The 143,003-nt window shown below is 43.7% G+C and overlaps 2 protein-coding genes across 4 annotated transcripts; one reads left to right on the top strand and one right to left on the bottom strand.

The window, feature by feature from the left end:
• Positions 1-1,196: 1,196 nt before the first annotated feature.
• On the bottom strand, positions 1,197-1,913 carry LOC147021916 (olfactory receptor 52N2-like). The gene has a single exon (XM_085890474.1). It carries the CDS (start codon positions 1,911-1,913, stop codon positions 1,197-1,199), a length of 717 nt encoding a protein of 238 aa, XP_085746600.1.
• Positions 1,914-39,245: 37,332 nt separating this feature from the next.
• Positions 39,246-115,099, top strand: LOC147021915 (polypeptide N-acetylgalactosaminyltransferase 4-like). Of its 3 annotated transcripts, none has more exons than XM_085892333.1 (13): positions 39,246-39,319; positions 43,906-44,011; positions 45,506-45,638; positions 46,033-46,299; positions 46,427-46,596; positions 55,396-55,585; positions 69,225-69,410; positions 69,506-69,623; positions 78,169-78,345; positions 83,952-84,083; positions 96,809-96,919; positions 98,538-98,690; positions 112,275-115,099. In XM_085892333.1, the coding sequence occupies exons 3-13, from the start codon at positions 45,568-45,570 to the stop codon at positions 112,401-112,403; spliced, it is 1,704 nt and encodes a 567-aa protein (XP_085748459.1). In that variant the 5' UTR covers positions 39,246-39,319; positions 43,906-44,011; positions 45,506-45,567; the 3' UTR covers positions 112,404-115,099. The 3 variants fall into 3 exon arrangements, with proteins under 3 accessions (XP_085748459.1, XP_085748456.1, XP_085748457.1); XM_085892330.1 differs by having other exon boundaries at positions 39,270-39,361; XM_085892331.1 differs by having other exon boundaries at positions 39,306-39,507.
• Positions 115,100-143,003: the final 27,904 nt, after the last annotated feature.

The raw sequence follows: 143,003 nt of genomic DNA, 5'->3' as shown, positions 1-143,003 counted from the left end.
TGGTTTGCACTGGAGGTCGAAAGTTTTTGACCCCAAGGTCAAATTTTGAAATCTTAGATACCATAATCGAGTAATACCTCATATGAAAGCGCTTGATAAGTGCTTTCCAGATCTGTCAAAAGTTTGACGCTATGACGAAAAATGACGATGAAATGAAAAAGATGACGAAAAAACGGATTTTTCATGAAAATTTTATTTCCTCAGTTCTCATCAAAATCTCTTGATATTTCATGTACAACGGTCCTGGAGAGATACCATTAACCATACGAAAATATAAAGGTCAAGGTCAAAGGTCAAGGTCACAAAAAGGTCAAGCATCAAGGTCGACGAAACCCTTATTTTTTGAGTAACTTTAATCGAATAAATAAGTCACTGATGTTCACATTTTGGCAAGATACTGGTCACCCTGGGGGTGACATTGGTTTTTTTTTTTTTTATGTGCACTGCCCTTGAGGCCTGGTTGCACGACACCATCTACATTTCCAATAGAAGATGTAATTACTCTTTGATGAAAAATGCTTTTCGAGTTTTTTTGCTGAAAAAGAGAGCGTCGTGAACACAGTCGTGTTAAACGATTGGCCTTTAAAATCCCACTTAGATCGTCCAAATAAATGGGGACAGACAAATACACATTGTGTTTTATATATTAAATGATTATCGAGCCCAAGAAAATATATTTTTGAAGAAGTATTTCCTTGGTGTATACACAACTTGTATCCACGTTGATGGTTCCACAAAGACCTAACCAGATGGTCATAAACATGAGTGTAGAATAAGTATCTACTTGGGATGATAAAGTAATTTATGTGGCTATTCACAGGATCATTTGGTTACTTTGTACAAACTCACACCTCGTAAGAAAATTTTTTTGAACATGATGAGCAGGAAGAGAAGCAATTAATATTTTTTCAGTTATGAAAGTGGTTGTATGTATTATAAAATATTGCGTTTCTATCATCTGAGAGAAGTTTTTTCTGATTTTGGTCATAAAGTAATATAATTCGTAAAGAATCAACCACAAACTGAATAACATAAAATTTTAAAAGTCTTTGTTTTTTAGTTTGAACATAAATTATTTTGTTATCTCAAAGTTTTAGACTAAATTTTGATATAAGGTTTTAATAAGAAACATGTAAAGAAAGAAATCGTGTACTATTCAGCATGGTGTGTGTTTTGTCAGCAATGAACATTAATTTTTATGTGCATGATTCTTCAATAGATACAGAATTAGGTTGCTTTGAAACAGATGATGATGAATGAGGAAAATTATGCCATGAGATGTTTTTTTTTTTTTTAAACATTTGAACATTTGTAAATCGCATGAGGCTGCGACGGATCTCTGCGGTCCGCACTCCATAGATAATTGGATTGGTGAGAGGCTGAACCAAATAGAACATGGAATCACTCACATGTTGTAGATATTGCGGGAAGAAGTTTGTGGATGACATACGCAAGGAAATCACAGCAAAAACCATGGAGAAAAGAAAGAGTGAAAGTACCAAGCAGTGAGTGACACATGTGTGCAGGGCTTTCCAGCTCCTCTCTGATCGTGATCCAGAATGCAAGCATTCATACAAGATGAGGGTGTACGTGACAATGGCCACAGCGATGACAGTGACATTTATCAGACAAGTTTGTACTATCCCATATAAACTGTTAATGGTGATATCTTCACATGACAGTTTAGCCACAGCCATGTTAATACAACATACCTTGTGAATCTCTGGATATTTGCAAATCGTTCGGCCAATCAACAACACAAGGTAAATGCTAGCGAGTAGAGAGGACCAGCAAATGGTGAGAAAGATTACCTTGTGAGCTCTGCTGTTGGTGAGTAGGACATTGCACCGAAGAGGGTGACAGACTGCCAGGTAGCGGTCTATTGCCATTATACTCAGAATATAAGATTGCATCGTCGCGGTGAATGAAAGAAAGAAGATTTGAATAAAACATGCATGTTTTGTAATCACGTTATTTTCACTTATGCTGTACATCAGTCGAGGCAATATTGTTGTACACACAACAATATCCATTATCAATAAATGACTGAGGAAGATATAGACAGGTTTGTGCAGCTTTTTTTCACAGAGGATAATCACAATGAGAATCAGGTTTAGTGCGATCATGACGAGGTAGATGAGGAATAAACCACCAAAAGCCCATGGCCTTATGCTTGCCGGCTCTTGGAAGATAGAGGCGAGGAGGAACATGTTGGATGGAAATGATTTATTTCCTTCAAACATCATGACCTCCATCAATCCTGTACGAGTGATAAAAGGACCGATGACACCAATTAACATATATAATGAAAAATGTTCCAGTTTACATTTTACTAATTCTACAAAATATTTGTATTTCCTGGACTTTGCATCTCTATTAATGGTTTTATTTTTTTCAATGCACCTTTTCTGACATCAAAACAATTTATTTTCATCACTATAAAATGATGATTACAAAAGCAAATATTTATTTTTGCTTACCTTACCTAATATAGGACATTTTGCTTACCTTGAATGGTGTTCTATAATATCACACTGCTTACAATTTAAAACGTTTATATAGATAGTGGAAGAGGGTTTATAATATAATACCTCCAATAAATGTCACTAGAGAGCATTATTGTAAAGATATGTATTCCCTTCAGTGGCTTTCAAATTGTCAACCATCAGGGACATGAACAATATCCTCAGGTGCATTGAATGAAGTAAACTTTCCATCTTTCTAAAACTTTTGACAATTCTGAAAGATATTTCGATTTATCTTTGTTAAAGGTTCAATTGGATTACACATTTGTTTCTGCATCAATCTTTTTGGGTCTTTATCATACCAGTTCCTTTAGGTGTTACAGCAATCTCATAGAAAAACGTTTTGTACAGGTTGATAAAACATACAGAATATACTTTTGTTTTTGTAGACCTTGTCGAGGGTCGTATGAGAGCGAATACACAACGCACAGCAAGGGGAGCATGAGACAAGAAGGGTGGGAGTGGGAAGGACAAAACAGTGGAGAACAGAGACATTAGGAGATCTGTGGAAGGGAGAGGGATGGGGCGGGGAACATGGGGAATACAAGATGGATATTTCAGGGACTTTCAGGAAGGAAGCAGGGAATTTGAAAGAGGTGGGTTTGGCGTGGATTAACGGGGGTAGAAAAGATCAAGCATTTGGATGGGGGATGATAAGAGGTGGTGGTGAAAGCTGTTTTGAAGGCCTGGAGGGAAGAATAGGATTGAATAGAATGAGGAAGTTTATTCCAAAGGTGGGAAAAAGAGGAATGAAAGAGTGAAGGTGAGCAGTGATTCGTGATTTTGGTAGTTTTAACAGAAGGGGGTTGTTGGCGGACCTTGAGCACCCTGCACAAATGTGGTGCAGACAAATCGCAGAGAGAACGGGGGGGGGGAGGGGGGGCAATACTGGAGAGGAGATGGTAGAAGACAGAAAGACCACTGATCTGCCCGCAGTGAGAGAGTGAGAGGCCGAAGGACTCAGCCTCATCGCGGGAGATGCCAATGATCCGAAATGCCTTGGTTTTCCTCAGCGTGAAGCCCTGTAAGGTGGGAGGCAGGAGCACCAGCCCAGACCGGAGAGCGGTACTCCATCAGGCTGTGGACGAAAGCTTTGTAAGTGGTCAGGAGCTCAGGTGGGCCGAGGAAGGACTTTGCACAACGGAGGATTCCCAGTCGGCGACTGGCTTTGGAGGCGAGGTTTGAAATGTGGCTTTCCCAGGAAAGATCATCGCAGATCATGAGACCCAGAAGCTTGAAAGAAAGGACTTCTTCCAGAGGATTGTTGAGAAAGTGGATGGGGGTTTTCTAAATGGTCCTTTCGGAGAGACAAAGTGAGAGTGTGAGATTTGTCTGGATTGAAAGACATGTTCCACATGTTGGACCAGTTTATGATTTTATCCAGATCTACAGTGAGCGAAGAAGCTGCTGCTTGCCAGTCTGAGGGATGACAGATGGTATGGCAGGGGGTGGAGTCATCTGCAACGACATAAAGAGTATTTTCCAGAGAGTCCGAGAGACCATTGATGAAAACCAGAAAAAGAACAGGGCCCAGAACGCTACCTTGAGGAACTCCAGCCTGGACAGGAAGAGGGGATGAAAGAACTCCATTTAGGGCCACACGTTGACTGCTACAGGGGAGGAAGTCTGTGAGCCATGAGTGGAGATGGCGTTGGGTACCGTAGGAAGAGAGTTTGTTGAGCAGGGCATGATGCCAGACCGTGTCAAAAGCACGCAATATGTCTAGGGATATGGCTCTGATTTCATGTCCGGCATTAAGGACCTCCATCCATTGTTGGGAGAGCAGAAGCAGCATATCCAGGGTAGAGTGACCTGGTCTGAAACCAAATTGATGATCGGAAATCAGGCCATTGGAGGAGAGGAAGGATTTGATGTCTGAAGCGATGATGGATTCAATAACCTTGCTGATGATTGGGAGAAGGCTGATTGGTCTGTAGTTGCCGCGATCTGTTTTTGCACCTTTTTTATGCAGGGCTTGCTAAATGCACCAAACTTGCTAAATTCAGCACAAAAATAACGGTCTGTGTGGGTGGCAAAGGCAGGCAAAACAAATAAAACAAATACCACTAACCTTTTAAGATACCTTAGATTGTAGTTGATCTTTTCCCTGTGTCGTAAGAGGCGACCAGGGTTGCGTCAGGAAGGGCATCCGGCGTAAAACATGTGCCAAATCACTATGCGGATCATAACGGATGATCCGCTGTGGCGACCCCTAACGGGAGCAGCCGAAAGAAGAAGAAGAAGAAGAAGATTGTAGTTGATCTGCCATAAATAAAAGTGTTGATGTTTTCGTCTTTACCCTCTGTCAGAACAAGGAAAGAGAGGTATCTACTTCATCAAGCCCCTCTCTTTCCTCCTTCTGATGAAGGGTAAAGCCCAAAACGTCAACTCCTCTTTTATTTCCGGCAGATCAACTACCATTTGAGGTATAGTGGTATTTGTTTTAATAAAAATACAAATGTGAAATGGAAAAATATGTATTTATTGTAAAATATATGTTTTATGCATGTTCTTGTGGGCAAATTCCTATTTTTACCCTCACTGAAGGAGAGGGTATTGCATTTGGGTCCGTTTGTCTGTCTTTGTTACTTGATAAAAATTTTTTTTTGCCAAGTACTGTATGTTGGTCTGTGGTGTTTGTCTCTTTGTCTCTCTGTCTGTTTGTCTGTTTATTTATCACATTATTTTGGCTACAATTTTCAAGCAATCATTCTGAATTTTTTTGTGTGGAGGTGATCAGCCAAGGACAGCAACGCTTAATTTTGGTGAAGATCCGGATCCGGATCTGAGAATTATTTCAGTGGTTATTCACCATTGATAGATAGGGCCAAAAACAATATGTAGCACAATGCCTCAAAAAGTTATGGATGGATTCACACGAAACTTGGTGAACAGGTTGGGATGTCACTTGGAAGAATTGATTCAATTTTTGTAAAGATCAGAATCCAGATCTGGATATGAGAATTATTAATTTTTTTTTAACTGATTCTTCACCATTGAGAGATGTGGCTAAATACGACATTGCATGATATCTCAAAAAGTTGTGGACGGATTCGGATAAAACTTTGTGGATAGGTTGGGTGTGTGACAAGGATCAATTGATTCGATTTTTGTGAAGATCCAAATCCGGATCCGAGAATTTTTAAAGTGATTCTTCACCATTGAGAAATCTGCCAAAACGATATATAGCACAATAGCACAAAAGATTATGTATGGATTCTGCAGAAACCTTGTGGACCAGTTGGGTGTGTGAAAAGGACTAATTGATTCAATTTTGGTGAAGATTCGAATCCGGATCCATATACGAGAATTTTAAAAGTCATTCTTCACCATTGAGAGATGGGACCAAACACTATGTACAGCATGAGACATCAAAAAGTTGTGAATGAGTGATGACAAAACTACTGTAGGTGGATGAGTTGGTTAGGTGACAAGAACAAGCCGGTTTAATTTTGGTTAAGGTCCAGATTCAGATCCGACCTATCAGTGGGATACAATATTTAAACTATTGAGCCTGGTGTAGGTATGCACTCTATCGAGTGCCGTTCCGTTTCGCCAATTGTCGCTCCACAAGTGATTTTTGGTTTGTTTGTTTGTCCGCACAGAACTTTAGTGTTTTTCTCCGCAACCCCTTGTCGGATTGAGAATAAATTTTCACCATAGGTGCAATTACTTATAGAGAATGTTTTAATGACAATTATGATGTCATAGCTCATGTGGTGTGGCAGCCATGTTTGAAAAATGGAAAAACTTACTTTTAAATAAAAAAACAGTCTCATAAAATGTTACCACTTCCTCTATCACATGTGTGGTTCTCGTTATTGTATCATAATTCACCATTCCTTTAATTCTTCAAAAGGCTGTTTTCAATTAGACCTTTCCTTCATCCAGTGTTGAAAAAGCCCCACTGTTAGACGCTTCTTTTCTCCATTCTCTTAATTCTCCGTCATTGCATCCCTTACGTAATGTCTTAAATCACATCTCTGACTTAAAAAAAAATTGAAATCCCAGTTTGCAATGCATGTTCGTGTTTCATCAATCGTCCTTTTTTTTCCAACTTCAGTTCCAATTCACCCCACCTCCTTAAATCGACCTCCTCCTATCCCCCTAAACTAGGGGTTCTTAACCTGTGGTCCATGGACCCCTTTGGGGTCCGTGGATGGGCTTTAGCTGGTCCGTGAACCAGGCGCATAAAAATTATTTCAAATTTATTTTTGCTAGCTTTTTATAAAAAGTTTTATTTTTTGTCTATGTACAGGATGTTATGTACTTATTCTTGCTTACTGAAGACTAGTATATCTGTAATGTAGGTTGAAATGGGATGCTACTGAATGTACACAGTCAGGTAACATACAGTCGTCATCGTCGTCAAGTTATGACTTCTAGAATAGTTCCCTTCGATAAAAATTGAAGAAAATGTACCCTACCCCAGATTTGAGCACCGGCCGCGAGACCTCGTGTTTACAGTTTGGTATCGTCGTCTGCACGACCGCCACCCAGTGCCACTCCATAATTAAGTGCTTATTTCTCACTTTCCACGGCTTGTCACGACTCAGGAATCTTCTCATATACTGGTGAGATTTAAAACTTTATAGTATCTTCAGATCCATGTGTTTTTTCCTTACCAATTACCCATCAATACAATTTTCCCATCTACCTGCGTCATTTATTTTTTGCAGACCTAGCTTAAGGCCCTGTCACACCTTGACGTTTTAGCCAGCATATGCCGACGTATGAAAAATTTGGCGATTATTTGGCGACTTTTAGCTGATGCTTATAAAAATTATATGATTTACCTTAAATGTTATATGTATCATTATATTACTTTTTATTGTACAGTGCATTAGAATATATGTTTTTATTATAGGTGCGCTTTAAAAGTAAATAAACTCAAATTCAAATTCCAGGTACCCAGGACTACAGAATCAGCAGCTTGACCAAGCAGAGAATGAGAAACGTGATCTTGTTCCAGGAGCATGGCGAGAGGGACATCACTTGGAGGATACACAGACAGCTACTGGCCACAACACTGCCTCCAAGGACGGAAAGAAACAGAGGAATCTCCTCAAGTACTGGGTTAACTCCCCAGCTGGTGCAGTTCCGTGGCAAGATAGGACGATTTAGATATTTGTATTACTGCATTGTTCAGGCAATAAAGGATCTCAGAGAAAGTAACATTCCTCTTGAAATGAACATCGTTTCATTGATTTACAAAGGATAAAGACATAAGGAATAAGGCCATAATTTATTATTGTTAATTATTGTTTATGAATTAAATATTTAAAAAATAACATCAACAAACATCAAGAGTTTGCTCAACTTTTATTCAGCGCTCTGAAAAATAATGGAACATGATAACAATGGTCAAACGTATATACAAAATGGCACAAACATGGCCAAAACAATGTCTCTGCTAATCTTGAGAAGTACACAACTGTCACTGTCACTGTTACTAGTTGTTCTTCTCTGGTGGTGGAGGTGTCTTCAGCTCCCCAGACGGGGTGCTTGCAGCAATAGGACTGCTGGACAGGTTGAGCATTCCTGAGAGTCCAGAGATGTTATACATACTCTGACCGCTAGTGCCAAAGGCGCTTGGGCTCTGGTTCAGTACCTGGTCAGCCGAGCCTATAGCAGCAGATGCAGAGGCGGAGGTGGCTGCTGCCTAATCAGAGGAGGAGGAAGCTGGAACCCATGCTGAGGGGGAGGAGGCATCATCCGCTGGTACTGAGGCTGCTGCTGTTGGTACTGTGGCTGCAGTGGCTGCTGCATGTACGGGTCCACATACTCAGTTGTCTGTGAGCCCCAGACTGACTCAGCCGGTGCCTTGTGTCTCCACATGTGGCGAGGTGGCTGGTACATCTCCGGCGCCGTGGGGGTGTAGGTAGCTGGTGCTAAACTTGTTCGCACGGAAGCAGGAGCAGGGAAGGTGTGGACTATGGGAGGTTCTTCCTCATCACTCTCCTCATCTAACAGCTCACTGAGGATGGTGGTGAAGCGTGACCTTGCCTTCCAGAATTTGCACTTAGACATGCTGACCAGGCTGTCACGCATGTAGTTGGCGAAGGCTGCGGTGGCAGTGATGGGCTGAGGCTGTGCAAGAACTTTGAGGAGCTCATCAGACTCATGCACCCTCTTCTGGAGTGACTGCAGCAACTCGTCATCGTCCTGGCCACGCTTCCCCTTGCCCTGTGAGGATGAAGAGGGGACAGGGGAGGGCGTGCTGTCGTCATCAACCACGAGCTCTGCACAGGCAGCCTCGGCAGCCTCGAGGTCCCCGCTGTGTACTGCAATGGTTTCCTTTACCTGCAATTATGACAATTGATTATTAAATTACAAGGCAAAAATAAGAGGCAAATTCAATGATTTGTAGTAATCAATGATTAATTTGCTTAGAGATCTGTAGTACAGTAAAACTAATATACATAAATATTAGTATTGATATTAATGTGTTTATACTTACACTATTGATGGGCTCAGCACAATGGCGGACCACAGTCTTGAGGAAGCCGAAGTTTGCCTTCACCCACTGCTCCCTCTCTGTCATTTCCGGGGCACCGTCACCGCTCTAGTTCTTGTCGAGACGGGTGTGGGTGTCTTGCAGGGACTTGAACCACCCTTGAAGGTGATCGACAAACTTCCCCATGGCCTTGCCTTGATCCTCCCAGAGCTTTGCCTTCTTTGTTCTTGCCTTCTCCAGTAGTCCGTCTTCTTGATGTCCCAGAGGATGGCGTTCTCCCGAAGGAAATCGCACATGAGCTGCTCCTCTTGGGGATCAAGACAAAACTGTGTCTTCTTGGCCCTCTTATTCGCAAGGGTTGGCTGAGAGGAGGTGGAGGCCACGGACGCAGGTATCGATGCCACTGACGATGCCCGAGAGGTGTTGGAACCAGCATCCTCTCCATCAGAGGGTGAGCGTGATGGGGAGGGTGTTGGTGATGATGGATCCTCCTTGCGTCCGCGTCCACGGCCATGGCCAGGAGACTTCTTGGCAGCATTCTTCGAAGTTTTCTTCGGCATGACGGTGATGTTGACACTTCGACGTCTAGCTTGGTTCTGATTAAAATCGTCGAGCGGCAGCGTCCATTTAAATAGTCGAGCGGCAGCGATTTAAATTGTTGTGCGGCAGCCTATTAATAGGCTACGCCACGTGATCATCGGCGATACGCTGCCGCGCTATGCATAAGTTAGACTATAGTTGGGCATAGGTTGTGAATGCCAACAACACGCTCAGCATTCATTGGTATAAGTTATCTATATGTGATTGAAACGTTCTGTGTACGTTACTAATATGTTATGCATACTTCCACTCATTATTATATGCCCAAAACTGAAAAAAACATCAATAGTTCAGCGTACGCCAGCGTTTTAGATACATTTTGATACGTTGCCATACGCTGGCTAAAACGTCAAGGTGTGACAGCCCCTTTAAGTTGGAAATGTCGAAGAAAAGAAAGTATGATGAAGCCTACGTATCCTTTGGTTTTATTTACATCACTGAACGTGATGGGACACAAAAGCCACAGTGTTTCTTGTGTGGCAAGGTTCTTGCCAATGGAAGCATGAAGCCAACAAAGCTGATGGAGCATCTCACGTCTGTCCATCCTGAAAATACACCGGACAATGTGGTTCTTTTTCGTGCAAAGAAGGCTCAATTTGAAGAGGTTGGAACTTTGCCAGATCTTGGAATTGCCCCAACACAAAAGCCTTGTCTTGAAGCATCCTACAAGGTTGCTTATCACATTGGCAAACAAAAGAAGCCACACACAATTGGAGAGACTTTAGTAAAGCCATGTGCCCTGGAAATGGTCAAGCTAGTTTGTGGATTGGAGCCGAGGAAGAAAATTGAAGCAGTGTCTTTGTCAAATCATGTCATACATTCCAGAATAGTTGATATTTCTTGTAATATTTTGAAGCAGGTCATGGAAGAAATGGCAGTGACACCATTTCCCTTCAGTATGCAACTGGATGAAAGTACTGGCATCTCTCAGTGTAGCCAGCTCCTTGTTTTCGTCTGTTATGTGCATGCTGATGCCATCAAAGAAGAATTCCTATTTTGTGAGCCCCTTTTGGAAACTACAAAGGCCATTGACATCTTAGAAATGTTGAAAAAAAATTCTTTGCCAAGCAAAACTTTGACTGGAAGAAAAATTTGGGTACTCTGTGCACAGATGGAGCACCTGCGATGCTTGGCAACACACCTGGTTTTACTGCACTGGTGAAGAAAGAAGCTCCTCATGTCATCGTGAATCACTGTTTTCTACTTTGGCATGCGCTGGCATCAAAGACTCTGCCAACAATCCTAAAAGAAGTCTTGTCTACTGCTGTGAAAGTCGTCAACTTCATCAGAGCCAGGGCTCTGAATCATCGCGTTTTCAAGAGGTTTTGTCACGAAATGGGAGCAGAATATATAGTTCTTCTCTACCACACAGAAGTTCGCTGGTTTCCAGAGGACAAATCTTGAAGCGCATGATGGATCTGAGGGCAGAAGTTTCACTTTTTTGAGAGAAAAGGAAAGTCCACTCTCAGAACAGTTTGAGAGGGAGGAATTCATTCACAGCTTGGCTTATTTGACGGAAATTTTTGGCCATATGAATGTGGTAAGTCGTTCTATTCAAGGCCCTGCAGTCACCATTATGGATGCTGCTGAAAACCTACAAGCTCTTTTGGCCAAGCTGCCACTGTGGAAGAGGAGATTGGAGGCAGACAACTATGCAAACTTTCCAATGCTATAGGAAGTGCTTCTGCAGGATGGAGTCGAGAGGGACAAAGCCCTGTCAAATTCTCTGCAGGCAGAACTTCTGCTCAGATGACCTTAAAGTTAAAACGTGGATTCGTAATCCTTTCCTTGCTGATATAAACTGTATTACTGATGCGGACCTTGCCAAAGATGACCTCATTGACCTGAGGACAAAGGAAATGATATGACATGAGTTAAACTCGAAGACTCTTGGAGAATTTTGTTGTTCATCGACACAAGCCTACCCTCATGTGGCAAAGTGAGCTATGGGAGCTCTAATTCCGTTTGCAACCACATATCTTTGCAAGTCAGGATTTTCAGCACTTGTTACCATCAAAACGAAAAGTAGAAATCGATTGGATGTCAAACATAGCATGCGTATTGCCAAACATAGCATGCGTGTTGCCTTTAACTTTCAAAACTATTGTTTGAACACAAACTCTCGGTATCATCACTGTCTTCTGTTCCAACAGAGATGCTATCATCATTCTCATAATCTTCAACATCTTCAGTTGAAAAATGACTCATATTTAATTCGTAGAAAAAAAACATTACCATCGATATCTATATACTTTTTTCCATTAAAAGATTCACCTACTACATTTTTTTATATTAAAGGTAATTTTAAAATGGTCCTTAACTATGATTGAATGAAATGTCATTTCACCTAAGAAATTAACATCCTTTATTTCATCAAGATTTACATCTTTCGGGTTGTTGAAAAAAATACAAATTTATCCTTGCACATTGTAGATGGTCTTATCTTTTCTTTCTAAAGCTTCATCCATAAGGTTTTTCTTTTTTGATACTTTTTCTTGTTTCATTGCTTTTTCTAGTTTGGGATATGTTGTCAGAAGGTGGAGAAACTTTTGTTAGAGCTACTTTAATTGAGGTTCTTCCAGATATACTAAAAGCCCTTCCACTGAAGGAAATTGAAGAACTCATATTATTTGCCATAATTGTTTTTATCCAAAAGTTGTTATATTTATGTTTATTCAATTTTACATCCTCGACATATTTCTCAGTATATTTTACAAATGTAGAGATTGATTGAAACTTGTCTTTTGTGTCTTGATACATTGTATTTATTAATTTAAAAAAGTTGGTGAATAAAATGGTTTTAAGCACAGATTCATATAAATTAAATGAAATTTTCATCAAGAAAATTGTAGTTTAAGTAAATTTTACTATATAAATATGATGAATACAACGTACTGCGACATTTGTAATCATGAACATAAATGTGATAAAAAAAAAAACACCTTCAAACCAACAAACACACATTCAATCTTTTCAGACAAATATCTCCATTTGAACAAGAAACAAAACATTGTGATAGATATATTATTGATATTCTTTAAAAAAATTATAGTAAACACATTCAATCACGCAAACACAAGAAGAATGAAGAAAGGGAAGGGGCGACTAAATTCTTTATTAAAAACACTGATGGGGCATTTAAAGGACACATAAAAATAAGATTGTTTCGATTTGAAGACCCTGGACGATCTTCAATCATTGAAGCTGTTGATATGGTTAAACAAAGTATTGAAACTGTAATTAAAAGCACATTAAGTGAAATGAAAACTTTTAAGTTTTATATCAGAGTAAAATTGAATATGGTAAGAGAAGGTAATGAAACTACTCCCTATATGAGGACAAACCCTCACTTTTTCACATCATTTCAAGATTTTGAAAGATGTGATGTTTACGATGAACTCCAGAGACGAGAACAAGATGTTGATAACACTGTAGTAGATCATGGATTTGCTCTTACGAAAAATCTTTTTAGATATACACATCTTAAAATCAGATCCTCTTAAAGCTTCTTCTTATATTGATTAACCAAAAGAGCTAAAACTTAAGAAAGTGGTTGTTAATATTCAAAGCAAAGATAATAAATGTTTTCTATGGTCTGTTCTTGCTCACTTACATCCTCCACAATGGAAACCTGAAAGGGTTGAACATTAGAAGAAATGCGAGAATACGCTAAATGTTAAAGATTTAAAGTTTCCAATATCGTTGAGAGATATTCCTAAATTTGTGACAATGATTAATCTATCTGTTAATGTATATGGATTAACGGATTCAAAGAAAGTTCAAATATTAAAAATTTCAAATAAGTATAACAATGATGAAACACACATTGACCTTCTTTGTTGTAGTTCGGGGAAAAATTCACATTATGCTTATATCAAAAAATTATCAAGACGAATCACCTCAAAAGTATTCATTAGAACAAATAAAACATATCCCTGTAAGAGATGTCTCAACTTCTTTCATATGAAAAAACGATTAAATAAACATTCAAAATAATGCAGTAATCTTAAATCAACCGTAATTAATATACCAAAAGTAGGAAAGAAAATATCATTCAAAGATTACAACAAATCTAACAAACATCAATTTGTGATATATGCCGATTGTGAAAGTATCCTTGAAAAGATAGATACTGTTTCTCCAAATCCAAATAAATCATACACAAATAAATATCAAAAACATACTCCTTGTGGTTTCTGTTGTTATATCAAATCATCTGTTTGTGATAAATACAAGTTAGAACTTTATAGAGGAGAAGATGCCTCAGAGGAGTTTGTAAGACGATTGGAAAAAGACTGTATGAGACGAAGAGAAATAATGGTAAGAACCGAAAACCAATGTCATTAGCAAAGGGAGAGAAAAAGGAATTTAGAAAGAACAGTATCTGTCATATTTGTGAGGAGAAAATTGAGGGAGAGGTCAAGGTTCAGGATCATTGTCATCTTAGTGGTAAATATAGAGGTCCAGCTCATTCCCGTTGTAATCTTAATTACAAGCCCCCAAACTTTATTCCTGTCTTTCTTCACAACAACGCTCACTGTGACACACATCTATTTATAAATAAACTTTAAAAGACATCTGGAGATATTTCTGCCATTCCTAACAGATCAAAAGTACGTCTCATTCACAAAAACAATTCATACATCCCCCATAACCCAAATCAGATTTCTTGACACATACAAGTTTATGGCAAGTCCATTATCTAACTTAACATCAAATATTAAAAACTTACCGAATCTTAAATCACATTTCTCAAATCAAGAAGAGATTGATCTCTTATCACAAAAGGTAATATATCCATATGACTATATGGATTCATTTGAGAAGTTCAAAAAAACACAACTTCCTTCAAGGGAAAGTTTCTTTCACAAGTTGAATAAAACTCATATTTCCGATAGAGATTATACACAAGCTAAAAAGGTTTGGGAGAAGTTTAATATAAAGAATCTTGGAGAATATCATGATTCGCATCTTAAAACGGATGTATTGTTCTTGACTGATGTATTTGAGACTTTCAGAAAAGTCTGTCATAAAAAAATTCTTATGGATTAGACCCCACTCACTATCACACAGCCCCGGGTTTGGCTTGGCGTGCCATGTTAAAAATGACAAATCAGAATTTGGAATTCATCAGTGATATTGATATGCTTTTAATGATAGAGAAGGCTAAAAGAGGAGGAATATCTCAAGTATGTTCCAAGAGATATGCAAAAGCAAATAACAAATATCTTCCTGATTATAATAAGAATGAGGACAATTCTTACCTGATGTATTATGATGCTAACAATTTGTATGGGTGGGCTATGTCTCAATCTTTAACTTATGGAAAACTTAAATGGGTTAAAGAAAAACATTATGAAAAAGTTTTAAAAGACATTGTTATCTCCTCTCAAAAAGAATTGGATGAAGCTGAAGTTGGATATTATTTTGAGGTTAATTTAAAATATCCAAAAGAACTTCATAACAAACATAAAGACCTACCTTACGCCCCTGATAAAGAAAGTCCAAGAAAAGAATGGTTAAGTGATTACCAACAGTCATTTAATATAAAAGGTAAATCTACAGAAAAACTACTTACTACATTAAATGGTAAAGAAAGTTATGTTTTGCATCAAAGGAACCTGAGGCAATATTTGTCTGCTGGGATGAGAGTTTGGAAAATTCATAGGATTTTGAAATTTAAACAGTCATTGGTTAAAGAAGTATATTGATTTTAATACAAAAAAGGAGAACAGAAGCAAAAACAGATTTTGAGAAGGACTTTTATAAACTAATGAATAATGCTGTATTTGGAAAGATGATGGAAATTGTTAGGAATAGGCAAAACATAAGACTTGCTACATCTTGGAAACAGGCTTCAAAATTAATTAATAGACCAAGTTTTAAGCAAGCAGAGGTGTTTTCAGAAAACTTTTGTACTATTCATTTGAAAAAAGAGAGTATTGAAATGGACAAACCAATTTATATAGGAACATCAATTCTGGACTTGTCAAAGTCATTAATGTATGACTATAACTATACTAATTTAAAACCAAAGTATAAGGATAATGTATCATTGTTATATATGGATACAGATAGTTTTATATTAGAAATTAAAACAAGTGATATATATGAGGATATGATTGATAATATTGATATATTTGATACAAGTAATTATAAGTCAGGTGATGTGTTGTTTTCAAAGAATGAAAAGGTTATTGGTAAGTTTAAAGATGAATTGTGTGAGAAGGTCATGAGTGAATTTATAGGATTGAGATCAAGGTCTGATGCTTATAAGTATATTGATAATAATAATGTTGAAGGGTGTGATCAGAAGCTCAAGGGAATAAAGAAAAATATAATCAAGGAAACAATAAACTTTAAACATATATTGTATAGAGTATCAAAAATGAATACAATAAGAAGTTATAAACATCAATTATATACAGAAGAGGTAAATAAGAAAGCATTAGGAGCTTTTGATGATAAAATATATATTTTAGAGAATGGAATCAATAGTCTCCCTTGTGGTTATAAGTATGAGTGTTAAGATATTTAAGTGTGAAGATATTGGGTTGGGGATTTTAATGGGCTACCACAGTCTTTTTTGCTGACTTATAAATGATAGAACCAAGCAATAACCAAACCAAAGAGTGGAGATGTAATCAGCCTTGATATTTAAATGGGAAACATGAATTTGAGAAATATCAAATAAGTCATATTGAAGAAATAACTGGGGTAAAAGTACATAAAACAAATAAGCGGATAAGTTTAATTACTAATAAGTTGGAGGATTTAAAAAAAAAATCCTGCAATGGACTGAAAACTTTGATGGTTATCAATTGAACAATGGAAAAACAATTTACTACAATCTCAAAATGATATGTGGCTCAGGAGGTGGTCAGACAAGAGCATTAAGAGAAGTTTATCATTTCATCTTTGCTCAACAAAGATACTTAAACCAAGAACCAAGTTACAAGTTATTCTTTGTGAATATACTCGATGGAAATGAATGTTATAGGAAAATTAAGTTATTCCCTGAAGTAGAACATGGACAAATATTCATTGGTTCGCTATTTGAGTATAATGAAAATATAAAAGGACTGTGATTATGTTGGGAGGAAATATTTTAATCAGTAAGTCTAAATTTTTCATTTGCTTATGTGAGAGGGAAGGGCATAGGTGGGGAGGAAGTGAGTCCCATTTTGAGCTTTTGGGGCTTGGGTCACAAAGTTTTTACCTTTTTCCCCATTCATTTGAATGGTTGTCCCAGAAGCAACAATTCGCATCTACTTGCATACAACAACCAAATACAAACAAAACTCTTACCATTTACAGAACTTAATTTGAATGTGAAACAACTTTTTTTTCCATCACAACATAAGAATGTAAACGTTTTTCTTTTAAATATATAAATAGGGGTAATTCTTTTGAAAATATTTTTCCCCTTTTCTACAGAGGAAAATGCAGAAAAAATGTTTTGTTAATATGTATATTATTTTGTTAATCCATAGCATATTATCGCGAATCACTCCTTTCTGTTGGTGCAGTGTTTGTGGAGAATTCAAAAGACTTTTACCACCACTCCGAAAAGCATCTTCAAAACCCCTATTTTACAGCATTCAAATAATTGCCCCTCGAGAAACCTTAAAACACTTTATGATATAAAAATATATCCAAATGGATTTTGGTGGAAAATGTCATTGTATCAGGGATGAAGTAATCAAATAACCTTCAACCCAGACCTGCAGCTTCGTTCTGCTATCCACAGGATATAAAATGATTTACAGTATTGTAATTTGGCTGAAAGACTCTTGGATTAATAAACTCGATTGTGATTTTATTCGTAATTTGTTTAAAACATTGCTTCATACAGCAGCATATGGTTCGAAGCATTGGTTCAACCCTGTCAGATAAATCTTGATTTTATATTTTATCAAGATGTTTGGAAGGCAAGCAAAGTTATTTTATCAGAAAAAATTTCCTATATATCTGTTAATTGGGAAAATAATTGTTTCAAGTTGATTGTTTCATTGTAAAACTTCATACAAAGTGTTAAAAAGAAAGACTTCCAAAACAACATATCAGTTTGGAAACGATAAGATGCTCTTGCATGTAAAATAAGCCTTTGCAGTTGGTGTAATATTCGATAATTTCCCCAAGGGTTCACAATCCATGCCCAGTAAGTCCACTTCCTCATTAGTGAAAATAACTTTTCCTTAATTGAGGCAAAGTTGGCTTTAATGGTTTGCCTCTCCTGCTTCCAACAAGATCAGACCTGTTCTGCTCCACTTGGGCTTGTGTTCTCCCAAAGGAATAAGCTGGATAGAGTTACAATGTGCACATTAAATCTTCATTTGTAACAGTACAAGACATCTGTAACAGTACAAGACATTCAGACATTAAATCACATCACAGTTTTGTACTCCAGCAAAGATTTTTTATTTTTCAAAATAATTTGTTACCCTCTTTGTTTTGTTAAATTTATTTGCTCATCTATGCACGTGTTTTCCTTTCATCATTTCGAATTTGTGAGTCTGACAGAATGATTTAGGGGTAGCACACTTTGAACTGTCGAGTCTAAGGATTTCTGGCATTATGAATTTTAAGATGGGTACTTCACAAGCAGAACATTGCAGTGCAAAATACACTATCCCTTGGATGGACGTGAAGTTGGAGTCCTATCTGCGAGCATTAGATGGTGGATGTTATATGCTCCACAGTGTCTTCACAAAGAGTAGGCGAGCTATCATCGGCACCCTGTACAAATTCCTGCCAGCTTCGGTTGAATGTCAAGCATGGCGAGCCAGTTCTTAAAAGACTTGAGTATAATGCATACACTGTCTGTGAGTTGGTGGGGAAATGGTAGAAGGATTAAGGAGTCAGGTCATGAGATGTAGTGCGTGTTCCCTACCTTACATTATTCTGGGCCACAGCAACACAGCAAAATTATGGATTGTCCTTATATGGAAGAATTCTGAGACAAGTAACTCAAATAAACCAAGAAAAGCTGATATAATCATCAAGTAAATTGCAGAAAACATCACTAGTATGTGCTTGCCATCATGAGTCTGTGCTTTAGTGCTTTTCTTCACAGTCCTTCATGACGGTGATCCATCCCAAACTCATTCTTGTTCCCTGTACCCACCCTTTGGATCCACAAGATCCCTGCCCCTTTGGACCATATCATTACAGGATGTCCCAAGTCACAATAATATTGTAAAAACATCAGACTGTAAATACATTATGCCAAACATTATTTTGTAGGGTTTTATAAACATTAAAACATTTTTGTTACATTTTAAACATTATTATGATATTACAAATTAACATCATAAATTTTAAAATGCTTTAAAAATATTTTAGGTTTTCTGATGTTTTCAAAACTTTGAAAAATAATGTTGTCATAACATTTGGCAACACCATTTTTCAAATGTTGTGAAAATATGTTGCGTTTACTTGGGCTAGACTGTTGGAAAATAATATTCACACAAATGCTAAATTCATCATTCAGGGGTCACATCTCTGAATGATATTGCTTGTGAACTGAGGTGCCTCACATCTGAGTTGGTTCCAATGACCATCTTGCTCTGATCCTCTTACTATAATGACTGAGTGGTTAGTTCATTCGTTGGTGTCATCTTCTTCCCAGAAGGTTGACTGCCATGGATCTCCACCTCTGTCTATCCTGTGCTGCCCTTTCATATAGAATTTTCTCCTCTGCCCCCTCTCGTATGTTTTTCATCAATTTTCCCCTCCAATAACTGGCTCTGTCTGCGATCTGTTCATGTGATGTTACCAAAGTATTGTAACTTTCTCTTTTCTCTAGCCATTTCCAACACTTCCTCACTCGTCTTCCCATCTGTGTAGGATATGCAGAACATCCTCCGATGTGTCCACATCTCAACTGCATTCAGCATATCATTAAGGTGAAGGAGGTTGTTTTCACCTCTCTCTGTTGGGTAGCCGAAATAGGTGATCCTTGTTGTCAGTAATTCTGTCTGTTTGTTAGGACGTTTGTTCGTTCGTCATCAGCATAATTGGTAGAAAACGTGGGCCGATTTTGACCAAACTCGGGTGGTAAGTACATCTTATGACCTCGTGCTTTGGAAATTGTGATGGTTGCTAGGGACGCTTTGGTTCCCTAGCAACAGCTGATAAACCTTCAAAATCGGAACCGTTCACGCAAAATCAATTCCGAAAGCCATTATCCCATGTAGGCTTATGAAATTTGGCATGCATCATCTACAGGTGATGCTCTACCAAATATATTCCGGTTTTTGTGATATATGGAATAGTTTACCTGCAGCGCCCCCTACAAATGGGGTATGCCTAAAAATTGAAGGCCCCCTAGCGACCAGGTGAGTGCATCTATCCGAATGAAACTTTGTAGGTTCATAGCAAGCAATGAGTAGTACAACTTTGCCTCAGGACATATTGACCGATATTGCTTAGGTCAGGGGTCAAAGGGCAAAAATCGATAATATGCGAGAGCTGGAGGTGCCTTCGCGCCAAATGCTACTTCCTCCTAGGGTTTTGGTCAGATGGTCATGAAAATTCACACTAATCGTCTGGAATACATTGTGCACAAACGATGGAGCCGGATTTTCGATTTATATCTTTGTTCACCCACAGCACCCCCTCGAACTTTGGGGATTTCCGATATCAAACCGCATTTTCGGTACTCTTCATACCGAGTAGTTATCAGGAGATGGAACTCGATGAGATTTGGTATGCATAATCTTAAGGTGATTCTCTATCCACTATATGACATCCATTTTTTTCCATATCTTATATTTTCCAAATGGTAACCCTCTCAACTTGGGTGTCCGAGGGCCATTGAGCACTCCCGCTGAAAATTCAAAGTACACTAGCTCCAAGACGGTTGAACCGAATCAAATGAATCTTTACATGCTTATAGACCGTAATGAGTACTACAACTTTGCTCATTTGCATAATGACCTATCTCGAGTAGGTCAGGGGTCAAAGGGCAATAAGTGCATTTTTCGGGCGAAATTACCATTCAAGGCACCCTTGCTCCTAAAAGGATTAACCGATACGAATGAAAGTTCATAGGTATAATGACGGTATACAAGATGGACATTACAGGGACTTTCAGGAAGGAAAGCAGGGAATTTGAAGGAGGTGGGTTTGGCGTGGATTAACGGGGGTAGAAAATATCGAGGATTTGGATGGGGGACGATAAGAGGTGGTGGTGAACAGCTGTTTTGAAGATGTGAAGGGAAGAATGTGATTGCAGCGAAGGTGAGCAGTGATTCGTGATTTTGGTAGTTTTACCAGAAGGGGGTTGTTGGCGGACCTTGAGCACCATGTGGAAATATATGGGGGGGGGGGACAAATCGCAGACACAGCAGGGGGGGCTGACCGGAGAGGAGATGGTAGAGGACAAAGACCACCGACCTGCCTGCGGTGAGAGAGTGAGCCCCAAACACTCAACCTCATTGTGGGAGATATCAATGATCGAAAATGCTTTGGTTTCCACTGCGTGAAGCCGAGAAAGGTGAGAGGCAGAAGCACCAGCCCAGAGGGAAGAGCAGTACTCCATCAGGCTGTGGATGAAAGCCTTGCAAGTGGTCAGGAGCTCAGGTGGGCCGAGGAAGGACTCTGCATGACGGAGGAATCCCAGTCGACGACTGGCTTTAGAGGCCAGGTTGGAAATGTGGCTTTCCCAGTAAAGATCGTGGCAGATAGTGAGACCCAGAAGCTTGAAAGAAAGGACTTCTTCCAGAGGATTGTTGAGAAAGTCGATTGGGAGGGGGTTGGGGTCCAAATGCTCCTTTCGGAGAGATTTGTCAGGATTAAAAGACATGTTCCACGTGTTGGGCCAGTTTGTGATTTTACCCACATCTGCAGAGAGTGAAGAAGCTGCTGTTTGCTGATCTGAGGGATGACAAATGGTACTGCAGAGGGTGGAGTCATCAGCAAAGAGATAAATAGGATTTTCCAGAGAGTCGGAGAGATCATTGATGAAAACCATAAAAAGAACAGGACCCAGAACGTTACCTTGAGGAACTCCAGCTTGGACGGGAATAGGGGATGAAAGAACTTCATTTAGGGCCACACGTTGGCTGCGACAGGAGAGGAAGTCAGCGAGCCATAAGAGGAGATGTCCTTGGATACCAAAGGAAGAGAGTTTGGTGAGCAGGGCAGGGTGCCACACAGTGTCAAAAGCTCGCGATATGTCTCGGGATATGGCTCTGATTTCATGTCTGGCATTGAGTACCCCATCCATTGTTGAGAGAGCAGAAGCAGCATATCCAGGGTAGAGTGGCCTGGTCTGAAACCAAATTGATGATGGAAAATCAAGCCATTAGAGAAGAGGAAGGATTTAATGTCTGAAGCAATGATGGATTCCATAACCTTGCTGATGATTGGGAGAAGGCTGATTTGTCTGAAGTTGCAGGGATTTGTTTTTTCACCTCTTTTGTGCAGGGCAGTAATGTTTGCCGATTTCCAAAAATCAAAACATTTCCAACCATCTCGTCTATGCGTGGCAATGGATAGGCATCAAGTTGTGTAAATCAATTGATCTTTGTGAGTAATCAACAACCATTCGTCTTTTATGGTTCTGATTTGATATCACCAGTACTTGTGCGTGCCATGGCGAGTCGCTGAGTTCTATGATTTCCTCAGAGTAGTCTCTTGACTTCAGATGTGATGAACTTTGCATATCGCTACGACTTGATGGCTATTGGTTTGCATTCAGGAGATAAATTTGCAAACAGCAAGGGAGGCAATACTGCAGCAGTAGTTAATCCGCTTACTATCAAAGGAGGTATTTCTCCACCAAAGGGTATCTCGACTTTCGAGTGCTGCTTTAATAGGTCGTGTCCCAAGATGAGATCTGCACATAAATTTCAGAGTACCAGCAACTTTAAAGCACCATAAGTGAATCCCGCTCTGGCTAGTTCGATTTTACAGTATCCCTGTACTCTAGACTGTCATGAGGTTGAAGTCATGGTTACTTTCTTTTCAGCTGGGTAGACCTTCCATTATGGTCTTTCACCATTGCACTGCTGATAAAACTCTGAGCTGCCGGTATCGAGCAATGCTTCCACCGCATGTCCATGTACCTGCACTTTTACAATCGCTTTTGATAAACAACACTGTGAAGCGGCTCCTACCTTCCCTTGAGTACGAACAGCCGCCGACATAGATTTATTTACCTTCGCGGCAGACCAACATACATTAACGTAACGTCCCTTCTTTCCACAGTTGTTGCAGGTGGCATCCCTGTCTGAACATTTGTTTCGTGGATGCCTCCTATACCCACAAAAGAAACACTTAGCAATCGTGGCAGCTGCAGAGGTGGTTGGCGAGATCGAGGTATCTCGTTCCTCGGGCGAATTTTCTCTTTTCCTCGTTTTGAAAGGTTGTCGTGTTCCCTTGTTCCGTGGAGCTTGTCGTATTCCCACAGCAGCAGCATTTATCGGGAAAACCGGTGGCCCGTACGACTCGGATTGTTTGTGGGCCACGTCTATAGCACGGGCTTGGTCGAAAGCTGTTTGAAGGTCCAGTGTCACATTTTTCCAGTCGGTGCCATCGTATGCGTGCAGACTGCAGCCAATGTATAAATGCATCTTGGGGTAGCGTCACCTTCATTCAACCTGGTAGTTACAAACTTTGTGTAACCGTCTCAGAGCTTGCATGCATTGATCGAGCGTTTCACCAGCCTCCTGCTTGCGCGTGGCGAGATTGTGTTCGGGTCCACCTCCAACTTCTCCGGTTTGACGACCTTGTCTGTGCTCGATTGAGGTAATGGAAGAAAGAAGCCGTCTTCAGTTTATTGGCTTTAATACTACAAATCGATTGAAGCAGCCACTACAAATATAAACAAGATACATTAATAAGTAATCAGGTATGACAAAGTAGTACATTACTCCAATGAGTCTCTAGAATCCTACCGTATTGCATTGCAGCTGTGCTAGGCGCCAAACAACATGCGCTCCGATCAGGGCCCAACGTCAAACCTGTTGATACTACTTCCTCCGGACACCAATTTTACATCACAAAAGTCTTCTTCTTCCTTTAGGCCAAAGCTCTTTCATATATAGGATCCGGATCTCCTTAAATACTAAACACCTGTACACATCCTCGCATAGACGGTGCCTTTTGAGAGCATCTATCATGAACTTTTAAATATATTAGGACATTTGCTTTAAAGTTTCGAAAAGCTCACGTTACTATTTAAAGATCATTCCATTTAATGTGTTGTAATTTCGTAAATACACGATTTTCTCGTCATGAACGAGGAGCCTCCATGACGGGTCTCGCTATTGGCTCCATCAAGGCACGTGACGAAATATCGGAAGTTGTTGTTATTGTTTTTTTAGCCGTGCCTTGTTGTGAACGCTGGCTCTAAGAGAGCTTCGCGTTGTTCTTGTTCTTCTGGTGAAGACAAAACCTTTATGACGTGGCTCTTGGACACATTTGTCCTTGTTTTTTAATGGTGCTTTCAGAGCCGGTAAGCTCTATACACGCCACGCACCTGGACGCGATCGAAATAGTTTATTATCCCATCGAGTGTAAGGAGATTTAAATGGATTTCCCACACTCCTTCAGGAATTTTAGTACCAGCTTAGAGTCGAGGGTGCTTCTGGTTCATCAGCCTCAACACTCCAGGTAGATCCGACGCCTTGATCCCCATTACTCCTACTTTCTGCACAAGATGCCGCCAGGGTCCCTCATAAAGAGGGAAAATGAGGAATAAATGACTTAGATCTTTGGGTTTCCTGCACGTCTCACAAAACCCCATAGGGTGGCACCCAATTTTATACAGGTATGAATTTAGGCGGCAGTGCCCGAGTCCAGTGCCGTATATAACGAGAGTCTGGCCAACTAGCTAGGCAGGCGCCATATTGCATCCCAGCCAGCGTGATGCAGGCAGGCTATGTGGGAGCATACGCGCGGCGCGATATGAACGGGCATTTTCCTTCTTTCACAAAAAGTAATGGGAGTTTCGACTTCAAATTTTGAGCTTTGCTTGAAAATAAGTCGCTCTACAAGATGGTGGATTCTGGATGCTGATAAACCCACCCAAAAATAACTGAGGTGGCATAATACTGCAAGTCGCATACTGAGGATGAACTAATCTATTTCGTGACTGGAATTGGTATATAAAAATGAGCTTCACAGGAGGAACCAGTCAGTGTTCCAGACTCCATGTTTTTTTTGTTTTTTTTCTTCGGCATGACGGTGATGTTTCCACTTCAATTTCTAGTGTGGTTATGATTTAAATCGTTGAGCGGCAGCCTATTAATAGGCTACGCCACGTGATCGTCGGCGATACGCTGCCGCGCTATGCATAAGTTAGACTATTGTTGGGCATAGGTTGTGAACGCCGACAACACGCGAAGCATTCGTTGGTACAAGTTATCTATAAGTTATCGAAACGTTCTGTGTACGTTACGAATACGTTATGCATACGTCCAACTCGTTATGAATACACCCAAAACTGAAAAAACCATCAATAGTTCAGCGTACGCCAGCGTTTTACATACATTTTGATACGTTGCCATACGCTGGCTAAAACGTCAAGGTGTGACAGGGCCCTCAGCAAAGCCAACCATGGTTCGGAGAGCTCCTCAGGATGAATTAAAAGAAACATGACCCAGAATTACAGAGTACAAGATTCATAAAACGCCAAAACGAAAAAGTACGGTGGACGGCTATAGATGGCCAGGACGGTAGACAGCTATCACCGCTATAGCAATAGAGGTTATAGCCGTCACCCATACAGAAGGGATTAAAAGTCAAAGCCATCTTCGGTTCTGCTCCATATGACTTAACCCCTTCAGGACGGGAGGCGGCCATAACCGCCAGGCGGTTATGGCCGCCTCCCGTCCTGAAGGGGATAATACGAACAACTGACACCAAGCTCAGTTCTACTTAATTTTTTTTTCACACACGCTCTCATTGCCGCGCTCTTGCTGCCGAGTTGACTGGCAGTACCAACTTTTGCCTGGCTGACACGGATCGAATTTTGCGCTTTGGAATAGATGTACAGACGCACAGTGAAAAACTTCGTCAGTAGCTTCGTTTTCAGATTGTGGCAGTCGGGAATATTAACTGAGAAAGCTGACAGACGACGGACAAGTTTTTCAACCAGGTTATGCCCATTCAACTGGTCCTGCACCATCCTGAACTGCTTTGCTCCTCCTCTGAATAGCGTGAAAGCCTCGTCACTGCAATGAGTCAAAGCGCCTTCTTTGTACTCCTTCAGTCTTGTTATCGCCTCACGACAGCCCTGCGAAAGAGACTTTCGGCGGTCCTCCGTGACTTCCAGGCAAGTGGTGCAATGTGTCCAGGATTGGAGATGGAAGAGATACAGTAACCAGCCAGGTAATACAAGCTGCTCTCTTGGGCTTTGCTGAGAGGATCAGGAGGCAGCTCTCCAATCAAATAGCTGAATGTGTCCTCGTCACATTCGTCTGGTGTCGCCGGTTTCTCTTTCGGAGTGTCGAGGAAATCCACTAAAAATGACCGGTCATCCTCGAGATAATTACAGGACGCGGGACACTTCAGAAATTACGCCACCGTTATGAGCTTTAGAGCCTGTCGGAATTCCAGCACGTTTGGGACAGGATTCTTGAATCGGACGCACCCAAACAGGTTCTCGAGGCAATCCTGCACGAGTTTGGATATGAGCACAAAGTGGTGTCCCCTGGCCAGCAGTTCTCTCTGAAAGTCGAGGACAGACGAGGTCCATAATATAATGCCGGATTGCCACGGCTTCCACAATGTGCCACATTGTATCCCTCCGAATACCACCAGCATCTCTTCAAGGTGCCGGATCGCCTTCTCGTAAGCACACGTATTCGCTTTACTGAGCGCGGTGGTGGGGTGACGGCTGGACATCAGGTAGAACCAGGTGTTCATAAAGTCCAAAAACTAACGCGTTGTCAAAACCTTCGTTTTCCACCAGGTAGTACAGCCCAGCACTGACCGACTTACTGAAAAAATTCAATGCCTTTCCCTCTTTCATTTTGTCGAAATGGGCGGTGTTCGACACCATTTCCATGCTGAGATTGGGCATCAGTTTCAGATTGTCATTGACCTGAAATGTCACCAGTTCCTTGATTGCCCCCAGGTTGACGACATTTGAAGGCAGATCATGCCTGGAGATGATATCAGCACCGAGTTTGAATTCGTTCCCATTCACCAGACCCGCCTTGACATTCTTGATCAGGTGCGGTACGTCGTACATGAAGTGTAGGAACCTGCCGTCAGTGCATGGGTGGGCAATTCGATTGACTGTCACTGTGTGCTTCGAACTAACCAGTCCGAAGTTCTTGAACATTGCTCGATTGGCACTACCCATGTCACATGTGACTGCGTTGACGTGGAGCCCAATGACATGAGCCCGCTGTACGATTTCCGTCACAAGTGGATGAAATTAGCTCCGTTCACCAAATCGCCCGTAAAATGATAGGCAATTGTTTGCTTCCATCTGGAGGTGATGCCAGCCAGCATGAATATGAGGGCATGAGTTGCAGTGCCACCATGTCCTGGCAAAGTTACATTTCCACACAAACTGCTGGATGATCTGTCGAACTGCAATCCCACTTCAATTGTCATTTCATCCAGCGTTAGGCAGCACGCACACTCCGATTCCTTCATGGTAGCAACCTTCAGCTGGATGAAGTTGAACACTTTATAAAGAATACCAGGTTCCATCGCAATAACCTCCATCTTCCGTCGTAACGAACGAAGCTATGGCAGTGGCTGGTGTTGCGACAACAGGACTTCGTAGCCGGTATTGCCACATGCAAAGTGGAGTTGCAGAGCCTTCTTGTCGGTTTCTGCTGACCACTGAGTACCCCTTGTGCTGAGACGAGACAGCTTGTTGATCTGATCGAGGTTGAAAACTTTCTGGACTTTCGCCTTTAGAGTGACGAGCTCCCTGGCTTGTTTGCATTTGTCCCACTGTGTCTCATGTAACCGCCACTTGAGAGAGACCACTTTTGCCTCCATTGCTGCGATCTTGGCGTCGTAGTCAGGACCCTGGTCGGCTTCAGCGGGCGTTACAGGGGCATCGGAGGCAAGGGCAACGAGTTGGACATCTTGGTTGTCGTCGTCATTCACAGGCATATCTTGTTCTGCGTATGTGTGATCTGGGACGGGCTCCTTCTGTGGTGTCGTCTCGTCATGGGGTCGTTTCCTCGGCGTCCTTTTCGTGACAGGCACAAGATGTGGGAAGACAGTTGGGACGGCATTGTGCTTGAGTGGTCTTGAACCATCAACCCTCCTGTTTTCATACTGACCGTCGTCGAAATGCTTCTGAAAAAACAAAAAAACGGAAAATTGAAGTACGTGTTGACACTCAGTTTGAAGTCAATGAAAGTTTCCAAATACGATTTGCAGTCGAGAACCCTGGACAGGAAATTCCTGAGATTCCCGGACAAAACGTGGGAACGATTTCCAGAGAAACGTACGCCGGGAATCCCGGAGAAATATACATCAGATAAAGATTAGAAATGAAAAACAGTGAGCAGCTGCAGTCATCCAGCTACGTTGTCAGTGCATTTTGTTCCACTTGACGACCATCGTCAGTTGAAGGGATTGAATTTTACGGGAAAACTGCAAACACTATTTCCTCAGATAATATGGATAAAACCAATGTAACAAAGTTACTTACGGCTCGTGGTGTGTATCGGATCGGATATATTGCAAATCTGGTGTTGACTACTTACGCATTAGTGAAATTTCTGCATCGGATTACATCTCATTATTTCGGATTCCGAGCTGTTTCAGCGCTCTGATCTGATCCGATCCTACAGGCATTCATTCAATCTGACTTTAACCTCGATACTCCGATCCAACGTCGGATGGGAACTGCAAACTGTCGCTACTTACCGCACAAAGGTAGGCATTGTCGTGTGGAGTCCAGTTCTCCCTTTTCACATTTACGGCCCAACGGCGACGTCTTTCCGGGTCCCTGGGGAAGCGGTGCATTTTCACGCCTTGCCCGGGATACAGAGAACACCCCACTACCACACAGCACACCATTGTGTCATCAAAAAAGTCAAAATCTGACGAGAAAACCTGAAAAGATGGCGAAAACAATTCTAATTTCGCTCCAAAATTCACTCGCGTTGAGTTGGGCTGCAACATGGCGCCAGCAACGCACGTGACCGGGTATTGACCAATCAGAGCACAGCATGATCGAGACAATAGTTGCCCAGACTCTCTTTATATAGGGCAGTGCCCGAGTCTTAGCCTGAGCATCTTCTTCTTCAGTTGCATCACATTTACCCATGAATAATAATCGAGGTTGAGCGATGGAGTAGCGATTTAACTTCCCCCCCCCTCCTCCCCAAGGGGTTTTTGTACCGTGGGATACTTCCTCCCCCCACCCGCGACACCCTCACTGAAGTAAGTTATATTTTGGGTATTTATAATGTTGAGTCACAGTTTCCAAATCTCCATCATCGGGAGAATGATTGAGTAAGATATTATGTCATGCATTGTGAAGTACAAACAGTCAGAGCGAGCACGATGCACTCAACTTCACGTGAGCCACATTCACAACACTCAGCTCCATGACTCTTCCCATGTGTCACGCGTGCGCACACAGCACTCACCTTACACACGGTCTGATGGATCCTTCCAATGACCTGATCTCACATGTTATGATGTCATGTACGGTCTGATGGATCCTTCCAATGACCTGATCTCACATGTTATGATGTCATGTACGGTCTGATGGATCCTTCCAATGACCTGATCTCACATGTTATGATGTCATGTACGGTCTGATGGATCCTTCCAATGACCTGATCTCACATGTTATGATGTCATGCATGGTCTGATCGATCCTTCCAATGACCTGATCTAACATGCTATGATGTCATGCATGGTCTGATCCTTTCAATGACCTGATCTAATATGTTATTAAATATTCAAGCGACCCACTTGGCAAGTGCTCTCTAAGCTGATTGGTAATGGAACACACCCCTTTTCAACACGGTGATCTTCTCGGTTGACAAGATTTTAATATTTTTGAGGTTTACATATAGACCAGCTTTTTCACTTTCCTTCTTCACTGCTTGCAGCAGTTTCTTTAAGTCCTCTTTACTTTCTGCCAACAGAGTGGTATCATCAGCATACCTGAGGTTGTTGATGCATCTTCCTCCAATCCCGAATCCAGCATCAACAGAGACATGACAGAAGTAACTAGACACCATGATTTTAAAATAATTTATTTATTGAACATTTGAAGTATATTTGATCCATTTTAATCCATACAGTAGTATATTGTAGACTTGTTGCAATTTGCAGATTTCAACACATTTACTCTTTCAGGCATAGAACTAACGAGTTCCAAAATTTTCTCTTGTGGGATTTCTGCCCAGGCTTAACGCAAACGGTTGAGGAATTCTGCCCGTGATGTTGGTTTCCTGGACTTTTTCCGCACAGCTCGATCCAACATGGCCCAGAGGTATTCAATGGGATTCATCTTAAGAGACTGACTTGGCCATGGAAGTGGCTTGATCCCATTTCTGTCCTGCCATTCCTTGGTCTTTTTTTTGCAGTGTGGCATGGAATTCCATCTTCCATGAACAGAGTGTTGTTTTTGACCATCTGACCAGTGGAGAAGACAGGGAGACGTCCATCCTCAATGATAGAAATGTGTATCGTGGAGTTGATGTTGCCAACACACTCCACAAGCTCTGACTGACCAGCGCTCCAGATTGCTCCCCACACCATCACTGAAAAACCACCCAGTTTGACAGTTGGCTGCAATCGGTTCAAAGAAAACTCTTGACTGGGAAGTCTCCGGACCCAAACACGCCCACTGTCAGGAAATTGAGCAAATTGGGACTCATCTGAAAAAATTACAGTTTGCCAAAACTCCAAGTGTCTGTTGGCCATCTCGTCAGCCCACTTGTTTCTCCTTTGAATGTCAGCTGGTCTGAGAAGAGGTTTTCTCCGAGCTGCTCTCCCATAGTAGCCCAGTTGATGAAGGTCCCACACCCCAGTTCTTGAGTTAACCTGGACCTCCTCTGCAACATCTGCTGCCTTGCAATGGGGAGTTTTCTCAATGGACCGCTTGACAGCTCGAAGACACCTTTCTGAGGGCCCAGGTCGATCAGAATGGGAAGCTGTGGATTCCCTGCCTTCGCTGGTGAATTGCACAATCATTGATTGACTGCAGAAAGTGGAATGCCAAGGTTCTGAGCTCTCTGACACTGGCTGACTCCAAATGGCCAACAATTCGTCCTCTTTGAAAATCTGAAAGTTTGTGTGCTCCCTGGGTTTAAGGCATGGTTCATTGTCATACAAGACCCAGGTACTCGTTTCTGCAAAGAAACAGTCGAATATTTGTACACATCACTGAGTAAAACTGCGTTATACAGATGAAATGAAGGAATTTATGGTGTCTACAGTGTTTACTTCTGTCATGTCTCTGTATGTCATCCATGATATATTTTTCGTCAAAATTATTCGAACCACAAATTAATCGGTCAATTCCATTCAATAATAATGGCATCATCATATTAACACAGGGGCTGGCAGGATGGCCTCAAGCTATGCATACTCTTCTCAAAGTTGTACAGCAAGGGTTCGAATCCCGACCCAGCTGTCCGAGCTGTCATCCCAGTGTTTCACAGGCTGGGTAATCCATCAATGTGTTGCATTTCTCGGATGGATGTTAAGCTGGCGTCCCATCTGCCAGCATTAGTTGGTGGACTTTAAAGATCCTACGGTGTCCTTCACGCACAAAGAGTAGGTGATCCATTCCGAATTCCATTGAAGTTATCACTTTGCCCTTTACCTGCAGTTGAAAGTTTTTTTCTCAGATCAGTTTATCACCATTGCAGGTTGCTTTGTTCATTTTACATCCCATATATATATATATATATATATATATATATATATATATATATATATATATATATATATATATATATATATATATATATATATATATATATATATATATATATATATATACTTAGCACAGAGTTCCCTGCAAGCCCCTTGATGAGGCAAGGGTCAATGGTAGATTTGTGGGTTTACTGAGTAAGGAGAGAGTTAAAGCATTGAGGATTGATTCACTATGTACCTGCTTCATTCGCATGCACCACAAGGCTGCCGGGTAGCATCATTGGCTGAACACATTGCTGTGCCGCTGATGCAATGCCCTCTGCTGGTAAGGGCAGCAATTTGTTCAGGGGGGCTGGCGATAGCTCACCGACCCTTTGCACAGGACACCGTGGGACATTTGATGTCCACAAACTTATGCTGCAGAGGGACACCCAGTTTAACGTCCATCCCAGGGACAGCACACACATTTATGAATCACCCAACCCACGAAACACCAGGATGGCAGATCGTATCTGGGGCTGGGTCAGGATTCGAACCCAGGCTAGACGGTTTAGAGGGGAGTGTGCATACCCCTAGCTCGGCCATCTTGTCAACCCAATGTACCTGCGTGGAATTTGAAGTGTTGATTTAAGTGATTGATGCTGAGATTTCTTGCAGCAACTTTCAAACAAGATTCCTGATGAGGTGCAATTCACTTGTGATATTAAATATTTTGTGTCGAAGAAAATTTATCTGCAATCTAGTACAGCTCATAATGGAAGCACAACTCCTCTCTCCATTCCTTACACCATCATTCCCTTGAAAACAAAGCTCAACTTCATGGAGAAAGTTTAGCTCGAGTGAGTCACAACGGCTCATGCAATAAACAACTTTTGTTTCACATTATTCACGAGTGACTATTTCATTGCAGTTTACCAAATGCGCACACAGTGACACCAGGTGTGCCAATAACCTTCTTGTTAAACTTCCAAAATCCAGGCTCACCGCTCACCCCCACTCGTTTGTTCCTCTTTTCTCTCACCCGTGGAACAAACTTCTCCTGTCTGTTCATTCCCATTCTTACCTCTAGGGCTTCAAGACAGCTGTTCACTACCACCACCCCAGGTCATCCCCATCCACACTCATGGAGCTGCTACCCAAAATGACCCCATTCCAAAACACTCCCTTTTTCCAGGTTATTGTGACCCCATCCTCTCCCTCACCTCTTGTCATTTGTTACTTGTTGTACGGTTTGTTCCTTTTCTGTTTCATCCAATCCTCATTTTGACTCTACTGTTGGTGTTTCCTTCCATTCTGCTCTAGCTCTTCCAGGAACCTCCATCATGTTATCATGCATACAGAAATGGATGAAATAAAACTTTCAGGAAAGTTCCATAAATCATTTTCTTGGATGTAATCATGATGTATGAAAGATGACACAGATGAAGATTGAAAAAATCTGAAATGATGATGTTTCTAGGACTGATGTCAAACGCACGTCACATATTTATTCACTCTGAAAACTTTTTGAACATCCCTCGTCTGTGCAGAATCGACCGCTGCTTCTGTAACAGGAGAGTTTCCAGAATGATTCACGGACCGACTGGTTCGGACTGACGTTCGACTGAACTTGTCAAGAATTCAGGACTTTTAATTTGCTTCGGGTATCTAATGAATAAATCTAATTTTGTGTGTGTGTGTCTGTGTGTCTGTGTGTCTGTGTGTAACACCAATCATGCCAAAACTACTTGGCCAATTGCCACCAAACTTGGCACATGGATCACGTTCGACCTCGTGGTAAACATTGGCTACTTGGTCTCATCAGTAATCGCGGGGGTTCGGGAGGGAAGGTCGGCCTCCACAACATCTGCTGTTGTCGAAGAGAAGGTCGAAGGGAGGGAAGCCCTAAAGCCAACCTCCACTAATCAGGGGAGGAAGGGGAAGGGGGGTGGGGGTAGGAGTCCAGAGTGAGGGGAAGGGGTGGGGTGAGAGTCAGGAGGGAGGGGGTGGGTGGGGTGGGATGAGGGAAGTAAAGTGATGGGGGGAGGGAGGGGAAGGGGTGGAAGGAGGCACCCCTGCTAGAACGGAATATTCACCTACTCTTTGCGAAAGACACCGTATAAGATCTTCAAATCTACCAACAACCTGCATTGCTGGCTTCCAGGTCCTCCAGGTTGGTGTCCTTCTGATGGATGGTGCACACATTGCTGTAATAATCGCCCTGCAGGTGAAACACCAGGGTGGCAGTTTTATTGCCAGGTCGAGATTCTAACCCATGCTCGATTATTATCAGCTGAGTCGGGATTTGAACCTTGGGTCGATTAAGGCAAGTGTGTATGTATACGCCTTAACTCCACCAATTGCCAGCCCATTGTACATGCAGAAAAGACCACAACAAATATCAACCAACCAGACTTTTTCTCAAACACTGTTTATGAAATAAAAAAAAACAGCACGTCACATCTTTTTATGGCAAAGAATGTTGGTTCGGATGTTTCCTAATAACAGCTGTCATGACAACAGCAGATGTAGCGAGGGACAAACTTTTGTTGTTTTTCTGTTCCCGATCCAGCGTTTTGTGGGGTCTGGAAGCAGTGAAGTCAAAGTCACGAGTCGAAATGGCTAAACTGGAGGGAAATGGGATTGCAGGAGGGGTGGAGGGAAATGGGATTGCAGGAGTGGAGGGTGATGGGATTGCAGGAGGGGTGGAGGGTGATGGGATTGCAGGAGGAGTGGAGGGTGATGGGATTGCAGGAGGAGTGGAGGGTGATGGGATTGCAGGAGGAGTGGAGGGTGATGGGATTGCAGGAGGGGTGGAGGGTGATGGGATTGCAGGAGGAGTGGAGGGTGATGGGATTGCAGGAGGAGTGGAGGGTGATGGGATTGCAGGAGGGGTGGAGGGTGATGGGATTGCAGGAGGGGTGGAGGGTGATTGTAAACAAAACCCTATTAGTGCCTCCATCACCGTGGCAGCTATTTTCCTGCATGATACTAGATCTGGAAATGGAACCTTTTGATGAAAGTTTGCCATGAGAGCCTTTCCGATCTTGACACTGTGTTGCACATTTGTGTTTGTGACGCAACTGTAAAGTTGAGTAATGGATCCACATTCTTTGGGGACGTGCTCATTCATGTATCTGCTCAGTTGGCCGAGTGCTCCCTGTTCTGCAGGACCGGATTTACTTGCTTGTGGGCCCTCGGCCAAACCTTATCAGTGCCCCCCCCTCTAAAAAGAAAATTATATATATCGTAATATTGTAATTTAAAACAACAATTACAACATAATGTAACACATCAATAATTTTTAATCAAATCAGTTCCATATCAAGTACATCAAAGTACATCAAAGTAAATCAAGTTCCATATCATGTACATCAAAGTACATCAAACTACATTAAAGTACATCAAAGTAAATCAAGTTCCATATCATGTACATCAAAGTACATCAAAGTAAATCAAGTTCCATATCATGTACATCAAAGTACATCAAACTACATTAAAGTACATCAAAGTAAATCAAGTTCCATATCATGTACATCAAAGTACATCAAAGTACATTAAAGTAAATCAAGTTCCATATCATGTACATCAAAGTACATCAAAATACATTAAAGTACATCAAAGTACATCAAAGTACATCAAGTTCCATGTCATGTACATCAAAGTACATCAAAATACATTAAAATACATCAAAGTACATCAAAGTAAATCAAGTTCCATATCATGTACATCAAAGTACATCAAAGTAAATCAAGTTCCATATCATGTACATCAAAGTACATCAAAGTACATCAAAGTAAATCAAGTTCCATATCATGTACGTCAAAGTACATCAAAATACATTAAAGTACATCAAAGTACATCAAAGTACATCAAGTTCCATGTCATGTACATCAAAGTACATCAAAATACATTAAAATACATCAAAGTACATCAAAGTAAATCAAGTTCCATATCATGTACATCAAAGTACATCAAAGTAAATCAAGTTCCATATCATGTACATCAAAGTACATCAAAGTACATCAAAGTAAATCAAGTTCCATATCATGTACGTCAAAGTACATCAAAATACATTAAAGTACATCAAAGTACATCAAAGTACATCAAGTTCCATGTCATGTACATCAAAGTACATCAAAATACATTAAAATACATCAAAGTACATCAAAGTAAATCAAGTTCCATATCATGTACATCAAAGTACATCAAAGTAAATCAAGTTCCATATCATGTACATCAAAGTACATCAAAGTACATCAAAGTAAATCAAGTTCCATATCATGTACGTCAAAGTTCATCAAAGTACATCAAAGTAAATCAAGTTCCATATCAAATACATCAAAGTACATCAAAGTTCATCAAAGTACATCAAAGTAAATCAAGTTCCATATCATGTACATCAAAGTACATCAAAGTAAATCAAGTTCCATATCATGTACATCAAAGTACATCAAAGTAAATCAAGTTCCATATCATGTACATCAAAGTACATCAATGTACATTAAAGTACATCAAAGTTCATCAAAGTGCATCAAAGTAAATCAAGTTCCATATCAAGTACATCAAAGTACATCAAAGTTCATCAAAGTACATCAAAGTAAATCAAGTTCCATATCATGTAAATCAAAGTACATCAAAGTACATCAAAGTACATCAAAGTAAATCGAGTTCCATATCATGTACATCTGACACATAGGAATAATGGAAAAATACAATGAAACTGAAGCATAATAAATTACAATGAAATACAATGCATACAATGAAATACAATGCATAATAAAAAGCATACAATGAAACCGATCAGAGAACCCACAAGTACCCGGTGGGCCCCCAGTTACTGGTGGGCCCGAGGCCAATGGCCTATGTTGCCTATTGGAAAATCCGGCCATGCTGTTCTCCCATCTGTGATGCACTCTGCTTGTAATTGTGATCCCAGGTTCAAATCCCAAACATTGTGTTGAATCACATCTTGTCTTCTCAGGTCTTTGTTAAAGTATATACTGATGTCAATTCGAAAGCTATGTATATTATCATTTTTCGCGCTTTTCATTATATTTTCAAGAAATATATACATTTTTCAAATTGCAAAAGGATGTGGTGGCACACACACACACACACACACACACACACACACACACACACACACACACACACACACACACACACACACACACACACACACACACACACACACACACACACACACACACACACACACACACACACACACACACACACACACACACACACACACACACACACACACACGTCGTGTCTTTTATAGGGACAACCATTATTCAAAGAAAGATGTCGGGGGATGTTTCGCATGATCATTTATTGAGACCATCCTTACCTTGTTTACATACATTTTGGAATAACACATCCCTCCATCATTTTACATTTTTACTCTCACGAGAGGACAGGGTGTTGCATTTGTGTCTGTTTGTCTGTCCGGTTGTCTGTTTCTTTGTTTGTTTGTCCGCAGAGAACGTGAGTATGTGTACGAATTGCATTGCACCCTTTAGATCCCTAAGACTCCTAAAGCCCTTTAGACCCTTTAAACCCGAAGAACCATAAAGACCACAAAGACCCTAACATCCCAAAAACTCTTAAGACCCCGTAATTCCCCTAATACCCTTTGGCACTTCAAAGACCCTTTCAAACCTAAATACCCTTAAAGACCCCCTAAAACCCTTCAGAACCCTAACATCTTTAACACCCTTAAGATCCCCAAGATCCTTTAGACCTCTAAGACCCTTTAAGATCCCTTAGACCTTATCGACCCTTAAGACCCTTTAGATGCCCCATACCCTAATTTAAGACCCCTAAAATCCTCCAGAACCCGAATATCCTGTAGACCCCATTACATCCTTTAGAACCTTTTGACCCTTTTGATCCTCTTAAACCCTTTAGAACCCCGAAGACCCTAAGACACCTTTCTACCCTTTAGACCTTTAAAACTTCACACCTTTCAGACCTTTTAATACCCAGTGGACCCCTTTGACCTTGAGAGTATTTTTACGTTTTTGGACCCTGGAGACCCCGTCAGACTATTCCGACCCTTGAGACCTTAAATTACACTCTTTAGACCATTTCGACCCTTTTATACCTTTTCAGACCTTTCATCCTTTCCACTTTTAAACCTAATTGGACCTTGACTACTTTTCAGACCCACCACCACACCAACGTTTTGTGGGGTGGGGGGAAGAGAGAGAGAGAGAGAGAGAGAGAGAGAGAGAGAGAGAGAGAGAGAGAGAGAGAGAGAGAGAGAGAGAGAGAGAGAGAGAGAGAGAGAGAGAGAGAGAGAGAGAGAGAGAGAGAGAGAGAGAGAGAGAGAGAGAGAGAGAGAGAGAGAGAGAGAGAGAGAGAGAGAGAGAGAGAGAGAGAGAGAGAGAGAGAGAGAGAGAGAGAGAGAGAGAGAGAGAGAGAGAGAGAGAGAGAGAGAGAGAGAGAGAGAGAGAGAGAGAGAGAGAGAGAGAGAGAGAGAGAGAGAGAGAGAGAGAGAGAGAGAGAGAGAGAGAGAGAGAGAGAGAGAGAGAGAGAGAGAGAGAGAGAGAGAGAGAGAGAGAGAGAGAGAGAGAGAGAGAGAGAGAGAGAGAGAGAGAGAGAGAGAGAGAGAGAGAGAGAGAGAGAGAGAGAGAGAGAGAGAGAGAGAGAGAGAGAGAGAGAGAGAGAGAGAGAGAGAGAGAGAGAGAGAGAGAGAGAGAGAGAGAGAGAGAGAGAGAGAGAGAGAGAGAGAGAGAGAGAGAGAGAGAGAGAGAGAGAGAGAGAGAGAGAGAGAGAGAGAGAGAGAGAGAGAGAGAGAGAGAGAGAGAGAGAGAGAGAGAGAGAGAGAGAGAGAGAGAGAGAGAGAGAGAGAGAGAGAGAGAGAGAGAGAGAGAGAGAGAGAGAGACAACGTTTGGCGTGGTGTCACGCTGCCCACCTCCCCCTCCTCCTTTTTCGTTCTCCCCTCCCCCTTCCCATTCCTAATCCTCTCTGTCTCCCCTCCCCCTCTGTCCCTCCACCTGTCTCCTCTCCCCCCTCCCCCCTCCCCCCCGCCTCTTGTATTTGCTCGGAGACAATAAATAACACCTCCAAAGAGACAATAAATAACACCTTCACCACGACAACTCTTCTACATCATTATCGTTTCCCAATGGAATCCATTTCTCGATCACGGGACACCCTTTGATGAATCACCGGGATGAAAGTTTATAACTTTTACAACTGGGTCGGGATTCGAACCCAGGCTAGATGAGTGTGCGTTCCTCTCGGCCATCCTGCGAGCATCCAGTTACTAATACCCCATGATCGGTTTATCTTTTGTTTGGAGCCTGAACACGTGAGCAGTGAGTACTTTGTGGGAATTCAGCAGCATTTACACTTCTACACCAAGCTTACAGAAGTTACTTTAAAAATGTGGTGTTTATTCGTGTCCTAATTTGTCTTTATGAGTTCGATCCTTGGTATTTGTGTAAATGTACAGGGATCCTCTCCCAATCCTCGTGTTATTGGTGATATTGTAATATCTTTCACGGTTTTTCTGGTCTCCAAAAATGTTCTTGTGTTTTATGTAATAAACGTGCAAACAAACCTTTTCACCAAACGTAACTACTGAGTCATATAACACGAAATATTGTTCGCGTCCTGTAATGCTGAACATTCAGTGCCGCACTGCACGTGCGGATTTTCACACGCTCCAACTTTCAAAAGTGAATGTCGAAATAACCCAATGCATGACGTCACACCGTGTGGGCGTGGCTTTGCCTTGCTGTGGGCGTGGCTTTGCCTTGCTGTGGGCGTGGCTTTGCCTTGCTGTGGGTGTGGCTTTGCCTTGCTGTGGGCGTGGCTTTGCCTTGCTGTGGGCGTGGCTTTGCCTTGCTGTGGGCGTGGTGTTCGGCCTCGTCTTCACGAGAGCGTCAGTTTGACGGAAGGGACTGTCTGGTGAGTGGACCTTTGGTGTCGGGGAGTACTTCATCACCCATGGTAACCACTTTCCTCTCACCCGAGTTTTCTTTGTTACTTATCGATTCTGCCATCTCGTGTTTCCGGTCTCCCCTCCCACCGCCCCGTGTCCAAACGGGCAAACCCATCCTCTTGATTGAGAGTAATTTCACACTGACTTCAGGGAGGTGAGTGCCGATTGCATTTTACTTCCGCCTTCGTTGTGTGAACCACAGACCGCTCGTACCTTCCTCTCTTGAACAATTATTCGCGGTCTTGAAAGTTGATATAAAATGTCAAATGATTGGATCACGAAAGCGCGCTTTGTAAAACACGTGCTTCATACACATTTACTCAATTGCTCAATTGCTGTGCTTCATTTACTCAATTTACTCAATTGGTACTTCGATAGAAGAAGAGGAAGATCTGGGGGTGCGGGAGGTGAGGAGGAAGGTGAGGAGGGAGGTGAGGTGGGGATAGAGGAGGGAGGTGAGGTGGGGATAGAGGAGGAAGGTGAGGTGGAGATAGAGGAGGGAGGTGAGGCGATGGGGGGATAGAGGAGGGAGGTGAGGCGATGGGGGGATAGAGGAGGGAGGTGAGGCGATGGGGGGATAGAGGAGGGAGGTGAGGCGATGGGGGGATAGAGGAGGGAGGTGAGGCGATGGGGGGATAGAGGAGGGAGGTGAGGCGATGGGGGGATAGAGGAGGGAGGTGAGGCGATGGGGGGATAGAGGAGGGAGGTGAGGTGATGGGGGGATAGAGGAGGGAGGTGAGGCGATGGGGGGATAGAGGAGGGAGGTGAGGCGATGGGGGGATAGAGGAGGGAGGTGAGGCGATGGGGGGATAGAGGAGGGAGGTGAGGCGATGGGGGATAGAGGAGGGAGGTGAGGCGATGGGGGGATAGAGGAGGGAGGTGAGGCGATGGGGGGATAGAGGAGGGAGGTGAGGCGATGGGGGGATAGAGGAGGGAGGTGAGGCGATGGGGGGATAGAGGAGGGAGGTGAGGCGATGGGGGATAGAGGAGGGAGGTGAGGCGATGGGGGGATAGAGGAGGGAGGTGAGGCGATGGGGGGGTAGAGGAGGGAGGTGAGGCGATGGGGGGATAGAGGAGGGAGGTGAAGCGATGGGGGATAGAGGAGGGAGGTGAGGCGAGGGGATAGAGGAGGGAGGTGAGGTGAGGGGGGGAATAGAGGTGGGAGGTGAGCAGTGCTGGATTAACCATTAGACAGACAAGGCATGTGCCTTAGGGCCAGCCAAAAATTCGGGCCAAAAATTATTTTCACATTAAATATTTGTCATTTTTTGTATTAAATATTTTATTCTTGAATCGGTTCATCTTTTGCCTGGGGTCCATTTCCATGAGCCCGAGATCTAATTTAAAATTTTCAGGCCATTCTCTAAAATGGGTCAGCCGAGACTTAATCCGGCACTGGAGGTGAGGCGTGGGGGTAGAGGAGGGAGGTGAGGCAGGGGTGGAAGAGGGAGGGAGGGAGGGAGGTGAAGTGGGGATGGGGATGGAAAAATGTTCTTTGGTGAGGATCTGATATGCAAAACACAGGAGGTCGGAATGCTGTGATCGCTAAATTTGGTGAACAAATTGTTGCAATGTTGACAGTCATAGCTGGAGACTTGGATAAAGTACAGAATGAGGTGGGTGATGATTCTGCGTCAGCAACTGATCGTCTGAAACAAGCTGATGATAATTGTCTGATTCCATTGACCAGCACAGGTGATTCTTACTTAAGGTAATTGTATTTTTTTTCTTTACGATCAATATAAATCGCCTTATGAAAATACAATAAATAATTTGTTAATCATGCACATTCTGTCCAATCTATTAAAACATTGATATATGTATTAATCGAGAAGGGCACACTTCGACGTCATAACATCACCAGATATGCCTCCACCCACATTATTACATTGAAAATATTAAATAATTCTTACTGCCAGACCATGCATCCATTCAGGTCGCATTTTATAACACAATTGTGAAGTTTCATGTTGATTGATGAAGCAGTTCAAGAGAAATAATTTTTTTCAAGATCTTCGTTCAATCCAATGTGGCTGCCTGATCATGTGACCTATTAATTATAATTCATGAACAACCTGGTATTCCCAAGACTTGGGGAAAGTGTGTGAAGTTTCACCTCTCTGTCTCGCCATTCTGGAGAGGGTTTTTAAAGATTTTAGGCTGTCAAACCATGTGATCTATGCCATCTCAGGTGGAGAACTTTTTGTTCCTCATGGATAGACAATCATACCTGTAAAGTTTTGCCTTGATCTGCTCAGCCATTTTGGAGAAGAGTTTTGAAGGTTTTTATGTTAAAAACAATATGGCTGCTGAACCAGGTGACCGAAGACATCAACAAGATTTTTCTCCATTCAATTTAGCCAGAGATGACCCTCAAAAATTTTCACACTGATCTGACAAAGCCTTTGACATATGCAGTTATGACCTCATAACGAAACCACGTATGACATCATCAAAAAAAATCATACTTTCCCATGGGGAGTACTTCACATGTGCGAAGTTTCAATTTTTTCCATTGAGCAGTTTCGAAGATAGAGGTCCAATTTTTTTTCTTTTTTTTCCAACATGGCTGCCACATCGCATTACCTATGACATCATAATCATTAAAATATTCTCCATGAGTAGTCGCATCAATGGTGAAAAATTTGTATCGCGCAGATAAGCGATTGCAGAGAAAACAGAGAAAATTGGCACGGACGTACGTACGTTAGTACGTCTGGATGGATGGACAACCCAAAAACATCATGCCACTGGCGACTTCATCAGCAGAGCCATAAAATACATGAACTTTTCTTTCTATTATAGTGGAGAGTGGAGAGAGTTGGCTGAGGACAGGTGGGGGGTGGAGGACTATCGTGGTCAAGGCAGGGCAGAAGTGTGGTACCATCAGACCTGACCCCTTGTAAAGGGAAGAGGAGGAGGAGGAGGAGGAGGATGAGAGGAAGAAGTGCCGTTGAGGACGATGATTGCATTCCATAAGGGGGAGGAGTTAGATTGCAGATTGTATTAATGAGGAAGAATTTACATGACAAAAAATTGACATCGTCATACTTCATCTTCCTCCATCTATCGTCGAAGATTCTCAATGCTCGTCGCCGAAGTTCCCTATCTTCTTTTGCTTCCTCTTGAGCTAATTCAAGCACTCCTCACACATCCATATGCACTGTTCCATGTAAACTACCAACAATAAGAGCTGTGCAATGCTGGCTTTAAGACCTTGAACACACTCTTAAACATGTTCTCACCGTCATGTAAAACTTCCTTTGTTATTTTCAATATTTGTCACTCGGTTTTGATAGCGCATTAAATCATCACTCTTCAGTGATAGGCGATTAACTTTGAACAATGATCATCACATGATTAGTGATTCAACACGTGTTTAACTGTTCAACTTTTAAACGCCTTTTGTAAATTCCACCACCCCATGCCCGCTGACTTGTAAAGGTTTCTTTGTTATTTAAACACGTTATGATTTTTTTTTATTGTGCATTAGATAATCAATCTTCCTGCATGATAGGCGATTAACTTTGAACGGTGATCATCACATGATTACCTATTCTACACGTTTAACTCTTAAACGCCTTTTGTAAATTCAGCCCTGAATGTACATTTTCCAAAATTTTACTATTTTCTTGATCCCTCCCTTACGAATGCAGTTTTTTTTTTGACCTCCTGTTGGTCTTTTTCAACTTTACTTCAGTTTTTTCTTCTCCCTCCCACCCTCCTTATCTCCCACACCTTGCCTTTTTTTTAAATTATTTTTTCTCCTATCTTTTTCCCAATTTACAACCACCACCATCTCCCCTCCCCTGCAGTGTACTTAATATGAATATGCAGATGTCCTTTTGAACTTTTGATATTCTATCTATCGATATTTTATTTATTTATTTGATATGCTAGTACATCTCATAACAGGTGTTTTGTATAGACAATCAAATATAATTGTTTATCTATCCTTGCAAATTGTGATACATTTCCACAATAATGTGATATACAGTGAGACACTTGATTCCTCTGAGGAGGACTTTAAACTGAATTATATCTTAGCCACTTGTGGATGCAATATATCACATGGTATCATTCAAAAAATTGGGTTGGCATGTTTGGCATTCCCATCTCAGCACATTATTAATTCCTGGAATTCCAGATCATCATCCCATCCCATGTGTTTTGTCCACGTTGTTGACTAATATGGTTTTAGTTAATGTTGTACACCAGTGTTATTTGTATGTGTGCATGCTGCTATCATTAGTCTCAGTTACTATTGAATAAAAAGGTAATTTGGGTAGATTATAATCCCTTAGTGCATGACAGGGTTTCTCGATTGGCTGAGCTTCTGTATTGTAATCCAGTGATGGCAGGTTCAAATTTGAACTCCACTGGGAAGCAAATGGCAATCTTTTTTTATTTTGCATAAATCTGCTTTGGTAACATTATCGTTATCATGTGATAGTATTTGTACCTGCTTTAAAACAGACACCCTAATGATACTGCTGTCATGTGCTCCTCTTTTGGATTCCTGGGTAACCTTCCTGTTTGTGATGCATTGCAGACTGAAATGTTGCAGTAACTTCCAGATTATGCAGGAAGTTTATTGTTGCCTTGTAAAGACGCCAGAAGAACAACGATTAAATCATCGATGAAATTGCCACACAAAGGTTGAAAACGTTTTCGGTGCAAATTAAATTTTTAGTGGAGCCATAAATGTCATTGTGTTTTTGCAAACTGTTGAGAATAATAGGATCACTACACCCTCATATTTTTATTTTGGTTTGTATTTATTTATTTGCTTGCTTCTTATTACCTCTGCCACCGAAGATGGACTCGGGTTATGTTTTCATCCCTGTCTGCCTGTTTGTCTGTCTGTTTGTTTGTCTGTGAGCAGGATATCTCAAAAAGTTGTGGACTGATTCGGACAAAATTTGGTGGACAGGTTGGGTGTGTGATTATGTCAAATTGATTCGATGTTGGTGAGCATCCAGATATGAGACTTTTTTTCAATTCTCCAAGTGATTATTCACCATCGAAAAGTAAAAGAAAGCCTTTTATTGTTGCGCTGGTTGAAAGAGCTAAATTGAGGCAATATTATAATTTTATCATATGTGTGGATTAATTTGAAACAACTTTTACTAAAATTCATTGTCTCCAAAGAGCATTTCTGTGTTTCGGGGACGTGGGGGGGGGAGTGGGGGAGTGACGGACAGACAGCATTAGTGTATTTAATCTAATATATATATATATATATATATATATATATATATATATATATATATATATATATATATATATATATATATATATACATAACTGTCTGTCATGAATAAATGACTGACTGAATCACTGACTGATATTAAAGATCGGTACCTTCCGGGCGATGTAGAGAGCTGAAATTGCTTGCTGATGGACATCGAAGCCAGTACACTGGGAAAAAATTGCAGCATTGTCGGACAACATCCATGAATAAAAATATAAATAAATGAAAAAAATGCAGGTGAGTGACTCGAGACAATGGGGAAGCACGGTAATTTTGTGTGTGATTTAAAGTGCAAACAAATAGTACGGCTTCATACCTTGAACCTCTTAATGTTTTACTCAAGCCATTACTTGGTGCAAATTTGCCACATTGTTGATCCCTTTATTGTGGAAGTTTGGTGAAGTTCAAATTGGAATCGAAATATTTTGCCTGTGGCCTGGGTGTCCAACCTGATAGGCATGCATGAGCTTTGTTTCATCATGGCAAAGATATTTCGATTGAAACGCGTTCCTGGGAATTAATTTCTGCAAAAATACATGGTTGAACTATTTTATTCCTCACTTCTCCCATCGATGGAACCACTTTCCAAAGGCTGTTCTGTCTCAGTCTTCCCTATTGGACTTCATGCAATTTCAGTTTCCCACCTCCGCTTCCCCTCATTTTTTTCCCCCCCTGTTTGTTCATTCCCTTGATGTTTGGCCCACTGTGAGTTCTACTTTGATCTTCCATCACGCTCACTCTTGTAAAGAAAAAAAATAACATAAAGACAGCATTGCTGATTGTTGTTTGTCAATAAGAAAAGGCAAAGCAAATGTATATAAGAAATGTAATACATTGACGCATGTTTTTGCGTGCCTTATTTGAAATATAATGGTCATGGTATTATGCATATTTACAGGCAACCTCGTTTTGCACCTCTAATTCTTTGTCCATAAATCTTCTTGCTGGGCTGTCCTGGCCATGCGTCGGGGCCAGCGGCGCTGGGCAACGCTTGGCAAGGCTGCACTGTTGTTTGGCATCACCTGGGTTGGGTATGTTAACATTTTCTGCACAGTAAAATTACACTTGAAAATGGGGAATTAAAGGAGTGAAAGACATCAGCAACAGCCCTTCATTTCATCTTTTTCACAATTTCACTACTTGTAGCTCTCAAAAATGGATCAAAATAAAATGTCTTGGATTTGTTGATTTCTTTGCTGTACAACGTTTTTTGTTTTTTTTCCTACTTTAAAAACGATGGCATTTGACAGCGTGTTTGAGCCCCATCAGACTTAATAATATGCTGTTTATTCTCTGGTTTCTGACCTCAAGTCAAATGTCAATCAGTGTGACAGTCTGGATGGTGCTGAAATCGAACTTTGTTGGAATAATGATGCTAACTTGAATGAAATCTATCTTTCAACCACCTCTACAATTCCTTCCTAGGTACATAGTTCTGAGTCGCACAGGGACACACAACTACATCCCACCGACGATACCCGTCTCTGTTGATCTCTCACGACCACTCTACAAGAAACAATCACCTGACGAGGTGGCACCTGGCGAGTGGGGCCATGCTGTGAAATTGGGTTTAGCTGACGGCTCATCGGAAAAACATCTTGAGGATGAAAGTATAGAGCAGTATGCTTTGAACATCTACGTTAGTGACCGCATCTCCTTACATCGGCACATCGCTGATCGTCGCATGCATGAGTGAGCTCTACTTCCTCACTTTAATTCAGTGGAAAGTTCATGGTGTTATCTAAAGAAACACATTTTCATTTGGTGATGCTTAATGTAGGAAACTGATAAAAACATTAAACTTTGTTTTTATTTGCAGGTGCAGATCGAAGCATTTTGACTACCGAGGCTTGCCCACTACATCTGTAGTTATTGCTTTCTATAATGAGGCCTGGTCCACACTCCTTCGTACTGTGCACAGTGTTCTTGAGAGCTCACCGGCGATCCTGCTAAAAGAGCTCATTCTGGTGGATGATTACAGTGACCGACGTAAGATGTGATTCTCTATTTAATTTACCCATTTATCTTTGCTGGCTTCTCTTTGTTTTTTGTCCCCCCCTTCCCCCACACCCTCCCTCCCCATCTGCAGTATTTGATTGTTTTCTAACTTCTTCTTTCTCTTCGAAATTTTATTTCTACATTGCGGTTCTACCTATCATTCCCAGCAATGTTTTACTGTGGTGTTTTTCAGCTTTCAGTCATAATTTTCACAACTTGTATTTTTATGTTGTTGATGAATCCTTGATGCAGAAACTTTGTCGTCATTGATGAGTGTTGATGTCGACGTTAGCAAATCTGTTGTAATGCGACATTAACCTTGGGTGGTCTCTGCTAATACCCTGCCTGTGTGATATATCCCTCTTCATCTTCCTTGTCTATGTCTCTGTCTCTGTCTCACTATATATATATATACAGCTCTGGAAAAAATTAAGAGACCACTGCAAAATTATCAGTTTTTCTGGTTTTACTATTTATAGGTATGTATTTGAGTAAAATGAACATTTTTTTTATCTTTTCTTTCATCTCTTTCACTCTTTATTACCCTCGCTGAAAGAGAGAGTCTTGCATTTGGATCCGTTTGTCTGTTTGTCTGTCTGTCTGTTTGTCCGCACAGAACTTTTGTGTTTTTCTCCGCAACTGTTTGTCGGATTGAGACAAAATTTTCACCATTGGTGTGACTACTCATGGAGAATGTTTTAATGATAATTATGATGTCATAGGACATGTGGTTTGGCAGCCATGTTGGTAAAATAGAAGAAGTTTTGCCCTCGAGATCTGAAACCGCACCAAAGAAAACATTGAAACTTGGTACTCTGTGGGGAAAGTGTGATTTTTTTTGACATCATAGGTGCCTTCGTTATGACGTCATAATTACATATGTGGAACGCTACATCCGATCACTATGAAAAATTTTGAGGGTCATTTAAGGATAAAATGGTCCACAAATTATTATTTTGATGATGTCATCGGTCACATGATTCGGCAGCCATATTGTTAAAAAAAAAAAATATATATATATACGATCAAAAATCTTCTCTGAAATGGCTAAACAGATTATGGTGAAACTTTACACATATTACCGCTTATCCATGAGGAACAAAAGGTTCACACATATGATGTCATAGGTCACATGGTTTGGCAGCATATATATTGGATTTAGCCTAAAGCATATAAAAATCTTCTCCAGAACAGCTGGACAGATCGAGGGGAAACTTCACATAAATGTTCCCCAAGACATGCGTGTACAAGTTTGTTCAGGAATAATTGATAGGTCACACGGTTTGGCAGCCATATTAAATTTAAGGAAAATATTTAATAATGTTTTCTCTCTAACTGCTTAATCAATTGAAATGAAACTTCAAAATTGTGATTGAATAGTGATGGGGAATACATGTTTTAAATTTCAACTTGATCGGACACATGGTCTGGCAGCTAGAATTATGTAATTTTATGATTTGTATTTTTATGTTATTGTTGTTTGTTTTGAATAAGGCTCAATAAGGTTTTGAATAAGGTTTGTTTGTTTTGTCGCAGTCAACATGTGGCCCCAAATGGAGTTCTTTCATCCCCTCTTCCTGTCCAGGCTGGAGTTCCTCAAGGTAGCGTTCTGGGCCCTGTTCTTTTTCTGGTTTTCATCAATGATCTCTCCGACTCTCTGGAAAATCCTCTTTATCTCTTTGCTGATGACTCCACCGTCTGCCGTACAATCTGTCATCCTTCAGACCGGCATGCAGCAGTTTCTTCGCTCACTACAGATCTGGGTAAAATCACAAACTGGTCCAACGCGTGGAACATGTCTTTCAATCCGGACAAATCTCACACTCTCACTATGTCTTTCCGAAAGGACCGTTTAGAACCCCCCCATCCACTTTCTCAACAATCCTCTGGAAGAAGTCCTTTCTTTCAAGCTTCTGGGTCTCACTATCTGCCATGACCTTTCCTGGGAAAGCCATATTTCAAACCTCGCCTCCAAAGCCATTCGCTGACTGGGAATCCTCTGTCGTGCAAAGTCCTTCCATGGCCCACCTGAGCTCTTGACCAGCTACAAAGTTTTCATCCACAGCCTGATGGAGTACTGCTCTCCCCTCTGGGCTGGTGCTCCTGCCTCCCACCTTTCTCGGCTTCACGCTGTGGAAACCAAGGCATTTCGGATCATTGGCGTCTCCCGCGATGAGGCTGTCTTTGGGCCTCTCACTCTCTCACCCCAGGCTGGTCGGTGGTCTTTCTGGCTTCTACCGTCTCCTCTCCAGCGTCGCCCCCCCCGCGCTCTCCCTGCGATTTGTCCCCACCACATTTCCGCAGGCCGCTCAAGGCCCACCAACAACCCCCTTCTGGTAAAACTACCAAAATCATGAATCACTGCTCACCTTCACTCTTTCATTCCTCTTTTTTTTCCTGCGTTTGGAATAAACTCCCTCACTCTATTCAATCCCATTCTTCCCTCCAGGCCTTCAAAACAGCTTTTCACCACCACCTCTTATCATCCTCCATCGAAATCCTCGATCTTTTTTTTTACACCCGATAATCCACCCAAGCCCACCTCCTTCAAATTCCCTGCTTTCCTTCCTGAAAGTCCCTGTAATGTCCATCTTGTATTCCCCATGTTCCCCGCCCCATCCCTCTCCCTTCCACAGATCTCCGAATGTCTCTGTTACCCACTGTTTTGTCCTTCCCACTCCCACCCCTCTTGTCTCATGCTCCCCTTGCTGTGCGTTGTGTGTTCGCTCTCAAACAAGCATCGACAAGTTATACAAAAAATAATAAAAAAAGGCTCAATTGGCTGTGCCTGGATGGGTTTGAGAGTAGAGTAGTAGTCGCAGCTGAAATGTGAATCCTATCCAGGTTCCTCCTGATGACTTTATCTTTTCTTTTTGCTTGTTTGGGTTCCTTCTGATTACTCCAATGCAGGACTGTACCTACTTGGTCTTCCATTTAATCTGAATTGAATTTATTTTAATCCCATTCTAAATTGAATTGAATAATAAAAATGTCATGAGTCAGGGTCAGGTGTCCGATCAAAGTGGGGTTGCATCAAAGCAGACGTCTTGGTACCTGGTCATCACTGCCAGTAGTTATGAAGTGGCACTTCTCATTTTGTCTCATCAATTAACACACCAGTACACTGCCACACAAAACTACACAAACACCACACAACACTCCACACAAAACAAGTCTTGGCGAGGGTCTCCAATCTCTGATTTCTCTTTCTCTTGTTTCTCTTTCTTTATCTATCTTAGGAGAAGTGAATCACTGCAGAAAGTTTTCTGTGAGGCTCATTTGGCTGTGACTGGATGGGTTTGAGAGTAGTGGAGTAGTGGAGTAGCAGCTGAAACCCAAATCCTATCCAGATTCCTCCTGATGACTTCATCTTTCCTCTTTACTTCTTCGGGTTACTTCCGATGACTTCAATGCAGTATTTTGTGTTCTGTTTTGAATGGTTTCCATGGCATCAAGCTGAGCAATGAGTAAGACAGGGTTGCCAGCCCAGAGTGGAGAGCAGTACTCTATCAACATGCATATGAAGGCCTTGTAGGTTGATAAAAGGTCAGATTTGCCAAGGAAAGACTTTGCATATGATAGATGACTGGCTTTGTCGACCAACCGAGATATGTAGTTTGCCCATAAAAAGATCCTGCTGATGATGAGGCTCAAAAGTTTGAGTGATTGAACTTCTTCAAGAGGTTTGTTAAGGAAGTAGGTGGTTGCATTCTTCAGGCAGTCTTTTCAGAGTGAGAGTGTGAGATTTGTCAGGATTGAAAGACACACCCCAAGTGTTTGACCAGCTTGTGATTCCATCAAGTTCTGAAGAATGGGAAGAGGTTGCTGCCTGCTTATCTGAAAGGTGAGGGATATTGTGGCAGAGGTTGGAGTCCTCAGCAAATAAATAAGGGGATTTTTCAGTCAGAAAGGTCGTTGATGAAGATTAGGAATCGGACTGGGCCCAAGACACTGCCTTGGGCCACTCCAGCCTTTACAGGGAGAGGAGATGAGAGGATCCCGTTGAGAGCCATGCATTGGCTACAAGAGTGGAGGATGTTGTAAGCCAATTGTGGAGGTGGCCTTTGACACCAAAAGCAGAAAGTTTGGAGAGCAAGTCAGGGTACCAGACTGCATCGAATCCTTTAGTGCCAAGAGGTTGCGCTGATCTCATGTCTGAGATTGAGGGTCTCCATCCATTGTGTTGAGAGAAGAAGCAGCATGTCCAGGGTAGAGAATTGACGATGTATCAAACCAAACTGATAGTCTGAGATCAAGCCGTTGGAGAAAAGGAAGTATTTGATATTAAATATGATGATTGACCTGACTGATGATTGGAAATCAGCTATTAAGCTTCATAAGGGGATCAGTTTTTGTACCATGTTTGTATAATGCAGTGATGTTGCTGACTTCCGAGCACATGGAAGATGACCTAGGGCAAACAAAACTTCTCGCCCTCTTCCTCTCCTCTTTTTGTTTGTTAGTTTGTTTGTTGGTTTGTTCCTTTTCTGCTTCATCCCTACTTTTCCCAACCACCTCTTGCTGTGTTTCGACTTGTCTAGATTGTTTACCCCGTGTGGCCTTTTCCCCCTCCCTTGATCTCACTCTCACCACTACCCTGCTGTTGGTGTTTCCCCCCTTTCAATTTTGTTCCATTATATTCTGCTCTACCTCTTCCATGAGCCTTAACCATCTATCCATAAAAAAACATAGCAGAAAGAGGATGTGTATGAGCAGCAGAGAAGGTTTTTAGAACACATGAGCTGATGCCGTCCAGTTCAGTTGCAGAATCGGTTGATGTTTCTGAGAAACCTCTCCACCTTCTCAGGTGAAAAAGACAGTCCAGGAGCAGTTAGGTGCAACTAGGTGAGGTAGGTAGAAGGAGCAAGGGATTGGGGACACAATATTTGGAAGCAAATACTGAATTTAGGCATTTGGCCTTCTCACAAGCAACATCTGCTGTGGTGCTAATTGAAGGGAAAGATAGGATGGAGGTGGGGGAGGGGCATACTCCAGAGATAGACTTGACAAGGTGTAACCAGGTTTGAAAGTGGTCTTGAGGTTGGCCAGGTGTTTGTTTTCCAGGAAGAGAAGGCAACTTGTTTCAAGAGAACTGCGTCAGCACAGTATTTGTTGTACCACGGACAGGAAGAAGGCTTTTATAACTGAAGACAAGATGGGATGAGAGAGAGAGAGAGAGAGAGAGAGAGAGAGAGAGAGAGAGAGAGAGAGAGAGAGAGAGAGAGAGAGAGAGAGAGAGAGAGAGAGAGAGAGAGAGAGAGAGAGAGAGGGGGAGAGAGAGAGAGGGAGAGAGAGGGAGAGAGAGAGAGAGACCGAGAGAGAGAGAGAGAGAGAGAGAGAGAGAGAGAGCGAGAGAGAGAGAGAGAGAGCGAGAGAGAGAGAGAGAGAGAGACCGAGAGAGAGAGAGAGAGAGAGGGAGAGAGAGAGAGAGAGAGAGAGAGAGACCGAGAGAGAGAGAGAGAGACCGAGAGAGAGAGAGAGAGAGAGACCGAGAGAGAGAGAGAGAGAGACCGAGACCGAGAGAGAGAGAGAGAGACCGAGACCGAGAGAGAGAGAGAGACCGAGAGAGAGAGAGAGAGACCGAGAGAGACCGTGAGAGAGCGTGAGAGATTGAGATTGATTCTGTTGAAGAATGGAAGAGTTGTTTTCCGTGACAGCAGATGTGAGAGACCAGTCCTGAAGTGAGATGACAGCTTGCAGTTCCTGCCAGTCTGCCTGATTGGACTACCAGACTCACTGGTTCTAAGTTGGTTCTCCAACATTAGCCAGAGATATGTTGACTCGCAAGTTTGTGATCAGATGAACCAATTGGAGCAGAGAACGAACAAGTGACATTAGTAGGAACGTTGGTCATTACCCCAAGTCCAGAAGGTAGGATTTCACATAAGCATAAAAGTTTGCAGATTGAGTCAGTTCCCTGGAGTCAGACATCCTTTGCGGAAGTACCATTGTTGGTGAGAGAAGTAACAACACCCAGCCAATTGGCATAGCTCCAGTTACATTCATCACATATGAGTAAGAGAGTTGGGATGAGCAGTTAAAAGTTGGTCTATGTTCATCGGTGGAGGTAGTGGGGTGAGGGAGATAATGTGAGGGGTTCTAATTTTGCCATCATTTTCTTGGCAATCAGAGGCTTTGATTCACTTTTAAGCAGCAAAATAGTTGTGATGACATTTCATATTCAAAGTTGATAGAAAAAGGAATGCTCTGAACTGCTTCCTTTTGGAGTACATGCATATGGCAGTGAAAAGGTATTCTGCGCACATTTATAATGAGAGGTCAGATAATCAAGAATAGTCCTACAAAATCATTGCAAAAAGTTTACGTTGACTTGTGAGATGGCCATTGTGTTTTTGTTTTCTGTTCCCTTTAACTACATTGTGTTTAAAATTAAATTGCTATGTCAAGTCCAACTTTCTCAACAATACTCTGGAAGAAGTACTTTCATTCATTCTTTTGGGTCTCACCATCTGCCATTAGCTTTCCCAGGAAAGCCACCTTTCCAACCTAGCCTCCAAAGCCAGTCGCCGACTGGAAATCCTCCGTCGTGCAAAGTCCTTCCTCGGCCCACCTGAGCTCCTGACCACATACAAAGCTTTTGTCCACAGCCTGAAGGAGTACTGTTCTTCCCACTAGGCTGGTGCTCCTGCCTCTCACTTTTCTTGGCTTCACGCTGTGGAAACCAAGGCATTTAAGATTAATCGTATCTCCCGCGATGAGCTTGAGTCTTTGGGCCTCTCACTTTCTCACTGCAGGCAGGTCGATGGTCTTTCTGTCTTCTACCCTCTCCTCTCCAATCTCGCCTCCCCTGCTCTGTCTGAGATATGTCCCCGCCCCCCCCCCCCAAGATTTCAGCAGGGCGCTCAAGGTCTGCCAGCAACCTGCTTCTGGTAAAACTCCCAACATCACGATCACTGCTCACTTTCACTCTTTCATTACTCTTTCCCCCCCCTGCTTTTGGAACAATCTCCCACACTCTCTTCTTTCCCACTCTTCCCTTCAGATCTTCTAAACAGCTGTTCACCACCACCTCTTATCTTCCCCCATCCAAAACCTCAATCTTTTCGACCCCTGTTAATCCAGCCCAAACCCACCTCCTTCAAATTCCCTGCTTTCCTCCTGAAAGTCCCTGTAATGTCCATCTTGTATTCCCCATGTTCCCCACCCCATCCCTCTCCCTTCCGCAGATCTAATGTCTCTGTTCCCCACTGTTTTGTCTTTACCTCTCCAGCCCCTCTTGTCTCATGCCCCCCTTGCTGTGCATTGTGTGTTTGCTCTCATACGAGCCTCGACAATGTATACAAAAAAATGCCATTGATTCTTCCGGTGAGCCATTCGGCTGAAAGAATGGGAATAGAAGTGGGGCTTTATCTTTTTGGAAAAAGCCAAGATCCCCAATCCCTGTTTTCCTGTACCAACTTACCTTACCCCCACCCCTTCATAGAATACACACTCAAATATTTAAGTTTACCTCCCACCAAGTTGGTGAAATTTCTAGTCCAACCTTGACTTGTCTACTGCTGCTGGACTCAATGGCTTGAATTCTAAAGGTTTGTTTATCTGCTCTGTATTCTACTCTTTATCTTGAGCGTTCCCAACCTGCATCACATAGAATTGACCCCCTCGACTACAGACCAGTCATCCTTCTCTCAGGCACAAGCAAAACAATGAAATTGTTCATTGTAGCAGACCTCAAAACTCGTTTCATCTCATATCTTGCCTTCACATCTACCCCTGTCATTTCAACTTAGATATGCTGCTACTTTCTATTTCAACAATGGATTGATGCCTTGAATCACAAACAGGAAGTTGGAGCCATCTTAGTGGACATCTCCCAAGCATCTGTTGCTCTTTGGCACCCTGCCCTGCTTCCTGTTAGCTAATGGTATCTAGGGTTCCTGACTGGATTGGGTATTACATTTTCTCAATGCTCACAGGTAATTGATTACTTTGGATGGCATTTTCTTTCATATTTAACTTCAGAGCTTTGTATCTGTTGAGGTTTTGTTGAGGGACAAATCCTTTTCTTGGTCTACATCAATGACCTCCGTAACTGGAAATGCATTATGACTTTCCAGGTAGCTGTACTTGTATATGGGACATTTACTTGCTTTTCTATCAGATTGACAGAGAGGGTTGCAATCTGAAGAACATGCAGACAATCTGAAGAAAATGAGCAATTGGTTATTTGCTTGTAATGCTGTATTTTGTCTTTTAATGCCAGGATGTCCCACACACTCACTTGGTCACTCCTTAAGGACCTGCTGGCAAGTCCTTCAATCTGTTTCTATTGCATTGTCCCTGGTGTTCCTGGGTGACACAATCGACAATAATAAATCGACTTCATCAGATCATATCTGTACAAGGGCCCTAACTGCTGCTGGAAAGGCAATGGCAAACCACCCAGTATAACCATTGCCAAGAAACTGCCTTGGCAGCACTGACACTGTAACACAGAGTATGGTACATCAGAATCAGAATGGGGTAGAAGTAGGGCTTGGGTTGGTAGACATAAGTGGCTTGTTCCCACATCTATATTTCTGATTTGAATGGTTAATGTCTATGTGGCTACATCATGAAAAAACACAGAATCAGCAATCCTTTTCTGTTGTGTTTTGTTCCTAGACTTCTGTTTGTTAATGAAGCTATTTCCTGATTGTTTTTTCTCATTGCAGGAAATTTTGAGAGACTGTCTTGATGTACAATTTCTTCACCCTAACTTCCTCTTTCAGAAATATTGCATAAGCTATCACTTGCATGATTATGTTGCACTTCCTTTTATGTCTTTAGCATATTTAAAGAGCCAACTGGAGGATTACTTGAGCAAGCTTGACCGAGTGCGCCTGATTCGAGCAAAGCGCCGAGAGGGTCTTGTGCGTGCACGGCTCCTGGGTGCAATCCATGCTACGGGTCGTGTACTCACGTTTCTCGACTGCCACTGTGAATGTGCACCTGGTTGGCTCGAACCACTTCTGGAACGGTGTGTTTGTCATTCGCTCACTTGCTCATCTGATTCACTACCTATTTGTTTTCTGAACTATGGGTGAGGTTCAACAGAAGTGCGTGTGTGTGCATGCTTCTTTAGTTATATTCCTTCCACAATGTGGTGGAAGGGCTGACAGGATATCTCAGAGGAAGTACGATTGCCTTTGAGCTGCCTAGACTTGGTTCTATTCCTGACCCAATAATAAAGTTGTCATTCTGGTGCTATCGGGGGCAGGGCAGGGAAGGGCGGAGGAGTTCCTTGTGAGCCAACGGCCATCCATATCTGATGCCCAACTGTGTCTGCGGATGTCCTCCTGCATTTGGGTTACCTTTTTCTCGGAGGTTGGTGGCAGGATTTGCACTCCAGCAATCGTAAAACGTTTCATTCCACAAAACACATTAAAAAATGCCAAGAAAACTGAAAACTCACTCTGTGGGAGTACTTCCTGTGCAGCTGCCACTCGCAGGGCAGCTCACCGGATGATGGGATTGGGGCAAAACCTTCGGGACCTCCATTCGTTAATGATAGAAGGAAAAGGAAGGGGTAACCTTCCTGGGTCTCATTGTGATGGTGTGTCGGGGTGGTGCTGAGGTGTCGTCCACAAGACAGCGGTCTCCTCGGGTTAACCTGAGGCCATCCCTTGAGGTGGGTGCCTGGAATATCCCATCCCTAAGAGAGGATGATCCCCTGTGTCCGCTGTCATCTGTGCTCCAGCTTTTGAAAATCGGGAATGGGGCATTCCATGTCAAGTGTACACACCCTCCCGACACTAATACCTCATTTTCTCCCCATATATTGGTCATTTATTCACTTGGGTGAAAAAACTCAAAATACCAACTTTTAGACCTGTGGGCCCATTTTAGGGGCCCCCCAAATTTGGGCGTCCCCGGCTGCCCCACAATCTTCCAGAGGCCATATCACAGGTTGTAGTGGTCTGATTTGACTGATCTTAGTATCAAAATGCTCGTAAAAGCGAGATCTTTCGAATCGTGGTAAGTAAAATCACTCCGAAACAGTAATTCAAAAAGGTATAGTTTGGGTGCCCTTTGACCTTGGGCCCCCGCTCCCCAGCCAAACTGACGATCCCGATTTTTTTCGTGTGAGAATACCCCTTCATATATTCCAACACCTCAGCATAAATGAAAATGGGATCTCATTGGGTTCAAGTGTGATGATGGTTTTATTGTTCGGGGACTTGGGTGCTGGACACACAATACGCCACAATACATAGCACAATATTTGAACACAGATTTCCAATACACTATATCAGTATATTGTACATAAATTTTCCACATGCACATGCAGGAACTGGAAGTGATACAAGTATGAGTAAGAGTTTTTCCTAGCATATTATAGTCAAGGTTTTTTGCCAACCAATGTTTTATTTGACAGTTGTGTTTCTTTTTTACTGATTGTGTAGGTTCTACCTGCAGCAGTTTTTGGTTCGACGGAAAGAAGTATTTCAGAAATGTCTAAAATGCAGTGATCTTCAATGTCAGGAAAAAAGAAACTATTTGCGGACCCGTTTGGATGAAGAAAATTCACTTACACTTCATGAGTGTCCTGAAAGGCTTCCATGATGCAGGCAAGCCACCATTTTCCATCATAGCGCATTGTGACATAACCTGAGTTTCCCGTTAGAAGTTGGTGAAGATTTTGAAATAGCTGACTCGATAGGATGTTCCTCGCTAAGGCTGAATTCGCGTACTTGAGCAGTTTCAGAAATAGGGATGAAAGCATGAAGTTTTTGAGTTCCAGCTACGGTTTTGGCCGTTTTTAACCATTCTTCCAGATTTCGTTCTTCCTCGTCATACGCCTCTTGGATCCCGTAACTGAACTTCTTTTCATTCAAACCATTTTCAGCAAAGGCGAAAATATCTTTTAGAGAAATAATTTGACTGTCGTAAGGTCTACGCAGGCTCTCACGTGTTGCTTCTCGTTTGACTGTACCTCCGACGCCATCTGAAGGGCCTTTGCCATGACTTCTGGCAAAAAATTCCATTCTGCATCAATACCATACTCTGATTTGTGACGACATAAGTTTATGAAGGCTTTGCAATTCTTATATTGGCCAGCACAACCGTCTCAGAAATAGTGAAGTTTCTTTACATTTCCAAAGGTAGATTTCAAATGTTCAATGAGCATTCTTTGGAAGAGGTGGACTGAGACAACGTCATGAGTATTGCATTCTCATATAATCGTGAACGAATCGTGGTTTAATTTGCCATCATCCGATTTGAAATATAATAGTAAACCCAGGGGTGAATTGTCGCTTGAGAGCAGTTCCAATGGAATCTTTGGGCCGCATCCTGTACGACAAACGAATAGTTCTCTGAGAAGTCTCCAATAATGACAAATTCTCCTTCACCAATTTTGTCTTTCTTAATTTTCAGAAACTGAGATTGGGCCTTGGCAATGAAGTCGTGTCTCACTAATTTCACCGCGCGTTCACAGAATTGATTAATGAATTCTTCCAAAGGCAGGACCATGGAGCTCAGTTCAGATCTGTCGGTGGATGTCCACCGTTTAAACTGAATTTCATCAATATCCTCGAGTTCATAAGCACTCAGTAGCTCGGTCTTGAAGTCTTCAATTGATGGGCAACTTTCACAAGTTCTGAAATACCATGCCGGTTGTGCTGGGTTACAAACTATGCGTGCTATCACATGATGATAGCTAATAAGTTCGGCTATCTGTGGCATTTTGGAACCAAACATCATGAGTTTCACATTTTGATGTATTGTACATACACATACACTGTGTGTACCGCCCGAACCGGCCAGGACACACTCCGAGGGACGGAGCATGGCGAACTTCGCGAATCCAACTTTCAAGCCAGTGTTCTTCTCTTTGAATTTCTGCAACAGTTCCTTGAGATTGTTTAGTACCAGGCGCTTTTGAATTTTGTCTTTTCCATGTTCATTCCTGACCACCACACAGTCCTTTTTACCCGGCATTATTCGGCTGACTTCATCACTTCGGTAAAATTCGGTAACAGCTTACTTACTTACTGCAAAATATGCAAAAACTGAGATTAGCCCATTTATAACTTAATTCGATAATAGTTATACAAAAATGTACACTTAAAAATCAATACCCACAATAGGCAGAATAATTTTTTGCAAATGATGCTTTATATATATATATATATATATATATATATATATATATATATATATATATATATATATATATATATATATATATATATATATATATATATATATATATATATATATATATATATATATATGAAGACCACAAGGGGAAAACCAGAGATGTCACTTTTTATAAATTTCAGGGTCATTGCACCTGCCAATAGTAGGCAACATAAGGTTTCCTCTCACAATATTAGTAAATTACTTTAACAAATAACCAGGGGTGTCACATAATTTATATGGTATAAAGTTTAGCCGTGCAATGAAAAAACAAGTGTTGTCAAAGCTGAACAAGTAGAAACCCAGAGTTGTCAGTACTTTACTCCTGGTTATCTCCCTTTCATTCATGTTAACTGTTCCACCATAATATTCAGAGTTGAGAAACTAAAAAATGAAAGGTTGTAAAACTTTCACAGCATAAACTCTGAGCACTACAATAGCCTATTTGGTTATATCATAGATCTATTATTTTTGATCACAGGTTTTGTGTTCTGCAAAGTATTAAAATTAAAGTTTTCACTCAGATAAGATTGGCTTTCTGCGTCATTCATGTTAATTGTTCCATCATAATATTCAGAGTTGAGAAACTAAGTTATAAAAGGTTGTAAATCTATCACAGCATAAACTCTGAGCACTACAATGGCCTATTTGGTTATATCATGGGCTCCGTAGTTGGTGCATATCGTGGTTCAAGTCTGGTCAAACCTTTATTTTGACTTTTATGGGACCCACGCCGTGGCTTAATGGTTAGCGCGTCTGAGTACCCGTCCTCATTCGATGTACCCACCGCCCAATCAACCTGCTTAGGTATATGAGGAAGTCACGTGAGGTGACTTCGGCTATCGCGGGGGTGGTTTATCCTTGGTTTTCTCCCGGTTTTCCATCATATTAAGTAGTACGGAGTAAGAAATGGAGAATCCGTCGTCATATAAGCGAAATACCCTTGAGTATGGCATTGAACACCAATCAAACAAAAAAACAATGACCGTTTAATGTTGAAAAAAAATAATCTGTGATCACCAAAGTCATGTAATGTATGCTAATAACCAACAAGCATGAATTTGCTACACACCCTGGGTTAAAATTGCATGGCAATTATTAAACAAGGGAATAACCAGTGATGTCAGTTTGCAACATTGATTCGTTCTTTGCTCTTAAATTAAACAACACAAAAGCTTGGCAAATGCTACATGCTTAATTTGATCAGCCAATGATCACTCTTCCTTTTACTGGAAAAGAAATCTATATGACAGTTATTAAACAGTCCACCAAAGTCTTGAAAATTTGTTTTTCAGTTTCTTCAAAATTTACTTATCCTGACATCTCTGGTTTTCCCCCTGTGGTCTTCATATATATATATATATATATATATATATATATATATATATATATATATATATATATATATATATATATATATATATATATATATATATATATATATATATATACATATATATAATAATCCAGAGATGATGATTGTCAATTTCAGACATAAAGTCGCCTGCCAGCAGGTGACGTCATTGGAACGATGACGGCAAACGTCGCCCAATGTCAAATCAAGAGTTAGTTATATGTGGACCCCGAACAATAAAACCATCATCACACTTGAACCCATTGAGATCCCATTTTCATTTATGCTGAGGTGTTGGAGTATCTGAAGGGGTATTATCACACAAAAAAAGTTGGGATCATCGGTTTGGTTGGGGTGCGGGGGCCCAAGGTCAAAGGGCGCCCCAAACTATAACTTTTTGAATTACTGTTTCGGAGTGATTTTACTTTATGCGATTCGAAAGATATCGCTTTTACGAGCATTTTGATACCAAGATCATGCAAATCGGACCACTACAACCTGTGATATGGCGACTGGAAGATTGTGGATCAACCAGGGGCGCCCACATTTGGGGGGGGGGCTAAAATGGGTCCTGATGCACCCCCAGGTCTGAAAATTAACACATAATGTTTTACCGTGAATACAAACACTTGCACAAAAAAGAGTAAAATCTGAGACGATGTTTCAAAATTTCGCTGAAAAATGTGTACACTTGACATGGAATGCCCCTAATGTAGCATTCTCTGAGATTCGGAGACCGGATGGTGGTGAGATTATGGTGGGTGGTTTTACCTATTACTGGTCTGGTCACTGATAGTTACCGTACCCAAGGAGTTGCTGTAGCTGTGTCCAATAAGCTGACTCCCATAATAATTGAGGTAACACCGGTCAACGAGTGTATTATGAGACCAAGGATTCATCACTCCTTGTGTGTCATTTCTCTGGTCTCTTTAAATGTTCTGACTAAGGCAAGTTATCTCACTGTAATGGACGCATTCGATGCTGCGCTCCAGGCTGGTTGATCAGTTCCCAAGGCGAGATGCTCTTCTAGTCTTGAGGGATTTCACTGCATCGACTGGCACTGATAGGGATGTTTCTGAGACATGTTGGTGCCCATGGGTCTGAAACTATGAACCAGAACAGCACTAAGTTCCTTGACTTTGCAAAAAGTCGTGGACTTAGGGTGGCTGGTTCATGGTTTCAGCACCCATAGGCTCATCGCTGGACTTTGTATTCCAACGCTGTTGGTGTGGCAAAGGAGATTGGCAATGTGCTTGTTGTTGGGTGCTGGGGGATGATTCAGAACTGCAGGGTCTACTGGAGTGCTCAGTTCCTTAATACCAACAACAGGCTTGTTGCAGCTTAAATCCAGGAGAATGGTAGCATCCAAGCCAAGGATGGATGTTGGCAAACTCAAGGATGCGAGGGTAGCTGAGGAGTTTGCAAACAGGCTGAGTTGGGATTTGTGGGGTCAAGGTGTTTTAGGGAATCCCGTAGAGTTCTGGAATGCCTTCAAGACTACCATTCTTGATATTGCCGTTGAATGTCTTGGAACCCATAATCGGGTGAAGAAGAACATTGACCCCCAAGGGAGACTGGATACCATTGATGCGAGTCACAGGGCCAAGCTTGACAGCAGAGCTGAGCTGTTCAGGGACTTGAGGCTTAAACTGTGTGCATGGGTGTTTATTTGCAAGGAATCTGTGGCGGGGTAGAGCATCACCTGTGTCAAGTGATTTTTGTCCTGCTTACAGAGGAATTTGTGCATTGCGTTCCTCCAAGTCCGTTCCTTGGTGTATATCAGTTAGAGCAGAGTGTAATGGGCTCTTGACGGCGAAGTCCGAAGTGAAGGCCCACTTTACCGATTACTTTGAGCAGCTGTACCAGGCTGACCTACCAGCTGTTGAGTTGGACATCAGGGGTGTAACTATATCCCTATTGCTGATTCTCTAATCAACTGTGAACAAGCTTCGTTTGTGGAAGTACAGGCTGTGGTGAATCAGTTAAACGGGGTAAAGCTCTTGGGATCTGTGGCATCCATGCTGAACTTCTCGAGGCTGGTGGAAATGCTGTACTCGTGTCGTTGCATGCAGTTTTGTGCTCTGTCTTGAACACAGGCATCATCTCAACTGACTGGAAGAGGGGCCTTGTTGTCCTTCTCTGGAAAGGGAAGCGTGGTCGCCAGGACTGCAACAACCACTGAAGGGTGATGCTGCTCTCAGTGCCGGGCAAGGTCTTTGCTTGGATAATTCTTGACAGGGTTTGCCACCATCTGCTTGAGCATCAACGCCCAGGGCAGTCAGGTTTTACACCAAAAATGTCAATGATTGACTGAATCCTTGCTCTTTGTGTCCTCACCAAACGAAGATGAGAGTTTTGGAAGGGGCTGCTCTTAGCCTATGTTTATCTCCGCAAAGCATTTGATTCAGTGAATCGGGATGCCTTCTGTAGGATTCTCCGTCTTCATAGGGTGCCACTAAAACTGATCAATCCGATTTCTGAACTATACTCTTGTACTGAGAGTGCTGTGAGGTGTGGTGTTTTCATCTCAAACTTATTTCCAGTTGTTACTGGAGTTTGTCAGGGGTATGTACTGGCCCCCACACTTTTCAGTGCTTGTATGGTCTGGATTCTGTGGAGGACGTTGGAGAGGTCAAGTTGCAGTGTATAATTTGGGAATGCCAAGATCTCTGACCCTGATTTGGCAGGTGATTCAGTAATCTTTGCGGAAATGTTGGATGTCCTTAAGGGGGCCCTGGAAGCGCTGAATGAGGAATTAGAGGCGCTTTGATTAGGGGTTTCTCAAAAACCTATGATCCAGGCTTTTAATGACATCTTTCATGCTGTTATCTTGCCTGTACCCGTTGCTGGTGAGGATGTTGAGGTCACAGAGAGATTCACTTACCTTGGCAGTGATATTCATGTCTCTACGTGTTGTGAGCAAGAGATCAATAGACATCTCGATCGGGCCTGGGTAGTCATGGATTCACTGGATCATGGGGTGTGGCGCTAACATCATATCTTGCATGACCTAACAGATCACATCATATCTTGCATGAAATCGCTTCAAGCTCCTGATTTGAAAACTATAGCATTCACAAAAGCGATGTATACAGCGATTCATAGGTATGAAGATCAGGCATTCAATGGTATGAGTGAGGAAAGTGGAAAAATACATTTGAGCGCTTTGTCATTAAGCTGGCCTTTTCCAAGTCAAGCCATTGTTGAGCAGCCCAAAAAAAAGGCACATTAAGACCCCAGTGAGGGAGAGCGAGGTGACCAAGGATAACGCCTTGATAAAGGACAATTTAATAAGGCTGTTAATTATATTCAAAAGAGGTGTTTAAATTCACCCAAACAACCAATTTTCATTAATGCACTCCCTTGGAATCCCCTTAGTATGCATGCAAAGTTTCAGGCTGCCAGGTTTCATGGTTTTGGAGTTATGGAGATAAACACACTGATATTTATTAGTATAGATACCCCTCTCCCCCTCCCACCCCACATCATGTCTGACCAGATATATTCAAAACGGCTATGAGAATGCGTTTTTGTCTAAAATCACCAATATTCATCCGATTTTTCACACCTTTTTCTGAAACCGAAACTTAAACCATCTTTGCGACGACCAAAAATGAAATTGGATGGTGAATTAGTGCAAAGAAAAATCCATGAGGGAGTCTGAATGGACTTTATATTGCAGGCCTTAATTTCACTTATCATGCATTTTTGTCTAAAAATGCCAATTTTCTTCCCGTTATTTTTTCAACCAAACTTGTGCCATCTTAACGACAACCAAAAATGAAATTGGGAAATAAAATTAGAGTTGAGTCAAAGCTGTAAGTGTAAGAAAGTGCAAGCCTTACAAAAGAAGCTCCAAGGAGAAAACAGAATGGCAGTGGTTTGATTTTGAAGTCCCTCTCTGAAGGGGGGACGCTCCTCCCGGAACTGGGAAGCCAAACAGACAGACTGACTGGTGGAGAATATATATATGTATGTATGTATATATGTATATGTATATTTAAAAAAAAAAATAAAAATAAAAATAAAAAAATATATATATATATCGACGACTCCCATGCTCTTCTCGCCAAAGAAGCTGCATAAAGCATTCATGAAAGGCTACCCAAGGTCAGCTCTTTGCTGTTTCAAACCCTTCCCAGAGTGGAGTTCTTCTACAGCTATAACAACATTCACAAATAGTACATACATGAGAATCCCAAAGCTACACACCTCCTCAGCTGCCAGATGAGTTTCATTGCTTGTTTGGCGAATTCTCAGCAACGGCGCAGACAGAAACATGTACCACGTGTGAACGCTTTTGACATAGATTTTTTTAAATTAAAATAGGCATTTTTATGATTCATTCTTCTTCTCCTCGTTTTCTCTTTATAAGGGGTGAGGTCCAATGGCACCAAGCTTCTGCCCTGCCTTAACCATGATACTCCTCCACTTCCTTCTGTCCTCAGCCAACTCTCTCCCCTCTCTAACCACCCCCCCCCCCACTCAACCTTTGCTGATATCCATTCCCACATGTTCCTCCCATCTCAATCACAGTCTCTCTCTGTTCCTCCAACCTTGCTCCCTCAACCTATCTGCTTTCTTTGCCATTCTCTATTCTCTCTTCCCCCATCCGCACCAAGCATCCAGCCAATCTCACCCGGAATTTCGCCAATCTCCCCGTCAAGCTCACCTGCACACCAATCTCCTCCCTCAGTTCATCCATCCTACTTCTTTCCATCCTCTTCATTCCCACAAGTCTCCTGACCCAGTTGTTCTCCCAAACCTGCAGCTTCTGTTGTTGTCTCTCTGTCAGTGCCACCATCTCTAGATTGTAAGGGTAGGCCGGCATTACACATCACATCAAAATCTTCGCTTTCAATTTCCTTGATATATTTCTGTCTGCCATTAATCCCTCCACCCTCCTCTATGCATTCACATCTACCTGATTCCTCCTTTGCAACTATGTCTCCGACTTAACATCCCTGGTCGCTATTCCCCGCAAGATACTCAAACCTTTTTCACTGTCTTATCTTCTTCCCCTCCAAGCTGATATTCATTTCTTTTCTCTGCTGCCAGACCCACATCGCCTCAGTCTTCTCCATACTGGTCTTCAGCCCCTGCTTCCAAGATGCCTCCTTCCACAGCCCCAGTACCTCCTGCATCTCCTTCCTACTCTCCACTGCAACCGCCAGATTGTCCACATACAACATCCTCCCCAGAATACCCCTCATGTTTACCTTCCTGCTTGCCAGCTCCATCACCATGATACACATGACTGGGCTGAGAGAGCTTCCCTGATTTAAACCAATGTTCACAATGAACTCTTCAGACATCCTTGGACCAATCAAACTCTTCCCTTCATTCCCTTGTACATCCTTTCAACCAATCTAACTTCTGCTTCTGGTACTTCCATCCATTTCGTTGAATGCCTTCACGATCTCTCTCAGGACAGTGTCTTATGCCTTCTCCAGGTCCACAAATCCCAATGTCATCTCACCTTGCACCTCCAACTTCTCAACCAGCTGTTTCAGTATGAATATCCCATCTGTCATCCCCCTAGCCTTTCTAAACCCATGCTGCTCTTCTCCAATCTCCATATCCACACTCTTCCTTATCCTCCCATCCAGAATCATCTCCAGCACCTTCATGACATGACTTTGGAGGAGTGTAATGCCCCTGCACTTTCCAGGATCTTGAACATCGCCCTTCCCCTTCCATATTGGCACAATTAACCCTGTCCTTCAATCCTCCGGAATTGAACCCTCTCTCATACATATTTTCAACAGCTTCTTCGTCCAACTGACTCCAACTTTTCCCACTGCAATTATCATCTCTGTACTCACTTCATCAACGACTGGTGCTCTTCACTTCTTCATCCTCTTCAATGTTGTCTGCACCTCCTCCTCCGTGACCTCCACCAGCTCCACTTTCCCATGTACATGACACGGTAGCTCCAGATCACTGTTGCTTCCTTCCTGGTTCAACAGCTCCTTGACGTTTCCTACTCACACCTTCAATACTGCCCTCCTCTCTGTCACTAGCCTTCTGTCACCATTCTTAATCACTGACTCCCTCCCTCCCCCCACCTTCATGTCCTTACCATCTTCATCACTGTCACAAGCCAATTTATAGATAATCATCTTCCCACTATCATCCTCCAGCTTGTTGTACTTCCTCCGTTCACCAGACCTGGTTTCTATCCATCGACAATGCACCCTTTCCTGATGTCCTTCCACACACAACTTCTCCAAATTCCTCAAACTTCCCTCCGCACTTCTTCCGCTTCTTCACTAAGTTGCTCATACCTGCCACTCATCCTCTCCTTATACTCCACAACGACGTTGCTCCTACACTTTCCCCACCAAATAATATTCCGATCCTAACCCTAACCCCTTCCCTTAACCTCCCTCCTTTTCATTAAATGGACACGAATTTTTGTTCTAAGTAACTAGATTATTCGCTTTCAAACCAAGTAAATCTATTATCAGCTGTTTAACAGCATAATGATTATTATTCCACGATGGCAGGAGGAACCCTTGAGAGAAAGTGTCAGAGATACACACGCACCCACACACACCCACACACACTCATGCTTCTTCTTTTAGCAATAGTTGTGATTATGAAAATCTGATCTCTGCCTCCCAAACCTCGACTGAATTCCGTCAGAGAATGCATCATGAATTTTGAAGATCAACAAATGCAACAACGATTTATAATGGGATACATAGATTTAGGACATCCACACTGTAAAATTTTATGAGTGCCTGTTGTGTACACACTTGGTTATTAACAATCCTTGGGTTCTCGATCACAGGCCCTGCATAGGCAAAATATTGTTGCGGTTCTCGGAACCGCATGCATACAACAGATAGGTGTCCTAAGACAGTTATTCCATTATATTATTATACGTGGAGATAGTCCCTTTCCTTTTGTTTAGCGGGACAACAAGGGAGTGCGTTGTGACAATCTAATAGCTTGGGTTGCTTAAATCATTTTCTTCTTCATTTCATCCCCACTCTTCTTTTCGTCTGATTATTCCTGAGGTAAATCAGCCACGTGCACCTTCGCTGTGAGGAAACTGCTGCACAGAGCCCTCGTTCCCGGGCGAGTCCTAAACCCGGCGTGTGCGGCGACTTATGTAGTGCGCTTGGCAGTGCGGGATTATCGACTCGAGCTTCCGATGATTTGGGGAAGATTGCCGGTTGCATTAAAAAGGCATGCGGATAAATACCTCTTAAGAGGCTGCACGAATGGTGTTTTCACAACACAGGAAACACAGCCAGCACGACGCCCACGCTGCACGAAACGCGTACGGAGGCCGATAAAGACGACTCCACGCCATGTTGGGTGGGATACGAGTATGCGGAGTAGAAGCGGCTTGTTCCTTTTGAACCTCAATATCTGACACATATTGGTGTTCGCCCCGCACACACGCTAGTGGAGTCGTGTGAATGCGAGCGCTGGCCATGTGCATAATGGCCGAACCGCGTGCACTGTATGGAATGTGCTCGAAAGCAGACATGTACGCTGCTCGTGAAACGTGCATGGATTTATCCATAATGATGTACCTTTGGCCCTCGCTGGCAGTAGTGGATTCTCCACGGGTGGTGAGCGTCTTCTCGTCTCTACGGCCAGCGAAGCTGCGATCGAGCCGGGGAATGTACAATGCGGGCCACGTTGGCATGCGCAGAGTGAGCGCGTTGATCGACGCTGGATGCGGGACCCTCGACCGGCCGCTCGGGCACTGCTCGGGGGGTTTTTGCGGGACGGTTCGCATGCCAATTTTGGTGTGGGCGATTCGTGTCATGTCGTGGGGTCGGAGCGAAATATGTTCACTGTCTGGAATGGCCTTGCCGGAAACGAAGTGAGGCGATTTCCGGCCAAAGTTGGTGGGCCACGTGAGGGGTCGGGGCCAATCGGAGTGCCCGATTCAGGTGATAACGTTTCGATTCGTGGTGGCCCCTCCCCACAAGCTGCGAGTCCTATCAAGGCCGGAGCAGTCCCTCCGCCTCTTTCTCTTGCCTCTTTTCTCTTTCTCCGCCTCTCTCCCGCTCTCGCCTCGCCTCGTCGACACTGCCACGACCCGCCTCCTGCTCCCCAGACTCCGGCTCCTCATTTCCGCCCACACGATGTTGACCCCACCTGCCTACCTGGTCCCGCCTACCACTCCACCCTTGCACTCTGGACTCCGCCCCTTCTCCACTCAAGCTCCTCCTTTCCGAACACAGTCTCCACTCGTGTGGCTGAAGCCAGAAACGACGCGCCCACTGTCGGGTACTGCACCACAGAGCATCCCCCCCGCCCCCCCAAAAACGTATTGGTGGCACGTCGTGTTATCAAGTACAAAGGTACATAAATCGTGGCCTCAACTCCTTTCCCTTCTCGTTGCAATACTCCCTCTTCATCGGTGTGTGTGTGTGTGTGTGTGTGTGTGTGTGTGTGTGTGTGTGTGTGTGTGTGTGTGTGTGTGTGTGTGTGTGTGTACACGTGCTTGTATCTGTCTCCTTAAGTAAGATTGCAGAAGATCGTTATTGTTATTATTTTCGCGTTAAGTCTGCTCGGTGTCCCCTTTTGTAAGTTGACTGTAAATAAATCATTATTAGGAATGTTCCCAGCTCATCTTTGTGGTTTCTTTCATTGATCCAGCATGTTCTGAATCCTAGTTTAGCCGGGACTTTATTCCCAACGATCTGTTCCTTTTAGCCAGTACGTCCTTGGCAGTGTCGCTCGGCTGCATCCGATCCGGTAGAGTGATCCGGTTCGGACAAGTCGTACCGAGGGCGTGTTTCCCGGTAATTAAACCACGTGATTAATTGGGTAACCGGATTAAACCATAGATGAGAGGACCCTAGGTCATACTGTTGAGTTATTGGCGTCCACGGTCGGTTAAGCGACCCACCGTGTCACGGAATTATCCGTGTGCGACGGCCTACAATTCCGGGGAGTCTGGTGGGAACCAAGATAGCTTCCCCCACCTAGTGGTCTTCTCACCCGAACCCCCAGCCCGCAACAATATAATATTGGCAATTGATGCAATGTTCTGCTTGAGTGAACTACTTGATCATTCTCCTCCATTTATATTCTCTAATTTATCTTCCTTTCTCTCCCCTTCCCCATTTTCTTTTTTTTTTGTATGCAGAATTATGCAAAATGAGAGCACTATTGTCTGCCCAGTCATTGATACCATAGACTGGATGACGTTTGAATATTACATGCAGACGGGTGAGCCAGCTATTGGTGGGTTTGATTGGCGTCTCACCTTCCAGTGGCACAGTGTGCCAGAGCACGAGCGCCAGAGAAGATCATCTCGGGCTGACACCCTCAGGTAATGAGTCAAATAATTGCTTACTCAAGCTCTTGTCCAATGGAAAATTAATTGCACAAAGCATGGTTTTATTGAATGTTTTTAAACCTCCGTAGGTCTCCAACAATGGCAGGGGGTCTTTTTTCTGTAAGCAAGCGTTACTTTGAACACATTGGCACATACGATGCTGGAATGGAGGTGTGGGGAGGTGAGAACCTGGAGCTGTCTTTCCGAGTGAGTAACACTTTTTGGAGGAGATCCAACCCCCCCGGCCCCCACCCCTTTTCCCCTGCACCATATGTAGAAGTCATATTCTGCTGGCCAAAGACTTGCATTTGCAAATTGTGCCAATATTTATTTTTTAAATGATCAGCAACATTTTAACATTCAGCAAGTGGCGGGAGGAGAGTCATCACGAAATGAAAGTAGTTTGTTAAAAAGATAGGAGGTATTTTGAGTTTTATCAGGATAATATGATTTTAAAGAACGAGCAAGTTGCCCGTGCCCACACAAGATTCTAAACGGGGTTGGGATGAAGGCGGCAAAAATGCAAATGACGTCTCCTGTCATCGAGGCAGCAAGCTGGGAGTAACAATTCACTTTTATTGCCACATCTGATGCAATTGGAATGCTCTAATGGTGGTGAGGTGCTCCATTTGAAAAGGTTTGTTCGATATATGTAGCTTTTTGATGCCTAGAGTCCATAATAAAAAAAATTGTATTGGTATTAAAGCCAGTGACCAATTGCAAGTTAATAGTAAGATGCTTTCATTCTCTTAAGAGGGGGCGTGTAAAGGCGCTGTCACACCTTGACGATTTAGCCAGCATATGCCGACTTATGAAAAATTGTCTGAAATGCTGGCACACGTTGAATACGTTATGGGTAAGTTTTGTACACGTTAAGAGCACGCTGAAAAACACTGCCATACGTCGTAGTACACTGGCTTTCATCGTTGTACTTTGCGGTTGTCCTCAAATTTTAGCATGCTTGAAATTTTACGACGTATGCCAGCGTATGACTCACACATTCCGCTACACTGGCCATAAGTTGTAGGCACATTATGTGATCGTTGACACATGTCGACACACGTTACTTGTAAGTTGCTCATAAGTCGAAACACGTCGTGGTAATGATTAGCGTACCCGAAACTTATTTATAACCTATGAGTAATGTGTTGTAGGTACGTTACAGGATCGTTGACACACGTCGAGGCACGTTATGCGATCGTTGACACACGTCAAGGCACGTTACTTGTAAGTTACTCATAAGTCGAAACACGTCGAGGTAATGCTTAGCGTACCCAAAACTTATTTCTAACCTATGGGTAATGTGCTTCGAACCTAGGTGTAGCGTACCTCCAACGCATATTGACGTATGTAGACGTATTTCATTGACGTCTTCCGACGACGACAGAACTTACTAAACGTGTTTCTAATTTACAGCTACTCTATAATGGCGTATTGGCAGCGTTTAAAAAAAAAACCAACAACAATAACTTCCGATATTTCGTCACGTGCCGTTACGTCACGTCCGATTGCCTCTTCAGTTTGCTCATCTTATTCTTCGTTCCTCCTCTGTGAATATTTTCTGTTTGAGGATATTGTCACGTCGACGTCGAAACTTAAAAGCAAATGTCCGAATATACTTTAAAATTCGTGATAGACTAAAAAAAAATAGTAATAAAAAACAACAACAACAACTTCAGATATTTCGTCACGTGCCTTCACGGAGCCATGGAGAAAAAAAGAAAATGTGTCTTGACGGAGAAAATAAGTTTCGGGTATGCTAAACATTACCTCGACGTGTTTCGACTTATGAGTAACTTACAAGTAACGTGTGTCGACGTGTGTCAACGATCGCATATCGTGCCTACAACTTATTCCCAGTGTAGAGGAACGTGTGAGCCATATGGTGAGTACGTCCTAAAATTTTCAGCATGCTTGAAATTTCACGACGTACTAAACGTACCACGAAATATGACAGCATACTTCATCGTTTTTCAGTGTGCTCTTAACGTATACACAACTTACCCATAACGTATTCGACGTGTGCCAGCTTGGTTCGGCAAATTTTTCATAGGTCGTCAAGGTGTGACTGCGTGGTTGACACTTTCAATTTTCAGGCGGTTATGATTTAAATTTGCGTGCGGCAGGTTTTTAACAGGCTACGCCACGAGTTCGTCAGCGATACGTGCAGCACGCTATGCCTAAGTTAAACTATCGTTGGGCATAGGTTGTGAACGCCGACAACAGGCTAAGCATTCGTTGGTATAAGTTATCTATAAGACAACGAAACGTTCTGTGCCTGTTACTAATATGTAATGCATACGACCAACACGTTATGAATACGAGCAAAACTTAAAAAAACATCAAAATTTCAGCGTACGCCAACGTTTTACATCCATTTTTATACGTTGCCATTGCTGGCTAACTCGTCAAGGTGTGACAGCGCCTTAATGAGCTTCTTGCATAACATTTTCTATCTGCTGGTAATTAAAGCAAATATTCCATTGTATTATTGGTCCTTCCAAGCATTTGTAATAAACTTAGGCAGATTTTAATCCCTACATTTATCAATTTCTAATTTGGGTCAGTTCTTGTGCGTTGGTGCTTCCTCAGTCAAAGGACAGCTGCTGCATTAATGTCATTCATGTTGAAACAAACAATTTTCACAATGTTGTACTCATTCAATTTTTGTCTTAAATAGTGCTGTATTTCCAACAACAAAAAATGTATACACTGTTGGCCCCGCTATTTGTGGGTCATAAAGCTTGATCTGCTTCGACATTCGCAGTTACAACATTCGTGGGTTCTGCATATTCACGGTTGGTAATTTGTGACATGCTCCTATATTCTTGGGAAATTGCCCCACGTATTCGTGGTTTTCGTGGCGATTTTTAAATTTATTTTGTATTTACACCATGAGCCACGAGCATAGCACAGTTCTAAAACATATCTTCCACGAGCCACTCACAAAGCAGCAGGATGTACATACAGTACAATACTGTACATATGCAAAAAACATATCTTCCATGAGCAGCGAACGTGACTTGCTTCCTACTTGTGTATTGTAGCTTCGCTGGATAAACATAGTTTTGCTGGATGTCTCACCAGTGTAACATGCCATTCACCGCGACACCATCCCCTATGAGTTACTTCCAGAATGAAAACACTAACGGCATCGATTAATGTATCCAGAAATTACCAGGTCGCCACATACGGACATTATACAATGGAAACATTCGGCGCATCTTAGTGGAAATCACCATCTTGATACAAACAGCACCATCTGAGCTGTTACATTTTCATAACTCTCAGCATAATCTACCTGTAGATAGGAAAGACGTCTGAATTAACTCCTGCGAGTTAAAGAATGGAAATGTTCAGCATATATATTGGTGTAATTAGCAGCTATCTACATATGGACTAATTACACAATAGGATCACTTACCACATCTATGATAAGCTGCAGAAAACAGCATCACCCATAAAAAGAATCCCCCACAAACATGCATCCTGGATCGCCATCATTCTCTGACCCGTGTATTGCCTCTCACTCCGTTCCTTCTTCGAAAATGGCTCCCAAGGATCAAGGATAACACTCAGAAGGGTATGCCTCTAAGCGGACCACTGATACGGGAGAAGGCGAAGCTCCGACATGACCATCTTTCTGGTGCGGGTGGTGCAAGCATGAGCGTGGTGGGTACAAGCGGCACCTCCAGCCCATTTACAGCGAGCAGTGGGTGGTTCCACTGTTTCAAGGTGTGATTATAATTTGCGTCACGTCAAGCTCGTAAGGGAGCGTGCTTCGGCGGACCACAACGTGGCCAAGGCATTCCCTGCAGAACGCGTGAGTCTCATCGAGGAGAAGGGGTACGTGCGGGAGCAGGTCTTTAATGCTGATGAGACAGGCTTGTTTTGGAAAAAGATGCTGACCAGAATGTTCATCTCAGCATGAGAGCAAAGCAGCCGGTTTCAAGGCCGCAAAGGACTGGGTATCCTTTCTCCTCTGCGCAAACACTGAATGGGACTTCATGGTAAAGCCTATGATGCTCTACTGTTCCCTGAACCCTCGTGCGCTGAAAAACAAAAACAAGCAGGTGCTGCCCATGTATTGGAGGGCGAACAGGAAGACGTGGGTGACGTCTGAAGTTTTTATGGACTGGGGGTACTTTCTCTGGCACTTTCTGCCTCGGGTCCTCTTCTGGTAGCCGGGTCTTCAAGAAAAATAAATAATTGGTTCAAATTCTTGGGTTTAAATTGTATTCACTCGTCTCCTCATTCATTCTTCCATTCATCCCTAATATTGTTGGGACAAGAGGAAGGGAGAAGGAGCAAGGCATAATAATCTGTATCACCAAATTCAGCTAAAACCGATTGAGCTTTTGTAACCATTCAAATTCCTTCATTACACAATTTAACCTTTGATTTAGAAAGCCTCTAAATTCCTCTATCACCATGCCTGTCAGTCTGCTGCCTATACCATTCTTAGTCGTTAAACACTACTTACCCCCTGGGGCCTCTGTGGAGCCACCAGGGGCCCTGCAGCCTGTGCTGCTACATCCACCCTTCGGGTGGGCTTCCTGAGGGTGTCCCACCGGATCCCTCTGAAGATCTCAGTGCCCCCACCCTTGTGCTCATGTTCATGTGTGGAACCATTACAATTTGCCTGACATCGTCCCCCTCCCTTTTTATAGGGTTTGTGGGGGCTAACTCCAATTGCTAACCCCAATTTACCTGTCGGCCCACTCCTTTTCTGCAAGGCTTATTAGGACTATGCGACTCGCATATCCTGTAAGTCTTCTCCTTTTTTTCTGGGTCTTCCTAAAGACCCTAAGAGCACTACCACCTGTCTCCAACTATACTCTGGGGGCCTGCATGCATGCTCCACCATGCCACACCCCCAGCTTGCACGTCAGCTCAACTCAAACCAGCTTTCTTTGCATGAACTCATTTGGGAACCATCCTGGTCCTAACCCTGGCTAGTCCATCTCTAAGTAATGGCAACTCCCTTGGTGGCATTCATCGTCCTTCCTTCTTTCTCCATGCTATAAACACCACCATGCGCCAGGCTCACCATATTTGCAACACTCACATTCTTGCACTAATTCAAGCCCTAACTCTCACAAGTGTACTTGCCCTTGCCCTCATGCATAGGTGGCATGACCTTGACGGCTTCTGTCAGTGGCTCAGCACAGAACAAAGTGCACGTTTCGCACACCGGCGGTTCTGGATGTGCTGCTCTTGCACAACATGTCCTGGTGTGTCCATATCCCAGTTGCAGACTCCTGACCATATGACACTCGTGTCTCTTCTCCGGCATTTCCAGCACGGAGTCGTACCTGTGGGGTCTCGTCCGCCTCACACCTTACGACCGCAATACATCCTCGTGCCTCCTCATTTGCTCCCTATATCTCTTCTCTGGCACTATTCCCTCTAACCTCTCTACTGGCACTCCCCTTACGACACATTTTATTTCCCCCTCTGGTGCTATTTCTATTTTCATTTCCATTTATGGTTCTGCCTCTATTCTTTTTCTTGTCTCTCTCTTTTATTTTCCTCTATCTCCCCCTGTTCTATTTACCTTAGTTCTGATACTATCTCCTGCTGTCTTCTCTCCTCCCTGAGCATCCCTCATTTATTAAATGGATCCTTAGCCCTTCCCCTATTCTGGCTTGGTCAGTTGCCATTTTCTGCTATGCAGTCCTCACGTTGGCCCCCCAATTGGCTAAGTTGGCTGCCATTCATGGCAAGGTCATGTAGTCGGCCACCTCCACAGAGAAGCTGTGCAGGCAGAGCGGCAGCCGCCAGTCAGATAGAGATCTCCTACACTTTTATAGTGTTCCACAGGGCCCACGTAACCATCTGTGATGTTCAACCATAGGTCCTTATAGAACATGCAGGGATCACATGCCTGCGCTGACTGCCTTTTTGGTGGCAAGGCAACAGGAGCATCATCTATGGACTGCTGAGGTTTGGAGAAAGGTGATATGGTCTGATGAGCCGTCCTTCACCATGTTCTCAATGAATGGATGTGTGCATGTGTGTTGACAGCCCTGGGGGTTCTATAGCCCTGAGTGCCTGGTTCCAACAGTTAAAGATTCTTGTGGTTCCATAATGATGTGGCATGCATTTTTTTTGTCATGGCCTGAATCCACTTTTCCATTAGAAGGCAGGGTTGATGCAGCATGCTACATGCTGTCTTGTCTACATTGCTGTCTTGAGCAATCATCTGCATCCCATGATGCAGCATTTCTTTCCTGCTGGGAGGGGTGTTTTTCAGGACAGTGCTCTTGTCCACGGGGCACGTGTTGTCACCAGGTAGTTTGAGGAACACAAGGTTGAAGTTACCCATCCTTCATGGCCTTCCCAATTGCCAGACCTCAATCCCATAGAGCATTTGTGGGACTGTCTGAAGAGGTGGTGAAGACAGCGGTTCCTGCCAACATTAAACCAACTTTTATTGGAGGACTTCCTTGTGGAGGAATGGTGCCACATTCCTACAGAACTATTCCAGACCCTTGTTGATCCCATGCCATGTCGGATCCGGATGAAATTTGGTGGGCAGGTTGCGTGTGTGATAAAGACGAACTGATTAGATTTTGGTGAAGATCTGGATCCGGCTACTATAATTTAAGTGATTCTTCACCATTGAGAGACAGAGGGTGAAACCGATATATAGCACATTATCTCAAAAAGTTGTGAACGGATTTGGGTGAAACTTGGTGGACACTTCGGGTGTGTGACAAGGATGAGTTGATTTGATTTTTTTTTTAGTGATTCTTCCTCATTGAGAGATGGGGCCAAAAACGATATCTTGCATGATATTTCAAAAATGTATTGGGCCCGATATGTTCTCGTGGATCAGGCATTGTGTGGCGGAGGTATGCGCTCTACTAAGTGCCCTTCTAGTTATTTTGGTTTGTATGCCAATCGCCTACAGGTCACAATTTTAAACCAATCTTCACAAAACTTCACCACATGGTAGAGTTTGTCGTAAGCAAGAAGCCTATTGTTTTTGAGATCAAAAGGTTAACATATGCCAAAGGTCAACAACTTTGTCAAATACAATCCTCAATATTCATCCGATTGATTAGAAATTTGAACACGATTTACATATCAGGTCACTGAATTCAGCCACCAATTATTTTAAGGTCGACATAGGCTGAATTTCTATAATTGTCAATTTCCATCCAATTCACTTGAAATTTGAAGAAAAATTGTATTTAAAGTCATTGAATTCAACCACCAATCATTTTTGAGGTCAACAGTGGTCAAAAGGTCATCATAGGCCAAAAGGTCAACATAGGCCAAAAGGTCAACATCGGCCAAATTTCTAAAATTGTCAATTTTCATCTGATTGACTTGAAATTTGAAGAGGATTTTCATATTTGGTCACTTAATTCAACCATCAATTATTTTCAAGGTTAAATGTGTTTAATGGATTTTGCAAGTATCGTGCTATGCATGATATATTTCTTGTTTGTTTGTTTGTTTGTTTATCTGCACATAATGTGCAAACGTAGACCACAATTTGTGCACGTTATCTCTTTTTTTTTCAACCCGGAACCTCTATAAAGTATGTACAACTAGCAGGGGCTACCCAGGGTGGGGAGGGGAGGGATATCCCACGTTGCCCGGCTGGTTGAGCTTCTCCCAGCGGTGGTTTCGAGACATGTTGGACTTTGAAAAGCTATCGAGTTATTGTCATCATTGTGGTTATCCTTTGCGTGTCAGTTTCAGCACTGCCTGATTCCCACGTCCCAGTATACATTTTATAGCTGCCTTTGGCGGCCTCAAAGCAGACGTCAACGTTCGCCACAACAAATGTTTTAATTTTGGGCTATGCCCTACTTAACAAAGGTCTTAATTCACTCCAATGAAGGAGCTGGAGCTATCACAGTTTTCAATGGGGCGATTAACTCTTCAGAATGCTTGCGAATAATTAACTTTTCAGAACTCCACTGCCTTCGACTGGAAACTTTGGTCAGTGTTACAACTAAATTACTTTATTATTGTTACTGTATTTATTTTTGGTAAATAATAACATTATGTAATTTCATCTAAAATCATCATTATACCAAGTATATGGCTTTGCTTATAGACCGAGAAACGGCGGTTGGGAAACGAAGTATAATTTTCCCTGAAGAAATAATGGAAAACGAGCTCTCACATAAGGTTTGCATAATGAAGGGGTATAAAGGTACGGAATCCCATCATTAAGAACGGGATACCTATACCTACACACAAAATTCTAGGTGCTATGGTTCAACCGTGAAGGAATAACGCATAATCACACAAACGCTTGAAAATATGTATGTCTCTGAAGTACAATTAGAATGTGAGTACATCCACAAAATATTTACGATAACACCACACAAAACAAGTCATTGTGAGGGTCTGAAATCTTTTACTGCTCTTTCGCCTACTTGTTGTATCATTCATTAGAGAGGAGGTGAGCTTGCTTGAGTTCATGTGTATTCCAAAAGTGTTTTTTTTTTTTAATATTCGTGATCTAAGGCTTATGGAATAGCTAAGTTTGTTAAGAATTGGTTTGTGTGTGCATGTAATAAGGTGGTTGGGATGAGATGTAGAAAACACCACTTAGCTTTCCAAACTTTATTTGGGTAGTTTGTGCAATAAAGGTGCACCTCCAATTGTCACGTGCAATGAACTGAAGGGTGTTTGAACCATTTAACATTTTACCCCATAAACCATGAGAGTTTAACAAACGTCATCACCTGATTTTCTTTATTATTGTTCCATCCTATGGTATCAGGTGTGGCAGTGTGGTGGTTCTCTTGAAATCCTCCCTTGCTCACATGTGGGACATGTGTTCCCCAAGAAGGCACCATATGCACGCCCACGCTTCCTGCAGAATACAGTGCGTGCTGCTGAGGTCTGGATGGATGAATACAAACAGCACTTCTATAATCGTAATCCACCTGCACGCAAGGTAGCTGACATGTACTGCATTCTTCATTCACTACTTTATTGGTTCACAAGTGCCAGCCAGAGTGACCACTATATTCGTTATGTCTGTGTGTCTGTCTGTCTGTCTGTCTGTGTGTCTGTCTGTCCAGACCATCACTCCGTGGACTTTGATCCAATCTTGATGAAACTTGGTTATGTGTTCGATATCAATGTCTAGTTGTGTTTTCCTGGATGAGGGCGTGCTACGCCCATTGTGAGTGGAGCCACAACCCAAAAATAGCCATTTTTAGGGGGTAGTCGGATTAAAAATCTATCTTCTCCTCGGGAATTTACTGAATGGAATGGGTTGTTCAGTATTTGAATAGCAAAATGAATTATCTAAAACTTGTCGTTGTCCGATTTTTCATTTTCGTCCCAAGGTCAAAAACTTAGAAAATTGCGAATTTTGACATAAAAATCATACGACCGCCCAAACTTTGAGAGCTAGGATGACAATATTTTTTTATGCATAATCTTGAGGTCATTCCCCACCTAAAGTCTTGAAACCATTAAGCTCTATCTCGGACATCTTGCCCGTGGCGCCCCCTTAAAGTTTGTTTTTACGCTGATTTCATCAAAGTATGGATAATCCGAGGAGTGTGAAATGCCATTTAGCCTATATGACGTTATATTGTTCCTGGAATGTTCCGGAGGAAGTTTTGCATCAAAGGTCATAATCCTTGACCTTTGACCTTTAAAGTTCACAAAGGTCAAATTTTCAAAGTTGTGGGAATCGAACCAGGTTTTCGACCTTCTTCGATGAACTAACTCCAATAAGCGATAGCACGTATCCTGTTTCCTTATTTTAATGTCCGCAACATTGTTTTGTGACCTTTAAAGGTAATGCAAAGGTCAAATTTTGAAACTTGTTGAACGAAACCGGGTTTTCAACATATTGCAGCTAATAACCTGTCACCCGTACCGCATCATCTTGATCATTTTTATAACTTGATCAAAAATTATCACATTGTCTCATCCTTGACTTCTGAAACAATCTACATCATCAAATACCGCTCGTGAACCATTGTCGTCTTCAGACTTGTTTCCTTTAATCATGTCAAGCAAACTTCACCATACTTAATGTTAACAAATGTTTCCATCTTCAGTAGTTGTATGTGGAACCCAAAATATACTCTGTATGCAACAAATGTAAAGCATATTATCAATCATCTATCTTCAGAAATCTGGCATGTTATGCAGCATCAATCAGGTGTGGTATTTAATACTGGGCATTAATAAATGATGGGACTTGTTTCTTTGAGACGTAATGAATGGAGTGGTCATTTTGTCTTGGTAAATAGGAAAGTTAATTGGCAGTGTGCTCAAATTGGATTGAACTAAAAATTTCGGTTTTATCAGCAGAGGGAAATGTATGAAGAAGCATTCCATATTTCGTAGTTTATGCAGATTTTATATCCGTATTGATGAACTTAATTATCATATGCTGTCCTTGGAAAGAATTGGCCATACATTTGGCTGCTACCCTGGTCAAATTATCATATTCTCTGAGTGTTCACATTTTATTATTGGGACAATTCTTGATTTACAACTGCTACTGTGGCCCCTCAAACCTTTACATATGGCCATCCTCTGATGGGAAATCATATCACCTTTTAGGTTTAGCTCATCAAATTTGGTCAAAATGTTGACCATTACGCCAAGGGTTTGTGACCTCCACAAATGCTGAAAAAAAATCCCCGAATTCTCATAGCATTCTTAATTTACACAGCATTCCTTACAATTCTCAGTCAACTGAGGATTGTTCAAATAAAGCCGAGACTGGCAGTTGTTCGGGCGGGGAGAAAGAAGGTGGGAAAACGGTTTTTATGAATAAATTAGTTTATCAAAGATATGTGGGAGGGAAAATGACATGCTAATTGATGCAAATAAATGTCAGTGTGTGTCTCTGTCTGTCTGTCTGTCTGTCTGTCTGTCTGTCTGTCTGTCTGTCTGTCTGTCTGTCTGTCTGTCTGTCTGTCTGTCTGTCTGTCTGTCTGTCTGTCTGTCTGTCTGTCTGTCTGTCCGTCCGTCCGTCCGTCCGTCCGTCCGTCTCCTCCATAACTCCAAAACCATGAAAACTAGTGCCTCCAAACTTGGCATGCAGACTAAGGGAACAACTGTAAGGTGGTGCATGCATAAAAATTGGGTGTTTGGGTCAAATTAAACACCCCTTTTGAGGATAACTCAGGGGGTGCTCATCATGAAAAACCAAAATAAGCCGTACAAAGATGGCAGCGTGCCATCTTGGTCAGCCCTCTGTCAACTAGCAAGAGTCTTGAGCCACTGTTTTTTTGGCCTGCTCAACAATGCCTTGGCTTAGAACAGGCCCAAATGATTTCTTAACGAAAAAGCGCTCAAATGTTTTTTTTCACTTTTGCTCTTCCCCCTTCCTTGCCCCCCCCTCATTCCTCGCGCTCACCTACACCCTCCCTCACTTCCTCCCCCCTTCCTCGCTCTTTCCCCCCTTCCCCGCTCTCCCCCCCTTCCTCGCTCTCCCCCCTTCCTCGCTCTTTTCCCCCTTCCTCGCCCCCCCTGCCTCACTCTCCCCCTTCCTCGCTCTTTTCCCCCTTCCTCGCCCCCCGCCTCGCTCTTTCTCCACCCCTTCCTCGCTCTTCCCCTCCATTCCTCACTCTTCCCCTCCATTCCTCGCTCACTTCCCCCTTCCTCACTCTTTCCCCCTTCCTCGCTCTTTCCTCCTTCCTCACTCTTTCTTCCTTCCTCGCTCTTCCCTCCTTCCTTGCTCTTTCCTCCTTCTTCGCTCTTTCCCTTCCTTCCTCGCTCTTTCCCCCATTTCCTCGCTCTTTCCCCCATTTCCTCGCTCTTTCCCCCATTTCCTCGCTCTTTCCCCCATTTCCTCGCGCTTTCCCCCATTTCCTTGTGCTTTCCCCCATTTCCTCGCGCTTTCCCCCATTTCCTCACTTTTTCCCCCCTCCTCGCTCTTCCACCCCCTTCCTCGCTCTCCCCCCTTCCTCGCTCTTCCTCACCCCGTTCTTCGCACTCCCCCCATTCCTCGCTCTTCCCCCGTTCCTCGCTCTTCCCCCGTTCCTCGCTCTTCCTCCCTTTCCTCACTTTTTCCCACTTTCCTCGCTCTCCCCCGTTACTTGCTCTACCCCCCGTTACTTGCTCTACCCCCTGTTACTCGCCCTTACCCCTCCCCCGTTCTTCGCTCTTACCCCCTCACCTCATTCCTCGCTCCCCCTTCCTTGCTCTTCCATCCCCTTCCTCGCTCTTCCACCCCCTTTCTCGCTCTCCCCCCTTTCTCGCTCTCCCCCCTTCCTCGCTCTTCCCCCTTCCTCGCTCTTCCCCCCTTCCTCGCTCTTCCTCACCCCGTTCCTCGCTCTTCCTCACCCCGTTCCTCGCTCTTCCTCACCCCGTTCCTCGCTCTTCCTCACCCCGTTCCTCGCTCTTCCTCACCCCGTTCCTCGCTCTTCCTCACCCCGTTCCTCGCTCTTCCTCACCCCGTTCCTCGCTCTTCCTCACCCCGTTCCTCGCTCTTCCTCACCCCGTTCCTCACTTTTCCTCACCCCGTTCCTCGCTCTTACCCTCCCTCCCCCGTTTCTCGCTCTGACCCTCCCTCCCCCGTGCCCCGCTCTTAACACCCCATCCCTGGCACGCACCTTCCTAGCTTTCCCACCCCTCCTCGCTAACCCCTCACTCCCACCTTCTCCCATCCTTCTCCCTCCCTCTTTCCCCTCCTCTCTACCTACCCTCTCTCTCCCTTTCTCCCACCCTCCCCCTCCCTTTATCCCTCACCCTACTCCCTCTGTTAAGCAGAATGTTGAGGACTGATGGTTTAGTTTTGTATTTACAACGGCTTCCCCAGAGTGTAACATGTGCGAGCATGTTTCCAGGCATACCTTTTCCAGGTAGGTAGCGTGCGTTTTAAATACTCCCGCCTGGTTTTATATAGAATCTGCTCCTGAAAAAGGAATTGTTGCTGTTTGGGCATGTTTTATTGTGTTTCACTTCGCCGCCCCTCACGCCACCTTCTCCTCGTGCTGCCTCCCCTTCCCCTTGTGCTGCTTCCCCTTCTCCTTGCGCCGCCTCCCCTTCCTCTCATGTCACTTCCCCATCTCCTCGTGCCACCTCCCCTTCCCATCGTGATGCCTCCCCTTCCCATCGTGATGCCTCCCCTTCCCCTCGTGCCGCCTCCCCTTCCCCTCGTGCCGCCTCCCCTTCCCCTCGTGCCGCCTCCCCTTCCCCTCGTGCCACCTCCCCTTCCCCTCGTGCCACCTCCCCTTCCCCTCGTGCCACCTCCCCTTCTCCTCGTGCCACCTCCCCTTCCCCTCATGCCACCGCCCCTTCCCCTCGTGCCGCTTCTGCTTCCCCTCATGCCGCCTCCCCTTCCCCTCATCCCCCCTCTCCTCCCCATCATGTTGCCTTCCCTCCCTCTCCCCTCTGCACCCCCCACGAACATCGCTATGAGGTCTCCACATGTTGTATTAACATACTGTTATAATGTACCCCATTTTGTTCAATTCTGTTCCCCCCCTCCCACCTTCTCCACAAGTCCCCCAATCAAACACAAGTCCAGAATCCCATCCCCTCATGCTCACCTCCTCGCAAATCCACTCCCCACTTCCCACCATTCCCCCCTCCTCTCTTCCCCATCCTCCTCGCCCCACTCTCTCCCAGAGTGTATCATGATATTTGGTGAGGCGTCGCTCTCCCCATCCCCCTTCCTCGCTTTTCCCCCTCCTTCCGAGCTCTCCCTTCACTTCTCCACCCCTCCTCCGCAATGAAGCAATGGATTGTAACACACACACACACACACACACACACACACACACACACACACACACACACACACACACACACACACACACACACACACACACACACACACACACACACACACACACACACACACACACACACACACACACACACACACCTCACAAAGTCCAAGGTCCACCTACATGGCCTTTATGCTGCACAAGAGCTGCCTTGTCCCTCTCATTAGCCGCTGATGTTTGTAGGTGGTGCCATCTTCATGGCCATGTATTGTTCTCAGTCAGGCCCCTTAGCAAAAGTGTTCTGTCCAAAACCAACTGTCTCCAGCTCACTTCCCCACCATGGATTGTCATCCACTGCCCAAACAGCTTGTGCTGTACCCTTTTAAATGCACAAAGCCCTTTCGTTGTGCTTTTTGTGCCCAGTACTCCACCTGGCCTCCTCCAGAAGGTTTTACACTTTTACAACCTCCAAGGTTTTACAAGCTAACCCTGCCATACTTCTATTCTGCTTTAAATTTTACACTCACCAAATCTCGATGCACATTTTACAATGACTTAACTCTGACAGTATCCCTGATATTGATGTAAATCAAAGCCACTTGATTCAAACGGTCCATCCTTTTACCATGTTCTAGCTATGTATCCTCCCCCTTCCACATAACAATATATTGACAGGTAAGTAACATGGATACCACCTAAAGTACAGATTATATTGTTATGCAAGTAAGAATTTGCTATGACGAAATATTATATTTTGTTTATCATTGTAAACTGAGAAGCAGAAGGTTGCTGGAAAGGGGTCACAGCAGTATTTTTTCGAATGGTTTTGATGTATTTGATTTAACTTTGCTAGGAGCATGTTGGTGATCTGTCACCCCGCAAGACCCTGCGTGAGCGCCTTTCCTGCCACAACTTCAGTTGGTACCTACAGCACATCTATCCAGACTTGCATGTGCCACAGGATAGGTCGGGTTGGCATGGTGCGGTGAGTGTCCTATTGCTGCCACACATTTTTTTGCCTCATTACAACCAGCTGCATAAAAACTACCTTTCATCGTATTTGTCAGTTGGACATTTCAAACTATTACTACTTTGGGGACATTTCAACCTCGTACAACTTGTCAATGGAGAGCAAATTGACTGTTATTCACAGCTAACCCTGCCATAGTTCAATGTTGGTTAGAAATTTGCTTGAGGAGAACAGTGGTGACAATCTGTAGAGGTTTGTCCAGAGCTTCAACTTAAACCCAATCAAGTCACTCTGCCACAACTTGGAATGCTAATCGAGTGACTTTCAATAAGCAAACATTACAACTTGAACTTGCTCTGACTGAGTAAGCTCTGCGTTCCACCTGCCTTCTGTCAAAATTTGTTTTCGTGGTAGCGACAGTGACATGTGATTTGAAATTGAATAAAATGTTTATCGATTTTCTTTTTTTATTTCAATATTTTTGATGATCTCAGTAATATGCAATGCATGTTAGTGCTGTTTACAACAGTAATGAGTGAACAAGGCCACAGGAGCTCATGCTTGCTTTTTTAAAACTGGCAAAAACTAGCAGACTCTGCTGAACTTCAACTGTCTCAAAATGCTGGGTGAAACACTGGGATTGGACTTTTATTGGGATTTTGAGTTGCACCATCATGGTCGTAAAAATGACAAGTACCGGTGCATTCAAAGTACACCGCCCCATGCCCCCCAAAAAACAAACAATCATCCAGTGCACGACATCGCTGACGTCATCGCAGGGATATGGAATTGGGAAGGAGGGTTGTACAAAAACTGTAAGGCAATAACAAGGAAAAATGAAGAGAATAGCATAATGTATAAAATAACATATTTGTACATCGCTCCTTCCCGATTCCATATTCAGGTGATGCATCACGCCATCGACTGGCGCCAAAGGAAGGGAGTACTCAGTTTTCACTATGTTTGTTTGTTTGTTTGTCCAGATGATATCTCAGCCATCCTTTGAGCTAGGAAGCGAAAATTTGGGGACAAAAGTGAGGATGTGCTTTGGCAAAAATGCTATTTTTTTTCATTTTTTGATTAATCAACTAATTGATTGATTACTTAACTATTATCGATTTATTACTTATTTATTTTATTTCTCATCTGGGCAATATCTCAGGCATATTTTGAGCGAGGAATCCGATGTTTGGACATGACAGTCATCAAGTGATTTGGCTATAAAAGGTATTTTTGATTTATTGATTAATCAATCAATTATTCATTTTTTGATTAATTACAGTCGTGGCCAAAAATATTGGCACCCTTGCACTTTTTTCAAATAACTCTCAATTTTCTCTCAAAATAAGTTGAAATTGACAAAAGTATTTCACCTCCACAATTCCTTATTTCTCTGTTAATATTACAGACCCTTTGTTTTTGATTCAGAACTTAATATGTCCTTTTAAATCAGAAAATAAAAAGAAATGGCATTGGCAAAATTATTGACTCCCTCGACTTAATATTTGGGAGCACAGCCTTTGGACAAAATAACTGCAGTCAAGTACTTCCCATCGCTATGAATGAGCTTCCTACACCTCTCTACTGGCAGGTGTTGGCCCACTCTTCTTGTGCAAAAACTGCTCCATTTCTCCTAGATTTGAAGGGTGCCTTCTCCCAACTGCTGTTTTCAGATTTCCCCACAGGTGTTCAATGGGGTTGAGATCTGGATTCATTGCTGGCCACTTCAGAACAGTCCAGTGTTTTGTCTTGAACCATTCCTGGGTGCTTTTTGAAGTGTGTTTGTGGTCATTGTCCTGCTGCAAGACCCATGACCTTCAACGGAGAACCAGCTTTCTGACACTGGGTTGAACATTGCGCTCCAAAATGCCTCGGTAATCTCCTGATTTCATGATGCCATGCACACATTTAAGGCACCCAGTGCCAGAGGTAGCACAGCAACCCCAAAACATCACAGAACCTCCTCCATGTTTGACTGTAAGGAAGGTGTTCTTCTCTTTGAAGGCTTCATTTTGTTTTCTGTAAATATGGAGATGATATGCTTCACCAAAAAGCTCTAATTTAGTCTTATCTGTCCACAGGACATTCTCCCAGAAGGATTTTGGCTTGTTCAAGTGTGTTTTGGCAAACTCCAGTCAGGCTTTATGATGTCTCTCTCTTGGCAGTGTGGTCCTACCATAGAATCCCCATTCATTGAGTTGGCAATGGATGGTGCGAGTTGAAACTGTCATACCTTGTGTCTGAAGGTCAGCTTGAATTTGTTCGGCAGTTCATCGAGGTGCTTTCTCCACCATTCGAACGATCCTTCACTGCAATCTTCGATCAAGTTTTCTCTTACGGCCACATCCAGGGAGGTTGGCTACAGTGTCATGGGCCTTAAACTTCCTGATAACATTGTGTATGGTGGACAGAGGAACATCAAAGTCTCGGGAGATGGACTTGTAGCCTAGAGATTGTCCATACTTGGTTACAATCTTGTGTCTGACCTCCTCAGACAATTCTCTGGTTTTCTTTCTTTTCTCCATGCTCATTGCGGTACACACAGGAACACAAAACAGCAGAATGACTCCTTTTCTCCATTCAAACTGGTTGAATGAGTGATTTTTATATTGCAGGCACCTACAACTCACCACAGGTGAGTTCAATTCCAAAGTAAAGTAGAATCACCTGCTTGAAATCTAATTCTTTCTAACAACTTCGAAAAGGTGCCATTAATATTGTCCGGGCCATTTTAGGATTCCTGTGTGGAATAAGCTAAGGTTTAGTAATTTTTTCCAGCTTTTTTGTTTTGTTCCACTGCAAACCAAAGAAATACGTATGTGGATACCAAACGATTTTTTTATTTCAACAATTTTTTCTGGAAGAAATGGTACATTATTTGAAAAATGTGCACGGGTGCCAATATTTTTGGCTACAACTGTACTTGATTTACAAAAAGTTACAGATTCGGATGAAACAGTGGTGGTTCAGGTATGCTATACGGCAATGATTGAAATATTAATTATTTTATGATTATTTTTTTACTTATTTTAATTATGCAATTAATCAATCAATTATTGTACATCGCTCCCTCCAAATTCTGACTCCATGTGGTGCAAGGCGATATCGCCAGGCACCTAATGCCCCCCAGTGATGTCGTGCACTGGAGGATTTGTTATTTCTTCATTTGGCATGGGAGCGGTCTACTTTGAATGTCCCGCCACTTGTTTTTGTATGATTTATAAAGATTAAAAGAAAAGAAAAAACATGATTCATGAGATGCGGTGTTGGACTTTATGAGAATTGGGAAGCAGCCCTTTGACTTGAGAAAAAAAGCCAATGCATAAGAAGTGAGTGGAGTTCTAAATTGCTGTAAGACATGTCATATGTTGGTCTAAAACGTATTAAAATCCTGTCTAAAGTAGCACCGTTAGCCTTTTATAATCCAACTAGCAAACATCACTGCAAATCTCAGCATCCTCTAATTCCTGTACATATGCCACACACTATTCTAAATCCTAACAGGTATAAATTACTGAAATTTGGTTCAACTTGTTACTGCATGGACTAAAGTTATGATCGTTTTTAAGGGAGGGGGGATGGGGAGTGGAGAGATTTCTCTCTTCCATCTCTTCATGCTTGCATTCTTCAGAGGCTTGTACTGATTCTGAATTTCAGGAGAAACTTTCTCCTTTTAAGTCTTATACCATTCATAATTTCACTTCTGATGGACTCCTCTTTTGGAGCTGTCAAATAGCGTTGACTGATGTCTTTTTTTTGTTTATGCTCACAAAGCATTATTCTTCCAGTCTTACTGCAGATGTTGGTTTCTGCTGGCAAGTGTCGAGGCTTAAATACATTCCCATCAGTATCCCTTTCAAAATGGTGATATTATTTTTTTCCTTTCCTTTTTACAAATCTTTCTCAGTCCAGCCTTGCTTCAACATCCAGCGACTGCACAGACAAAAATCATACCAATGAGTAAATAAACATGTACCATGTGTAAATGTCAAAAGCAGTCAACATGTAAATGATAAACAAAGTCCCATTCACATCTCTCACTTATGAATGGAGGGAATAACCGATTAGCTCTCACCTAATCAACCCAGGTGGCGAGAATTATATAAATAAATCGACTCCTTCCATGCTCTTCTAGCCGATGTATGTACTATTTGTGAATGTCTTTACAGCTGTGGAGGAACTCTGGGAAGGGTTTGAAACAGCAAAGGACTTACCTTGGTAGTTTTTCTTGGTTGCTTTATGCAGCTGATTTGGATAGAAGAGCAAGGGAGGAGTCGATGTCGATATGTATATATATATATATATATATATATATATGTTTGTATGTATTATTATGAATCTGGCAGCCATTTGCACGCAACAGCCAGAGTCCCCACAGTTCAGTTATTTCAATTAGTATGTGTTTATAGTTCGAACCCTCCCCTATGTTTAATGGGTTGATAAGTGTCCGTGTGCTGTGGGTTTCTTTCTAGCTCGGTTTTTTTTCTACATCTTTAAATCTTCCTCCAAAATCACAAACTCTTCGTTCTCGCACCATTGCCATCCATCGCCCACGTGTAACGTGTCACGTTCAGGGGTGAGGTTCCCTCTGCCCACCGTGAGCTCATCCAATCGACAGCGGCCAGCCCGACAGCTGACCCGAGATCCCCCCTCCCCGCTACAAGGGTGGATGGAGAATAGGGTGCTCCCCTGGTTGTTCCGTCTGGGTTCTCAGACATGCTCGGGGGGAGGGTGGTCGTTGCCCCCTCCCACCGGACCTCCCCCAATCACGGATGGCCACCATTTTCCCCCACTGAACCAATCAGGAGGCTCATCACCTCAGTGCCCGCTCCGCCCCCGCAAGGTGGAATGTTCCTCCCATCCAATAAGGGGAGGCCACTGATCGCCCGACATCCCCTCGTCCAATCCGGAGGCTCATCGCCTCAGAGCGGATCCCTCCACCCCGCACGGGAGGAGGGATAAGGAAGATCGTGAGCTGTCTCCGGGATCCTCGCTTCGTTGGTGGAGTGTCTGGTTCGGGGGTTCTTTCGGTGGTCTTCTTTTCAGTGGTTCCGTGGTCCTGTGCTTGGTGGTTTGCTCGACGCAGCTGGTCTCATCCTGGTTCGCTTGATGCAGCTGGTATCATCCTGGTTCGCTTGACGCGGCTGGTCTCATCCTGGTTCTCCCGACGCGGCTGGTCTCATCCTCGTTCGCTTGACGCGGCTGGTCTCATCCTGGTTCGCTCGATGCTGCTGGTCTCATCCTGGTTCGCTCGACGCTGCTGGTCTCATCCTGGTTCGCCTGACGCAGCTGGTCTCATCCTGGTTCGCTCGATGCGGCTGGTCTCATCCTGGTTTGCTCGACGCGGCTGGTCTCATCATGGTTCGCTCAACGCAGCTGGTCTCATCCTGGTTTGCTCGACGCAGTTGGTCTCATTCTGGTTCGCTCGACGCGGCTGGTCTCATTCTGGTTCGCTCGACGCGGCTGGTCTCATTCTGGTTCGCTCGACGCGGCTGGTCTCATTCTGGTTTGCTCGACGCGGCTGGTCTCATTCTGGTTTACGCGACACGGCTGGTCTCATCCTGGTTCGCTTGACGCGGCTGGTCTCATCCTGGTTTGCTCGACGCGGCTGGTCTCATCATGGTTCGCTCAACGCAGCTGGTCTCATCCTGGTTTGCTCGACGCAGTTGGTCTCATCCTGGTTCGCTCGACGCGGCTGGTCTCATTCTGGTTCGCTCGACGCGGCTGGTCTCATTCTGGTTCGCTCGACGCGGCTGGTCTCATTCTGGTTTACGCGACACGGCTGGTCTCATCCTGGTTCGCTTGACGCGGCTGGTCTCATCCTGGTTTGCTTGACTCGGCCAAACCACACAAGGCGGCCAGGTACCCGGCCAGATTCTGACCCCCAGCTGAACTATCCTCCTCGGCTGAAGGGCCGAATAAAGACCCACGAGGTCCATTTCTTTTTGCGTGTGTGTGTCTGTCTGTGGCCAGTCTGTAACTAGAACTGTTTAAGTGATTCCATTGTAAATACTTCCTGCATATTCGTGATTACGTCTGCTCTGTCTCCCTTCCCGATTATTGTAAATAAACCCCTGTTAAATGCTCCAGTTCATTGTCCGTGTTTTCTTTCATTGACCCAGCACAGTTCGGGCTTGAAAAATAGGGAGGCTGTTTGTGCCGTAAATTGTTCATTTGGTCCGGCAGGCTTTGGTAATCCCCACTCGGTTACGCTGGATCCGAGTCGGTAACAGCGACTCGGTTCGGACAAAGTCGGCCGAGGTTGTGGCTTCCCTGGTAGTTAGACGGCGTGGGTACTTAGGTAAATTGGAATTAGACAATTAACCCTACCCCACGCCGTCAAAATATTGGCGTCCACGGTCCACTAAGGGACCCGTGACATCTGGGGTGACGACCTTTGATTCCGGGTGTTAAACGAGAGCACGAGAACGAGATAACGAGGTGTTGGCAACCTCTTTTGTCCCTGGCGTGGCCAATGGGCCCATGCTTCTCAGTCATTTAGGAGGTGGAGGAGAGGAGAAAAACTGAGGATGTCGAGGTTGTGTGGTCAGAGGAGGTGCAATGAAATGTAGATGAGGTACAGTGAAGGAAAAATGGAAAGAGGTGTATGGCTGTGGGGTCGCTCTGGAAAGAACGGTTGTCGGGACTTGCCCTCGCCGATTGCTCTTTTGTGTCCACAGCAGCACCCCCATTGGTGCATGGATGCTTTCCCATGTATTAGCCCCACCTCTGCAAGGACTTGATGCCGGAAATTCCTCATTCACTCTGCGCCTCGCCATGTGATTCATATCTGAGATTAACATGGGGTGAGGGTATTTGGTGGTGCTCTCCGGCTGCGAATGTTGACTGGACACCAAATGGAGGCCTCAACTGAGCAGAGCGCTTGGGCTGTCCATGTGATTTTGAACAGATTCTAGCGCATACTTGCGCTTCGAGCTACTTGCCAGAATGTTCCAAACACAAGCATCTGTAATGGGGTGTGGCTTCCATTGTTCCCTGATATCTTCAAAGGATGATGGTGACTGTGGTTGCAGGTTTCGTAGCAGTTGTGTGTTGCGATTGAAATGGTGAGGTGGTTGAAGCATTGCAGTGGTTATGGTGAGGTGGTTGAAGTGTTGTAGTGGTTATGGTGAGGTAAGCAAGCTTGAATTGATGTAGGGATTTTTATAAGGGCGTTTTGATGGTTATAGGAATCGTTTAGCATTGTGGTTCGAGTATGGCGAAAGTCTGAGGTGATCGGTTCGGGAATGACGAGAAATTTGAATGAGGTTTTGGTGGCATATGCTAAAGAGCTGTTTCTTGTTACTATGCGGGCATGCATGTGTGAAGCAAATATCATGTGTGCAGCAAAGTAAATAAAATAAATAAAGGATAGAAATTAAGACCTGTCTGAAAGCTCTTACAACAAATTTTGTCCCATAAACCCACGAGATGAAAGGGAAGGACTATCTAAAATTAATACCAATGAAATAACTTCGTCGGGACTATTATTGTTTTATACGGGCTTGTAGGAACGCAATGCGCAAATTCCCTGGAAGCAGGACGAGAATCACTTGACCACAGGAGATGCTCTACCCCCTCACAGATTCCTCACATATCGGCCTCCTTGTCTGCCCTCAGCACACATACAGTTTTATGCTTTATCTCCATGAACAGCTCAACTCTGTCATTAAGCCTGGCCCTGCGACTCTGGCCAATGGTATCCAGTGTCCCTTGAGAGACAAAATTCTTCTTCACCCTTCAGTGAGTTCCAAGACATCCACCGGCAACATCAAGAATGGTGGTCTTTAAGGCACTCCATAACTCTTCAGGATCCCCCAAAGCACCCAGACCCCCCAAATCCCCACTGGCATGTTCACAAACTCCTCAGCTACCCCCTCGTCCTTGAGCTTGTCAACATCCAGCCAAGGCTGGGATGGTACCATTCTTATGGATTTAAGCTGCAACTTCAGAATTGCTATTATTGTGGTTTATTAATATCGGCAGCGAGTACGACCGCTAGATGGAGCAGCAGAGTCGACTCCACCGAACACCCAGAATTCAGATCATTATCCTCGGATAACTCCGAAGGTACGGATCCCTTACAGGACCGTGAATCGTCAATAATTCAGCCACGTGGGACAGGGTTATTTGCCAATCTTCAAAATACGTAGAGACCCACGTGGCGAGCTACCGAGGAATCCACACCCTCGACGGAGCTCGAGCGGAACGAGCTGTGAGCGTGCTTGAACCGTGCGTAACCCGAGCGGATGGTTACCGGGGTCCGTCGGTCCAAATGCACAACTACAGCAGCAACGGCCTTTTTAATCACCCAACACGCACCGTGCTAAACCAGTGAAGGAAAGGACAAAGACGAGCTGAAACATTCAACAATATGGGTATTTATTTACAATAGGTGCGGAAGGAACACATAAAGGGCAGAGTTAAACCGACTATAAAGGATGCAAATAATGTACAGCAAAAGCACTTAACCAGTTGCTACTTAAAGATGGGCCCACAGGACACACGCACACACACACACACACACACACACACACACACACACACACACACACACACACACACACACACACACACACACACACACACACGAAATGGACCTCAATGGTCTTTATTCGGCTCTCCAGCCGCGGAGGATAGTTCGGCTGGGAGTCAGGATGGCTGGCTACCTGGCCGCGAGCACGCGGCTGGACGTCCGTCCCCTCCCGGAGCTCCGGTCGCCAGAAGACGGACCAGGGCAGCCAGATGCAGACCAGCGACGAGATGAGGCCAGACCAGCGTCGAGCAGACCAGACCAGCGTCGAGAGATGCGATCCCAGAACCAGACCAGCGCCAGCGAGATGGGACCAGACCAGCATCAAGCAGACCAGAGAACCAGACCACGCGCTCGCGCAGCGATCAGAGAACCAGACCACGCGCTCGAGCTGCGATCGTAAGCATCGACAGGAGACCAGCAGTTGCGGACACGCGCCGTCTCTTCTATCTCTTTTCGCTGGTCCAGACCACCACACTTTCCTCAGGCGGGAGGGGCCTCTTCTTTCTGGCCACTCGCCTCCTCAGTGGTCGGACTCATCGCGCGATTCCCTGGCTGTCTTCCATTGGACAGGCCCACGGTAAGTGGGGCAACTCCCACTCTTCTGGGTGGAATCTCGAGCGGAGGCGTTTGTGGCTTTGCCCACCTCCTCACCTCTGGCCACGTGCGTAATGGCGTCGGGTCGAGGAAGCGAGGCGAAGGAGTGTTGTTAGCCTTGATGTAAAAATAAAAGAAAACCCTGACTAAAAAAGTAATTTGCAGCGCACACATGTAATTCCCATGAGACACAGGTAGGGGGCCCTAACTAGAAACGCACTTATCAAAATAACTAAGCTACGGGGACAGCTGTCTGTCTGTGTGCACAAGGCTTCCAGATTCGTAAGACTATAACAAGCCTGTCATCGGTATTGAGGAACTGAGCACTCCGGCAGACGCTGCAGTTCTGGATCATCCTCCAGCACCCATCAATGAGCACATGGTCAATCTCCTTTGCCACACCACCAGCATTGCAATACCATGTTCAGTGATGAGTCTGTCTGTGGGTGTTGAAATAATGAACCAGCCTCCCTAAGTCCATGACTTCTTGCAAAGTCAACGAACTTAGTGCTATGCTGGTTCTCAGCTCCAGACCCATAGGGACCAATACATATTTTATATCCATCCCCGTCAGTGCCATTCAATGCATTGAAATACCCCAAGACTAGAAGAGTATCTTGCCAGGGTGCACTGATGAAACAGACTCGAGCATGGCAGAGAATGCATTCTTCACAGTGAGCTCACTCACTTCAGTCAGAGCATACATAGATACCAGGGAAATGACACCCAAGGAGCGATGAATCCTTCATCTCATAATATGCTTGTTGACTGGTGTTACCTCAATTATCATTGGAGTCAGCTTATTAAAAAAGCTACGGCAACTCCTTGGGCATGGCAACCATCAGGGCAACCAGACCAATAGTAGGTGTAACTACCCGCCATGATCTCGCCACTATCTAGTCTCTGAACCTCAGAGATTGCTGCAATTCCGATGTTCAAACGCTTGAGCTCAGATGATAACAGGCAGGTGATCATATGCCTGGTGTTGGCTTAATTGTTATAGTGGTAGGCTTGGGATCTTGGGATCCTGATACGAGTTAAAATCCCTCCCGGATGTTAAATTAATACCAGGTGGGGTTGACTACCTGTTATCCTTACGAGGTCGGCGAAATGAGTGCCAGCCTACTGGTATCCTGTGTCAGAGTGGTGATCCATGCAGCATTTTGCCTAATAGCCAAGGAGACTGCTTGGGCAGCACCAATGCTCTGCACAGAGTATGGTCCCAATGGGGGTGGGGGGGTGATCATCCTCTCTTTGGGATAGAACATTCCAGGCACCCACCCAAAGGGACCGTCTCAGGTTAACCCAAGGAGACCTCCATTTGGTGGATGACACCTCAGCACCACTCTGCCACACACTATCGTAGTCTGACCCAGGAAGTTTACCCCATGCTTTTCCTCCTGCCATCAAGGAATGGGGCTCCTGAAGGCTTTACCCCAATACCATCATCCGGTGAGCTACCCTGCGAAGGACAACAGTGCAGGAGGTACTGACGTGGGTTTCAGTTTTCTTTGCATTTTGGGGTTTTGCGGAATGAAGTGTTTTATGGTGACTGGAGTGCAAATCCTGCCACCAACGTGGCACCAGCAGGAGGACGTCTGCAGACACAGTTGGGCACTAGATATGGATGGTCGTTGGCTCACGAGGAGCTCCTCCACCATTTCATCCGAGTTTTTACCTTTGACCCTTTGATCCGAGTTTATCCGAGACACCAAGATCTGAGTTTATCAAGTATTAGTCTTACCTTCTATCTGATATAGCAGTCAAACCTTGTACACATACATCCACCACTTCAGGAGGATGGATGCATTTCACTAGAAATGCCTCCCTCATTTGTGCATTTTCTGGTTCCACCATATACAAAACAACACCATCCTTGAGATATTCCAGGTGATGAGGATTTAACTCCTGATTAGATAGTTAGGACACTAGACTACTAAAAAAAATCTTACTATATGAGGAGTTTAAGGTGGGGATCAAACAAAATCAAACATAGGTGGGAGGACTTCATCTGGAGGGGTCTCAATGAGCAGGTGATTGATGAAGCCTGATCATGCTACAGTAAGTGTCAGAACAAGGCACTGTGGTAGAGGCTCACAAAGGAGGGCATGAAAGAGCTGCACACCAGGTTGGCCAAGGCTTTAAACTTGAAGCGTAGGATGAGGAATGATCATTCCTCGTGCTACCGAAGATGCTCAGCTATTCCTTGCTACCACACCACACCTTAACATGAAGGGTTTCCCCACCCCCACTTTCCCAGTAACTTCGAGACTAACATGGGTGTGCTCATGCATCAGAGACTAGCACACAGCCAGCACCAGAATGCCCGTACCATTACTGAACCTTCCCATACCTGCTCCCAGTGCAGTCACAGTTTCCAGTCTCTGAGAGGCTTCGTACATTGGAATCTTCAGGTGTCCTCAAGCACAAGTGTCACAGTCGAGTTGCCACACGATCACAGATGACATCCTAATCACCAACCACTTCCCAGAGTGACGTGTTCACTGTGTGGGAAAACTAGTATTCGCAGTGACATCAGTTGTCACAAATGTCCTGGAAAGCCCACCAAGTAAAGCTTGTGACTGACTGGTTCACTCATTGCTGAATACGGCAGAAATATTGTGCTTGTATTATTATCTTGTAGGATTGCAAACAGCTTAGCTGATCTCCACCAAATTTTGCATACATGCCCTGGGAACCTGTGAGCCAATCATAGGCATGATTAAAACTGGGCTTCTACCCCTAGAGTGGGATGGGGGTGGGGAGGGATGACACATTCAAGTCCGTTGTACTGTGATGTTACTATAAGGGGGAAGGGGATAGTGGCACAACCCCAATTTTTCTAAAGGGGGATGTAACCATAATTTTTACAAGGGAGGAGGGGGCATAGCCAGAATATTTGAGGGGAGGGGTGTAACCACATGTATTTTTTTAAATAAAGGGGGAAGGGTGGTGGTGGTGAGGGGCAACTACCATAAAGTTTGACGTGTAACTAAAATATAATGGGGAAAGAGCAATATGTTGTTCTTGGCTATGATTTTGAACAACAGCAGAGGATGTAAGGAGATCCAGATTTGTGGTGAAATATATCTGGTGGCCAAGGAAGGCATTTTCACTTTATAAAGGAATGTCGATGAAACATTTGGCTTCAATTTACATACCATTCATAACCACAAGACAACTTTGCTCATTCTTTTTTTTTTTTTTTTTTTTTTTCTAAGCACTAACAATGTAACATAAAAATGGTCCTGATGAAATACACTGCAGTTGGAACCTTTCTGGAAACAGGAGAATCTGTTACACTTTTCATTTGCTTTCATCTTCAATGCTTTAAACCTCAAATTGGTATGCTGCAAATCTTTTCTTACTGCCACATGGCCTTTACCTTGAAGTAAATAATCAATCGACTGGTCGTCATTTGAATGTTGCCATACAAGGTAACACATTAGCATGGCGGTTAACAGGACAGTTTGATGCTCAGGTTTGTTGATTTATGGGAGCTGATGAAATATGCTGGCCTCAAGTTCAACAGCAATCACATCCCCAAAACAGCCTGCATTTTCAAGAAGCTTAATCCTATGTGTGGCACTCTGGTGCATTTCTTTCACAGATTCATAACAAGGGGCTTTCCACGGAATGTTTGGATTACAACGCTCCGGAACACCAAGCTACTGGTGCGCATCTGTCGCTCTTCCCTTGTCATGGCCAGGGAGGAAATCAGGTGGGAATTGCAGACAAAGTTTCGAGTCATTACAGTCATAGTTGTTTTGAGAATGGCAGGACAGTACAGTGTGCTCACTAATGATCTATCTAGTTTGATCCATGGTTGGATTTCATGAAAAATTGCCATTCTGATGCAATGCTAGAAGAGTGCTTTGCATGTGGAGCATCCTCTCTTCTGATAGAAATGTATTTCTGGTTATCTTATTTGCATATAAATAGGGGGAATGAAACATCTCACTATTAGCTCTTGAAAATAGTAGGTCTTTGTGGTGTTTGAAAAGGAAACAAATACAAGTATTGGTTAAGACTATTGACTTACTATGCTGGCAGGGAAGACAATATTGCATTATCCCAAACAAGAGTTGAGAATGTGCAACTTTACCGCCTTGAGAAACAAGTTGAAGCTGACATTTGGGCATTTCCATTCATCAGAGGCAGAAAAATAAATAAAAAAATGGTCCTCATTTGCTTCAACGAAGAGTAATGCCTGAAATGTCAGCTTTACCTTGTTCACAGTGGTAAACTTTTGCTTTATTAGCTCTTGCTTGAGGAAAAATCCATTATATAAATGAGATGCTCACAATAGTCCAAGACTTAAAAAAAAAATTGAAAGATCTTGCAAGAGTGAGGTGACTAAGGGTATGAACTTGCTGTGGGGGAAGGGCAGGGAGAGGGAGAATAAACATAGGAACCTGCAAGTTAAATAATTTGGCTTGGCAGATTTAATTGGGGTGAAAAACTACTGTAGATAAGGATGGGGGATGACACGAGTTAGAGATGCACTACCTGCTTGAAGCTCTGAAGAGAAGAGCTTTGGAAAGGTGGTTCAGAAGAAGTTAGAACAAAAGATGAGGTGTGCAGTTGGCTTTGGATTTTGGAGGATTAACCAGGATGGGGTGACTGGAACATCACCTACATCCCAGAGTTGCTGGAGAGCTGAGAGAACAGAGGAAGCTAAACTGAAGGAGAGGTGGTTAAAAACAGCAGGCTGCTGACATTCCTGCAATGTACAATAGATATTGTGCTTCGGTCTCATCGTGGGAGATGCCAATAATGTTGAGAGCTGTAGATTGCCCATAATACAGGAGAGACGTGATGCTAGGGCGTGAGCCCAGAGTGAAGATCATTACTCCATTGTGTTACAGCCAAAGGCTTTTGTAAGTTGTGTAGTTCTGATTTAAAAAAAAAAAAATTTCAAAGCAAGATTTAGATCCTATGAAGAATCAATTCCCACTTCTTCTTTTTACATGGCTTGGCACATTTTTCTTCTTCGTTGCTGATTTTGTCAATCAAGGAACCCATTTGAGGCCATGTTTGGAGGGAAAATGCTATCTTATTTGGTTACACAGTCAATAGAGGGGATAATGATGTGGTGTATAGCATGACAAGAAATTGTGCAAGCATAGCATGACTTTCTTTTAATTATTCTTTGGTTTACTGTGGTGTAGTTTCATGTAACAAAGTTGTCCTTTGCAGAATTTTTTTTTAATATTGTGACCTAAATAATTTGCAATGAATCAAGTTAAATGTTACATTTTAATATTATGAAGAAGCAAGCACAAAGCTAACTTGATCATATTGAACAACTTTTTTCCCCAAATCACCATTCAATTTAGTTCTTTGAGGTGACTCTTCAAGGTGAAGTGCGGTTCAACTCTGTGACTGAGCTCTGTGCTGAGGCTGTGGCTGGCCGGTCATGGGTTGGAATGCAACATTGCCCCCGCGATGGTGATCTTACGCCCAATTCCATCATCTGGATTTTCAAGCCGGTGAAGTGGGGAAGCATTGGGACATGAAAGACATGGCAATATTGCTTCTTTCCTTTTTTATTTTATAGTTGTAACCTTCCTTTCAAAAACAAAATTTTTTACATACTGTTTTGCAGTTTCTTGAGTTTATCATTAATCTGTTACTTTCTCTTATGCTATTTTGGTTTTCTGGAAAGTGGGGAAGCTCACCCATTGAACAATATGGCAGGTTATCTCACTTGGTCGTGCAGTCATCTCCAAGAAAATCTGACCAAAACTGATATTCGGATACCGTAACATCAAGCTACACTGCATTGTGGTTTGTGCTAGCTCTTGGTGAAACTTGCATGTGGAAACATTGTCTCCTCTCATTGATGTTGGAAGGCTAAACCATTCTATGTTTTACTGGGACCTCGACCTGTGCATTGTGCTCATTTCTGATTGCAGCCTTTCTTGTGTTGGTGGAAACGAAGATTCTCGAAGTCCTGAAAATGTCGAAGACTTCTTTGATCCATTGAATTCCTGCAGATCATCAAATTTATTATTGGTATTATTTTTCTGGCTAGACATTTATATTCCTCCTTTCTTGGAGGTTTCCTTGCCCTGAGTGCAAAGGTATGAGGCATGTCTGCATTTGTTTGAGCACATGCTCAGAAGGGAGGAGGGGGATGTCATCAGGCAGGTCTTTGAATGGATACGGTTGGTGAGAGTATATGTGGCAATCCAAATTTGAGGTGGAAGGAAGTGGTAGAGAGGGACATAAGAGAAGTGGAAGGAAAATTGTACACTTGGAAAATGCCTTAACCTTGGTCACAATGCAAATGATCATGATATATATATTGTTGTGGTTACCAAATTCGCAAACCACCATTCAGGTCCCTTATGTGAGGTATCTCGGTAAGTACATGTGTAGTTAGGCCCAAACCCGTTGTCTAGTGGGAATACATGTCATTTATGCGTGCTGCGACTCTTCAGGATAGCCGTTTTTCTTTTGCTATCTTTAATTTGGACCAACCGCCATGATTACCACCACAACCACAACATCAACCACCAACCACAACGCCGCTTCACCACAACCGCCACGACCGTCACGTCACACCTCGCAACCGTCGCATCGCCACCGTTCTTGCGCCGCTTGTGGGTACCGGTGTTGGACTCGTGCAGGGCGCGCGCCGAACAGCGTGTACAAAATCACGGATTTTGTGCTTCAAAAACGGATCAAAAACGACACACGCCCACTTTTTGCCGTCCAATCGGTGAGCGAGGGGCGAATTGGCCCCGCCCCCAGGGCGTTGGAGGGCGATCGATATATGCAAATTTATGGATCAAAAAGCATTCACGCCCACTTTTTCTCGGGCCAATGGGGAGCGAGGTGAAAGGTCGAAGGGAGGGGGTCAAAGATGAGAGGGCGAAGCCACGGGGCTGATAAAAAGCGACCGTGTTCGTCAGTCCAGTAGTGGAGTAGGAGAGTCGAGAGGGAACAGAGAGTCAAGACTTCGCGGGCGGTGGAGTTGGCAAGAAGGAGCTGGTCGTCGTGTGCGTTGGAGTCGGAACGGAGGGGACGGAGCTGTGGAGAGGCGGCGAGGGCAGACGAGGGGGTGCTCGCGTCGTGCAGGGAGCTGCACCCCAGGGAGGCCGACAGCGCGACCTGGCCGAGGTGGAGACGCTCGTTGCGGGGCAATAAAAATCCTCTATACCCCGAGCATCAGCAACCCCCTCCTGTTTCCCCCGCGCTGAGATAGTGCGACCAAGGGGGCCCCTTTCCCACCCCCTACCAGACACTGCCCGCGAGGCCCGCGGAGTTGAGGCACCATCGCCGCTCCGCGTCTCATCACCAGACGGGTAGGCCCGACCCGGTCTCGGTCTCAGGCCCGCCTCATCCTTGAGGGTATTCTTTCCTTGGTTTTGGGTATGTGTTGTCGGCGCCGTCTGTGAAGTAAAATTGTATAAGTGTTGCCGTGTGCTCGGTAGTCGGTATTAGCTCTGCATTGTGTCTTCGCTTTTACATTTGCTTTTTGTGTAAATTGAATTGTGTTTTTCTTTTTTGTGTGCTTTTGGTGGAATTGAATATGTGTGCTTTCCGTTCGTCGCGAATAAATGTGCTTTATTATTGAACTGTTCTCCCGCTTCACTTCGTCTTTTCCTCTATTGAATCCCCATCTTGCTTCACGTAAAGGGTTGGTAGTGGGCTGAATACGCCCGATAATTAATCGAACCGTCGAGGTCGACGATAACACCGCTCGGTTATTCTGATAGTACGGAACGGGTCGCTTAAGTGGCCCGTGTCCGAAGTCGACCTGCGGCGAGGTGCGATCGCCCGGTCTACCCTCCGCGTGGGTACTTAGGTAGGTCGACCCGGCGAGCAACCCTATCCCACGCGGGGGCTGATTGGCTCGATCGCGGTGAGACCGAAAGGTCCACCCGTGACTGGTTCCCGGCGTTAGTCCGAGAGGGTCACGACTGGATTGTCCGTCCGGTGGGCGACGTGCCGCGATTCGAGTTAAGTGGCCGTCAGCACGCCGGCGGGCGCGGAATCCGCAACAATATATATATATATATATATATATATATATATATATATATATATATATATATATATATATATATATATATATATATATATATATATATATATATATATATATATATATATATATATATATATATATATATATATATATATATATATATATATATATATATATATATATATATATATATATATATATATATATATATATATATATATATATATATATATATATATATATAGATCCTGGTGTTGGCGCAGTGGTTAGGGCAGTGGCTTGGGACCCAAGAGGTCCTGAGTTCAAGCCCCGTTGGGACACTGAATTAATATATGTATGTATATATATATATATATATATAATATGTATGTATATATATATAATATGTATGTATATACATATATAATGTGTATATATAAAAACCAAGTCGAAAACACCAGGGGATTGACTCAGCCTGCCATCCTTCTGACAAAATGTTGGTCGGCAAAATGAGCACCAGTTGTACTGGGCCCGGTGTATGCCCCGGTTAGAATAGGTGTACCATATCCCTGTGTGTCATAAGAGGCAACCAGGGTTGCGTCAGGAAGGGCATCCGGCGTAAAAACCTATGCCAAATCATTATGCGGACAACAAAACGAATTTCCATACCGGATCGGTCGAGGCCCGGGTTACCAACGACCGCCACCGGTACCGGTGGTCAGCAGGGTACCAGTCGAAATTGTGCTACTGCTGGGCGAAGGAGGAGGAGGAGAAGGAGACGGGGAAGGCGAGTCCGGAGGCAGTGGGAGAGGGGGAAGGGTAGAAGTGTGGAGGTGAGAGTTGGAACTCTGAATGTTGGGACAATGACTGGCAAAGGGCGAGAGTTGGCTGATATGATGGAGAGAAGAATCAGGAGAAGGATGTTGAAGATGGAGCCGCCAGGTAGGAGGAGAAGAGGAAGGCCAAAGAAGAGGTTCATGGATGCGGTGAGGGCGGATATGCGGGTGGTTGGAGTGTCAATGGAAGATGTGGAGGATAGATGGAAATGGAGACGGTTGGTCCGCTGTGGCGTCCCCTAACGGGAGCAAGCCGAAGGAGGAAGAAGAAGATATATATATATATATATATATATATATATATATATATATATATATATATATATATATATATATATATATATATAATATATATATATCCTGGTGTTGGCGCAGTGGTTAGGGCAGCGGCTTGGGATCCAAAAGGTCCTGAGTTCAAGCCCCGTTAGGCCACTGAATTAATACACCAGGGGGTTGACTCAGCCTGTCATCCTTCCGAGGTCGGCGAAATGAGTACCAGTGTACTGGGCCAGTGTATACCCCGGTTAAAATAGGTGTACCATATCCCTGTGTCGTAAGAGGCGCCAGGGTTGCGTCAGGAAGGGCATCCGGCATAAAACATGTGCCAAATCACTATGCGGATCATACGGATGATCCGCTGTGGTGACCCCTAGCGGGAGCAGCCGAAAGAAGAAGAAGAAGAAGAAGATATATATATATATATATATATATATATATATATATATATATATATATATATATGTATATATACCATTGTCTGTCTTTCTCTTCTCTCTCTCTTCCCTCTCTTCTCTCTCTCTTCTCTCTCTTCTCTCTCTTCTCTCTCTTCTCTCTCTTCTCTCTCTTCTCTCTCTTCTCTCTCTTCTCTCTCTCTCTCTCTCTCTCTCTCTCTCTCTCTCTCTCTCTCTCTCTCTGGCTCTCTCTCTGGCTTTGCTCCTTATTGACAGCCACATTTTTTAAGTAACAAACTACAAACTCTGGGTACAAATTCAACTTTGGGGGGTAACATAGCCTGTGGGGCGGGGGGCATACATTTTCTCTGTCAATGTGTACCGTGTATTGCCAGCTGGTGGTGGTGGCAGCGGGTATTATAATTTCCTTTTTTACCTGGACAACACTGTGGTTAAAGCACTCTTCACACAGATAAATTTGTTGTCCTTCCCTTCCTCCCCCCCCCCAAGCCCCCTAAAACTGAAGCGCCTGTCAAAGCCTGCCATTGTGAGTGAGACATTTCTAGTGGCACGGGACATCAGGACAAACGGGGAACAAAAAAGGGGGGGTGGTGGAGTGAAGGGGTTAAAGTACTCCATACCTCGGTAAATTTATCTTCTTTTCCTTCTCCTTCTCCTTCTCGCCCAATATGGAGGGGCCTGTCAAAGTGGGAAAAATATTAAGAGTGAGCTGGGGACATCATTTGAGCGAAACATTTCTGGCAGCAAGGGATGTATGGCTGGGATGAGGGAGTGGTGAGAGAGGAGGTGGAAGCTTCAAACTCTCAGCCCAGGGTATAGATACAACTTTGTGAGGGAAGTAATGTGGGCTATGTGGCTATGCCCTCAGAGGCTGTTTTGAGTCCCACAAAGTTGTGCTAAAGTGACCAATATAGCAATTTTTGGCAAACAGGATGACTCATTGGTCCGTCAGCGAAGTGATGGGTCGGCTCTGCTCATCTGCAACAATCAAGATTCGGTAAACGGGGAAGATTTCATTTGCGTAACATTTGTGTAAAGCAGGAGCCATCATGAACAAGAGAGATCCCAAACCAGATCCTACTGTGTTTCAATGCTACAACCATCTGATTCATTTTGTGTCACTATCTTGTAGGACTTCATCATTGACTAGCTCAAGTTGGCAAGTTATATTAACACCGTAACGGCTTTAAAAGTTATCTACATATTGCATGTGCTTTACATTCCCATCTCTACATGTAATACAGTAAGTAGAAAGTCCCTGCTTATAATGGTTCAGCACTGGTGCAGGTGATCTATTTTATAACCCTGAGACCTTTCTATAACGTAAGGTCAAGGTTAGAATGCCAAACAAAATATCTCAGTCCACCATTTTGCATCCCTGAATCACAGCAGAGATAGTGTCGTAATAATCAGTTTCCAAAATTTTCATCTTTGATAACACACACACACACACACACACACACACATACACACACACACACACACACACACACACACACACACACACACACACACACACACACACACACACACACACACACACACACACACACACACACACACACACACACATACACACACACACAAGCATTTAAAGGCCATTTTCCCCGCTAAAGCGGGGGTTAGCCTTGCGGGCCCCATGACAATCTTCTCCACTTTACCCTGTTTTCTGCATCTCCCCTTCTTAATCCCCTTGCCCACATTTCCTCTTCCACCACATTTAGCCAAGTTTTTCTCGGTCTTCCCCGACTACACTCATTTCCAACACTCCTCTCACCCAGTCACTTTCATCCTTCCTCAACACATGACCCAACCATCTCAACCTGTTTCTCTTCACAACCTCCATCACAGACTCTATTCCCATCATCTTGCGCAAGTCATCATTTGTCTTCCTCTCTCTCAACGATACTCCACACATCCACCGAACCATTCGCATTTCCACCCTTTCCAGCCTTTGTTGCTGCTCTATGTTCAGTACCCATGTCTCACTCCCATAAATCATTGTGCTCCTCACACATGAAGCATACACCTTTCCCTTCAGCTTCAACGACACTCCCCTCTTTGTCAGCACGCCACTCAGTTCCCGAAACTTCTTCCATGCACATCTCACTCTAGCAACCGTCGAAGAGTCTGATCCACCTTCTCCATTCAGCATGTCTCCGAGATAGCAAAATGTTTTCACCCCTTCCAGATTCACACCATCTCCAAGATCCAACTCAACAATTCCTTCATCTGCAGCTCGCTCTATGCACACATTACATGTGAATGTAGCTGCCACACTGGTTAATGACCCTCTCACCCCACTACATTTTCGATGAACCCATTCAGCACACATTGTACACTGAATGGAGTTCACTCCGACACCCTTCCTGCACACAGCACACGGCCACTTCCCAGTCCTTTCCACCTCACCACATGCTTTACCACTTGCCATCACCTTCGTCTTTCCGATATTCACCTTCAAACCTTTTGCCTCCATACATTCCTTCCACTTGTTCATCTTCTCGTTCAGTCCATCCATACTCTCTGCAATCAACACCAGATCATCTGCATACAGCAGCTCCCACGGTAAACCCTCCTTTACCCTCCGAGCCAGCACCTCCATCACAACTACAAATATAAGTGGACTTAGTACCGACCCCTGGTGTACTCCTACCCTCACCTCAAACTCACCACTGTTCCCATCCTTCGTCCTTACAGCTGTGCGTGCTCTCTCGTACATGGCCATCACTACTCTGATCAACCATTCCTCCACTCCTAACTTCCTCAATGCCCATGCCATTACTTCGCGTGGAACCCTATCAAATGCTTTCTCCAGATCAACAAACCCAAAAAACAACTTCTTCCTCTTCTCCATGTACTTCTCCTGCAATTGCCTTACAATAAAAATTGCATCTGTCGTTCCTCTTCCTGGCATAAATCCAAACTGCATTTCGTCAATCTTTACCTTCTTCCTTATCCTCTTCTCCAACAACCTTTCCAATACCTTCATTCCATGTTCCAATAACTTTATTGCTCTAGAGGAGCCATAGTCCAGAGGGTCACCTTTCCCCTTGTACAGAGGGACGAGGGTACTCAGTTCCCAATCCACTGGAATGCGGCCTTCTTTCACCACCAGATTACAGATCTCTGTCATTCTCTTCACACCCCAACTTCCCGCTGCCTTCAACATATCTCCCACAACTCCCGTCGGCCCTCCTGCTTTTCTACTCTTAATTGCTGTTATAGATTGCTCCACTTCCTTCTCAGTTATCTTCTCTGCTGGTCCTAAAACTGGGTTACTCTCGATGTTGCTATCCCATTCATTTTCTACATTCAACAGCCTTTCCATATATCTCTTCCATCTTCCTTTAATTCCATCTGAGTCCATAACGATTTGTCCCACTTCATCCTTCAAGCAACTCACCCCCGTCACATCAAATCTCTCTCTCGCTATCTGCTTTGCAATCCTGAATACCGCTCTCTTACCCTCCTCCGAATCCAAGCGTTCTCCAAACATTTTCCAATGGGCCTCCTGCGCCTTTGCAACCTCTTTCTTTGCAGCCTTCTTGGCTTCCTTATAACTTTCATGTGCAACCTCTTCTTCCACCGTATCCTTTGCCTTTTGCCATTCCTTGAACTTCTTCCTCTTCTCTTCAATCGTCTTTCCAAACTTCATCATCCCACCACCATGTTTCCGAGTGCCTCGGTGGTCCTTTTGTCCATCCACATACCTCACCAACGGCTCCCAATAGACTATCTTTCATTGACATCCAACCAATTTGAAGCTCAACCACATCATCTTCAACCATACTCAGCCTCTCTCTTAATGCTTCCTTCACTGTCGCCTCTTTCAACCTCCACACCATCATCCTCGGTTGGTACTTCACCCGCCGAATTCTCCGCACACCTTTCACCCTAATATCGCAGACAACCAGGTGGTGCTGCGAAACAGTCTCCTCCCCTGGGATCACCTTTGTGTCCCGGAGGTTTCCCCTATCTCGCTAACGCACCATCAGGTATTCAATGGTTGAACACCATCAGGTATTCAATAACAACCCACCTGACGTGTATGTAATAAGCTTATTATTCGCTTTCTGGAATTGAGTATTACAGAGCAACAAATTAGCTCCATCAGCAAACTCCAAGATCCTTTCACCTTCTCCATTTCTCACACCATATCCATAACCCCCATGGACTCCCTCAAAATCGTCTGGAATCCTTCCCACATGTCCATTCAAGTCTCCTCCTCCCACAACAACTTCCTCATCTTTCACATTTTCCATCAACTTCTCTATCGCACACCAGAACATGTTCTTCTCTTCATCGCTTCGACGGACCTGCGGGGCATATCCCAAGATGACGTTCACCAAGAGATTTCCGATCACAATTCTCACCTTCATCAACCTTTCACTCACTCTAGTCACACTCACTACACTGTCTAGAAACTCCTCAGAAAACATTACACCAACACCATGCACGCCTTCCGGGCACCCTTGCCACATAAACTTGTACTTCTGCCCCTGCCTTCCCTTCACCATTCTCACACCACTTCCCTTCCACCGTGTCTCCTGCACACAACATATGTCCACTCTTCTTCTAACCAATGTTTCAACCACTTCTCCAGATCTCCCTGTCATTGTCCCGACATTCCATGTACCAAACCTCAGAAACCAATCTCCACGTGAGGCATCAGACGATTGGTCATCATAAATGGAAAAATTTCCTCCCTTGCTTCGATTGGGTTTCCCACCTTGAGTTTTAACGAGAGGGGGTGAGGACCCCCACGGGATACTTTGGGCTGTACCCTGCCCATCAGTTGTACTCATCATGGTTTCCTTTTGAGGCGATGTTTTTATGGCCGGATGCCCTTCCTGACGCCAACCCTTTTAGTCGCCTTTTACGACACGCAGGGATACGGTGTACCTATTCTGACCGGGGTACACACCGGGGTATCATCTTTGATAACATGCTTGCAATATGATATGAGCCTTGTATATAATATATTCTTATATATAAAGCTCTTTCTAACCACTGACTAACTCACTCACTCACTGACTCAACGACTAATATTAAAGATTGGTACCTTCCGGGTGACAGAGAAAGCTGAAGTTTTTACGTGCCAATGGACATCGAAGCTGGTACACCAGAAAAATTCACAGAATCGTCGGACAACATTCATAAATAAAAATATAAATAAGTGAAAAAAAATGCATGTGAGTGACCTGAGGCGATGGGGAAGCATGTTAATTTTGTGTGCGAACAGACATCGAAGCCAATACATCAGGAAAAATCACAGAACTGTCGGAGAGCATCTGTAAATGAAAATATAAATAATTGAAACGATGAATGAAAATAAACAAATGAAAAATTAAATGCAGGTGAGCGACCTGAGACAATGGGGAAGCATGGTTCGTATGCTTACACAATGTGTAAGCACAACCCGCTCGTATATGATAAAATAACACAAGGTTTTACGGAAAGCTGGTCCACACATCTTGTCAAATATGTTGGAAAATTGCCTGACCAAAATAATTTGGGGCTGAATGATGAATGGACATGTCTAGCCATAATACTTATGAAATGGCATGATAGCTTTTCTCATGAAAAACACACTTTATTCATAAGAAAAGGCTTGTCTTGGTATAGATTGTAATGAAAATACAATTTGTATATATTTCTGAAGGATGGGGGGTTTTCTTCATTTATAGCTCACCTGGAACTCACCTAGTTCTGGCGAGCTTTTGGGATGGCGCATCTTCCGTCAGTCAGTCCGTCCGTCCGTCTCCAAATACTTTCAACTTCTTCTCTGAAACTGCACATACAATTTCGATGAAACGTGACCACAACCTTCATCACCCATGATGTACTAAAGTCCGTGAGCCAGTCGCCTGATTTTGACCAATTAGTACCACCTGGGGGCACCAAACTTTATTGTGATTTTCTGATAGCTATATGTATCTGTAACTCAATGCACCATGATGGACATCTGCGACTCACAGCTTAAGCTCAGTAGAGCCTTTTAAACATAGGTGGGGTCTACTCAGAAAAACAAACACATTGTGTACTCGCAAGTATTTATTGACACCAACAACATGAAAAACACAAATCCATTTCCAGGGGATGTACCACTGGAGAGAATTACATGAATTGAATCACACCAAATGATATTGATTATTGTTTATAATGAGTCACTATCGCTGTCACTGTCTGAACCATCAGATCCCTCTTCCTGCTCAGCATGGACCTCCTCGTCTTTCATGTTCTCACATTCCTGCAGTAAGCAGGCCTGAGTACAGTGCAGTCCATTCACCATACACTGGCAGGTGGGCAACTTGCATGACTTCTTGCATTTGCAAGACAGGAACTCCAAGACTGTGTCTGGTGCTGGTGCAGCTGTCATCCAGTTGATAACAAGTTCTCCGTCATCACCCAAGGACCAGCCTTTGTTCTCCAGCGGACTTGGGACTTCTGGGTCTGCCTGCAATGCTCTGTGCCAGATGGCAGCCTGATAGTTGGCCCTCATTGCATGTAGATGCAGACAGTTTTGGCAGGGGGGGCAACTGTCCAGATTCTACGTTTCCATCTTTTACACGGAAAAGTTCATATCGCATCTCATTCACATCACAGATTTCTGACTGGCTTACGTAGAGACGACATGTGAATTCTTCCAAGACCTTAAGAATTTCTTCAGTTAGCTGCCATTCTTTTTCCAGTTTTGCAAATACATCTCTGAAGTGATCATGTGGCATCGACAATCTAAGTGCAGCGAGCATACCGCGACCACCAAAAGTACCACTTAAAGTTTCTTCAAGCCTATCTATGTTGCCATAGGCAAGTGAGGAGGGAATGCACGGATGGGAAGATGATGGTAGAACTATACCTCGGTCTGCTTCTTTCATCTGCTTTTGAAGGCACAATGCAGTGTCTATTTCTTCCAACTTGGAGTTGGAAACACCATGGCCAAGGCGATTGAGCATTTTGATGAGCTCAACATTTCCTGTCAGTGACTTAACACCCCATGGTAGCAATATGTGTTTAGCAGGGATGACTTTTCCTCTACTGACAGCATAGATACAATCCTGACCTACCGATTGGACAACTCATTCCACCTTCTGCATTCCATCTTGTTCTGTTCCATGAAGTAGCAGTTTCAGAAACATCTTTAAAGATTCTGGCAATTCAGTATAGCCAGATTTCAGTTCAGCAGGATGTGGAGGCCAAGGCTTTTCTTTCATGTTTTTAATTTGTCCTCTCAAGTGGTTCGCAGAAAGTTTGACAATGTTCTCAATATCATCTGAGTACCTTGCATCCTGTAGTTGTTCTTCGGCCTTCATCATTTTGACCACTACCTGCTCCAAGGAAAGGCCATCTGGATATACAAGAAGCTTTCCTTTATCATCAAAGACTAAATGAAGTGACTTCTTGAATTCACATTCCAGCTTCCGGTGAATATGTTTCTTCGTAGAGGGTTTCACATCATTGATGCCAAGCTCGTGCAGGAAATTCAACAACTTTTCAGTCAGTTCCATCATTCTGACAACTTTAGGTTGAATAAATAATGTCTTGCGCACATGTTTGAACAGAAGAAGGTAGGCCTCCCGCTCTGCTGCCAGATAAGCGTCATCATCTTCAGTGACTTTGGATGTTTTCTCCATTGCTCCACGGGTGTATTTGCAGTAACATGATTTATGGTAATGAGCCTCGGCAGCAACCAACTCTCTGGATGTGATGGTAAGTATTCTCTGATCCAATTTGGCCTGAGCAACACTTCTCACTGTTTTATCTGACCTGAGTTCTCTGGACTGGAGGAGTGTTTCCCTGGTGTTCGAACCAGCCACATATTTGCTTTCCTTCTCACAGAAGATACATACAGGGTCTAAGACACGAGATGTTGAAGGAGCACGAGAAGATTTTCTCCCTTTGGTGGAACATTCCGGCTCAGAGTCAGGTTCTTGGAACTTCTGAAGCATTTTCTTGTGTGTAAAATCAGATCTACAGTCTCTGTGGTAGAACAACTTTTCGCCGTATTCATCTTCTTTAAGTTCCAGGATGGGCCCAAAATTCCGTAAGTTGGCTGCATGGAGTAATACACCAACAGATTCATCGTCTCTGGGTCTGGTCAGTTCAGATTCTGAAGTCTGCTTGGAACAAATAATGCAAGCCCTTTCTTTCAATGATTGCATTTTCTGTTTTTTCTTCGGTGAGTCCATCATGTATCATTGTAGAGTGTTACCTCCATACAGTCACAGAGTCATCTGAAAAGATATAAAAACTGGTTAAGTACACTATTGTCATATAAATGTATCCACTCTATTATCATTTTATTCTCTGGATCCTTGAATAATTTCCAATTTTGCTGCAGCTGAAATACATATTAACTATGACTTAAGTAAGGTTATCAAATTTAAGATCAACAAGGTATAAAATAACTTAGGAATAAAATGGTCTTACTTGATATTGAAGATCGGTGAAATGAAGACAAGCTGTTGACTGCAAAACAAAGTTTACTATGGATGTTAGTATAATAAAGTAGAGGTTATTTCACCTTAATAACTTAATCAAATATGAAGAAATTCTCAATAAATGTTATCATGTCCATTAGCAGTAAATATTTATGCTATTGATCAATATTGCGCAATTATCGATGTCGCAGAGATTAGGACGCAAAGAGAAATTACAATCACATTTTTATGTTATTGCAATATATTTGAAATACGTATTCCTTAAGTATAATCACTTTCAGACACACACACAACACAACTTCATTGTGAAAATTTATTTTTATTTGGCCTGTCCAGCCATTTAAGCATTAAAACATGGATGACAAAATTGTACATTTGTGTATTTTGTGCAAAAACATTAATTATGCTATAAAAAACTTAAGCTGTGAGTTTGAAATGTCCATCATGCATTTTTGTGAAGTATATGGGTACACCATCAATAAAAAAATAAGTTTCGTTTGGTGCCCCCAGATGGTACCGATATCTTGTCTGGCTCACGGACTACTAAAGTTTGTTCATGACATTAGAAAAATCGGGGTCGAAGGGGGTGTAATGGGAGTGCCCCCCAAAATATGTATTTGCATTTTTTCTCCGAAACTACACACACAATTCCGATGAACCTTGACCACTGCCTTCATCACCCATGATGTACCAAAGTTTGTTCATGGCATAAAAAAAATCTACATGTATTTACTTTCTTATCCATTACATATTTTGAGGGTAATCCATGCCTACCAGTGGTTCCCTGGTTATCTTATCCAGCCGCTACCAGGTGAGCACTCAGGTTATTGCCCCTATGTTTTCATATTCTTTTTGGCGGACTGTTGTGTAAACAAGCACAGACTTTTATGCGTGGGGTATCGTGTTCTAAGAACTCTCTTGTACATTTGATACTGTATGTTCTGTATTTGAAAATCGGAAGACTTGCAGACAAATTGCTCACCTCAAATTGGACACTGCTTCATTTCTTACTGGGGGAGTGGGCAGTTCTGGCAAAGCAAGGAGCCATTCAAAATATCAGACAGGCCGATTAATTACTTACCCAATTTGCTTTTGCAACTGATTCTTACCCACCTTTTGCTTTCAGGATGGCACCATTGTTCACCCAGCCACATCAAATTGCCTGACTGCATTTCGCACTACAACCGGAGCTGCAGACGTTGAGATGCAACCCTGCAAGGAACAGGATCACAATCAGATGTGGAACTTTCAATGAAGAGTGCTGGCTGTGCCTTTCTTCTTCCTTCATTTGAGTCTTCTGTTTATGCCTCTTCGTTGGCTTATGATGAATGGTGTGATGGCAAGGTGGAGTATAAAGTACCTCCTAAATGCAGCACTCAAGACTGTGTCATGTATACTGTCAACCATTGTTTTGCTAAGGAATACGCAAGTTGGAAAATGCTTTTCATCACAGTTTGTTAAAATATTCTTGTGCATCTATCTGTGATCATTGCACACTGACTCCCACCCTTTTTATTTTTATAATTATAGCTTCTGGTGGTTCCCTGTTCAAACCTGTAGCTTCTGATGGTTCCTTGTTAACACCCATCCTATGCCAAAAGGTGACTGTGTATGTATGTATATATGAGCTGACAAGAATCAAATTTCAGAGCAAATATGTGTTCTTTTAATTCACAACCTTTTACCAGAACTTGATTGCCTTAAGAAATGGTTCCTCCTCTCCCCCATCGCTTTCACCTTGTGGTTAATTCCAGGTAAATCCCTGGGCATGATTTTTGATATTTTTGTGTGCTTGTGATTCTTCACTGCTGTCCTTCATAATTGCATTTGTCAGAAGGTGATTTCTTCTGCTCATTACCTTAAAATTTGAATACAGTGCTTGGTTTTTTATCTCTACCACCTTCAAAGGAGCATAATATTGTCCTGAATTGGTGCACAGCATAATGATGCACTCACTTAAATTAGGCTTTTATACTTTGGCTTGTGGTGAGGAAATACAACTTCCGAGAGAGTTTATCTAAACAAACCTACTCAACTTATCTTCGTTAATGCTAACAATTGCTCTAAAGTATTTATCCATCTAATCACCTCTTAGAAATAACCTCATCGGGTTTTCTTGAAGAGACAATTATTCCAAAGTATAGAGGGGGTTGTTGGGAGCTTTCTCTCTGAAGGATTTTATTTGATCATCTGAAAGTGTAAAACATTTCTATATTTACAATAGCCGCTTTTACTCTAGCTGGCTGAACCTAACAAAGTATGCACAAACTATGTTGCTGGCTCAACATGATTCCAACCCATGACATCAAAATGATCACCACTCTGCCTTATGTCAGTTCTTTGTAGGAAATCAAAAAGAGACTTCTAAGAAGTTTATAAGTGTCTTACTGAGAGTTTGCATGGCAACTGATATAAAGAGACGTCTTTTCCAGCACATGTTTAGACTGTTGTGCAGCGTGTGCCAGGGTCCTTCTGACTGATGTTTCTCTTGCTACAGTCCATTTACACAAAATGAGATCTCTATTTTTCTTTGACAGAGATCCATGGGAATTGCCACTTTTTTCAGGGAATAATTCTACCCAAATGCCATGCAAAAATGTCTTTGTAAAAGCTTGGTGGACACTTGTCTCCATGCACTCAGGAAGCATTTGTTTGTTTGTTTGATACCTTAATGAATACAGAGCCTGCTTTTCCTTCCTCTCGTTGCACAGTTTAAAAAAAAAATTATTTTACTTTGTGCCTTTACTTTGAGCTGTGCCTTAAGTTATACTGCTTGGCCCAAGTAATATTTGCAAATGTTTCTTTGTCGTCTGCTGAAGTCCATCTCTTCTACCTCCCTTTTTTCTTTCATGAGTCTGACGATTGTTGCCATTCTACTGATATTTTCCTTGGCCTTTGCGCTTCCCTACTGAATCCGAGTCCTCTCTCTCTTTCTCTTTCTGAGTATGAACGACCTTGTATATGCAATGCCAAAGCGATTCTCTAACTACAATTCCACTAAGCACTTGTTTCTTCTTTCTCAACTATCATACTTTGCTTGTTTCCTCCTTTGAGGTCTTGAGAAAATGAGGACTTGAAAGGGTTTTACTTTGTCAGTATGAAGTTCTCCACCAGGAAAGTTGAAGTTAACTTTTGAGCACTCGTGTGATGGAGATAACATCAAAATGGTTGTCACGTTGAACTGATGAAGTGAATTGAGATCAACACTTCTCAAAGGCAATTGAACAAAGTTTATTGAAGAAAATCACCCTTGTTGGTACCAGCTTGATTGTACTTCTGAATCTGGATACCACTATATCATCGGAAAGATGAGATGGGCAAATATTTTACAGAACTGCTGCTTAGATTATATAATCAAACTTTTTGAGGGAAGACAAATGGAGATTATATTTTATAATAAAATTTACAATGGTCCTACATCCTGCTCTTTGTGTAAACCGAATCTAGAGATAATATTTTATGATTATTATTTCTTTGTAAAATATGAGGAAATAAATGTTTCGTTCTGGTCACCTTTTTATTAACTCGTTAAGATGGTTACATTCTTTGATTGAAAATTTTTTTTTTGTTGTTAACCTCATGAATTATATTGCTGGGAGGAAGTAGCCTTGCCTAAGCACTGAAACACTATGGGTTTTGGATGTGCTGTGAGTGTGTAAGAATGTCGTCTTTAGCTTTGCTCCAAGGGATTTGTACTCTGAATCCTGATGAAAGGTGTTCAGGATTTCTCCAATATGGATAAACTCTTCAAACATTACTTTTGTTTCTACATAATGAGATATGTATTCCTTCATTGGCCATCTAAGAATGCTGCCTTGTCTACATTCCTGTTTGGGATGGCTGTAGATGATGCAACCAAACTCGTGGTCGATGAAGTCATCAAATCACTCTGACTATGACTGTAGATCCGTATAAAGTATTTTCATGAATAAAAATTGAAAACCAAAGGTATCATTTTGCATTCTGATCGTTTTATTTCTTGTTTGCACATGTAATACCTGACTTTTGAAATTATTTAATCTGCCCCAAAGTGCTTGGTGCGCATTCGCAGAAACCACAAGAAACAAAGTATATCATATGTGCGAGATAAGGATTGTTACCTAAAATGGCTCACAAAGCTTCGAAAAGAAGCCAAAATACCTTGAAACGTACTTGTGACAAAGGGTGCCTCTGCATAATGAAAGAGTTGGAGAACTTTCTGACCTCCCCCAAAAAGCTGATAGCTTGCAGCTCCCCGTGCTGCAAACTCCCAAGGACATGAACCGATGCAAGGCCCGAAAGTTCATAGAATGGCGCATTCTACCTAAACCTTCGACCATCGCTGCCAGTGAGTGGACTTCAAAACTTGTGGGATTAGGTTGTGTGACCATGGCAGACTTGGTGATTTATTTAATAGATGTCTACTATAGGAAAGACAATGCCATCTTTTCCCAACATTCAGGCACGCTTCCCAGAGGGAGACACCGTATCTCGTTTGGTTACTTCTTAACACTGATGGGAAGGTCATATCTGGGGCTTGTGGATGCACAGGGTAAGTTTAAGATGATGATATTTACAGTTAATCATGTTTGGGAGGAGAAGGTGGGGTGAGTGGTAGTTGTAATGACTGTGAGGGCCGTTATCTCGATAACAAGATTCAATATATGTCTGTGTGTCACGTAACTCCGCTTAAACTGCTGGTCACACCCCATTCTGAATGCTTCCAAACAAATTGTCTAGGTATCGTTCAAAAGATTTGCACAAGCGCAAAATTTTTTCACCCCACCCCTCAGAGTGGGGGATTTCCCTAAAACCCCATTTGCTACTATTGCCATGGCAATATTCTGCATTGTGTTCCATTTTCCCCTCAGCAGAGCTCGGTGGTGTATTTCCCCACAAAAGTAATGCAAAAACATTACTGTTTCTTTTGATGTTTTCAAAAATCAATTAGAAAACAATGCAAACTGACCAATTGGGTGTGACCGTTTTCCACCAGTGTCGATATTCATGTCTATTGTTATCGCATCTATCCAGATCAGCAAACAATGGTCCTTCTCGAACTCTGGGTGTATCTTGCAAATCCCACGCTTTCCTTACCTCGTTTATCTTCACCTCTCATAGCAGTGATTACAATATTGGTGATTACAGTGCGGCGTCCTTATCATGCGCTGTCCTCACCTCGTGATTCATCGTGATTGCTATATTGATCACGGTGCTATCCTTGACAATTTCATGTTTTTTGGATTCCCCGGACACTAAGCGGTCATCTGCGTTCAGTGAATCAACACGGGTACTCCCTTCCGTGGGGTGGTGGTGCCCACTAGTAAATATATATTTTTTTGTTTTGTGCTGGACCACAAGATAAATTATACTAGATTTTTGCATCTATTGGTAAAAAGAGAAGAGTTTGCGTGCGTGTGTGCATGCGTGTGTGTGTGTGTGTGTGTGTGTGTGTGTGTGTGTGTGTGTGTGTGTGTGTGTGTGTGTGTGTGTGTGTGTGTGTGTGTGTCCGTTCACTGCCGTCACTTGATAAACGATTATTTAATGGAGCAAGTGCATGTATGTATGTATGTATGTATGTATGTATGCTCTTCACCCATTGGTTGGAGAGCTAACCTTATGCCACCCACAATTGTAACCTGAAATACTTGAACCAAATGACCCTGAGGACCCAAAAGACCCACAGGATTTGAAAAACATATTGTTGAAATTTGGATTCTTTCAAAAACCCAGATGTCTCAAACAACCCTAAGGGCCTTAAAGATCCCTAAGACTACTTTTACCTTTAAGACCCTTTTGACCCTTTTGATCTTTTACACCATTTCGACCTTCATACCCCTTAAATCCCTTTAGACCCCTTAGACCTTACCATTTTGACCCCTTACACCCTTCAGACAGATTAGACAGCTTGGACCCTTGACCATTTAGAGATTTAGACCACCTGGACCTTTTTAGAACCTTTTTACATTCTTGAGAGATTCGATCCCTGAGACTAACTACTATTGGAATGTATCCTTTTGACCATCTAGAACTTTCTAAGTGCACACCACACAAACATCTGATGTCTTCTTGCAAAGCACAGACGATATTTTTTTGGCCCTTAAAGTAACGTGCAAACTCAATCCACCCAGAGAGTGGGTACTCTGCTATCTATAATAATGAATTAGTCGGTAGGCCACAGGGAAGTGGGAGGAGAGAGATGAGGGTGTGGGCTGGGAGTCTGGAAGATGGGGAAGGGGTGGGAGTGGGTACTCTGCTCGTGATATTTAACTGTTCTTTGCATAATATTGTTGAAGTTTGGATTCCTTATAATGACTCCAATACAGTATTTGGTGTTTCATTTGATTTTTTTCATACCATATCCTAATGCTGTGTGGATTTTGCTTCCCCGCTGATGGACCTCTGGTAGCTTGTACATGTTGCTGTGTTTGAGCTTGGAGAGTAACTGCTGAAATCTATCCATTGGGTTCTTCCCGACGTCTATGATCCTTTTTTTGTGTATGAAATGTCGAGGCTCGTATGACAGCTAACACACACACAACGTACAACAAGGGGAGCAGGAGACAAGAGGGTCGGGAAAGGGAAGGACAAAACAGTGAGGAACAGAGGCATGAGGAAATCTCTGGAAGAGACAGGGATGGGGTGGGGTATACAGGTTAAACAAGATGGACACCACAGTGACTTTCACGTCCTTACAAGACAGGGACCTTCAGGAAGGAAAACAGGGAATTTGAAGGAGGTGAGTTTGGGGTGGATTAACGGGGGCAGAAAAGATCGTGGTTTTGGATGGGGTAAATAAAATAAAAGGTGGTGGTGAACAGCTGTTTTGAAGACATGGAGGGAAGAGTGGGATTGAAGAGAGTGTGAGAGTTTGTTCAAAAGGTGGGGAAAAAGAGGAATGAAAGAGTGAGGGTGAGCAGTGATTCTTGATTTTGGTAGTTTAACCATATGGAGGTTGCTGGTGGACCTTGTCCTGCAGAAGTTTTATGGGGGGGAGCGGAGCTGACGGAGTGGGGGTGGGGGCGAGACCGGAGAGGAGACGGTAGAATACAGAAAGACCACCAAACCTGCCTGTGGTGAGAGATTGAGAGACCCAAAGACAGCCTCATCGCAGGAGATACCAATGATCCTAAATGCCTTGGTTTCCACAGCATGACGCCGAGAAAGGTGAGAAGTAGGAGTACCAGCCCAGCGGGGAGAGCAGTACTCCATCAGGCTGCGGACGAAAGCTTATGTGGTCAGTTGTTCAGGTGTTCCAAGGAAGGACTTTTCATGACAGAGGATGCCCAGTCAGTGCCTGCCTTTGGAGGCCAGCTTGGAGATGTGGCTCTCCCAGGAAAGGTCATGGCAGATCATGAGACCCTGAAGCTTGAATGAAAGGACTTCAAGAGCATTGTTGAGAAAGTCGATGGGGAGGGTGGGGGGTGGGGGGGCTCCAAACGGTCCTTTTGGAGAGACATAATGAGTGTCAGATTTTTCATGGTTGAAAGACATGTTCCATGTGTTGGAGCAGCTTGTGATTTTATCCAGATCTGCAGAGAGTGAAGAGGCTGCTGCTTGCCATTCTGAGTGATGCGATGGAATGGCAGAGGGTGGAGTCATCAGCAAAGAGATAAAGAGGATTTTCCAGAGTCGGAAAGATCATTGATGAAAACCAGAAAAAGAAGAGAGCCCAGAACACTGCCTTGAGGAACTCCATCCTGGACAGGAAGAGGGGATGAGAAAACTCCATCAAGGGCCACACGTTGGCTGCGACGGGAGAGGAAGTCTGCGAGCCATGAGTGGAGATGTCCTTGGATACGATAGGAAGAGAGTTTGGTGAGCAGGGTGAGATGCCAGACCATATCGAAAGCACATAATATGTCTTGGGAGATAGCTCTGATTTCATGTCTGGAATTGAAGACCTCCATCCATTGCTGGGAGAACAGAAGCATTATATCCAGGGTGGAGTGGCCTGGTCTGAATCCAAATTGATCGGCGATCAAGCCATTGGAGAAGAGGAAGGATTTAATGCCTGATGTGATGATGAATTCCATAACCTTGCTGATGATTTGGAGAAGGCTGATTAGTCTGGAGTTGCAGGGATCTGTTTTTGCACCTTTTTATGCAGAGTGGTCATATTAGCTGATTTTATCCTGCTGAATGTCGTTCCTTTCTCTTTAACATCTCTCTTGTCTTTCGCACTTTTTGACTTTTTTCACATTTCTCTTTATTCGTGTTAATTCTTGCTTTTTCGTTTATTTTTTGTTAATTTTCCTCTTTTATTCTTAATTTCATAGCCTGGTGTTAGCCCTAGTGGTTGAGATGGCTGATTTTGGTCCCGAGAGTCTGAGTTCACGCCCCTGGGACCGTTGAATTGACACCAGGTGGGGTTGACTCAGCCTGTTCGCTTCAGCGAAATGAGTACCAGTGTACTGGGGTAATATCAATTTGGGGTCACCAGCGTGGGAGTGGTGACATGTCCAGGACTGTACTTCTTGCCAGCCCTACACACCTTTATGGCGTGAAAGAACGGTATTATTATTATTATACTTTTATTTCTCTGTCTTAATTTATACATCTAGGAAGAAGTGAAGTCTGACATAAAAAAAATTGTAAGGTTCACTTGGCTTTGCCTGATGGGTTTGAGGGTTGTGGAGCAGCAGCTGAAACTCGAATCCTGTCCAGGTTCCTCCTGATTTCATCTCGTTCTTTGCTTATTTTGGTTCCTTCTGAAGACTCCAATGCAGTATCCGTTTGATCACATTTTACCTTATGTGGAACTTCCGTGGGTACCTACCTGCCAGTTCTAACTAATCAACATGTTTGAACTTGACCACTGCCGAATAATTGCACAATGTTTTGGCAGGAAAGGTTAACTCACCTATCCCCTCCATTGTTTCCTCATCCTTGTACTCATCCAGAACTCAGCACCTCTTGTGTTGGGTGAGATGTTTGAGGGACTGCAATGAACATTTGGAAAAGAAAAAAAAAAAAAAACTCACCAGGCACAATTTTGAATTTTCGATTTTTCATTGGAGATGAAGGGCTTATTTATATTTATGTACCTTTCTAAAACCTGCAGATCTCTTGGAGCCATGGCGGGGGAAGCATATGCAGTCAATGCAAAGGATGGGAGGAAAAGCCATGAACATGCAGGAAGAGGGATAATTAGGAAAAGGTCAAATATTGATATCATCACCAATTCCTCTCAATCAAGTGAGAACGTCACAACAAAATACAGACACTCATTTTCGAAACAATACCACTGAAGCCAAATCCGTCGCAAGTGCAGAAAACAAACGTTGTTGTGGTGACATTGGGGGAGACCTTGCAACCGTTTGTAAAATTATTTCTCACTATTCGTGCATGATCGTCGTTTTCTACAGTCTTTCCTCGTATAATGTTCCCAAGGGTCAGTTGTATTCAGCATTCTCAGTTTTAAAGCTCATTTGCAGTAAGCTGATCTTCGTGGGGAACAGTTGTTCCCTGACATGTTGATGGTACCCACGTGATTGCAGGATTTCCTCCTGCTTTCCCATGAATGAAATGCATTCATTTCCCCTGTTTATGATCATGAAGCTTTATGAAGTCTATTTTCTGTAATTCAACAGTATATTGGGGGCTGGGAGGATATCTTGGTCGTCATTGTATTCTGCATGCAGGGTGATGCATCAACATGTGTGCCGTCCTTCGAACGTTCATTAAGCTGGTCTGCAGGCATTAATAGGTGGACATCAAATATATCATGGTCATGGTGTCTTCTGTGCAGAGGAGAGTTATCACTCGTGGCCCGAACAACTTGCAAATACCTGCTCTATCCTCCAGGCACTCCAGCGGTGCCGCAGCTTTCCAGCAATGATGCAAACCAGCAGCTATGTGGTGCAGACAAAATGATCGATATTATACTGTCAAATCATGGACTTGTGTGGTTCCACGACTTGCCAAGTTAGGTTTTCCAAGACTTGTCAAGTCAGGATTTGGATTTTGATTCCTGTCAATCCCACACCATTGCTTCGTCACATAGCAGGGAATTCTTAATCCAGCAGATGTTTACACTTGGTAGTGAACCTTAAACAGGAAATTTGATTTAATTTGAAAATGAACAAACACGTCAGCAAAAATAAAAAATAAAAAAAAATTAATAACAATTGAAAAATGAACATTAGTTCATATAATTAATAAGTACTAGCGTAACCCGCGCTCTGCGCGACATGTTGGGGTGGGTGTGTTTGAGAAAGGAACTGATGCAGAGTATCAGTAGTAATTTTACTTTAATGCAGTAAGTGGAATACGATTTCACTGTTTCAGAACCATTTTATTTACTTTTTTTTTGTACCATGCACCTCATATGGTCTTTGAGATAATGTAAGCCGAATATCACGTTACTCGAGCGCAGAACAAAGTCGAAGATAGCGCGACACGAAACCACAAACTCGGAAATAATATACAAGATAAATTAAATTAAAATAAATTAGGAAGTTGTCCAATAAATTAGAGTTCATAGAGCACCTTACCCTATACCGGGCGTAGTGGCGTGCGCCTGTAATCCGGCGACTCGGAGGCTTGGGTTGGAGGATCGCTTGAGGACGGGGGCTCTGCACTGGGCAGGGTGTAGAGCAGCCCGGAATCATGGCGAAACCCAAATCCTGATCCCTGTGTCGTAAGAGGTGACCAGGGTTGCATCAGGAAGGGCATCCGGCGTAAAACCTGTGCCAAATCAGTATGCGGATCATAACGGATGATCTGCTGTGGCGACCCCTAACGGGAGCAGCCGAAAGATGAACAACAACAAGAGCACCTTACCCTGCATTGCTTTGAGAAAGGACGTATGTCGGGTCTACGAGCGGCAAATTTGATTGGTCAAAATGCCGTAAAAATGCCGTAATATTTTGTCCAAGTACTGCGAAACAGAAATGTTTAGAAAGTGTACAAAGGCAATTTGAGTTGTACAGTGTTCAAGTATATAATTCAATTGAAATTAAATAAAGATTTTAAAGGTTGGCGAAAAAAAAAACCTGGAAGTTTACGGCTGTTGATGCAGCGTCTTTTTCACCACCTTATTTAGCATGTTATATTAGTCATTTGCACATGTTGTTTGTGTCTTTTGACATCCTTAAAGCAAGTTTCCTGTTTGGAATGATTTTCAATTTGGTTTGACTGCCCAACAAGCAGACAGAATGAGAAGAATTTCTATGTATGTGCAATATGGACAAATTCAGAGCCAAGTACTGCTAAACTACTACATATTCATTTTCCGATTCGTATTCCAAACACAACGTTCAAATGAAATTAAGTTGTTCCTCGATCAGAAACTGACGTTTACAGACAGACACAAACAGAAGTGAACCAATTGCTTAACCCTGCTTTTCGATTCACGTGCGTGGGGTAACAACCCAGAATGTACTTCGCATAATGTGGTGTGCAGCTAAAATTGATGTGATGAGCTCTCGCTGAGTTGTGGGTCTCTCTCTCTGCCAGAGCTTACCTGCCGTTTATAGTTCAGAGCTATTCATTGGGTTTAGTGAAGTTATGTCTTCCTTCGTGTAATTAACAGCAGCTGGAAGATCTCTCAGAGGTGATTTGAAAGTTGATTAAAGTGTCACAAACTTTGGAAAGCTAGTTATTCAAACTGAGCAGAGCTATCAGCAATTGCTGATGGATGCATAGTGACAAGCAATAGATGTGAAACAGTTTGTACATTTACATCTCATGGACATTTTCAAGTGGCCAAGAGGCACTTCGTCTTTAACACTACCATTTATTGCATACTCATAAATTCAGTTGAACTTTTACCATTCGATGGGAAAAAAAGTCATTGTGCTCTGAATCACAATGTATAGATTTTTTTTTGGTATCGATTCATATTTTTGTAAATACTGAAGGTTTGTTTTTTTTTATAATTTTTTCTTTTCTTTTGTGTACATAGTCGAGGCTCGTGGAAGAGGAAGAACACAACGAATCAGGTTGTGAGATAACAAAAGGAACAGCAGCAGAATGGGGGGGGGGGGGATAGACAAAGACGGTCAAACAAGAGATGCAGGTAACAATGAGGGACGGGGAGAATGCAAGGGGTGGACAAGGTGGATACAGAAACAAAATTTTGGGAGGGGGGGGTGGTTTAACAGGTGTCGAAAAGATCATGGCTTGGGATGGGGGTTGGTGGTGAAGTGCCCAGGGATCTCTTGAAGACCTGGAGGGAAGAATGACATTGAAGAGAGTGTGGAAGTTGGTTCCACATGTTGGGGGGGGAGAGAAACAAGTGAGTGGAGGTGAGCAGTGGTTCTACATTTTGGGAGTTTCACTCGGAGGAGGTTACTGGTGGACCGTGTGCATCCTGCAGATATTTGGGGGTGGGGGACAAAGCATGGAAAGGGCAGAGGATGCCAGACCAGAAAAAAATATGTGGAAGAAGACAGAGACCACTGGAACATGACTTGTCATTATGTCAAAATCGAGAGTGAAATTGGAAAACAATTTTCGGGAAAAGCGTTTTTTTTCTTTTCTTACCTGATATAATTAAATAATAAGCTCTGCAGGCCGTGAGATATATGGGTCCAAAAATTTTTTTCTTGAATTTTTATTTATTATATGCCTGATTTTATTTTACACCACCCAGGGACACCAGTCGTGATCTTTTGGAGTCGGATTCTACTTTTTGTGTCAACTTTTGTTGCTCCTGTGAACGTCATTGTCTGTTCTGTGTTCTTGCTCTTCCACGAACTTAGATGATCTATAAAACAATAAACCATGTGCAGTATTTTTTAATTATGCATATTTATCATGTTCACGGCCCTCGAGAGGAACTGCAAAAGCCTTGACTCTGGCTCCACATGCGAGAACACAAAATGTTGTTTACCCAGAAGTCTTTCATTAATATTTTCGAAAGCTGCACATTGACTCACTACCATCTGACTGTCCAACACTGCGGCCAAGAGAAGTCAACCGAAAAATCCAGAAAACCCCAAAAATTGAATAAGCATGAGATACAGCATGGAGGAAAAAGAGACAGTCAGACCAAGCCTTTGGATCTCATGAGCAGGTCCAGACCAAGCTTTGGAAGTCAGTGGGAAGTGATGGGACTTGCAATGCTCATTCACATTTCCTGTCACTGGTGGGGGCAGGGGTGGAATGGGGAGTGAGGGAAAGGGGTAATGTGGGAGTCCAAAGGGAAGAGTCCAAAGGGAAAGGGGAGGGGGATGGGGGTGTGAGGGACCTGGTGTTGCCTGGCAACACCGGGTACCTTTGTTGGTGTAAATGTAGGTAGTGGAAAAAAAAAATGGAAACGCCAATGTAAGGTCACTTAATAGGGCATTGAGCCACCACATGTGGCCAGTCGGCCTGTATGCACCATGGCATAGAGTCATTCCACCAGCATCTGGAATTCTGCAAGAAGGATGCGGCACTATTCTTCCACAAGAAAGTCGATCAACTCACATCTGATTGATGGAGGTGGAAAATGCTGTTCCAGCCGTCATGACAGAATATCCTATAAATGCTTGATTGGGTTTAGATCTGGTGAATGAGAAGGCCATGCTCATCAAACCATTGGGTGACCAGGAATGATGCTCTGTGGATGGGGGGGGGGGCAATAGGCATTATGATTCTGCCTTAAGTTTTGTTTTTCTTTTAAAAGGTTAAAAAAAAATACAAGCCAACATCAAAAACAATAATCAAACAGGTAAATAATACAAATAAACAAAAGTCCGAGCACAATCAATAAGGAAAAAAAAAAACTAAAGTAATAAATCAAAATTCAAAACACCCCAGATGGCTAATCCCCATCAATTGAGAGGAACTAGGGAACTGGGATTGAGAGCGGGAAGGAACTGGGGAAGGACAGCTTGGGGCCATCCTCCTCACGGTCCACCATATATTGTCCTCCTTCTGCCCTGGCACTGGATGGGCCTTATAATGCCCTGGAGGGTCTACGCCCCACAGGCTTCTTCACATTGGTCCGGTGGCGATAAAATCCCTGTCGGGCCTTGCCCAGGGGAAGTGGTCTTTCGCACTCCTCCGGCGTTTATTCAGTGTCCATTCACTCTTGTCTACGCTAGTGTCTTCGGAGGAGCCATCACTTTCAACCCCCGGCAGCGAGGTCTCATGAATGGAGGGTGATCCCTTCGACCCCGCCACCGGAGCAATCACATTTTCCGGTGTTCTCCCCTCACAACTCGATGGGCCCGGCCCCCAACGTAACCACATCCAAGTCCTGCGCTGCTGTGGATGAGGGGGACTGTGTCCTTCTTGCTCTCCTTCCTTTCCTCTGTGGGGAAGGGAGATAACGCAGACACAGGAGACGCCACATCCACAATAGTCTTTGGGGGAACACCCCGCCCCCGCCCGCAGATGCATGCGGCCTGCGAGCATTGCTCCGCAGGCAGGAGCGGCAGGTGTACCCCGGTATACCAGAGGTTGCACTGTATCTGTGCGGTCCAGTGCTCCCTTGAATGTCCCAACTGGCCACACTGTTCTTTGCAGCCAGAAACAAGGTGGTCCAGTTGACCGCACCTGCAGCATACTTTTGGCTGACCCACGTAAAACATCTGGCCATGGTCCATCCCAATCAGAATCACAATCCCATTGGGTATGTGGGTGACCGTGCAATCATCCTTAACCCGGAACTTAACACGATATAGCTGAGCCCTGGTCCATGTCACCAAACCATTTCAGATTAACTGTGATGGGGTCTTAACACCAACATATCTAGACATCCACTACTGATCATCATAATCCGTTCCATTGTAGAGGCGGACCGTCCTGACCCTCTCATAGTCAAAAAGGGCATCGACCACCCAGTCAGCGAGAGACCCAGCTGACGGCAGCAGTCCACTGCACCCAAAACTCAGCAAGCCCTCCAGGTGTCTGCAAGGACACATCAAACCCACAGGCCAAGGAGATTAGGCAGAAAAAGAATCCTCAGCCTTGAAACCCGGCATGCCCAACAATACCGTCCAACCAAATAGCTCACTTGGTGGAATGGGTACATCCTTCGGAAACTTGAATCAGGCAGAGCTATGGTGCTGTTCGCCATGTCAGAGTCCTGGGAGGGAAGTGGTGGCACGGAAGCGTGAGGCTACCTTCCTGCATGGTTGGCGAGGCTCGCCAGATAGGAGCAAAGGTGGGAAGAAGCATGAAAGGAAAGGCAAACGAAAACACAGAACCAACAAGACAGAATTATAACATAAACAAATAGAGGAAAAGAAAATTTACGCAAGCCAAATACAACAGGCTAACAAGCAGCTTGAACCAGGAACTCCAAATCAGAAATTTCTCCTCTTTCAGCCATGCTCGCCATAATTATAGGCAACCAGGTCTGTGCAGCATTTTTATACATGACCCTAAGCATGCTGGGATGTTATTTGCTTAATTAACAGGTGTGGAAGCCGTTGCCCAGTGACCCTCATTTATCCAGGTGTTTCCAATTTTTTTGTCCAAAAAAAAAAAAAACACACACACACACACACACACACACACACACACACACACACACACACACACACACACACACACACACACACACACACACACACACACACACACACACACACACACACACACACACACACACACACACAGTGAAAAACAATCTTTTGTGTTGCAAGTTGTGACAACAGTGTGGTCATTCTTGTTTATTTCAAGTATGGATAGGATAGCTGTGATTATGAGGTACATAATGGAGGAATAAAATAATGAGTTGTCATGAATAGAACATCAGATAAAGCAGGAAAGATTTGCTCGATGAAACATCTCTACCTTAGTTGTTTCCATCACATGTGTGTGTAACATTTTAATCAATGGCATGGGTTATCAAGGTAGAGTTCAGGTCAGCGCCCAGAATTAAAACTTCAAGGGAAACCCAAAAACGCTCAGACCCCTCTCTACACTAATCTATCCCTCAATATCCTGGAAAATAGATATGATGCGTCTTTTCCTGATTTCCGAATTATGAAGTTGGTAATTTTGCGATTAAAAGTTGAAATATTCTTCTTCTTCACGACTCGCCATGACGTCACACCTGGAATTTGACTGCCATATTTGTACTGTGAACACCTACGGGTTACATCACTGTCTGATTTAACTCAAATAGCGAATAGTTTTCAATTTTCCACAAATATGCCGAATCGATGCATCCTCGGTGGTTGTAGTAATACAAACTGAGATGGTTTCATGCAACACCAATCGCCGAAAGACTGTTTGCCAGAAATTGGACGAGGTTTGCCTGACATACCCGAGTGTGGATTGGGCGGACAAAATGGTCGCTTCTGTGCTCAAAACATTTTACAGAGCACTTGTTGTGATAATGAAGTGCCGTACTGTAATTGGCGGCAACGGTAATTGGGCGGATGTGGCAGCACTGTATATGAAGGTCAATGGCTGGTGTTGACACGTATACCACGTACTCCGTGGAAAGTCATGCTGGAACAGTAATGGTATGTTATATACTATATTAGGAATAATGTACTCTGAGGAATGTAATTGGTATTAGAGTATGGAGTTTAACTTCGTTATTATGTGATGCGTATGTGGTATTTGCCTTCAGTATTATGTGTACAAGTTATTGTATTTTGTTATTCTTACCCTATGTATATTTATGTTGTTGTAGATATGCGTATGGGTTTTGTGAGAATAAAGCCGATCGAAAAGGTTTATTGTTGATTCCTACAACAATAATTTATTCTCACAAAACCTACCTGGTTGGATTGGACCAGAAGAGCGCCGAGGCCTACACTGGAATGGAGCGTTTGCTGAGACCAGAGAGGCTGGATTCGGATCCCAGTTCACCCACGGCGGCACAACAATGGAAACACTGGTTGAAGACGTTCGAAAACTTCCTGGGAGCTCTACCACAGGATAATCTGGATAAGATGAGTCTGCTTACAAATTTTGTCTCACCAAGACTATACGAAACTATATCAGAGTGTACCATTTATGATGAGGCTATCCGTACTTTACAGTCACAGTACGTAAAGCCCACTAATGAAGTGTTTGCACGCCATCGTCTTGCAACTCGCCGCCAGCAGGTCGGAGAGTCCTTAGATGAATACCTTCTGACTCTGAAAACGTTAAGTAAAGAGTGTAACTTTGGGGCTGTAACAGCAACTCAACATTGCGAAGAATCCATCAGGGATGCCTTCATTAGCGGCCTGCAGTCACCACTGATCAGACAACGTTTACTAGAGAATAAGACTTTAGATTTAGCGACCATGTTTGATCAGGCGAGATCTCTAGATTCAGCCCAAAGAAATTCAGAATCTTATTGTGTTATTCAACCCTCCCGTTCATTGGGTGCTGCCTCATCCAATCAGAATACCGGTGAAGTGGAACCCACAACTGTAATGGCTGCGACGGGTGTTAAATGTTTCTTTTGTGGTTTTTTTTTAAAACACCCACATGTAAAATGTCCGGCACGAGAGGCTGTGTGTTATAAGTGCCAGAAAAAGGGTCATTTTGCTAAGGTGTGCCGTAGTACTTCATCAGTAGCTACTGGTGCTTGTGCAACTTCCTCTGATCAGGCAACGTTAGCGGCTGTGTCTTCTGCTGCTGCCCCAGGGGTGTTATCAAAGGCGGTTGTGAGGGTCACGCTCAATGGAGTGGAATTGGATGGCCTTATGGATAGTGGTAGTTCAGAAAGTTTTATCCATCCTGACCTCGTTCAGTGCCATTCCTTAAGTGTACATCACACCCAAGGCAATGTTTCCATGGCATCCACTTCCTTCACTGCTCAGACATCAGGGTTCTGTCGAGTCAATATCAAAGTAAACGGTCGGTGCTACCAAGATATGCGTCTGTCCATACTCCCTCAGCTGTGTTCAGATATAGTTTTGGGCCAGGATTTTCAGGGACTGCATGATAGTGTTACACTGACATATGGAGGTAGTTTGCCTCCTCTTGTTATCTGTGGACTCAGTACACTGTGTGTTGACCCTCCAGAACTGTTTGCCAACTTGACATCTGATTGTTATCCTGTTGCTGCTCGATCACGCCGGTACTCTCCCGATGATCGTAAATTCATTGAAAAGGAAATTCAAAGGATGTTGAAGGAAGGTATTATAGAGCCCAGTAACTCCTCTTGGCGTGCACAGGTTGTTGTCGTTAAGAACGAAACTCACAAGAAACGCTTAGCCGTGGACTATTCAGAAATTATCATCAAATTTACACTTCTTGACGGGTATCCTCTGCCTCGTATAGATGACACTGTTAACAAGATTGCTCAATACCGTGTTTTTAGTACGATTGACCTCCGTAGTGCGTATCATCAAATCCCCATCAGAAATGAAGATAAGCCATACACCGCGTTTGAGGCCTGTGGACGCCTCGATCAGTTTGCTCGGGTTCCCTTTGGCGTCACCAACGGAGTGGCTTGCTTCCAACGTATCGTGGATTCTTTCATCCAAGAAGAAGAACTGGTTGGAACATTTGCTTACTTAGACAACATTACTATTTGCGGCATGACTCAGGAAGAGCATGATGCTAATCTCATGAAATTTCTTGAGGCTGCGAAGAGAAAGAATATAACTTACAATGAAGACAAATGCATCTTTTCAACTAACAGGCTCAGTATTCTCGGATATGTGGTGGAAGGAGGGGAAATGCGCCCGGATCCTGAACGACTCCGACCCTTGCAGGACTTGCCTGTGCCTCGGGACATGAAATCGCTCCGACGCATCCTTGGCTTCTTTGCCTATTATTCACAGTGGATATATGACTACTCAAGCAAGATCCGCCCACTGTGTGCCACTACTACATTTCCCATGACAAGGGAAGCAGAAGCGGCTTTCCATCAACTTAAGCAAGACATTGAAGGTTCAGTGGTGAGGGCGATTGACGAATCCATACCCTTCGAAGTTGAGACCGATGCTTCGGATGTAGCAATTGCTGCAGTCCTCACCCAGGCAGGACGTCCGGTAGCCTTCTTTTCCCGAACCCTTCAGGGACCCGAATGTCGTCATGCTTCTATTGAGAAGGAGGCCCAGGCTATTATTGAAACAGTTCGCCACTGGAGACAGAATTTGACAGGCAGACATTTTACTATAAAGACAGATCAACGATCAGTGAGCTATATGTTTGATAAGCAGCATAAAAATAAGATAAAGAATGATAAGTTCATGCGTTGGAGGATGGAATTATCTTGCTATGATTTTGACATTGTGTATCGTCCTGGTCGAGAAAACATTCCCTCTGATACATTCTCCAGGTCTTATTGTGGGATGGCATGCCACATGGCTTTTGTCAGGTCAGGTTCGATCTGTGACCTGCTACAGGTACCATGTAAACCTGTACTAACCTGTTCCATGGTCGGGTTGGCGGCGACTAAACCGTCTCCCCCACCAGGTTTTCTGGTGAGGGGGGTGTTGGGATATGGACACCCAGGTCAGGTCAGGTATGGGAGCATGTGCCAGAACAGCACGTCGCTGCGTCCACTTTCCGCCGGTACTCCAGGGGCCTCCGTCTGGCCATCCCCCAGGCAGATGCCAGGCCCATCCCCATCTCCTTGAGATGATGGTCAACCTGTTGCAACCATGAGGCACGTGGTCGACCCACTGGCCTCCTCCACTCATGAGATTCCCTCGCTGAGAGAATCTGGTGAGCAGGATCAGAGTCAGGAAAACGAGCCACATGTCCATACAGCCGCAACTGACGCTCACGGACTATGCAGGTAACAAATCTCATCCGAGTCTCTCTCAGCAACCGCTCGTTAGACACAAAATCCGACCAGCGATAGCCAAGGATTCTCCGAAGAGACCTGGTACCAAAGGAATTAAGTCTCCGTCTCAGATCCTTGGTCAGAGTCCAAGTCTCGCACCCATAGAGCAAGACTGGAAGTACCAAGGACCTGAAGACTCGGACTTTCGTCCTCCCGCACAGGTACCGGCAGCGCCACACCCCAAGATCCAGTGAATCCATGACTCCCCAGGCCCGACCCAGACGTCTATTGACCTCTGACTCGCAGCCAGCAGAGACATGAATATCACTGCCAAGGTAAGTGAATCTCTCCACGACCTCAACATCCTCACCACAAACAGACACAGACAGGACAGCAGCATCCAAGATGTCACCGAAAGCCTGGATCTTAGTTTTGACCCAAGAAACCCGTAATCCCAATGGCTCCGACTCCTCATTCAGCACCTCGAGGGCCCCCAAGAGGATGTCTAAAGTCTCCGCAAAGATGACTGCATCATCTGCAAAGTCAAGGTCCGAGATCTTGACATTCCCAAACGATGCACCGCAACTTGATCTCTCCGACATCCTCCCTAGAATCCAGTCCATACAAGTGCTGAAAAGTGTGGGGGCAAGTACACATCCCTGACGAACTCCAGTAACAACTGGAAATAAGTCAGAGATGGTACCACCACACTTCACAGCACTCTCAGTACCAGAGTAGAGTTCAGACATCAGATCGATCAGTTTTGGTGGCACCCCACGAAGACCAAGAATCCTCCAGAGGACATCCCGATTCACTGTATCGAACGCTTTACAGAGATCAACATAGGCTGCAAGCAGCCCCTGCCGAAACTCTCGTCTGCGTTCGGTGAGGACACGAAGTGCAAGGATACGGTCAATCGTTGACCTCTTTGGTGTAAAGCCTGACTGCTCTGGACGCTGGTGCTCAAGCAGATGGTGGCGAACCCTATCGAGAATTATCCGAGCAAAGACCTTGCCCGGCACTGAGAGCAGCGTCACCCCTCGGTAGTTGTTGCAGTCTTGGTGATCACCCTTCCCTTTCCAGAGAGGGACAACAAGGCCCCTCTTCCAGTCAGTTGGGATGATGCCTGTGTTCCAGGCAGAGCACAAAACTGCATGCAACGACACGAGTGCAGCATTTCCACCAGCCTTGAGAAGTTCGGCATGGATGCCACAGATCCCTGGAGCTTTGCCCCGTTTCAACTGGTTCACCGCAGCCCGTGTTTCCACAAGCGTAGGTGGACCACAGTTGATTCGAGGGTCAGCAACAGGGATTGTAACACCCTTGACGTCCAACTCGACAGTTAGGGGATCAGCCTGGTACAACCGCTCAAAGTAACCGGCCCAGCGGGCCTTCACTTCAGACTCCTCTGTCAAGAGCTTACCACTCTCTGCTCGAACTGTAGTGCTCCGAGGGATGGGCTTGGATGAACGTAATGCGCGAATTCCCCTGTAAGCGGGACGAGAATCACCTGTCCACAGGTGATGCTCTACCCCCTCACAGATTCCTCGCACATAGGCCTCCTTGTCCACCGTCAGTGCACGTACAGTTTTACGCCTCAGCTCCGTGAACAGCTCAGCTCTGCCATTCAGCCTGGCCCTGCGACTCTGGTCAATGGTATCCAGTGTCCCTTGAGAGACAAAATTCTTCTTTGCCCTGCGGTGAGCTCCAAGGCATCCACCGGCAACATCAAGGACGGTGGTCTTGAAGGCGCTCCACAACTCTTCAGGACCCCCAAAGCACCCAGACCCCCAAGTGTCCACTCAGCCTGTTCGCAAACTCCTCAGCTACTCTCTCATCCCTGAGCTTGGCAACATCCAGCCTTGGCTGGGATGGTACCATTCTCCAGGATTTAAGGTGCAGCTTTAGAGTTGCTACAACAAGCCTGTGGTCAGTATTGAGGAACTGAGCACTCCGGTAGACCCTGCAGTTCTGGATCATCCTCCAACGACCGTCAATGAGGACATGGTCAATCTCCTTTGCCACACCGCCAGCGTTGGAATACCAAGTCCAGCGATGAGCTTGTGGGCGCTGAAACCATGAACCAGCCACCCTAAGTCCATGACTTCTTGCAAAGTCAAGGAACTTAGTGCTATTCTGGTTCATAGTTCCTGACCCATGTGGACCAACACACACCTCATAACCGTCCCTATCAGTTCCAGTCGATGCATTGAAATCCCCCAAGACTAGAAGTGTATCTCGTCTGGGGCACTGATCAACCACAGACTCGAGTGTGGCGTAGAATGCATCCTTCACGGTGAGATCACTCGCCTCAGTCGGAGCATAAACAGAGACCAGGGAAATGACACCTAAGGAGTGACGAATCCTTAATCTCATAATACGCTCGTTGACTGGTGTTACCTCAATTATCATTGGGGTCAGCTTATTGGACACAGCTACAGCAACTCCTTGGGTATGGTAACCATCAGAGCGACCAGACCAATAGTAGGTGTAACCACCCACCATTATCTCACCGCAATCCGGTCTCCGAACCTCAGAGAGAGCTGCAATCCCGATGTCCAAACGCTTGAGCTCAGATGATAACAGAGACAGGTGATCATCCTCTCTTAGGGATAGGACATTCCAAGCACCCACCCGAAGGGACCGCCTCAGGTTAACCCAAGGAGACCGCCGTCTGGTGGACGACACCTCAGCACCACTCCGACACACTCTCCCACAATCTGACCCAGGGATGTTACCCCGTGGTTTCCCTCCTCTCAAAATTGGGGGTCCCGAAGGCTTTGCCCCAATCCCGTCATCCGGTGAGCTGCCCTGCGAAGGGAAGCTGCACAGGAGGTACTCCCACGGAGTGGGTTTTCAGATTTTTTTGCGTTTTTGCGTTTTGCGGAATGAAGGGTTTTACGGTGGCTGGAGTGCAAATCCTGCCACCAACCTCCTAATAAGAAGTAGCCCAAATGCAGGAGGACGTCCGCAGACACAGTTGGGCACTAGATATGGATGGCCGTTGGCTCACAAGGAGCTCCTCCGCCCTTTGACAGGTTTTGTTTTTCATCCTGCTGGGTGTCCATATCCAAACACCCTCCTCACCAGAAAACCTGGTGGGGGAGACGGTTTAGTCGCCGACAACCCGACCATGGAACAGGTTAGTACAGGTTTACATGGTACCTGTAGCAGGTCACAGATCGAACCTGACCTGACAAAAGGATTAAAAACTGCTGACGGACACCCAGCAGGATTAAAAACAAAACCTGTCATAGGGCGGAGAAGCTCCTTGTGAACCAACGGCCATCCATATCTAGTGCCCAACTGTGTCTGCGGACGTCCTCCTGCAGTTGGGCTACTTCTTATTAGGAGGTTGGTGGCAGGATTTGCACTCCGGCCACCGTAAAACCCTTCATTCCGCAAAATGCAAAAACGCAAAAAAATCTGAAAACCCACTCCGTGGGAGTACCTCCTGTGCAGCTTCCCTTCGCAGGGCAGCTCACCGGATGACGGGATTGGGGCAAAGCCTTCGGGACCCCCAATCTTTGATAGGAGGGAAACCACGGGGTAACATCCCTGGATCAGATTGCGGGAGAGTGTGTCGGAGTGGTGCTGAGGTGTCGTCCACCAAACGGCGGTCTCCTTGGGTTAACCTGAGGCGGTCCCTTCGGGTGGGTGCCTGGAATGTCCTATCCCTAAGAGAGGATGATCACCTGTCTCTGTTATCATCTGAGCTCAAGCGTTTGGACATCGGGATTGCAGCTCTCTCTGAGGTTCGGAGACCGGATTGCGGCGAGATAATGGTGGGTGGTTACACCTACTATTGGTCTGGTCGCTCTGATGGTTACCATACCCAAGGAGTTGCTGTAGCTGTGTCCAATAAGCTGACCCCAATGATAATTGAGGTAACACCGGTCAACGAGCTTATTATGAGATTAAGGATTCGTCACTCCTTCGGTGTCATTTCCCTGGTCTCTGTTTATGCTCCAACTGAGGCGAGTGATCTCACCGTGAAGGATGCATTCTACGCTACACTCGAGTCTGTGGTTGATCAGTGCCCCAGACGAGATACACTTCTAGTCTTGGGGGATTTCAATGCATCGACTGGAACTGATAGGGATGGTTATGAGGTGTGTTTTGGTCCCCATGGGTCAGGAACTATGAACCAGAATAGCACTAAGTTCCTTGACTTTGCAAGAAGTCATGGACTTAGGGTGGCTGGTTCATGGTTTCAGCGCCCACAAGCTCATCGCTGGACTTGGTATTCCAACGCTGGCGGTGTGGCAAAGGAGATTGACCATGTCTTCATTGACGGTCGTTGGAGGATGATCCAGAACTGCAGGGTCTACCGGAGTGCTCAGTTCCTCAATACTGACCACAGGCTTGTTGTAGCAACTCTAAAGCTGCACCTTAAATCCTGGAGAATGGTACCATCCCAGCCTAGGCTGGATGTTGGCAAGCTCAGGGATGAGAGAGTAGCTGAGGAGTTTGCGAACAGGCTGAGTGGACACTTGGGGGGTCTGGGTGCTTTGGGGGGTCCTGAAGAGTTGTGGAGCGCCTTCAAGACCACCATCCTTGATGTTGCCGGTGGATGCCTTGGAGTTCACCGCAGGGCAAAGAAGAATTTTGTCTCTCAAGGGACACTGGATACCATTGACCAGAGTCGCAGGGCCAGGCTGAATGGCAGAGCTGAGCTGTTCAGAGAGCTGAGGCGTAAAACTGTACGTGCACTGAGGGTGGACAAGGAGGCCTATGTGCGAGGAATCTGTGAGGGGGTAGAGCATCACCTGTGGACAGGTGATTCTCGTCCCGCTTACAGGGGAATTCGCGCATTACGTTCATCCAAGCCCATCCCTAGGAGCACTGCAGTTCGAGCAGAGAGTGGTAGGCTCTTGACAGAGGTGTCTGAAGTGAAGGCCCGCTGGGCCGGTTACTTTGAGCGGTTGTACCAAGCTGATCCCCAGCTGTCGAGTTGGATGTCAAGGGTGTTACAATCCCTGTTGCTGACCCACGAATCAACTGTGGTCCAGCTTCGCTTGTGGAAACACGGGCTGCGGTGAACCAGTTGAAACGGGGCAAAGCTCCAGGGATTTGTGGCATTCATGCCGAACTGCTCAAGGCTGGTGGAAATGCTGCACTCGTGTCGTTGCATGCAGTTTTGTGCTCTGCCTGGAACACAGGCATCATCCCAACTGACTGGAAGAGGGGCCTTGTTGTCCCTCTCTGGAAAGGGAAGGGTGATCGCCAAGACTGCAACAACTACCGAGGGGTGACGCTGCTCTCAGTGCCGGGCAAGGTCTTTGCTCGGATAATTCTTGATAGGGTTCTCCACCATCTGCTTGAGCACCAGCGTCCAGAGCAGTCAGGCTTTACACCAAAGAGGTCAACGATTGACCGTATCCTTGCCCTTCGTGTCCTCACCGAACGCAGACGTGAGTTTCGGCAGGGGCTGCTTGCAGCCTATGTTGATCTCTGTAAAGCGTTCGATTCAGTGAATCGGGATGTCCTCTGGAGGATTCTTGGTCTTCGTGGGGTGCCACCAAAACTGATCGATCTGATGTCTGAACTCTACTCTGGTTCTGAGAGTGCTGTGAAGTGTGGTGCTACCACCTCTGACTTATTTCCAGTTGTTACTGGAGTTCGTCAGGGATGTGTACTTGCCCCCACACTTTTCAGCACTTGTATGGACTGGATTTTAGGGAGGATGTCGGAGAGATCAAGTTGCGGTGTATCGTTTGGGAATGTCAAGATCTCGGACCTTGATTTTGCAGACGATGCAGTCATCTTTGCGGAGACTTTAGACATCCTTTTGGGGGCCCTCGAAGTGCTGAATGAGGAGTCGGAGCCGCTGGGATTACGGGTTTCTTGGGTCAAAACTAAGATCCAGGCTTTCGGTGACATCTTGGATGCTGCTGTCCTGTCTGTGTCTGTTTGTGGTGAGGATGTTGAGGTCGTGGAGAGATTCACTTACCTTGGCAGTGATATTCATGTCTCTGCTGGCTGCGAGTCAGAGGTCAATAGACGTCTGGGTCGGGCCTGGGGAGTCATGGATTCACTGGATCATGGGGTGTGGCGCTGCCGGTACCTGTGCGGGATGACGAAAGTCCGAGTCTTCAGGTCCTTGGTACTTCCAGTCTTGCTCTATGAGTGCGAGACTTGGACTCTGACCAAGGATCTGAGATGGAGACTTAATTCCTTTGATACCAGGTGTCTTCGGAGAATCCTTGGCTATCGCTGGTCGGATTTTGTGTCCAACGAGCGGTTGCTGAGAGAGACTCGGATGAGATTTGTTACCTGCAAAGTCCGTGAGCGTCAGTTGCGGCTGTATGGACATGTGGCTCGTTTTCCTGATGCTGATCCTGCTCACCAGATTCTCTCAGCGAGGGAGTCTCATGAGTGGAGGAGGCCAGTGGGCCGACCACGTGCCTCATGGTTGCAGCAGGTTGACCATCATCTCAAGGAGATGGGGATGGGCCTGGCATCTGCCTGGGGGATGGCCAGACGGAGGCCCCTGGAGTACCGGCGGAAAGTGGACGCAGCGACGCGCTGTTCTGGCACATGCTCCCATACCTGACCTGACCTGATGCCACGATCGACATTCACTGTCTAACCTCCACGAAGCCTTGTACCACCCAGGGGTTACCCGCTTATACCATTTTGTGAAATCTAAGAATATGCCATACTCTGTCGAGGATGTCCGGCAGGTTGTTGGATCTTGTAGAATATGCGCAGAATGCAAGCCCGAGTATCACCAACCAGATAAGACTCGACTCATCAAAGCTACTCAGCCATTTGAGCGTCTCAATATAGATTTCAAGGGGCCTCTTCCGAGTACAGATAAGAATCAGTATTTTCTTAACATTGTGGATGAATATTCACGGTTTCCTTTTGTATTTCCTTGTGCCGACATGACCACTTCCACGGTTATTAAGTGCCTCTGTCAGCTGTTCGCTATTTTTGGAATGCCGGCTTACATTCATTCGGACCGGGGACCCTCCTTCATGAGCAAGGAATTACAAGACTTCCTTGCCAGTAGGGGCATCACTGGTAGCAGAACTACTAGCTATAATCCTCAAGGGAATGGCCAAGTGGAGAGGTTCAATGGTACCATTTGGAAGGCAATCACAACGGCTCTAAAATCCCGTAATCTACCCATCAAATGCTGGCAGACTGTTCTGCCTGATGCTCTCCACTCAATTCGTTCACTGTTGTCGACAGCAACCAATGCTACCCCTCATGAAAGACTTCTGAACTATTCTCGTCGTTCTTCCTCGGGAGCCTCGGTGCCTACTTGGCTCTGCAATCCTGGGCCAGTCCTGCTGAAGCGTCACGTACGCACGAATAAAACTGATCCCCTTGTGGATGAAGTCGACCTCCTCCAAGCAGGACCCTACTATGCCCATATTCGCTACACAGATGGCAGGGAAACTACGGTCTCTGTTAGACACTTAGCCCCAATTGGAACCCCATCCAAGAGTGAACCCCAAATTCTACCTCAGGCTTCTGAAGAAAATGTAATTCCCCAGGGTAGTCCCCAAGACGCACCCTGCTCAGAGGGGGATGATCTCGTTCCTGATATGGTTCCTGCAACTCCACAGCAATCAGATGCTGTGGATAACCCTCCAGTGCCAAGAAGATCCGGTCGCACCATTCGTCCTCCTATTAGACTAGATTTATAGAGATAGATATCTCGGAAGGGGGTGAATGTTGTGATAATAAAGTGCCATACTGTAATTGGCGGCAACGGTAATTGGGCGGATGTGGCAGCACTGTATATGAAGGTCAATGGCTGGTGTTGACACGTATACCACATACTCCGTGGAAAGTCATGCTGGAACAGTAATGGTATGTTATATACTATATTAGGAATAATGTACTCTGAGGAATGTAATTGGTATTAGAGTATGGAGTTTAACTTCGTTATTATGTGATGCGTATGTGGTATTTGCCTTCAGTATTATGTGTACAAGTTATTGTATTTTGTTATTCTTACCCTATGTATATTTATGTTGTTGTAGATATGCGTATGGGTTTTGTGAGAATAAAGCCGATCGAAAAGGTCTATTGTTGATTACTACAACAGCACTGTTATGAAACAACAGAGATGGCTAAGTCTTGTGGTTATCTGTCACGATTGAGAGAGGATGTCATCCCCACTTTTAAATGGAAGAAAGAGCTGTCACTCAAAACTGTAACACCATCTCTACCCAGCTACCTGCTCATGTACATGGGTGACCACTCCCCCTGCATATCCCCCCACAATCCCCCACTCCACCATCACCCCCACAATACCAGCCACCACTGCACACACCCCCAATACCCACAGTAACCCCACCCACCCCACCCCCACTCCTAACACCAACTACTTCCTCCACTGGAGCAGGACAGCATTGACATGACAGCACAGCCACTGCACCACAACACGGACACGGCGCAGCACGGCATGAACACTGGACAACACAACAATTGGATCTGAACCAACAACCCCACCTTTCAACTTCAAGAAGACAATGCAAAATCACATTTTACATTTAATACAACTGTAGAAGTGTAAACCATTCCCAGCTTCCATCAAAATTAAATCTGGAATCAGGCATTTGCTAAAATCACATTTCATTCTTACATTTCATCCATCCATCCAACCATTGGGACCATGCTCTGTGCAGAGGGTTGGTGCTGCTGAAGCAGTCTCCTTGGCTATTGGACACAATCCTGGACGGGTCACCACTCCGACACAGGATACCAGCAAGCTGGCACTCATTTTGCCGACCTCGGAAGGATGAGAGGTCGAGTTAACCCCACCTGGTATTAATTCAACAGCCAAGTGGGATTTGAACTCAGGATCCGAGGATCCCAAGCCCCCTCCTTCCCCCCTAACCATTAAACAATAAAAACCAGGCATACATTTCAATGTCATCTTAATATTTGACCTTCAAGGTAAGGACTTTCTTGAGCTTGAGAAAGCACATAAAAAATAAAAAAGACAACTAATTCCTGGCTAAAACAAAAGAGTTTCATTCTCTTGATACAAGTATTGAGAGAACAACAATCTCTCAAGAATTTCCACATTATTTCCTTCAGATTGTCATTCTCATAAAATTCCCCTCTTTGCAAATTCAAAAATGTAATGCTGTATCAAACCCAATAAGGGTTCGGTTATCTAGTTATAATAACGTGGCCAGGGTTCGGTTATCTAGTTATAATAACGTGGCCAGGGTTCGGTTATATAGTTATAATAATGTGGCCAGGGTTCGGTTATCTAGTTATAATAATGTGGCCAGGGTTCGGTTATCTAGTTATAATAATGTGGCCAGGGTTCGGTTATCTAGTTTTAATAATGTGGCCAGGGTTCGGTTATCTAGTTTTAATAATGTGGCCAGGGTTCGGTTATCTAGTTATAATAATGTTGCCAGGGTTTGGTTATCTAGTTATAGTAATGTGGCCAGGGTTCGGTTATGTAGTTATAATAATGTGGCCAGGGTTTGGTTATCTAGTTATAGTAATGTGGCCAGGGTTTGGTTATGTAGTTATAATAATGTGGCCAGGGTTCGGTTATCTAGTTATAATAATGTGGAAAGGGTTTGGTTATCTAGTTATAGTAATGTGGCCAGGGTTCGGTGATGTAGTTATAATAATGTGGCCAGGGTTTGGTTATCTAGTTATAATAATGTGGCCAGGGTTTGGTTATCTAGTTATAGTAATGTGGCCAGGGTTCGGTTATGTAGTTATAATAATGTGGCCATTTTACGAACAAAAATTTAGGAAAGGTTGAGGTTGGAATCCCGGTGTCCTGGAAGCTTATTTGGTATTTGTTTCTTCTTCTTGCTGTTTGTTGCTCCTTGCGAGTCTTTCGGTGGTAGGGCTGTGTGTCGACTATGTATAATAATGACAGCAAATATGGAGCACTGGTGGCAATATCACAATCAGAATGTTTACTGTATTACAAGCTACTGAAAGATTGGTGTGTTATGGAGAGACACGAGCTCTGTCTCAAAGGTCCAGCGTGGCATCCTCTGCAAGAAACAACCCAGTTCCAATGATCCCTGCTTCTGTTGCCTGTGCATTAATTTGTTTGTTCGTATCCAAAGGCATCAACGTTGTACAAGGGCAACTATTCTTTTTAACCTCCGCCATCTTCGAAGATGGATGGAGGTTACTGCTTTCACCCCTTTCTGTTTGTTTGTTTGTTTGTTTGTGAACAGTATTACGGAAAAACTCCTCGACGGATTTCGACGAAACTTGGTGGGGGGGGGGGGGTTAGGTATGGTCCAAGGATCATGCCATTAAATTTTGGACTTGGATTTTCCCCCCCACCCCCAAAAAAAAATTGTTAGAGGACATTTTTCTCTTTTTTTTTGCATTTCTACATGTTTTAAGTGATTTCCAACACCCCCCCAACATTTTTTTACCTCCCCCAAAAAAATAGAGAATTTTTTTTTTTGCATTTCTACATGTTTTAAGTGATTTTCAACCCCCCCAAAAAAATTGTTACCCCCACCCCCCAAAAAAATTGTTAGAGAATTTTTTTTTTTTTGCATTTTTACATGTTTTAAGTGATTTCCAACCCCCCAAAATTGTTACCCCCCAAAAAAAATTGTTAGAGAAATTTTTTTTGCATTTCTACATGTTTTAAGTGATTTCCACCCCCCACAAAATTTTTTTACCCCCACCCAAAAAAATAGAGAATTTTTTTTTTTGCATTTCTACATGTTTTAAGTGATTTCCAAACCCCCCAAAAATTGTTACCCCTGCCAAAAAAAAATTGTTAGAGAAAATTTTTTTTTTGCATTTCCACATATTTTAAGTGATTTCCAACCCCCCCCAAAAAAATAGTTTGAGAAAAAAAATTTCTTTTTTGCATTTCTATGTTTTGATTTCCAACCCCCCCAAAAAATTTTGAGAAAAAAAATTATTTTTTGCATTTTTACATGTTTTAAGTGATTTCCAACCCCCCAAAAAAATTGTTACCCCCCCAAAAAAGAATTTTTTTTGCATTTCTACATGTTTTAAGTGATTTCCAACCCCCCCAAAAAATTGTTATCCCCCCCAAAAAAAAATTGTTCGAGAAATTTTTTTTTTGCATTTCTACATGTTTTAAGTGATTTCCAACCCCCCAAAAATTGTTACCCCCCAAAAATTGTTAGAGAATTTTTTTTTGCATTTCTACATGTTTTAAGTGATTTCCATACCCCTCAAAAAAATTTACCGCCACCCCAAAAAAGAGAGAAATTTTTTTTTTGCATTTCTACATGTTTTAAGTGATTTCCAACCCCCCCAAAAAAATTGTTACCCCCCCAAAAAAAATTGTTAGAGAAATTTTTTTTTGCATTTCCACATATTTTAAGTGATTTCCAACCCCCCCAAAAAAATTGTTTGAGAAAATTTTTTTTTTTTTTGCATTTCTACGTTTTGATTTCCAACCCCCCCTAAAAATGTTGAGAAATTTTTTTTTTTGCATTTCTACCTGTTTTAAGTGATTTCCAACCCCCCAAAAAATTGTTACCCCCCCCAAAAAGTTGTTAGAGAAATTTTTTTGCATTTCTACATGTTATAAGTGATTTCCAACTCACCCCCACAAAAAATTACCCCCACCCAAAAAAACATAGAGAAAAATTTTTTATTTTGCATTTCTACATGTTTTAAGTGCTTTCCAACCCCCTAAAAAATTGTTAACCCCCCCAAAAAATTGTTAGAGAAATTTTTTTCCATTTCTACATATCTTAAGTGATTTCAAACCCCCCCAAAAAGAATTTTTTTGCATTTCTACATATTTTAAGTGATTTCCAACCGCCCCCAAAAAAATTGTTACCCCTCCCAAAATATGTCCGAGAAATTTTTTTTTTTGCATTTCTACATGTTTTAAGTGATCTCCAACCCCCCCGCAAAAAATTCCCCCCACCCAAAAAGCAGAATTTTTTTTTTGCACTTCTACATGTTTTAAGTGATTTCCAACCCCCCCCAGAAAAATTGTTACCCCCCCAAAAAAAAATTGTTAGAGAAAATTTTTTTTTGCATTTCTATATGTTTTGTGATTTTCAACCCACCCCCCAAAAAATGTTACCCACCCGCAAAAAAAATTGTTAGAGAAATTTTTTTTTGCATTTCTACATATTTTAAGTGATTTCCAACCCCCCCCCAAAAAAATTGTTTCAGAATTTTTTTTTTATTTTTTTGCATCTTTACATGTTTTAAGTGATTTCCAACCCCCCCCAATTTTTTTTTTACCCCCCTCCAAACAAAAAAATTGTTAGAGAAATTTTTTTGCAT

This window comes from Eptatretus burgeri, chromosome 8 (assembly GCF_056783735.1).
Source record: "Eptatretus burgeri isolate ZD-2024b chromosome 8, Ebu_testis_v1, whole genome shotgun sequence".
In the NCBI taxonomy this organism is placed as follows: Eukaryota; Metazoa; Chordata; class Myxini; order Myxiniformes; family Myxinidae; genus Eptatretus; species Eptatretus burgeri.
Note: the sequence above shows the minus strand (reverse complement) of the source record. Positions and strands in the feature narration are given on the sequence as shown.

What these genes read in the sequence shown, in the direction of transcription:
- LOC147021916 (XM_085890474.1), bottom strand. Translation starts at nt 1,913, where the DNA reads ATGCAATCTTATATTCTGAGTATAATGGCAATAGACCGCTACCTGGCA.
- LOC147021915 (XM_085892333.1), top strand. Translation starts at nt 45,568, where the DNA reads ATGCGTCGGGGCCAGCGGCGCTGGGCAACGCTTGGCAAGGCTGCACTG. An exon ending in GGATGATTACAGTGACCGAC is followed by an intron (nt 46,597 to 55,395) that starts GTAAGATGTGAT and finishes TTATGTCTTTAG; the next exon opens with CATATTTAAAGAGCCAACTG. An exon ending in CTCGAACCACTTCTGGAACG is followed by an intron (nt 55,586 to 69,224) that starts GTGTGTTTGTCA and finishes TTTTGTATGCAG; the next exon opens with AATTATGCAAAATGAGAGCA.